Source organism: Scaptodrosophila lebanonensis, unplaced genomic scaffold, assembly GCF_003285725.1.
Source record: "Scaptodrosophila lebanonensis strain 11010-0011.00,11010-0021.00 unplaced genomic scaffold, SlebRS2 tig00000072-arrow-pilon, whole genome shotgun sequence".
NCBI lineage: Eukaryota > Metazoa > Arthropoda > Insecta > Diptera > Drosophilidae > Scaptodrosophila > Scaptodrosophila lebanonensis.
The window spans coordinates 5338486-5460146 of NW_022060558.1; the positions used below are offsets into that span (position 1 = coordinate 5338486).

Genomic DNA, 121661 nt, shown 5'->3' on the forward strand with positions numbered 1-121661 from the left:
ACCTATGTATGTACGCAACTATGTTAACAGCAGCTGACAAATAACAGAGGCGAGAGACGCGCAGCTGTTAGAATTAATGTTGAACAAATGCACACTGCACGATAGCAGCGAACCCACGCAACAACAATATGTCCGTAAGGGAAACGAATGACGTCGACGCTAGCTGAGCGACGCACGTCGACGGCTGAACTTGCAAGCAACGCAAGCAGCGCAAAGAACAATTAGAACAACAAGAACCACAGCGCAATTAGCAATTAGTCCAGCAACAACAATGCACAAGCAAGCGAAATTGTCTCTAGCTTGCAGTTGCTAGACCAGTGCGGCAATAACGAAGAGAGCGCAAAAGGCAGAATCCAAAATCAAACGGCATAGAAGAAAGGCGCGCTGAACTCTAACTTTGGCGCTTTCAAATTCTTGCGGTACGTTGGTATAATAAAGGTCCAAAGTACAGCAGCTATACGTACATATATACAGCGCAAATGTATATACATAGGTATTTATATATGTGTGTATATATACATGTGTGTATGTATGTTGGCAACTTTGCATGTATGTATGACCAAATGAAAAATTATGCACTCACGTACCAACAAATGTATATTCAACTTTATTTATTTAAAAGTTTACTGCATGTATGTATATGGTATATGGTAAAACAAATCGAATGCCAACATGTAAATTGCGGCCTAGTCATGCGAAAGCATTGAACGCATACAATCACATACATATGTGCCTTTATAGACAATTAACATATGGATGTACATATGTATGTGCCAATTCCAATCAGACAGATTTGGCCGCTATTTAATTTGCACTCGTTACCTGTGTATAACTTCCCTGTGGAATTGGGCACTGCATCGCCAACAACCGCAAATAGGAAAGTCCAACCAAATCTCCAGATACACAACCAGATGGCAGGAATGACTCCAGACCCAATGTCCAGTGTCCAACAAGTCACCACGATGAGTCCACCCGGGGGCGCCACAATGATCGCTCAGATCATGCAAAGTTGCCGGTAGGCAAAGTGAAGGGGTCCCTCGTCGCGACGATCAACTCAAAGATATATGTATATAAGTACACTTGTACTTATATGCACGAACGCACTGGCTTATGTACACTGAAGAGCACCGAAACGAAAGAAAGTAAACTGCACCAATCGACTTCCAATTTTCAAGTGCTTTATTGCTAGCCATGCAAGGCTTAGCATACGCATAACATAATGTGGACATTAACTTAACAGCGACCAAGAGACTAACATAAACAGCTGTTATTACAAATTAACATTTATGACTTATATTTACGGCTTAAGTCTACAATTCAATGATAATTCAAACAACTTATATCTACAATTCAGATTATTTCAACAAACTTAAATCTATACTTAAGTATATAGGCATGAAATGCCCATACACAGTTACTCCTGCATGCAACTGAAAATATATTGTTACATGTGGATCAGCATAGGGAGCAGATTTGGACACGGCTCTCCCACTAATTAGTTGGCACTTGACGTCTAACAATACGAATAAGCCAAATGTAAATAGTAATTAGGCCAATTTCCAAACTTAATATTACTTCTGTAGATCGATAAAAGACACTTCTACTATACTGCACAGGATGATTCAAATACTGGTTTCTCTTTTGTGGTCCATATAGTGTTTTCTTTTAAAAAATGAATGAAAGTCCATTATTTTGCGGTGTGTTTATTGGTTTATTCGAAACAGCAAACATTCCCATTACTTATGGAATACTATTCATGTCGCTTGCGTGCCAGTAGTGCATCCTGTTAGTCCATTTTTTCCCGACCCTGGTATGACTTGCTCGATAAGCCCCTTAAGAACTTGAATCCTTATGATATGATTGAACTAAATGGACCACGCTATAGACTTTTTAAACAGCAATTGCACAGACCGTTTAAATAGTTTGACTGTGTGGTACTACAGTCATAGCATATTTGAGTTTTTCAGAATAGACTAAAAAGAATCTTATATGTTACTATACTTAATTTGCCCTTTCAATATTCGGACTGGCGATATTTCTATCAAGAAAACAGGTTTACATACAATGTCTCTGGGAGAAGTTTCAAGTTGAAACTTTCAACTTAACAGTCAGTAAGTAATGTTGCTTTTTGATTAATCTGGATTAGTTTCGATTAGCCTATATGTATAGAAGCGTTTCAAAAATAATGTTAATTCGGGATTACATTAAAACATTAAATACAAACTATACTCGTTTATATCATGTGGTCAGTTGGCTTTTATGTTCATATACCATTTTATTGTAAATGTATGTAACACTAAGAGGCGACTTGACAGACCCCCTAAAGAACATATGTTCTTAATTAAGTACGACAAGACGAATCGATATAACCGTCTGTCTTGCTATTTATGCAATGTAATTTATGCCATTGAAAAAGTACATCAAATTACGGGTACAGGGTATTTAAGAGTTAGGCCCGCTCGACTTTAACATTATATTCTTCTTTTTTATTAAAGCCGGGGGCTCTTTTAATGATGTTTTCCTTAAAAATTATTGTGGAATATTTTATCTTTGCAAGAAGGAACATTTTCTTTAAATTAATTCTAAAATAACTTTAGCACAACTTACATCAAGTTCATCATAAACTGCTTAAAAGAATGAGTTGTGCGCACAAGTTTTGGCTCGACATGTTTGAAGTCCTTTTCTTAGTAGTTACCGAAGAGCAGCTCGAAATAATGCGACTAATAGTGATTAGCATTAAATGGCATTAAATAATAATGGTAAGATGTAAAATCATAAAACCTAGCTTTTTTAAAACTTTCAGATGGGTTCTGACCAAGAACATTAAGTTCATCCAGTTGGCTGCATGGCACACACTACATATGTTCACTGGGTTTTCTGCGAATGGTATTTTTGTGCTCTCGGTTCGCTCAGGCGCTGTCTGGTGCTGCCGCAGCAGAGGTTGCTCGCTCGCATCTCTGTCGTCGCCAGTTCAGTTCGCGTTGAGCAGTCGAGGCAATCGGTTCGTGTATTTTGTGTGCGGCTAAGATATCATCCAATGTTTACGGCCATGTGAAGTCAAAGCCAAATCTTACGCATACGCAAAGATACAAATTTGTCGTTTACGTCGACGTCGTCGCCGTCGTCTTCATTGTTGTCGCGCTTTCGGGCGCGCATTCAACAGTTTGATAAATATATATGTTTATTATAATGCTTATGCGTCGGCAACGATTTGGGCGCTGATAACGCAAATAACAAGTGACAGCCCAATATTGCGTGGTAAGGGCTTAAAGAAAATGCGTTTACGTGTATAGTTGAAGTGCAAGTCTGACTTAAATACTAAAAATAAAAACACAAATATTTAGTGCAATTGGAGCGCAAACTATTTGCCTTTTTATCAGCAAGATTTTTTTACGTGCCGCGGGGCACTCAAATTATATTTACATTTTATCGTATTTATTTTTGTAACGGCCCGCTTCTTGTTCTGTTGCTTGCAGATGCTCTTTTCTGTTTTTTTTTTTTACTGTTGTTGTTGTTGTTGTTCTTGTGGTTGGTGCTGCTGTTGCTGCTGCTGCCTAACCCGTTTATGTTTTACTTGACTTGGTTACTCCAATATAGACAAACAGAGACACGCACATACAAACAATACATCAAGTTGTTCTGCTGGTTGAGCCTTAGTCTGAGCCTCGGCCTGCACCAAAAGCAGCCAGATAGCCAAACAGGCAGGCAGCTAGCCAGCCAGCCAGCCAGCCAGCCGACGGCCAGCACGCTCTGTATCTGCAAGATACTCGAACTCACACACATATACAAGTAGTACGAGTGCTGTGCAGCAGATCGTGTATTGTGCACAGTGCAGTGTGCCTTCTTTTCCTTATTGACTGACTGCAATGTTTATTTTTGTTTGCTGCTTTTCGTTGGCAGCAAGCGGGAAAAACAAGTTTTTCCTTTTGAACGAAAACCAACTGCGACGCAGTTTACTGGAAAATCTTGTGAAAAGTTCAAGTGAAGCAAACTGTTGCAGCATTTTGAACCTGTGCTCGCCATAGGCAAAATAATTTGGTGGCATTCAATTATGCAAATTTATTGTTCAAATAAAACTAAAGAAAGCCCAAAACAAACCAAATTCTGAAAGAAAAATGTGCGTATCTCATGATTATTAGTTGCTTGAGGGAAAATAATCTACACTCTCAACTTGGGCATATACATGGCATGTACATATTGAAACCGGGCAGCGATTTTAATGATGTCGTTAATCAACAGTTTGAACAGAATGTTGTAATTAGCGACTGTCGCGCCAAAAGCATAACGAAGTTGTCAAGATCCGACCAAGCTCTGGAAACAACAACAGCAACAAAAGCGACTTAAGTCGTCTGCATTCTGTGAAAGTTTTTGGCACTCGCATTTAAATCTGTTTGTGTATTAAAAAAAATTAATTAGCTGCTTCAAAAATATGTAAAAAAAAAGAAGAAACACACACTAAGGGCTGCAAGCATATTGTGTGGAGAAATTCTCGGTATATGGCAATAAATTTTCAAATCAAGAGCGAATTGCCCGCAACAAGTGTTTTCCATGTGTTTGTTTGTGTGCGAAAAGTCGCGTCTATTTTTGTTCTGTTATGCGATGCCAATTTCCTAAAGTGATTCCCCAACTTCCCGGCTGACCACTCTCTCGCTCTCCTTAATTTAGCATGAAATCCAATCAACTTGTGGAGTTTTTGTGAATCATTCGTGAAATAACGACCGACCGCAAAGTATTGCACATTTGAAATATTAGACATTAAAAGACCAACCACAAGATGGGCTTCTCATCAGCCCTGCAGGGCCGTGCCGCGCACGAGGCCTTGATCGTGCGCCAGGACGCCGAACTCCGACTCATGGACACCATGAAGCGCTCCATACAGATGAAGGCTAAGTGCGACAAGGAATACGCACTGAGTCTAGCCGCTGTCGCCCAACAGGGTTTGAAAATCGATCGTGCTGATGAATTGCAAGGTGAGCAAATGCTATATCAAGATATCTCAAGAGTGTTGAAGCTGTTAGCTCTAGAAACTTTTTGTGTAGGGTTCAAAAGTTGAAAAATAATATATATATTAAACGTACATATTGGATTTTCGGATTTTTTTTAAATCTACAGTAAAAAATATGTAAAATAATTACTTCAAATTTTCGCCAACCTTTCGAAGTGCTCTAATGGTTTGTTTTTACTGATTCTGACTCGTAGAAAAATAAAAGCAGAAAATAGTTTATTGTCGAATTACTCTGTTTATTTATCATTGATATCAAATCAAAGAAAATACATATATATTGATTGTAAATAACTGAATTACTCATACATCCATGTGCATTACAAATTGTGAGAAGCTGTAGTTAACTCAAAAAACTTCGCTCCACCTTTTAAGAAAGCTAATGATTTAATTGAGATATTACATAATATCTTGATTATCAATATACTACATAATAGTTTCGGCATGAATGTTTGACGCGACTCGGAGGAAGTATGGATATATGAATGTTTAAAGCAAATAGGGAAGAAGGGACTAAGGAAGTGTGGATATACAAGGTATGTCAACCACAAAAGATTTAAAGGAAATTAATTTGATTTTTTTGCTCGTACCGGACTTTTGTATCTGATCTCAAAAAATTTGAAAACGAATATGCTTTGCGGTACACTCAAGATATTAACGAATTTTTGAATCCAAACGACATAGTTAATAATTTAAGTAAATTGGTAAATGAAGATTTGAACATACAGATTTCATAGGTTTTAAATGTTCAATAATTCAATATTTTAATTAATATTGATTCCAATCCATTGAAATTATATTTTTGATCTAGCAGTTTTTTTAGTGCTTATTTTGAAAAAGTAGTTTTGTAACCGGTATTATTAATTTAAATACAAGCTTTCAGCTCTTTCTGTGCATTTGAGTTAAGATGCGATATGTGGACAATGATGTCGTCTTTAATCCTTAAGCGCTGTTATACTTGTATATACAGTTCCATCTTATCTATAATCCAAAATATTAAACCAACAGATAGATATACGAGTATATCAGCTATAAGTACGTATGATAAGCCTGACCAGATAAAACCCGACTGATGACGGGTTTTAAAATAAGAACTTCCCCCAGCCCGTGCACTATCGATAGCTTTCTAATTGAAGCGTTATCTGTTCCTCTTTAAAAGGCCACTTGCATAATTGCCTTCATAGTCGGTTATCAATTGAGCTTAACTTTCCCATTAGTCACTGCATAAGGTCGCAGAGTATAGATGCATCGAAAGGTTTATGCCCCTAGCCAGCTGTACACACATATATACCCTTCTTCAATTGTGCCTGTGTGGCAATTAGGCACAAAGGCTAGGTCTGTCGATGGGATAGTTGGATGGTCTGCTGTCTGCCGATATGTAGTTAAGTGGCTAAAGCGTAACGCGCTAGCGGGCGGATGTGCCAAATAGCTTTCACTTTCGCAGCTTTTAGTCCAACCGAGGCCGCGTTGAAGTCCGTTCCAATAAACGACTGTGTCAACCAACTCATCCAATGCCGATGGCTGGACCAACGCGAAGTGGAAGTGTGCATCTGATGCCAGCTGGTCAGTCAACCCAGCCGGTGACAATACGAGTATACTCGTATGCCGCATAGGCGTTGCTGGCGTTCATAGTTACAATCACTATTTATACGTATGTATGCATACGAGTATATACATACTATACTGTTGTTGGTGTTGGTCGGTGTGAATTTGTGCAGCCGGCTTTATGGAGGGGAGTGAGGGTGCAGTGGCGAGCTAGAAGTTGGGCAATCGCGTGACTTGATCGCATTTAAAAGTGAATACGTGTGAGTTTTATTTCGGACGATTTGAGATAATGACGCGAAATCGCCCAGACGTACAAATTGTTTTCCACTACTGCTTGCCGGCAGACAATATATAATACGGCTGTAAGTGTGTGTGCATGTATGTATCTATGTTTATGTGTGTGTGCTTGTTTTCCCAGCCAGGACGCAGATACTGGCATCTGACTGTTGGCTCGCCTGTTATCTGAGCCAACACTCGTTCATATAATATACACATGTATGTATGTATGTGTATGTAAGAGTACACATATGCTGGTAATTGCGCTCAGAAACGACGAAACGTTTTGGCGTGCGCAACTTGTACGAGCATCTCAAAGATACTTTGCACTATAGCTATACGGGTGCATTGCAACTTGCAATCTAAGCTCGTCAAAGTGTCGACAGAGTGCAGATGGCAGTCTAATGCAGGCTGCTCCCTCACTCAATCCATGTAGGCATGTGAGTGTATAGGAATAATTGCTATCATTTTCAGTGTCAGCTTGCTCGCAGACCAAAATCGTTTTGTTTACTTTACGCTCAAAAGTATCTGCTAGCTGTAAGTGCGCTTAAAGGAAAACCAGCACGAAATGTTTAAAACGTGGCACAAATGCAAGCAAAATTATTTAGTAGCTTCATTTCGATGACAGATCTTTTGCAGCTGCAGTCCTCTCTAATCGTTTTTCGATTTCGTTTTGAAATTAACTTAATGTTTGCCTGTTTTTCCAACAATTTTTTTTTTTTTGTTTCTTTTTTTGCTCTATGCACTCACCTTCATCATGAACTTGAGTGCCCATGCAGCTGTAGCCTCTTGATTTGACAGGAAACGAGGCGAAGTTTTAAGCGCGCCTCATTTCAATAGCCTTCTAAACTTAACGAAGCACAAATATTTGGCAGCTGTTTCAGACTTAATTCATAGCCCTCTGTTGTTAAGGCCATTGAGTTTTTTTCGAATGACATTTGGCATTTTTTTTCGGTTTGCTCGTAACGCTGATTGTATTTCGGTCCATATCAAAAGTAATACAATTAATGGGCATGTTCACGAAACAATATTCCGATATCGACAGACTATACTCGTATAAATATGTATTGTGTTTTTATAACTCCTCTTTGTGGGACTAGCAAAAAGTTTTCATATCCTGCGTTAAGTATTTAAGAACATGCTGTTTAAACGGTCTACAGAAAGGCTTATTGGTAGCTAAGGGTCGTCACCAGGAAGGGGACGTATTGCTGATATATCCATAGAAAACATTTCGACAGGTTTCTTGCCTTAAAGGATGCCAACAAACGATTTATGTACTCTTATTGATGATCTGTATTCGGTTCTCAAGTTCTCAAACACTTTATACAATGTGTCATCATTGTAGAAAGAGTTTTTGAGAGATACAAAATGCATTCTATTTGAACACTGTCTAACACTAAACCGTTAAAGAAACCGTCAGAGAAATCTTCATTCTGGCAATGTTGCTTTATTTATCATTGAAGATAATATCTAAGAAATGGAAAATAATTGTGGATTACAAAATTGTACAAAATTCCAAGTATAAATCTTTATAAGTTTCTTATTGTTAAAAAAGAAAAGAGTTTTTGAGAGATACCAAATGCAGTCTATTTAAACACTGTCTAACACTAAACCATGAGAGAAATCTTGAAGGTAATATCTAAAAAGTGGAAAATAATTGTGGATTACAAATTGTTCAAAATTCCAAATATAAATCTTTATCAATTTCTAATTTTTAAAAAAGAAAAGAAAGAGTTTTTGAGAGGTACAAATTGCATTCTATATGAACAGTGTCTAACACAAAACCGTTAAAGAAACCGTCAGAGAAATCTTCATTCTGGCAATGTTGCTTTATTTATCATTGAAGATAATATCTAAGAAATGGAAAACAAGAGAGAACGCTACAGTCGAGCAAGCCCGACAGTGTAATACCCTGTACCCAGGTAAACTTCCGTCACTGGGTTATATGCGCCCATAGCAGCAGCAAAAAGAGGAAGAAGAAGAGCGAACTTGTTGCTGCAGTTTGTGGGGGTTGTACTGGCGAGAATTTGTTTCGCTTATAACTTTTCTTAGAATTGACCGAATTTGATAAACAACAGTAGATAATTATATATAAATTATGTGTGCAAAGTTTGGTTTAGGTAGCATTTGAAATGTGGACGCTATTGACGAAATTCTGTAGCGGGGGAAGGGGGGAAAAATTCCAAAAAATAAAATAAACTCGTCCTTACTCGGACCTAGGAGAATCTGGATGCCAACTTTGGTTATTCTAGCTTTTATAGTTTCTGAGATCCTCGCGTTCATCCAGACGGACAGACGGACGGACAGACGGACAGACGGACGGACATGTCTAGATCGATTTCTCTCGTCATGCTGATCAAGAATATATATACTTTATGGGGTCGGAGATGCTTCCTTCTGTATGTTACATACTTTGCACAAACCTAATATACCCTTTTTACCCTACGGGTACAGGGTATAATAATTGTGGATTACAAAATTGTACAAAATTCCAAGTATAAATCTTTATCAGTTTATTATTGTTAAAAAAGAAAAGAGTTTTTAAGAGATACCAAATGCAGTCTATTTAAACACTGTCTAACACTAAACTGCCAGAGAAATCTTGAAGGTAATATCTAAAAAGTGGAAAATAATTGTGGATTACAAATTGTACAAAATTCCAAATATAAATCTTTATCAATTTCTAATTTTTAAAAAAGAAAAGAAAGAGTTTTTGAGAGATACAAATTGCATTCTATATGAACACTGTTTAACACAAAACCGTTAAAGAAATCGTCAGAGAAATCTTCACCCTGGCAATGTTGCTTTATTTATTATTGCAGATAATATCTAAGAAATGGAAAATAATTGTGGATTACAAAATTGTACAAAATTCCAAGTATAAATCTTTATCAGTTTCTAATTTTTAAAAAAGAAATGAAAGAGGTTTTGAGAGATACCAAATGCATTCTATTTGAACACTGTCTAACACTAAACCATGACAGAAATCTTCATCATGCTACTTATCATTGAAGGTAATATCTAAAAAGTAGAAAATAATTGTGGATTACATAATTTTGTACATAATTCCAAATATAAGACTATATTAGTTGCCTTATAAAAATGTGAACAATTAACGATTTTCTAAAATTAGTTCTTGAATATAAAATAAAATGGATTATCAGGATTATCATATCAGTTTTTGTAGGTACTATTTCGGTTATAACTCGTATAATTTGTAGTACTACGATCTCAGTGGCATTCTCCTCAAGCTTATCTTTATTTAAAAGCTTTATCTAGATAGAACACTTCTAAACTAAATACGCCGGATGTGTGTTTTTTGCCAACATATGTACATACTCGTAAAATGTAAAATTGTATTTCGATAGTTAAATTAAGTAAAATAAGACCCTAAACATTCAACTTATGTTCTTGTGATTGTATGTATAGAAAACTAGTAGTTTCTCCTTTTTGTTACCAAATTTGATCAATATATAGTATTTGTACAGTATTTGTATATATGCTTTGACTAGCTCAAATTTTAAAGAACATATTTATAAATTTTATATTTTTACAAGGTACTTTCGGGATCAGCAAATGTATTTCAGGTTTCTTCTGTGATGAACTCCTCTTTTTTAGGCGGATAAAATAGTGTGAGAATGCACTAAAAGCTTTATATAAGTTACATTTAATGAAAAACTGGCTATTAAAATCAATTATATTTTTCTAAAAGTATTATCTATTGATTGTAGCATAAAAGGGCGGATATTTTAATAGTTGTATGATCTCACACTTTAAGATTATAACGTACTTTATTGTTCTTCACAATCTTTCTTTATTCTTTTAGGCAGCCTTATCACTAAATCCTGGCGCTCCTACATGGACGAATTGGACCAGCAGGCGCGACAGTTCAAGTTCAATGCCGAACAACTGGAAGTTGTTTGCGACAAGCTGGCGCATCTGTCACAGGATAAACGTAAAGCCCGTAAGGCCTATCAAGAGGAACACGCCAAAATTGCGGCGCGCCTCAATCATGTAAGTTTGAATCGCATTTTGTATGTGTATGTGTGTACTTCTATATACAACTGTATTTTGTATTTGTATGAATATGTGTATATGAGATGCATTTAAAGCCACTGCAGATAACAAAAGGAACCCCAAAAAAGTCAATCCGAGAGCGACAAGTTGTTTCGCATTTATATGCGTTTTACTTGCGGCGCATTATTTATATTTATTGATTTATCATTTAGATTTAAATGGTGGCGCAAAAACAACCACAATTCCAATGGCAGTCCACTCTGGGCTCCAAATACGAATGCCTTGAACTTACTCCACTCCCCTTAGCAAACGCTTGACGCTTGAGTTATTGAATTATTTACGTGTCGGCTTTGTTGGCTTTGAGGAGCGCAGCAATTCTGACGAAAAACATTGAATAAACACCAAATAAATAAATAAATGAGCAAACATATGCACACTGAAGGTCCAAATAATAGCCTTGGCCAACTAAAATTATTCGATCTGTCCTGTTTGGAACATACAAGTACACAAAATTAGTGTTTTATATTTTAAAAATGGAACCGTGGAGTTGCATTCGAAGCTACATGAAAAACTACCTGGGTCCATTGTCGCACCTTATTGAAAAATAACACCGTCTCTTCTTGTTCAATTATATGTCGCATCATTTAATACCTATAGTGTTGTACTATTCTTTTAAGATAGGTTTCTTTCTGAATATCTGACAGTTATTTATAAAAATCTGATGTACGATACCCTGTTGATCGAGGCGATAAATAACTTTTATGAATAGGCTTATAAGCAATCATGGTATGGGAATTGGCCTAGCTTAAATTTTTGCCGACAGTGTGAATTGTTGTTGCTAATGCTTCCATAACAATTGCGTCTGCGAAAATAAGGTAGAACATGTCAGTCCGAAGATTGTTGGTATTTAAGCAGCTTAAGCGCTTGTAAACACTCACCGGGAACACCAAACTGCTTTGTTATAGTAAATCAATAGAAGTGTGTGTTTATTTATGAGCCGTGGCGCACACACAGGCACAGACATAACCACTCGGCTCCTCTACTCGTTCCGAAACAAGTTTATTAACCCGCCAGGCGGAGTTGAAAAGGGTAGCAAAAACCGAAGCCAAAAAGAAAGAAAAGCCAATAGCCGCAGCCACAGCCATAGCCACAGAAAACAGGTCTGCGGCGACTTAACTCATTTCCAAATTTTCGAGTGCTGACACTATTGGCTTCTTTATAAGACATTTGAATTAAGATGGAGCACAAGTTTGACTGACTGTTTGGCAAAAGATACACATTCACACTCACATCCATAGAAACACGTGCGCCATGCTGCAAGCGGAAATATCAAGCAACGGTCCCTGCAATGGCGGCTACAAATTGTGTGAACATTTTCGCTCTTGTTGACCCAGTAAAAATGTTGTTGTTGTTGTTGGTGTTGCTATTGTTGTGCTCGTTTCATATTTTCACGCTTTGCTTTTGCTAAATATTTATTTGCGACTGTTTTATGTCTTCCTGCCCCGCCATGCGGCGGCCTTTGTCAAAGATAAACAAACATGCGAAAGCAACATCAAGAAAAACAACAAATCGGAGCGTTCACGATATATATAATAGTATTTTCGACTACTATACAGCACATGTATACATAAAAGTACATAGGTATTTTTCTTTAAAGTCTTGTCTTTCGAAGCTGTTTGGCTTCGTTTGCTGTCGTATTTTGTTATTATTATTGTTTATTTGGCAAAAATGACGCAGTTTCGAAAGTAGATCGTAGAAGACTGAGGGATAACTCCGCTGCCAATCAAAATGACAACAATTTGTGAATAATGTTGATTGAGAAAGATTTATTCATATGCGTTCGATATTACCTGACCCTGCAACTGACTCATATTTGTTGCAAATACTAACGATTGTCAAAAACCAAAGATAAATTCCTTAATTTTAAAATCCAGATCGATAGAAAAGGAATACGGTACTTCAAGAATTATTATTGGCATAAGCTTACATATCAGTGAAGTGCATATGGATGCGACTTAGCCGAAGATATCGTACTACAAGTATACTGTCTCGTGTATTGTTCCGAAACTCTACCAGTGTTCTTGGTGCACACGAAATGCCAGTCAATCAATTACTTATAATCGAATCCAAATCAAAATAGCTACAAGACATAGAAGCCCTTGGGCAGTCAGCAGTGGCTTCTCAAAGTTGAGCAGAACCCAGAATATTAAGTGAACAGATGCTCGGAGCAAAGAGTGCAAAAAGAAATTCTAGACAAGATGTCGGAAACGAAGCGGGATGGGGCGGGACTGAGCAATAACTCGGGCTTTTTTCTCCACAAATTTGGACTTTGACTTTTAATATTTGCGCAACGGCTTGAATACACACACACACGCACACACACAGGCACACACGCACACACACACACAAATAAGATGTGGTCTTGCTGAGTGATGTAGAGAGGGAGGGAGAAGAGTTGTTGTTGGTGTTGTTCGTATTGTTGTTGATTTATTAAGTGGCTCTAAATGGGGGCAACAGCTGAGCTCTGAGTCCGGCTGTTGTTTTTGTTGTGGTCGCCTTCTTCAAATGCAAGTGCAGTTGGAAAGTTTACAAGAAGAATGGTATTGGTGTCACTTGTTGTGGATAAGCATTGGATATGGACAGTGGTTAGTGCATCATACGAGCATGCTTGTGTATATTTTCATATACTTGTATACAAGGGCGTAGCCAGCTTTTACCAAAGGGGTGGAGGCCAAAAAATTAAAATTTTGATTAAATAATGCCCGATGCATTTAAAAAAAATTTATGCATATGATCGATGAAAACACTTCAACAAATCCAACGCAGATCCATCTTAAGGCAAAATAGTGCGTCACAATAATGAACGTGTGGTCGATCAATGAAAAAACTTGAACTTCAATTTTAAGGCGAACAAGTAAAAAAGCTAATGTCCCGACTTTGAAATACTCTGTACATATGTATGTTTAGAATAAATATAGAAATTAAAAAAAAAGTAAGAGAGTTAAAAAAATTTTTTGATCGATTTGACATCTTTTGGTATTCGAACTCACGTAAAGGGTGTATAATTGCACATATACATAGCAATTGCGTCTGTGTGAGTGTATGTATGTTTATGCGCGTCTATTTGTGTCTGTGTAAGCATTTTCGCAGTCAACTAAACAGCAACATCAACAACAGCCGCGGGCAGCGCTTGGGCAGCGCTTGGGCAGCGCTTGAGCAGCGCTGCAGCAGCAAATATATTTATGGCTATAACTTCTTGTTAAATCGGTCTATCATAATGAAACTTGGCATACGGACACATAATAACTAACTGAAGGCATTTGCAAAATTTGCATTCGATTCCAAGAATTACGGGAGTTAGAGAAAATCGCGATTTGCATGGGAGAGGAGGGTGATAGGGAAATTCCAAAATACACATTTTCTGCGTATTCATATAAGGCATCTGGGACTTAAATTTAGTGTCCGTAGGTCTTTTAGTCTCCGGGATATAGGCGATTATACGAATGGAAAATCGGGAAAACCCCGAAATTTGTGCAAAGTTCGGTGTCTCTACCTCTTATAGTCTCTGAGATCCAGGTGTTCATACGGACAGACGGACAGACAGACAGACAGATAGGGCTAGATCGACTCGTCTCGTCATGCTGATCAAGAATATATATACTTTGTGGGGTCTGCCACGCCTCCTTCTGCCTGTTACATTTTCAGCTCCCGCAAATCTAATATACTCTTGAACATTTTATGTACAGAGTATAAAAAGTGCGTTATAATAATGAACTACGCCATTGGATGAAAGTCTAGGACATTGTTGTTTGCTTTATTTGAAAAAAAAGTTAATAAAAAGGACTAAAATGTCGCTCTTCTGAATTTGTTTAATATGTTTATTGCTTGTAAAAGCATATTATTTTGATCACAAAGTTCGTCTTATCAGGTAATGCAAGTAATAAATAAACAGTTATACGTTTACTGGACAAAACCAATAAACGCATAAAATACAAGTAAATACATATATTATAATACTGAGCCCTGCAGTATTAAACTGTATAATTCAACACTTGATTTCCAAGAGCATTACATAAGATTTCATTACTTATTATTATGTTAAATTTAGAAAATTTACTCAATTAGCACATTCTTTAACACTTATCAAGAAATTTCCATTTGATTGTCTAAAAACTATGGGCACTTTTACAAACAAACAAATAGACTGGCGTAATATTCGAATACTTCTTTTAATAAATCAATCGGAAAAATGAAATTATGTAACCGAAAAACCAACAAATCGTTGGCAATATTTAATTTGGACGAATCTGGGAGCTGCGGCTTCCCAAATGAAAAGCAAACTAGAGGTACCAATTTTTCCAACACGACAACTACGAAATGCTTGACAAGATATTGGACCAACCACCGCTATTATTAATTGTCAAGACTTAACAAAATGTCCCACACTCATGGCCAACACACACAAATAGTCCCGCTTACTGCACTAATGGATACGGAATTGGTTTAATGTGTCTTGTTTCTCCTGCCTTCGAATATTTGCGTCGCACGCGCCCCCGCATGTTGAAAATGGAAACCCATTAGGGCAATGCAGGCATTCTTCTACAATTTGACTTCCGGGTGGCTCTTCCCCTTTTTCAAATGTCAGTGGAGGCCACACAACGACAACGACAATGACATCGACATCAACATCAACATCGACTCTTCTACGGCTTCCCTCTAGCCATGCAGCATTTGTATTGATAAACCGCATCAGGCGTGCTAAAATGCGCATTCATCTCAGAGTTTAGTTCCACATCTGAGATATGTACATTTCTAACTAATTCTTGGCATTGAAACCAACGTAAAAAGCGCCTTCGACTTTTGCATTTGTTGCGGCCGTGCGTATTAATTACAATAAGTTCAATTCAAGTATCTTTATGGCTCGTAGACTTACACATGTACAAGTACCGAGAGCAACAAACAGCAACAACAGCAATAGGCCGACGTGCAGTCGCTTCGTCTTTGGTATGTCAGATAAGCCGATAAGATAATGTAGGCAAACAAACAACAACAGCAACTACGTATGTATATCACTGGAGTGTTTGCCTGGCCATTAATACGCTGAGAGAAATTCAATTTCAACATCTGGTCCACTCGGTCGTCTTTGGGGAGTAAATACGATAGATGAGAAGACTTGTGAATACTTAATGCTCTGGAACCGGGCAATATGCAAACCAAAACGGAAATAAAATAAAATGGAACACAAGGAAGGAATTTACGAAAATACTTATATATATTTTTTTAATTCCAACAGCCTCCAATAATTACATAATCACTTTTTAGCTTTATATCTGATTTTAGGACTTCAGCTTAAATCAAAGAAATGCTTTTCGGTAGATCTTTCAAGCTATTGCAGCCCCGATTTCGAAAATGTACGACAGATTTCAAGATCTTCAAGCTAAACCAGCGATCAATCTAACAAGTATTGGAAATTTTACAAAATAGGATGCTTAAATTTTTATGGCGACATACACTTAATTATTTTTTACACGATTTTGATACAGCACGGTTTGAAAATTAAAAATTTCATATATATTTCTTTAGAGATAAGGAACCAATCATCTATTTTTGCACGGTTGTTTCTGGAACCAATTTACCGTGTAAAAACAGTACTACTCTGCATCATTCTCTCTGGCTTTTCGATCAGTGTATGTATCAGTGGGCATGTGTTAATAGGGCTTATGCATCCACAACAACACATTCACATGGCGCAGCGCGGCGCATTGAGATACTCCACACGAGGCCCCGTTACCCATTGAAAATCTTCTGCTGCAGCTTCGGCTACGCTTGATTAAAATTCTACAAATCAAGTGCGCAGCGGACAATTTCTAATGCGTGCCTTCGGAGAGAGCTGGAGATGGGGGGGGGGGGGGGGGGGGGGGGGGTTGGTGGGTGGGTAGCATGGAGGGCTGATGCCAATGGACTTTGTTTTTCAAGTGGCGGCGCCAAAGTTTTCAAAAAGCGCAAAAATAATCCCAATTGTCTGTGCCTGTGCGTGTACTTGTAGATTAGCAGCGATTGAATGGAAATGGACTTGGCAGTGGAAACCCTTGGTGGTGCTTTGGCTGACTGGATGCTGCTCCCCTCACACATACCCTGCACTTAAGTCAATTGCTCGCTGTCTCTTTTGTGTGCCATATAATTGAGCTGCATTGACCTGGACCAGAGCATCTCAAGTGTCTATAAAGTTTAATTACGCATTATTTCTGCCCCCAAGCTCACCAGAGCCTTTATAGAAAACATTTCACAGATGCAGCCAGACACACTTTTAAACGTTAAATATAAAGCGTCTCTTTATAAATTTATAAAGAGTTGTGTAGATGCTGTGGGTTAATTATCCGACTGGTTGTCCCAATATAAATACCAATGATTACCGAATCCACGATCTGTCCTATTATTGTAAAAGAATAAAAAAATACAACCTTGTTATTTATCGGATATAGCGAGGTAGGAGAATTGTGATTCCTGTTACCACACTTTCTTACTTTTACTCGCAATACCATGCTGTCTGAGAAGGAATTAAAAGCATAAAATATACGTAGATATTTACATAAAGTACCAATCTACCGGCTTAGCTGGGTATTAAATGACATGCATTTTATATACAATAAGACTCGTCTCCCACTTACGACACTAATGGTGCAACTGAAAAATATCGATCTGTGCAATGCCAGTTTTCAGTCATCACTGATTGAGCCTTTTGCATTTAATAGCTAAACGTATCAGTTTCTATTAATCCTTTTTGGATTTCATTTCTAAATTCAAAGTTATTAAAATTATGCTTGAATATTAATACGTCATTAAAAGAATTTAATTTTTGCTGTACAAATTTGTATTGGTTTAAATGGGAAACGACTGAATGGATGTGCATCTTTTTGGTAAGAAGACAGCTCCTTCATTATAACACCAGCGCACAGACATGGAAATGTATTCGTTTTGATGGGAAACTTTAAAATAAATAAGGAAATACATTTTTGAACGAATTGGAGATGATCGAAGGAACGTCGTACAGGTTGGGTAATTTAAAACGTTATAGTCAAAAGAATTACAAGTATACTACGAATTAGTTTGGCCTAATCTCGATGCTCCATAATTCCCAGAACATCTCAACTTTCTTCACCTCGTGTGCAAGCATGTGCTTGAGATTTTGCTTGGCCCTTTAAATTCTGAAAGCAATCCAATAAATTGGCAACTCCTGGATCCTTAAATGCTATGCACATAAAATGCCAAAACAACTTAACTGTCAGCTATCGCGGGAATGGGGAGGCGGGCGAATGGCGAATGGCGGAGGCGGATGGTAAAGTTTCTTGACATTGCGACAAAGGCAACACAAATTGCAGCAGCAACGACAAGGCGCACGCTGTTGCTTGAGCACACAGATTGGGTGTGTGAGAGACACAACCGGCTTGCAGATACTTGTCTGTATGTATGTATGTATGTATATCTTTTTATCTGCCAGTAACTCCCATAAGTTGCCTGCATGATTGTATGGCTGGCGATTTTATCGGAGCAACTGGAGCTGCAGGCCAGAGACCGGAGGCGAACAGCACGCAGCATAAAAATTAGAGCTGATTTTTGTTGACAACAACCACTCGTTTCGTTCCCCTTGTTGTTGCTGTAACAGTATTAGTTGATGTTGTTGTTGATGTTGTTGTTGTTGTTATTGTTGTCGTTGTTGCCAGCTAAACGCTGCACGAAGTTAGTGGATTCGCGTGCGCTGCACAAGTTGCAGCCAAAACTTTTGGGCCCAAAACAGCAACATTAACAACACCAGCACCAACAGCAACAACAACAGCAGCAATTACATGTTAGCCATAATTTGTTCCCCAAAAGCGAAACTTACGTCGGCGATGACGATGACAACGACGTCATAGAGCGCGCCTGGCGCCGACGCCCGGCGCCGACGCCCGGCGCCTGCTGTTGGAAATGCCCAGCAACGACGACAATTTTCTGTTTTATTTTTTCCAGTTTGTATGTTTGGGGTGGCTGCTCACATAATTGCCATATAATGGGAATGGATTTTCCGCCTGCGCCTGCATCGTCGTCGAACCGTCTGTCTGAAACTTTCGTTTTTGGGACTGTCCAGGGGCGAGCGAGAGAGGTAGCTTATGTGTTTGCGGAACTATTAACTGCCAGCGAAGAAGTCAAACATAAGCCTTATCGACAACGACTATGTCTGCGTCTGCGTCTACGTCATTGTTGCAGTTGTTGTAGTTGTTATTGTTGTTGCAGTTGTCGTCTCAGTCTGCAGCAGGGCCCCACAATTGCACTGTGTGTGTGTGTGTGTGTTGTTTGCCAATGCTGATGATGATTACTTCCGTTCAATGGCGTCAGCGGGTTTTCCACGTGCGTTTGGGTTCGGTTGTGACGTGCCACGGGCAGCGATTCGTGCTGTGGTCGCTTTTCCTTGGCAACTAACGGTACACAATATGTGCACAATGGAAACTGTCAAGATTCTCACAGACGCGCGCGAACGCAGTTGGCCAAATTTTCTGCAACAATGGATGTTGTCAAAACATATCTGACACCATTGTTTATGTGTTTTGGAAAAAGATACATAGATAGATGAATAAAAGGAAGATACGCATTTTTATATCCTGTTACAAGCCATGCAGGCAGATGCTGTGCAAAACATCTTTTTGCCTTAGGGAAGGATTTGTTACCACAATAGCAACTAGGATCCAAAAAAATTTTGTTACGAAGACGGTGTTGTTTCATGGCCGTATCCGCAGTAAGTCATGCTAGCCATGCGGCCGATAACCCAATGTCGTAATGACCCCTCCTGGGGGCCTTTCTGATGCAACATAGTTTAGAAAGATTTATGTAGCAGCATTGCACACAAACTTTTTATATATGTACATAGATACATATGAAAGTAAATAAGAATTGTGATTTAATATTCGATCTTGGAGTTCTATCTTAAGCATTAAACATTGAATAAATTTAGCAGTTAATCAATCCCATTGGATTGAAGTGTGTTCTACCAGGGTACAAATATGAATTATAAAAATGTTGTGCCCAACGAGAAGAAAATATACAATTTACAATCTTATCAGCAATTTATCTATTATTTTAAATTTTTGGCAACGAACAGTTTTTCAACCAAAATCAGCTATGTAATATGTACAAATATTGCACCATTATCACAGCTTTATGATAGACTTAGATTTAAAAAATTTGGTAGTTGAAAACTTGGTTAATGTTTTAAGTTGAAGGTGTGTAGATATAGGAGCTTTTGTTATTATGGTGGTTTGGACGACATAGGCTTTTCATTGACGGCAGATCAGAAGCTTTGACCAGTCCTCTAAGTTAACGGTTCATATACAAGTATAGTATATTGTGGTATTTTTATTTAAAGCAACATTTTACGTGTTCGGAATTTTCTTTATTAAAGGCTTCTTCAAAATCACTACTTCAATTTGAAATTTGTTTCAAAAAAAGTGGGTGTCTTTATAAATTACTTTTTCCTCAATAACTACGAATAATTGCTATTCAACAGCATAAATAGAAGTACTAATGCAAATAAATTTTTCATTTTGTTTAAATATTTTGGCAATACTATAATTAACGTTTATTGTTTCTCGCACTTTGCTTGATTCATGCGTCTCTGTTTTTTATGTTTGTTCTTTTCTCGCCACACATAGATTAATGCTAGTATGTCTTGATTCTATTTATATGTACATTTTTGAATGTAAATGAAAAATGAAGGCAAATAACATCAATTACAATTGTTGATTTTGTTCATCGTTACCGGTGCTGTTTCTGGCACATTTAGGTGCGGTTTCTTGGCATTTTCCAGAGCGCAGTACTCGCATGTATTTGTGCAAATTAGCAGGCAAAGCCCCGAGACCGCTCCATGTGTTTGGCTGCCCGTAGAGACAGAGACGCGTCCGCCCACGCCAAAACAAGCATTTCTGTGCTGGAAAAAGAGGCAAAAATAAATAATTGCTTAATGCCGCTATCGTCATGACTTTGTTCATGTTTGTGTGTTGTTTATAAACAATTCCAAATTTGCAGCGGCACGTTAGAAGACGACAAATTACATTTCATTATTGCTAATTTTCTAAAGAATTTTCACATAGACGTCTATTTTTTGTTATCGCACGTGTCTCAGCTCTGCATTTTAATTTAGCGCCCATCCAGCCTTGCAGCGAAATCGAGTTAAGGTCTGCGGCCAACCGCAATCAGTAAGAGGGTGAAAGTTTTTTTTTTTTTTTCTTCGTGCAACATGACAGCCAATATGCAGAGTCGGCTGACAATCAAATGGTCAAAGGGGGCAACGGGCAGTCATGACAAACGACCAAAGTGAGCGGCGCAATGCCATGCCCAGGGATGACAGGCAGCTAGACCTCTAGCCAGACAGAGAGACGCGTACAAAGCATTAACGTCATCGTCCCCACCATCGTCACTGTCACCGCCACTAGGACTCTTCAACTCGAGTGGCGCTCTCTGGCGAAAATTCTAATAATGCCAAAAATGTCGGCTGACTGACGAGAGGCCTGGAGGACGAGCCGGCTGTGCACGTGGTGACCTGTACTCCTCGGCCGGGATCGTCTCGGCCTCTAGCTACAGGGCGGACGTGGACACAGAGTCCAGAGCCAAAGCCAAAGCGCAGTCAAGTGCCAACAAATTGTGCAACTACGTGTCATGTTGTTGCCAGTGCTGGTCTAGCCGTGTGTGTTTGTGCTTGGAGATGAGAACGTGACATAAGTTATTGTCCTTCAATGTCAAATAAGATTCAATGGGTGCTAGGATTAAGGCCACAGTCATATAGTGATAGTGTTCGTCGTTGTTTCATTGATTAAATTGAATTGAAGATCCAAACACTTTTCAAAGCAAAGATTCATTGATTGGCCTTCTTTCATATGGACAAAATGACAGAGTCACTTCGTTCCAAAACATTCACTTATTTAAAGAATATAATCGTAACAAGAAATATGGATCTGTTATCTGGTCACCAATATGGGGAGAATTGAAACGCAATCAAAGGCATATTTAATTTTAATATTCTTAAAAAATACCTTTATTTAGCGTAGTGTAAGGAACAGATACAAATAACTCCACTTAGAGAAAGCCAATTCTCCTTGAGGAGTCCTACAGTGAGAGTTGAGTTCAGATTCACTTACAGAAGCCATTACTGAGACCTTGGGTTCTTTGGCATTTATTTTGGTTTCCTGTTGCTAAATATTATTAGGGTGCAATTAATATAACATTTTGATTTAAAATGATTCGTAAAAGTCACAGATGCCTCACGCTTCCATCTCTACGAATGCCATTTCGTAAGCCCTTTTTGTTGGGTGTAACAAAATTGCAATTTTCATTTATATATAAAAATATGTATGTAAGTGGCATTGTGTGTGAGTGTGCTAGAGTTTTTGGGGAAGCATTAATCTGGCAGACACATGGAGTTTTTGTGCACAGATTTTTTGATCAAGCTAATGCAGCCATAATTCAGCCAAGTGTCAGTGAAGTTTAATTGCTTTTTGATGCAGCCGGGGGCTTTTGCTTTAATTAATTTAAATGAAGATACAGAAACCTTTCAAATGTAACTTCTACAATTAACTTTGACTATGGTTCACATAAATATGTAAATGGCGCGTCACATTCGTGGCATGCCACAACAACCCAAACAAACAAAAAACAAGAACCCACAATATCTGCTGACAACAACAACATACAAGTATATAACTACAAGAACAAATTCCAACTAATGGCCAAAGTTGTGCAGCTCTAGACGAGCAGACTGAGGGGCGATGGTGGCTGCCATTAACAAAACGCATTATTGTGTGTAATTTCTGTCAAACTGCCGGGTAGAAACAATTTTGCAAAACGCAACCAAGCCATCGCCAGACACGCCCCACGTCAGCCTGTCGCCATCGTCGTACTGGCGGTTCAAGCTCTGCCACTTTCCCGAAACCAGGAAAATGCTTTTTGCAGAAATACTTACGCGTTTCATTCAGTCCCAGCCCCCAAGTCCAGCCCAAGTACTCAACTTTGTTGTTTGAAGCCCGTGCCGACATTACTGGATCTTGGTTCACTAATTTATAGCACATTGTACCCGTTTTTCGGCATTTCACATTGGCGTCGCCCAAGACCCTATCTCAGAGCCGACAGCTATTAACGCTTCTGCGTTTCTCATACGCAGCGTGGCCGACAGGAGTAAAAAGACGAAAATGGCGAGTAAGAGAAAGAATTCAGATTTTATTTTTCATAAACAACAAGTAAAGCACAGTCAAATGGCAAATGATAATAAAAAACGAAAAAAGAGATGGAAATTCAAATTATTTGTTGGCGGCAAACGTAGCGAAAATGGTGGAAAATTGAAAATCAACGAGATAAGGGCAGCGAGGCAAGCAGAGGCAGTCAACAGCGCCGACGACCGTCTCTGTAGTATCTGCGATAATTCGGTTTGCTAATTTGGCTGGGCGCCAAATTGAAAATAAATCTTTAAAAAACTACGGTATGCATCAAATATAGGTTTGAAGGTAGTGTGTGCTGCCACAGTGAAAGCTGAATATAATTGATTGTGAAATTGAAAATGTAATTAAATATTTATTGTTTTCATTCAAAAGTGGAAATTAAAGCTAACGGCTAACAATTAGTGAGGATTTATTGGAGAGCTGAGCCCATTAATTGTTTACAGCGATATATTATTTGCTAAAAATATTGTGGTCTTGAAAATAAAAATGTTCGCAATGGTTAAATTGCTTTTACTCTATAAAATCTAAGCCTTCTCCGTGTTAATGCTATGTCTGCCACATAGTGTTCAGCTCTTTTATTATTATATTTTCCCCATAAATATTGATGAAATACCATCTGCTCATCACTCCTCCATTGCATTTCCAGGATGTTGGCTAAACTGAATCGAATCGAAACAATACATACGAGCATACCATTAAACTACTAATTGTATTATTGCCATTATTTTTGGCTGGCATTAATGAAATTGTTTTTTACTTTCGTGGCACATTCAACGACCCGTCAAAGCCGTGTGGTTGCTGCCAAATTGTTGTTGTTGTTGCATTTTGCTTACAGAAGTGAAATTTACGTTGGCAGCTAGGCTTATTTATGTTTTCGATTTGTGCACACACACACACACACACACTAACTAACTAATATGCTTGCATTGTTGGTCGAAAATAGAAAATTACGTAGTCGCCGCATGGCCCGCCGCGGGCATCGACAGAATGTGCAACTAATTTGATTTTGCACAAGTGCAGCGCTTTAGCGACAGCTGCATATAAAATTAATAGTCTCACAATTGTTGTTGACTTTTGACAAAATATACATATTCGTATGCTTCTACATATTCAGTGAGCCGGCGAACATTTTCGCCGCCGGGCCGTCGGCATTTAGCAGCCAGAGTGAACAAAAATATTTTATAGCTGCCACTAAAAATAAAAATGGCGTAGCCCCACAAACCGAACCGGAGCACTTTCATATTCGCTAGATGAGTGACTCAGTAAGAGCAGCTATAAAAAAATATGAAATGTGCAAAACGCGACCAAATTCATATTTCAATTGGCCCCAAAGTAGCCGTGGCGCGTCTACTTGTATGCATTGGAAACCGCAAAAGTGTGAGCCCAGGTCAGGCCGCTGACGATTGTGGGGCCACCCAACGTGCCACCATCTACCGATCTATGCAAAGTAATCGATTTCTTTGACTACATATTTCACCTTGACAACGCTGACAACGCTGACAACGCCGACAACGCTAGGGCACAAAAGGACAGAGAAATTGTTTGGTTGTGCTCATTAAAATGCACTTCAAGGGCCACCTGAATGGGTCTGAGGACGCCGAACGGGCAAGGAGGTGCGTGACGTGTGACATTGTTGTGCAATCGGAAAGAACGTCGTACGTCCAGCGTCCAGTGGAAACCCCACAGCGAAGGTAACAAAAATGCGACGAAGAGTGAAAATGGCAGACCAGCAAACTGTAGAGAGAATAACTTTTGATTTTATGCTGAGCCAAGGCATGCTAATGGGCCCAATCAGGCTAGGTCCGACCTACCTAGCATCAAGCGAGGGACATATAACAAGTTTGTATTAAAAATGCAATTACAATTGCTGTCCGAATGTGTATTGGTTACCAAATATACACTTGTACTAATATTTACATTTCCGATGTCAATACCAATTCCAACAATAATTCTGAAGTGTATCTTGGAATGTAATTACGTTTTTCGTTGAAAGTCCTGAAATTAAATACCAGAACAGCTAATAGCGAGTCGAATCTGTGTTTCGAACGTCGAACTGTCGAACTAGAGCATTCCAAATGCTTTCAATTGCCAAATATATTTAGCAATAATAAGCATAATAATTTAATGGAAAATTGTAGAATAATTTAATTTACATTTTCACACAAACTCTTCACACAAACTCTTCACACACACCTCGCAACTACACAGTTTCGTATTCGATTTTTGTTGGCGCATGCAGTTTTTTCGGCTTTATTTCTTCTGTCATGCTTCACATTATTATTTATTTCGCTGTTTTTCGTACTTATTATCGACTTAATAATGGCAAGCGACCAACTACGAGCATATGCCCGAACCGAGGGCCAATATAGCCATGTGGCATTGAACTTTCCTATGCTGCGCCACAGTTGGGCATTGGGTTCGCCGTGGCGTGCGTTTGGTCAAGGCGAGATCTAAAACTGACCAAGTGCCACTAGAAACTTTGCAAATAGACAAACAGCCCGCCACGGGCCACATTGGGCGGTCGGTGTCGGTGTCGGTATCGGGGTAGGGTCTGTGGCTGTGGCTCTTGCTATTGCTGTTGCTGTTGTTGTTGTTGGCGCTCTTGTTGTTTGTGCCTCTGCTCACATTATTTATGGCGCACAGACAATAAACTTGTTGTGGCAGTTGTTGTTGTTGCTGCTGTGGTTATTGTCGTCGTGTGTCAATGGCCACCATGGCGGGCTCGACGTGCCAAAATTGCCGGTTTGCATTCGACGCGCTGCTAATTTGTAAGATTGCGAGGCCAGCATTGGTTTTTCTCAACTCGACGGGCTTTCCATAACCCAAATTTGGGCAAAACCAGTGCAGTGCATCCGCAGTGACTCGAAGAGTGATGTTGATTGTCAGCCGAACTTGTTTGCTGGCGGATTTTCGTGCTCCACAAACATCCGCCTTGCCACGCAGAAAGTGGAACAGTAGCGATTCCTGCCAGCAAGTATTCTAGCCTACTCGTCTTCACGACAACTTTGCAATCAAATGAAAAGAGCTTACACATGTACGAGTACATACGCGTACATATACATATATATACATATACATATATATACATGTATGAATCGTGTGCGTGTGTACAGTAGAGATGGATAAAGAAGAATTTAAAAACCGAGAAAGTCACTAAGATTAGAAATTGTTATTTCACGTACTGCCATATCAGTAAGTACCGGCAGATTGTTATCCTTTAGATTTGTGTAAAACAATTGTAAAAACTAGCACTAATAAAATTAGGTTCAATAAAAACAACGCGATTAGACTGTTATGAGAAACTGTTGTTGCACAAATGAAAAAGGTACAATGTGTCTGAATAGGCGGAACGATAAAAATCTAGGTTCAACAAAGTCCCCACAATATAATAGTTAAATTCAAAACAATGAGAAGACAAATTCGACCCACATACAAGTATGTTTACGGTTTGCGGCTTGGTGTTGCCTAGAACTTTATTTATGTATTTCTAATCAGCAGTAAAATACTACGAATAACGTTGGTGGACCTCAGCAATAGGTAATGTTTTTAAATGACTTCGTTCCTATGATTATATTAATAATAATTAGCATTAGTTGCAATTTATTACTTTACAGAGCTTTCCTTTAAAATATACAGCTTTATATTAATTACTGCATTCCGGCTGGGTAAATATTTGCTCATGAGCCGAAATAACAATTTGTATGTATTGTAGTTCGTGTGCTTGGAGTATTTACAATTGTACAATCCAATGGAGCACACTAGGTTCCACTATTACAAATATGGCCATGAAAATCTGTTAAATTGTATTTACTGTACTGTACTCTTAATATATCCGGCAGTCAATTCGCACTTGTCGCCGTCGTTGCTGGCGGCAGTTTTTGATTTCAGTTGCATCTGAATTCGTTTTCTCACTCACACTTGGCTTAATTGAAACGATTTGAGCCACTTATTGCGAAAGAGAAATTCTTTAAGCCGAAGCAAAACTTTCGGTCGCCAGTGCAGCAGGCAACCAAAATAAAAAGTATATCATTGCTGTGAAAGTAGCGCACTCTTGTCGGCTTTTTGTCTAATTTGCGGTCGAAAGCTGGCAAGCGGCTTTAGGCTTATACTCGTACACACTAATTATTATGATTATGTCCATTTGGATATGTAGCAGGGGCTTAATTGCATTAATTGGCCTGCAGTTATTACTTGTCTTGATTGGCTGCTAAATGGGGTCTCGCCCACGGCTCATGCGAGAACGAGTCGGTAAGCAAATCGTGAGCACTCAGCACCGTCGCGAGTTTAGAGTATCTCATAATTAAGATCTTAATGGACAAATTACAAATACTATATGAGGAAAACTTTCGACCCGATTAGATTTGGTTCGATTTTTCCATCTTTCTAATTGTCAAATCGAGCAATAATGCTAAGATTGAGAGCAATTATATCTGTAAGTGGGGCAGACGAAGCATCGGAGAAACATTTGTTTATGTGCTTTTGCAATAACTTGGAAAAAGATACGAGATTCGGGCAGTATGGCAGTAATGACGTCAAATGCAATCTGCTTTTGTTGTTTCTGCTGCTGGGCTTGTTACTCGTATTGTCAAGCGAGATAGCGTTAGCCATATGATATAAATGATGTTGGCGCCATCGCCGCCAACTGACCGATAAACCTGTTAATGCGCACTTTCTGCCCCATAAGGTTCTTTTAATCGCGTCATGCACATCATTTGAGCTTTGAAAAAAACCTACATTTATAAAATTCAGTTTATTTAAAATGCGACAAAGCAGTCTCAAAGTCATGCGCCAAGAAGGCAGACAAAGTTGATCGCCCTCGCGCAGACTGGTACGACCAGAGCAGAACAACAGCATCAACGGCAGCAGAAGAAACAAAAACAATGCCCCAAGCAATTAAAAGAAGTGACAGACTATGTATGACAACGATAAATGGAAACAACTACGATTATTATCTGGTGTGAATTTTGGTCCAACGCTTTGCCTTTTACCTTGTTCCGCGATATTAAGTTGCTGTGTTTGTTGCTTCTGTCTCGTCTATATTCCTCCGAAAAATGTGCGATGTTGTTTTAGCTGTTCTGGCGGTTGTTGTTTTTGTTGGGGCCATTGACGTATAGTTTACTTGTTATACATATATGTACATATATATTCTACATACATACATATATACATTCTTGCCTCTACGCTCATGACCAATTTCGTTAAAGACTCGCCAAGATGTGGGCGGAGGCGGCTGTCGATTGTAATCTCAAATAACAGCTTTCATATGGAAAAGGCCCTCAGATATTTTAATATAAGTATGATAATTTTAATTTAACCATTTTCACATATTTATCATATATCATCTAAATGAATAATACTGGACGTCTAGAGTCTAGATTCTAGACCATTTAAAATAACCTCCAGATATTTTGTGATCAGTCACAAAATCAGACCCCAAGATCGCTGAAAAAGGTGATAACCCAATTAAAATGTCATAATTCCAATAGAAATCATTACATTTGACGGTAATTTCTCAGAACTCTACATAGAAATCAAAGCGAAACTAAATTCGAACCCAAAGTTTTAAAACTGGAATAATAGGAGTCTTGTTTCCTAAATTATTTCTCAATTTGACAATTATAATGATGAATGTGCATACTTACTAAGATTACAGTTAGCAACGAACATAATATTAATAGATTATGAGTCAACAAAAAGAAACGAAAGTGATTTGGGTTTCCCAGAAATAACTTCGGACACAATGTTTTGGCCTTTTAAAGTAGCTAATACCAATAACGATGTATGCACATCGATGATGAGAGGATTATAGCTCTCCAACGTTTCAACAAGAGCAACGCAGAGCCACCAACTAAATATAGTAAACATAATAAAACAAACAAGAAACTTAAAGTTTTATTTTTAAAAGCATTTGTGCTTCTTGACAATCTGCCCAACTGACTGAATCTGACTTCTGCCCTCCCTCGTATGTGCTTTCGAGTATGTAGATACAAAACAAACGATATTGCTCAAGTTCTAATTGGAGTTGCGGCTTTGTGGGGCAGACACAATACAATTAAGTCACCGACGCGACGTTCCCAGACACTCATACACACACACACACACATACGCACACACCTACACATAGGCATGCGTACAAAAAGTGTAAAATGCGCGTTAAAAAGTTTTCTAACATTTCATTAAACACACGGCACGCTGGAGAACATACTTGTATAACGAACTGACTGTCTGTCTCTCTGCCTGTTGATCTGTCTGGCTGTCTGTGAACCCTTTTCTGGCCATACAATCAGGCCCGAGACCACAACAACAACAACGTTTTATCTCAAAATAATCTACGCGCATGTGCGGCATATCTTTTCAGTCAATTTCAAGTACATTTTGCCTTTTTTGTTTAGTGCCACCGCTCTCAGATGCAGGCGTGCAAACAGAAACAAAACAAACTTGAAGCAGCAGCGGCAACAGCCACAGCCACTACTACAAGAGGCAGCCAGCAGGAGGAGAGTCAAGCAGCCACAGCAAGAGCAACAGCAACAATACCAGCAACAACAACAACCAATGCGCAGACAACGTTTGTCGGTCAAAATCAAAATCAGCCACAGCCACAGCCCCAGCCCCAGCCTTTGTTCGTTCAATTCCGAGAATTGTGGACCAGTTATGAAACAAGTCTGCAACATGCACACACACACACACACACACACTCACACACACACATACACACACACAGGGAGACAGCAGGCAATGGCTGAAGCGCCGGGAGCGGCAAATGGAGAGGGATGTGGTGCGGGACTGCGGAAGGGAGACCAAGAGCGTGCGAGTTGGCGCGGCGGCTGTGTCGAAAACAATAAAGAACGGCAGGCAACAGCCCAGAGCAATGGGCAATCTGTTTGGGCTTCGACTTGGGCCTGGCCTGTATAGCTGGAAGACGATGCTCTTTTTCTTGCTGCTGCTGCTGCTGCTGTTGTGGCCGTTGCTGTTAGCTTTGTCTCGTTAGTTGCGCATGCGCAAAGCGCAAAATACTTTATGGCCGTTTAACGTGGCTGGAACTTTGATTTCCCCTTATGCTGGAGGTTCTCCTACTGCTGGCCATGTACCTGCCACTTAGCTTTGTGTGGAGCTGCTGCGCAGCAACTGCAACTTAATTTCTTGGTGGAGCTGTTGCCGACGACTCGACTTGACAGGCCCAAGTACTTCATCATGTTTGGGTGCAGTAAAAACAAATTAACAAACCAACACACGCAGTCGCAGTCACAGCCGGGCAGCCGTTCAAGCGACCAAGCGGGGCAGACAACGCGCACTTCCCGACTTGTCTAGGTTTTCAATATGGCTTTTAATAACTCAACCAGGAGTTGTGTGCAACTTGAAGTTGTGTTCAATTCTCAGCGTTCCCTTGACATCAAAAAGCGCAGCTGTGCGGCCCAAGCATGCACACACAGACATATCACTGGTACTATCCATATCCGCAATGACGAACTACACTTTATTCCCATTCAATTCATCTAATTTTATTTCAGAGAGCTTTAGTCCTCAGAATAAGAATATCTTAGAGTACCCAATACCCTTGGACTACTCTAATAATGCCCCAATAATTCATAATGAATTATTTTTCATATTTATTAAATAAGTAGCTATTAAAACCTATATGTATTACCCATTTTTGTTTGATTAAACAACATCTAGTAATTTAATATAAAATAAGACTAGTCTTAATTTCGTTGTTCACTTTAAAGCGGAATCTTAATTAAAAATAAGGGAATGGCCAAACTTCCTATGTAGACTCTTCCAATACCTAGTCAACACAAGTTTATTTTATTTTCTTAAAATTTGTTTGGATGCAGATTACTTCAGTATCGGGCTTGCTCGACTGTAGAATTCTATCTTGTTCTCTATATGTATACTTGAATATTTAATGAATAAGAAAGCAGTCACGCTATTGGCCTGACTGTTAAAAAGAATTAAATTATATATTTTAAAATCCTTCCATCCAGTTCAAAAATATGGGATATTCCGAATCGTTGGTGCGATTTAAGTTTGAATTTGAGAATTGACTGTACTACTCTGAAGTCTGATGGAGTTCCAAGTCATTTGTTTTTGGTCCGCAAGGTAACAGTCTGTTTCTACACTTACACCTAAGTGTATATAGTAAATATCTGAGCAATACTCAAAATACTACATATAGTATAAATATAATATTAAATACTGTTATGCACATAACATTTCTGGCTTGTTGAAGCTCTACTGTCGAGTTCGTTCAGCTGTAAGCGGCTCAATTGCTTCTGGCTGCCTCAAGTTCAGTGCTCGTAAAAAATGCTAAGAGTGACTTCATTTTGCCAAATACAGCGTCGACTGCATCGATGGCCGACGCTGCTGAGTGTGCCCCATCGTGAGTGCAGCTTCCTTTACGGTCATAAATTTTGCGCAAAAAAGAATTGAGAGGCTGCTGTTGCTGCTCTTTTTGTTGTTTATGTTGTTGTTGTTGCCGTTGCTCTTGTGCTCTTGTTCTTGGTGCAGATGTTGTTGATGCATGCTGCCGCTGCAAATGCCGATGCGCAACAAATCGAAAATGAGGAACAGCAAAAAGTTGCGCGTCTTTTTTAGCGCCCGACTTTTTATGCATGCACATACAATATTTCAAAATTTATGCCCAACGCCTTGCGATCCGTTTCGTTTTTATCTGCCAGGACTCTGGATACGAGTGTGTATTGATTGTGTGTGTGTGTGTGTGTGTGTGTGTGTGTGTGTGTGTGTGTGTGTGTGTGTGTGTGTGTGTGTGTGTGTGTGTGTGTGCGTGCTTTGGGTTGCATGTATGCAAACAAGTTGCAGCACGTAGGTGGCTTTTGATATTGAAAAGTGGTTTTCGAGCAGCTTGTCGACGAATTGGGACCTACAGCAAAGCTGCTGGGCAAGGCGTAGGCTCTGCATGAAGATGGAGTCAGAAAGAGGCTCCAGTGAGCAAACAAAAGACTTAGACAACAAACTGGCTGTCGCAATATTTTTGTGATTTCTAGTGATTGTTGTTTTTTGTTTTTTTTTATACTTCACCTTCACAAACTGGACCTTCTTCTACTCTTCTATTGAAATAGAAAGTGCCAAATAATGTCAGTTTAAAAAGAATTTGAACGAGCTTTGGCATAGTAGCTTGGAATAAAAGATCGTATGCTTCTTTCACTTTTGCACGTCAATATACATTTTGTGGCCTCTCCCCAATAACCAACGAAGTTTATGCACGAAATGATATGCAAAACAAATTTACAACAACAACACACAAATTAAATGCTTCGGGGGCCATTGACAGCTCGGCCAAAACAAATCATTGAAAGCGAAGTGGGGGTCTGTTTTGCTGTTTGAAATTGCGCGATTGTCTGACTCCATACAATAGGCTCTAGAGTCTAGATTATAAATCGCCAGAATTGTCTGTGGTATTTCTGAGGAACAGTTACAGCTATCAACTGAGGTAGCCGTAAATATTAGCATGTCCCATTGTAGGCATATCAACATGCTGGCGGGTTCAATGACCAGCTTCTAGCAAAGGCACAAAACCAGCTCCAACTCAACATAAACCAACTACTACTGACTGTAGTCGAACGAGCGTTCAGCAATTATCGAGCCCGTTATTACTATAAATTTGCACAATTTGTCATTAAAAGATTGAACATTAAAATAACGGGTGCTGGATAGGCGGAAAATGCCAGTTGGGTGGGCAGCGAAAAGCGACTGAGGCGTTAAAATGCACACTTATTGGAACTACTGAAACATTTCATAAAATGCCAATCAGGCGCCGCATTACGTTTTGTTATGAAACCTCTTTCGACGCTTATTGAAAATCCAACACAATCGGCATGCATTGATTTCCAAACTACTCTTTTATTGTTATACAATAAGCAGCGAAAGAGAGAAAAGCTAATGCTTCTGAGGCTTTCCCAGTTGCCGAATTGACGCTTTTGGTTTACAGTTTGTTATTACTATAGCATTGTTGTTTTTATTGTTGCTTTTGTTGTCGCAGATGGCGCATGGAAGGGCAGCAGCTGCGCGCATTTCCATTTCATATTCAAATTTTGAGCTTTTGTGATAATGTGCCCAGCGCCGCTGTCACGATTTTCTCTCCGCCTGCGTTTGTGTCTGTGTGTGTGTGCTGTTGTGGAGTGGATGTGACCGGGCTCTAAAAAAAAGTCACACTCTCCCGGCGTCAGAGTCAGAGTCGCCGTCACCGTCACCGTCTCCATCTACTTCTTCGTCGCATGGTCGCACGCGTTGCCATGCGTCGTGTTCGGCGTCATAAAAACGCAGCACTAGTTGATTGTTCGAGCAGTCTGTCCCAGCACTACTCGGGCTTTTCAACTGGGCTGGGAATGGGGAGGTGGTATGCACATACATACATATGTATGTATACGTATGTGTGTATATATTTTTATTGTGTCACGATTTTGCAATACATTTGACAAATTTATTTTGATTAAAGGCAATTTCTTGGAAGTGTAGCCATGAATTGCGTTTCGCTTGATTGAGTTATTTGTTCATGCACTGCCCTGCGAACTCAATCCCCGATGACAAGAGCACACAAAGTGATTTTGTTACTCCTATTTAAGATGATTGTGTACATCTTAATTGCTCGACAACTGTTTGGTTTCGCTAACGACTGTATTGTGAAGTAGTTGAACAGATGTGAGGCGGTGTATGGAATACTTGTAAGTGTTTAATGTTTCACAAACAATAAATATACTTGTAATATAATTGCTAACTTGATGCAATAATAAAAAGAACCAATAGCAAAAGATAAGCTTACCAGATGTATCCGCAAGCTACAAATGCAGGCCAATAGGAAATATCAATCGCGAAGATAAATGAAAGACATGTAAATATCAATCGCGAAGATGAATGAGAGAAATACTTTCTACCAAATGTGGATCACCTACAACTTGTACAGTTCGCGACAATTTATAAAATTAAATTAAGCCAAATACCGAGAGTTTTCTATGTTAATACACAAAATCAAGTAATTAAGACAGTTTTAATTACTCACTAAGTTATGTACGTAAGAAGCGTGGAATTTATTTCCACATTCCGAGACGTTAGTTAATGAGCTTATGCATAATGTTGTAAGCATTTACACTGACATCTTGAATGAGAGTACTGGGAAATCAAATTAGTTACCTAAGCAAACAAAAGAGTTAACAAACATCCACAAAAGTAGAAACAAAACAAAATGCTAGGGCAGAGGTACGGTTATGGAGATACGCAGACTCGTGCTCCACGCTATTCGCCAAATTAATGTAAGCCCTAGATGCGTTGCTCGCTGCAGCACAAGAAAATACTAATGAGATAGATCACTGGACGAGTTAGGATCTTCACAGATGAATTAACTGCTTACAAATGAAAATACTTTTAATTTCCAACAACAACATCATTAAAGTTTAATATTCAATCCGGTAAGCAGCCAAATTGTTAGTCGACATATCTATTCATTGTAAATCTCTTTAATTACTTATTTAACTATCGCCTATTGGAAATCGTAAAATCATCATTTTGGCAAATCATAATCAATCAATTTTCTGGATCTGGGCACCAATAAATTAATGATTTTATATGGTTTTTTAAATCCATTTTCAACCAAAGCGTCAGCAACAATCAACTTGATAGGCAATTAAATAGTGCTTTTAACGCGAGCTCATTTATCATCTCTAATGTGTCATCGTTTTTCTTGATGTACAATTGCCTTACATTTTTTGCTTAACTTGCTGTCGTTTTTACTAATAATTTCCTACAGAAAGAAATTCTATTTAAGACTTGCCAAAAAAAAATCCGACAATACTCAGAATAGCAACAAACTGATTAATGCCGAGCGATGTTTCCAGTTGGCACAACTTGTCACAGCCTCTATTAGGTCATCGCCGAGTTTTTGCGCTGAAAATTTACATACAAGTATGTATGGTTTTATTTTGTGCTGCGTTCTGGTGTACGGCCTCAGTCATCGCAAAAAACACAGAACGCTTAATTAAAAAGGCACCAGAGGCCATAAGAAGAGCGTGACATTAGGGAAAGATGATGATCAAAGAACGCGCAGCGTGAGAAAACTGAGAAAGTTGGCCATGCAGGTGGCATAAGCTGAAAACTCGCCAGCTGGAAACTTTCCTTGCGGCCAGCAAGTGGCAGAATTCTTTTTTCTTCTTTTGGCGTTTTATTTCACAAAAATTGGCAATCATTTGTAAACAATGTGCGAGGCGAGGCACTGTGGCCGGGATCGAGAGGAGTGGGGCGGTCCGGGGCGGGCGGACCAAGCCAAAGTCAAGCCACACCGAGGCATTGGCTTTTTACTTACCAAGAAATACGCCGAGCGCGTGACCCACTTTCGTGTCGTGTTTTTGGCTGCTTTTTTTGTGGGGCTCTTTTTTGTTGTTTTTTACACATGCTTTGTGCATTTATATGTACTTGTATGTGTGTGAGTCTCTCTTTCTAAACAACTTTTTAGGCAAATTAAGGTGCCAGCCACAGCTGCGAAGCCATCGACAGCAGCCGAGGCATTGAAAGTTGCAGAACGACTTCCAATTGGCAACGCCAGACCAAAACATTGAATCGGCAACAAGCCATTTAAGAACATTTACAAATTATTGAAATTTATGCATAAATTTGTATTACATACCTGACCATAACAGCAGCAACAACAACAACAGCGACAACGACAACAAGTTGTGCTTGGGTGCGAATTGCAGCCGAAAAATTTAACACTTTCAATAACACACGATCACGACAAATGTGGGTCAACAATTATTCGTGCGTTTATTTAATTTCTATTTTTTGCCAATTCTATTTTTAATGTCATTGTTTGCCAGCGCCCGTAGCTGTGCCTATTGCTTCAGAGCTAATACGGTTTCCGGGCTCACCGGTCTTCCAAAGTCATCTGAATTCATTTTCTACTTCATTGTTAGTTAAATGTTGTCGCCGGCATACCACAGCCCCTCCAATTGCATCTAGGAACGGTAATTCTACCTTACTGCGCTTGCTTTTATATACGATATTTTTATTATTATTATTATTATTATATTATTATAATTATTATAAACAGCTTAATAGGTAATTAAAATTACAGATAAGCTATTGAATAAGCTATAGCGACGAGGCCTTAAGATTAAATATACAATACTTTAATGTATTTGTTCATGCACATTTGTTTAAAATAAAATTGTAAAAAGTGATTAATTGATCAATCAAAAGTAGAAAGGTTCAGGCATACTTTAGTTCGGAAATTCGAAAACGAAACGACTAACTCCTTGGATTTGAACGCTACATTAATTCCTGAAATAACTATTTTCAACGTTCTTTAAGTAATCAAAATATTTGTTGCAACAATCAGCCTGAAATTTTCTACAAATTAGTGGACTGTTATTAATTAAAAAATACGGGTTTTTTTATTTTGTTTCTATTTATTCACATTTTCCAATTGAACTGCAACGTGTTTTGGAACTTCATATTCATTCGTAAGACAGTCCGTGTGGCATCGACGAGCTTCTTATATTCTACACCGAAATATGGCATATACATATATGATCGGAATATCGAGACGATTCGAAATGGAATCTGTTCGTCTAAAACACTATATTCAACCGGTGATTACCTGAAGCTTAAGTCAATAAAAGCCAACACGAATGTGTGTTTTGAATCATAGCATGTATTTAATTTATAACCATTGATATATTCGGAGCTAATAAATGTACATATATTCATTATTACTGGCCAAAAATACATTGTATTTCTAAAAAAAATGCAATCAAAAAATTTCTAAAATTAACAAAGCTCTAAAATAACAGTCAATTCAAACTGTTTTTAAAATAAAAACCATAACAGTGCAAACCATTAGAATAACACATAAGGAAATGAGAAAATTTATGAGCATCCTATCACTACTTTTCAAATTATTGAGTTTTTGATAATTACACCAAATAAATGTAAATACTCTGCCTAACCAGGGCTTGCTGTAACCGGTATACGCATCAGTTAAGAATATATTATATATTTGATAACTTGATCCGCATCAAGACGTCCAGATGACCGTATTATTATTCCGACTGCCATTGCGTTTGTGTAGTCTTCTAATGGGCTGAACCGTTTTAGTCTATAAGGAAGAATAAATCGGCAACACTCTTGAGAAACTTGTGGCTCCCGTAACATCAGTCGCCTTTGCGGTTATTTGCTTGTTTGTGGCACTGCATCAGGGGACAGTAAGTGTGTCTATAGCTGATGGTGCCTGACTCAGCAACTTTGTGGCAGCAACAGCGACTGGCAACTTGCAGCTGCAACACAAAACTAACTGCACTTTGTTGCCATTAGTCTCAAACGCAAAGTTGACAAACTTAACGAATGTTGCTCTAGCAGCCTCTTTTGTTGTCGGCTCAGCTGCCGCTTTTGCTTCCTCAACTTTGATAGACATTTTGTCCTTTGCTCAGTCACTTATCATCTAGTAGTACGACTTTTGTGATAGCTTGGATAATGGGAATCCAAACGTGAGAAAATGATTCCCCATCATTTGTCTAGGAATGTCGCCGTCAAAGAAAGTGTCTGCCAGTTTTTATTTTCCTCTGTCGCGGTTGCTCATACGCCTCATTGACAATAAGGCACTTTAATCTGCAGCATGGGACGATCGCTATCGCTATCGCCGTCGCCGGTATTATGCTGTAATTTGGAGCACGATTCACAGTCAATTGACAACAAAGCGACAAGATACAGCGACCACGTATGAATCGCATGAATTGTGACGTAATTGCCGCAGTCTTTTGGGAAAGTAGTTTAATGGCACAATACTCGCACTCATAAACCACACGTGTCGCTGTGTGTGTGTGTGTGTGTGTGTGTGTGTGTGTGTGTGTGTGTGTGTGTGTGTGTGTGTGACTTTCTATGTATCTGTGCGTGTTCCATTACACATATAATTGTAGTATTTGTATACCTACTCGTATAGTTACTTATTTACATCCACATTAACATGAACACTTTTAATTTACGCAAACCACTAAACCAGACACAATCTTGTCTATTTTCGTATGCATTGCAGCTGACAGACGAGGTGGTGCGCAAGAAAAGCGAATACCAAAAACATTTGGAGGGCTACAAGGCGTTGCGCACGCGCTTTGAGGAGCACTACATAAAAGGTAAGTGCAATAATAAATAATTACCATCATGCTTGTCTGTATTGAGGTTTAACCACCCCTTAAAAATGGACTTCTGCGGGGCATGAATTTAAATATTTACCGTTGCGCAATTTTCCACTTTTCCAGTTGTATGTCAATTGACCACCAAAAAGAGTACGACAGACAGTTTTGATTTGTTCCTAATTTTATAGTAGTGGTAGACTTAATACTGAAAGACTATAGTGCATCAAATGGATAGAGGGACATGATTAAGTGAATAACTCTTGCCATGCTTACCATTTATGTACAAATGCCTTTTAAAACTAGTTGCTTTCACTTAATATAAGTAATATCATCATGAAGACTAAGTGAAAGATTCCATGACTTTCCAGCACCTCATGGTCGAAGCGGTCGCAAGCTCGACGATGTACGCGACAAATATCAGAAGGCCTGCCGCAAACTGCATCTCACACATAACGAATATGTTCTCTCGATAACTGAGGCCATTGAGGTGGAGAAGGACTTTCGAACAGTGTTGTTGCCCGGCCTTCTTGAGCACCAGCAGTCTGTCCAGGAGAGCTTCATACTGCTCTGGCGCAACATTTTGCAGGAAGCAGCGCAATATGGCGACTTAACAGCCGACAAGTATAAGGAGATACAGAAGCGTATCGACACTGTGATAGGCAACATTAACCCGACCGAGGAGTACGGAGAGTTTACCGAAAAACACAAGTAAGCTTTAATCTAACATACCAATCAAATTCCCCCCCTAATTCATGTGCACTATCTAATGTACTCGTATGTGCAGAACCTCGCCCACTACTCCCCTGCTCTTTCAATTCGATGAGACGCTTATTGAGGACATACCCGGAAAACTGCAGTCCAGCACTTTGACAGTGGACAATCTGACGGTGGACTGGCTACGCAATCGTCTGCTCGAACTGGAATCCGCAGTCAAAGAAGTTCAGGACAAGCAGCTAAAGATGATCGAGCATGTGAATGGCGGCTCCCCCGTGGCCAATGGCAGCATCATATCGAATGGCAGCAACACGTCCAACGGCATTCAGTCCAACAAGGATAGTCAGAAGTAAATGATAGTTTGGCAGCACTATATCCCGGAAGAATTTATAGAATATTATGTATTTTATTCACAGTCGTCAATCCAAGGACCTCAATGCTTTGCGCTGCCAGGAGAAGCAGAAACAAAAACTGGTGGATATGATCAAGTATGCCCTTAACGAAGTGGGCTGTGAGGAGTTGCCTTCCGGTTGTGATGACCATCTAACGATGGAGCAGAACTTTATCGACCGTGGCTACAATAATGAGCAACAGGTGCGTATGAAGGTCCAACGCTGGTATCTGGGGTGGTGTTGAGTACTTATATAGACTTAAGCAGTAGTGGTACTTGGATTACTAATCAGTTGCCACACAAACAAATCTCTTCTCCTACTATTCCAAATTTCTCACGCTTCACCATCTTTAATCCCCATCAAATCCATTTAAAACGTTCGCTGCACTCTAGCGCTCCAATTCGACAAGTTCTCCGGGCGTAAGTATCGTGAACGAACTAATGCGACGTGGCGGCGTCCTGACCTTACTCCGAGGTCGTCATTTTAAGCGTAAATCCACGCCACAGCCCACCACGCCCATGGCCAGGGCACGTCTGGGTCGTTTTAACAAGATGCAGCCTCGCTCCCAGAGCCTCGGATCGCTGTCGGTAATTACTGCGCATAGTCCTGCACGTTACGATTACGAGCCCATTACTAACCCTTTGCGCCTGGCGGCAAGCGTTCACTACCTCGGTGAGGAGATAATACTAAGGAATGCGTCGCCGCCAGCGCTACCTCGGCTTAGACGCACGCAGTGTTCCATGTTGTGTTTGAGCGAGGAAGATCCGTTGCCCAATCTTCCCAATCTGCCCGCTTTGACCGAGTTACAGTTACCCCAGTTAGATGCCGACGCTTCTTTGAGCGCCCCTGCTACTAACACTAACAACAACCACATCTATGCCGACCTCGAGCTTAGCCGCAAGTGCAATGACACGGACAGCATTGCCAGCGGGGAGCTGGCGGGGAAGCGACAGCAAATCGAGATCGAGATTAATCGCGTGGACAGCATGCGAGTGGCACCAGCTGTGGAGGCTGTGCCTTCGCCGCCGCAGAACTCCATCGATGCGCATTTGGATCGTATTGATGAGCTAAACCGTGCGTTGGACGATCGTTTGAAACGTACTCTGAAATCCTCTGTGCCCGTTGATGTGAATGCTATAGAATGTGCCGAGGAAGCGGCGTGGGTGCAAACTCGATGCGTCCATGAGGATGTTGAAAGTCAGGCAAAGCGCAGCTCGAGTTCCAGCTCCGAATGCCGCTCATCGCAGCTAAGTGGCAGGGAGGACCTGCAAAAGCTCAGTAGTTCTCAGGCCAAGAAACGTTCATTGTCCTTTACCCAAAAGTCGATCAGCAATATATTCACGAACATCAAGGAGTTTTCGAAAAGTCCCTTGGCACGCATGCACAACCGAAGTGCCAGCATTGCGCTCAGTGAGGAGCAGGAAGGAACAGAGACGAACCCCCCCAAGGAAGCCGGCTACTCCAGTCAACATTCCAGCAGCAGCGACACTCAAAAGAGCATCAACAACAGCAACATCAATCACGGAGCTGCTGCCAAGTCCACCATTATCACCAGCACCATTACAACAACGATTACCACAACGACGACCGCTTCACCGCCATCGCCGGCTCCTGCCTTCTCGCAGCCATCCAAAGAAACGTCAAGACTGAAATTTAAAGTGCCAAAAATACAAAAGAAATCGAAGGCCATACGCAACACATTCCGTTCCAAGCTGCTCAATTTCCAGCTGAAGCGCGCCAAGCCCTGCAAGACGTGCACCAAGCGCAGGCGCATACATCCTAGCAAGAGCGTATTCGATTTCGCCAAGGAGTTCGATGTGAGTGACAGTCCCGAGGAGTTTTGCACTTGTCCACCGCCGCCAAAGACAAAACTTATCAACAGCTCGACAAATACAGAGCGACCCGTTCATTCGCATATGAACGGCATGGACCAGAACGATGTTGGGGAGGATGGTGAGGAACAGGACCGCAGCAGTGACGATCTGCTGAGCATAAAGGAGCACTGCTATTGCGTGCCCAGCTTAGCGGCGAGTGTGAGTAGAGCAGAGCACTGCACAGCACTCCACTCCACTCGTGAATGCAACCACACTCTGCATTATCCTGAAAGAATGCACCGCGTAGCAGCCACACGCTCCGCTTACACTGCTTGTGAAAAATCTATGCTCGTAGCTGATTACTGCATGCATTTGTTTACTCAGTCTCCACCATTCCGAATCATTTTACATTTGTCAGATAATCGCCCATTTAACTAACTTTCTTACTAGATGTTGTATTCTTAATCTGATATTACACTAATTTTGTGTCACATTCATTTATCTTCAACGTATTTTGTTTTATTCCTTCAGATGTCATTCTTCACTTTGTAGTAGTGCTTAAGAAATGGCTTGAATCACAATGGGTTCTGTGCTTCGTATACTTTATACTTTTATAGAGTTTTTAATGTAAAATAAAAGATATATTTCGAGTATAGTGAACAGTTGAACGGTGATCCACCTAAGAAAAACTTATACACACAAGTATTTGAGAGTTTATTAAATGGCTTCTACGCTCCCGGGAGTTTTCAATCCCCGATTCTTTCTCAACATTTTGGTGGAAAAAAACATTGCCTACTAAATGAAGATTGATCGTTCAATTTAATCATTTAAACTCACAACAACATGTTTCAGCCGATCTTCAAGATCTTGCACTGTCCCAATGGAGAGCGATTGTTTATGACATTTATGGAATGTTTTGTATCGTAGGGATTTTTACCAGAAATTGGACATCAATTGCCTCAAAGAATTTCTGATATTGGAAGAACGAATCATTCAAAAATATTCATTAGTAAGATCGTTTTCATAACTACATGTTAAGAGACAGCATCGATGTTTTCTGTCACACCAAGAGATTTTGGAGCCCATTTTATCTGTTCCCTGGTTTATCAAACCAGCGATAAGGTACTGTCCTTTTAAAAGGTGGCATATAGCCGAGATCACTTTAAAGGTAGTGGTATTAGGCTTTGGATTTGCCCGTTCAAACTGTTTGATTCGGCTGTAGAAGTGAACATTTGGTATTGAAATCTTTTTGGATACAAGTATGCATTGGCATGCATAGTCAACGCGGCCGTCGAAAGAAAAGCTCCGAAGTCGTATGTCCAAAAATAAAACACAGGGCGCACAGCACATTTCAATTGCTGTTCTCAAAAGTTTATAAAGCTAAATTTACTTTTGAGACGATCACGAAAATTCGCAGCATGCGTAAAGAGCGTCAAGTTCAAGTGAGAAGTCCTATCGGACAGAGAGAGTAGGCATACGAGCATATACTATAGTAGTCGGCCAGTGTTATTCAGTTCTCTTTGATCTCGCGGGCTGCACACACGGCAAGCAGCTCTTGCTCAATTCTCGATCTAAAGATATGTTTGGCATTTGTTTGGCCAGCGATTAGTTGGAAATAATTCGTGTGCGTCGCCAATATTGCGCAAGTACCATGAGCACTTCCGGCCAGAGTAGCAGCAGCTTCAGCGGCATTGGTGGCCACGATTGCGGCATATTCGAGACAATTGTGTTTGCCGGTCGCCCCGTGCCCCCGGCACGCAAGAAGCGGCCTAAATCCAAAATATTTGTGAGTTCACCTTGACCTGGCTGCCTCATTTGTGCAATTCATTTAAATAATATTGATGTAGTAATTGAGTGTTATTTTTACTTTTATGCGCCATTTCTTTTTATTTAGTATTTTTATCTACTGACTATATATTTGGAAGCTGTTTTTCAATTAAGTTGCCTGCAGTCTGCCTGTTGTTGAATCTCGCCCGACCATTGCACCCACGCGTTTCCGCTACTCTGGAAAATGTCGTGCTAAATGTGTATATACTATAGTAGTATAAGTTGCCTATACTTGAGTTGGATATGCTTAAACAACAACTGCATGATCTATGACTAATCCGTAGAATAGATGTGTGTGGTCAACAGCGATCTGGTCTAATTATTCTCATCTTGTCGATAATTTGCAGCTCTCGCTCTCCACTAATCGACCACTGTATGAAGAGGAATGGTTCCATGGCGTCCTTCCGCGGGAGGAGGTTGTGCGCCTCCTGAATAACGATGGAGATTTCCTGGTGCGGGAAACCATTCGAAATGAGGAAAGCCAAATTGTGCTGAGCGTGTGTTGGAATGGACACAAACACTTCATTGTCCAGACCACGGGCGATGGACATTTCCGCTTTGAAGGTCCGCCTTTCCCTAGCATACAGGAACTGATCATGCATCAATATCACTCCGAACTGCCAGTCACGGTCAAATCAGGTGCCATCTTGCGTCGACCCGTCTGCCGCGAACGCTGGGAACTGAGCAATGATGATGTCGTACTACTGGAGAAAATTGGCAGAGTAATAAGGAAGATTCCTTTGAAATATACATATTTTTACTTATTGGCATTTCATTCTCCTCCATTTATTTAGGGAAACTTTGGAGACGTTTATAAGGCAAAACTCAAATCGACCAAGCAGGATGTAGCCGTAAAGACTTGCCGCATGACCCTGCCAGATGAACAGAAACGCAAGTTTCTACAAGAGGGTCGCATACTTAAGCAGTACGACCATCCAAATATAGTGAAACTTATTGGCATTTGTGTACAGAAACAGCCCATTATGATTGTCATGGAGCTCGTACCGGGTAAGGTTCCAACAAATAACAAGTAGAAAAGCTAAAGTCGGGTATCCCGACTTTGAAATACTCTGTACATACTCTGTAAATGTATATATGGCTATAACTATATAACCCTTTAAATCGGCCTATCATTATGAAACTTGGCATTTGGACTTATAATCACTAAGTGGAGGTATTTGCCAAGTTTGAGTTCGAAATTCCAAGAATTACGGGAGTTACGATTTGCGGAGAGGGGTGAGGGAGGGAAATTCCAAAATATACATTTTTTGCGTATTCATATAAGGCATCTTGGACTAAAAATAGGTCTTATAGTCTCCGAGATATAGGAGATTATACCAATAGAAAAGGGGAGGAAAATCAAAAAAATTAAACAAACTTGCATAGCGTACACACATAAGCCATCTTTGTGCAAAAGTTGGTGTCTCTAGCTCTTATAGTCTCTGGGATCCAGGTGTTCATACAGACGGACAGACGGACAGACAGACAGACAGGGGTAGATCGACTCGTCCTGTCATGCTGATCAAGAATATATAGTATATACTTTGTGAGGTCTGGCACACTTCCTTCTGCCTGTACATTTCATGTACAGAGTATAAAAAGAAATAGTTCCAAAGTACAGATTCAATATGGATTAGATTAGACCGATTAAATAATAGTGATGGTTGGTTCTAAGCAAGTCGATAAAGAATTAAATATCGAACTGCACCCAGGAGAAATGCATGCTCTTCAGGACAGATCGTATCTATGAAAATATGTAAAAGCACATACATACATATATATCCATAGAGGGCTAGATTTTAGCTTTTTGACTTTCGTTGAATTCTGTTTGTAACCGCAGCTATGCGAGCTCCATTTCCACAAAATGAGGGAGTCCTCTGATTATAATTCTGGCTATTCGTAAGTCTGTCTGATACATCCTTTGACAAGACATCTTTCTAGGGGAGCGTAGAATCTATTTCGTTATTTGTAGGACCCTGCATACCAAGAGCAAGTGACCATCAGCCACCTTTGCTTTCCATTGGAACTAATAAATTTAGAATGCTTTTATTACTAGTAGGACCAAGTAACTATTTCATTTGATCATCTTTCTTTCTTAACAGGAGGCTCGTTACTTAACTACTTGCGCAAAAATTCAAATGGACTCTCAACCCGCCAACAGATGGGCATGTGTCGGGATGCAGCAGCAGGTAATTATTGGTTCGAATATCATCTTAAATATATCTAACAATTATCACTCTTCCACTTGTGCAGGCATGCGGTATTTGGAGTCGAAAAATTGCATACATCGCGATCTAGCGGCGAGAAACTGTCTGGTAGACTTTGAGAACAGTGTAAAGATCTCCGACTTTGGGATGTCCAGGGAGGAGGAAGAGTATATAGGTGCGTACAACTGTTTCAATAAAAGACTTGGCTAATTTTCGTGCATCCAAACAGTCTCCGATGGTATGAAGCAAATACCAGTCAAATGGACCGCACCCGAGGCCTTGAACTTTGGCAAGTATACGTCACTGTGCGATGTTTGGTCCTATGGCATACTCATGTGGGAGATATTCTCGAAGGGAGACACTCCCTATTCGGGCATGAGTAATTCGAGAGCCAGGGAGCGCATCGATACAGGTATGATATAGAGAAGGCAAGACAAGTGGAATTACTGGCATGTACTACCTATATACATATATTTGCAGGCTATCGCATGCCCATGCCGGAGAACACGCCGCCCGAAATGTATCGTCTGATGGTAAAGTGCTGGGCGGCCGATGCCGATTCCCGTCCACATTTTGATGAAATCTGTAATGTTGTTGATGCGCTCATCCTGCGCCTGGACAGCCTGAGCAGCGTGAACAGCCACTGAGCGTGATTGCCAGCAACATGCGTCCAGTCTAACTATTTAGCCACATACTCAATTAGTGTAAGGAGCGCTTTTAAAGTACGCCACATCTATGTCGTTTAGAATTAGACAACGAATCGCCTGTATTTATGAGATAAACACGTACTATATTTTTAGTAATGCTAGAGTTCTATCTACGAAGAAAGATATTTATACATACAAGTAAACATAGTACATATATTTTGTAGCCATGTAAATTGTACATTTTCTATATACATACATACATGTAAGATGTGCTTGTGTGCGTGCGGTTTTTATGCAATGATCCTTAATGTGCCAAAAAGAAATACAACAACAAAATAAATAAAGAAACCCGTAGACGGCGAGCTGAGATGCATCGCGGATGCTTTTGGAAACTTCGTGTGAGTGCATGTGAAACAAATGACTTACCTTTATTGAATTTATTATTTTAGTTGCCTACACTTGTGCAGGTGTATTTAGTTTAGAGTTTTGTAAAATACGACGCCTTACGTTGGTCAATTTGTCTTATTGTCAATATTGCTCGGAATAGAACCCACTTTGTATATTTATTTAAAGTTATTTACATTTCTAATAAATACGCTTACATTTAAGTTCTACACTTTAAGTTTCGCTGCGCTGCTGAAGGTATATAACAGAAAATAAAAAATAAATAATATATGTATATGTTTAACAATCTGCCGACGCTTTCATTTCTGACTCAAAGCCAACGGGACATCGGAGAACTTGACCTTGGCGTAGTTCTTCTTCAACTCGTTCTTCAGCTGCAGACTGTGCGACCAGTCCACGGTCTCGCAAATAACTTTCACTTCAACCGTATATATATCATTGAGCCAGGCTCGTTCATGCATAATGTCCTTGATGGACACGCCCATGCGCGTCAGCAACTTACACAGATCGTGGATGCCACCCGGCCGATCGATGACCTCCACATTGAATTTAACGAGGCGTCCCACGGCGGCCAAGCCGCGTTCCAGACAACGACCAAAGACAGTAGTGTCGATGTTGCCTCCACAAAGCAACACAACCACCCTAACAGAGAAAGAAAGACAACCACAATGAGAATTACCAGATCGAAAATGACGAATTAGGACTACACCTACTTCTTTCCCTTCAGGTCATCCAGTTGTCCAGCCAGTATGGCAGCCAAGCCCGCACCTCCCGCCCCCTCCACAACGCACTTTTCCTCCTCGACCAGCCGCAAGATGGCCACGGCAATCCACTCCTCCCGAACCACCACCATACGATCGATCAACGGCACCGCCGTGGCATATGCATTGTAGCCAACCTTTGGCACAGCTAGGCCATCGGCCAGCGTGTTTTTGATGGGCGTGTGAATTGGACCTTTGTTCTCCATAGCTCGCGTAAAACTGGCGCACTTCTCGGACTCTACACCCTGTGCGGAAGAAGATTTTTGTAGTAATTTAATATGCACGATGATTTCCTCAAAGCAACTAAATATGTCTGCATAGGCACTTTTTACCAAGAAAGGAATGCTAGAGTCAAGCGGGCTCAACTCTTTAATATCCTGCACTCACTCCCAAAAATAAGAAAACAATTTGAAATTATAACAAGAGAGAACGCTACAGTCGAGCAAGCCCGACAGTGTAATACCCTGTACCCAGGTAAACTTCCGTCACTGAGTTATATGCGCCCATAGCAGCACCAAAAAGAGGAAGAAGAAGAGCGAACTTGTTGCTGCAGTTTGGGGGGTTGTACTGGCGAGAATTTGTTTTGCTAATAACTTTATTTAGAATTGACCGAATTGAATAAAATTGAACAACAGTAGACAATTATATATAAATTATGTGTGCAAAGTTTGGTTTAGGTAGCATTTGAAATGTGGACGCTATTGACGAAATTTTGTAGCGGGGGAAGGGGGGGAAAATTAAAAAAAATAAAATAAACTCGTCCTTACTCGGACCTAGGAGAATCTGGATGCCAACTTTGGTTATTCTAGCTTTTATAGTTTCTGAGATCCTCGCGTTCATCCAGACGGACAGACGGACAGACGGACGGACAGACGGACGGACATGTCTAGATCGATTTCTCTCGTCATGCTTATCAAGAATATATATACTTTATGGGGTCGGAGATGCTTCCTTCTGTATGTTACATACTTTGCACAAACCTAATATACCCTTTTTACCCTACGGGTACAGGGTATAAAAACTAGAAAATTAAATTTAAAAAATTAAATTAATGAAATAAAAAATATTCAATACATATGTACATAAGTGGAGACATATGTTGAAGTACAGAATTAAGTCAACAGCAGCTGCGGGCAGAGCTTAGGCAGAGATTGCATTTGTGCCTTACATATATTCACAAACTGGATGTTACTACCAAATTTGAGTTAAAAATTCCAAGAATTAGGTGAGTTATAGATAATCGCAAATAGCGGGTGGTGTATTGCGTGTATTGTCATACAGACAGACGGACAGGCAGACAGACCGACGGACATGGCTATATCGACTCATCTTGTCACCCTGATCAAGATTATATATACTTTGTGGGGTCTGCCACGCCTCCTTCTGTATGTTGCATACACTCGCACAAAACTAATATACCCTTTTACCCCTTGAGTACAGGGTATAAAAATGCAAACAATATTCCAATTTACCGATATAGGGGCAAATATATAAAGAATTTACCAAAACTATTATTACAGTATGTTCTCATTTGTCTCCCACCTAGAGACAGCAATACCCTGTCTTACAATAGAGTCGAATGTCTATTTTGGGAATCTTGAACCAATCTGAACCAAAATATTATTTAGGTTAATGCTATTTCTTCTATTGAAGAGATTTATTTTAGCGTTATGTCATAGGCAAGTATTATCAAGGATGCGCTATAACATTTGACTAAGAGGACTATATGCTATGCTATTCATCTTTGAATAAGTTATTTCTTCTTTATTCAACTTCTGAAAATCGTGATTTGTGGTAAGCAATATTTGCTCATCCGACAAAATACATAAAATCCCATTAAAATGTACAATTCTCGAAAAAACAAGCCGCAATAAGAAATTGCAATAAATTGTTTTCATTCTGAAGGACTACTTACAATGATCTTTGTTCGTGGGGACAGAGCCTTTACGGCAGTAGCTATGCCAGCTATGAGACCTCCACCGCCTACAGGTACGACTACAGCATCAGGATCTGGAACCTGCTCCAATATTTCTAAGCCAATGGTGCCCTGGCCAGCCATGATGTGCGGATGATCGTAGCCATTAATATAGAGCAGCTTCTCTTCCTGGGACATTCGCATAGCCAGAGCCTTCGCTTCGGCCATGTCCTTGCCCTCAACGATGACTCGCGCCTTGTAATTCCGACACTTCTGAACCTTCATAATCGGTGCCGCCTTGGGCATAATGACAGTCACAGGTATATTCAACTTCCAGCCGTGATAGCACAGGGCCTGTGCGTGGTTTCCCAGAGAGGCGCTTATCACGCCCTGCCGTTTCTGCTCCTCGGTTAGCGACAGAAGCGCGTAGCGCGCTCCCCTTTCTTTGAAGCTTTAACGAAAGGCAAGGAAAAGCTGATTAGTTGCGGCGTCATTTCTCCATTGGCTATGAACCAAACTTTGTTGGGCCACTTATCAGTAGAATTTACAGCTGTGTTGCCAATTTTTTCTATACAGCTTAATATGCGATTTGGACAAGTTTTATATCTACGGACTGTGGCAATAAATTGGCGTTGTCCAACAATAGCCTAGTATCTTGGCTATTGGCTATAACCTAAAAACAAGTAGAGCAGCAGAAAATGCAAACAACTGGCATCGGAAATTTTTCTTCGAGTATTTTAACAGCAGACGCTTATCGGCAGACGTTAAGTGTCTAGCGTGAATTGTAAGTACTATATGAGAATATATATAAGAGTTACATACATATGTCAGATCTATAATGTATTTGAAAAGATGAAGATCCCGATTTGCTTAAGTGTACTTTAGACCTAAGCTGCTTATCAAGTTCATAGACGATTCATTAGAGGGAAATGCATTCAAAATAAATGCCCTAATTTCGAATAGGAATACGAATACGAGTACATTGAAAGGCCCTTGAGAACACCTTCCAAGTTATTGGAGGAATGTCTCCCCCTATCGTTGCTTGGGTCACTCACCTTCCTGTGTATTGCAGAAAATCTTTTTTCAAATACAAATCCATTCCATAGCTTTCCGATGAAGTGGATTTCTACAAATGTGTACATTCTAGCATCATCGTTCGTTTTTATCACTCTGGATGGATAACTTACAGGACATGGCGTGCGTTCCACGCCGCCCTTGATCAGAAAGGCAGCCGATGTAACATCATGGAAAGATATTTTAATCGGCTTTTTCGGATCACAAAACGGGTCCACAATTTCCTCTGTCACGTTTGCTGCTTCGAGAGTTTCCAGCGTATCTTTGCCATTAGTTTCCAGTGCCGGAGCTGAAGATGCCACACCATTCGTTTTTCCGTTGACCTGACCATTTGAAGGCCCTAACTTGGCAGTCTGCGACATTTTTTCTACCCTTCTCTTTTGGAACTGATGCCGACAAATGCGCGTTTTCTACTGATCAATAGACTAAAAGGGAGCTTGCTATATGTACCCTCTACTTACCTAATCGAATTCACATATGTACATATAATCGCAGGCGAACGACGCAGCGACGTCCATAAAAACGGCACCTTTGGTAGCGATTACGAGCGGCTCGTTTATGAGGCAACCCAACTGATAAGCGCAGCTTAGAAACCGAAGCAGCGATAAGCGCATTGTTTTCTTTTTTGGCAACATCCAAAACAAACCTTAAACGAGCTAAGAAGTTATCATCTTCTGCACCGAAGCTAAATACCCTCGACTATGTTTTCAACTCTACAAAATATATACACTACTATGTACTTATATCTGAGCAGTTATTTTCATCCGAATAGAATAACAGAACATGGTATCCAAGTACGAAAACAGACAAGTGTTTAAGCATTTTCAATGTAAATTTTTAATATGGATTGGGGGTATTTAGGTTAGGCCTGCTAGACTAGCATATTCGGAGGGGAATCTACCCCCTAGATCTGGGGTTAAGACTCTGCTTCCACCTTCCGGACCTCTGCAGTGTCTACAGCGTAAGCTTCCGCTATACAGGAGGTCACGAGACACCAATCTTTATGCGCCAGATTCTAATTTGGATAACTCCAAGATTACCACCGGAAAGTTAATAACTTGTGTGGTCGAGCTAGCTCTGTCCCTCTACGACAACCATCTCTCCATTTACTCAAAAGTACCGGGTGGTTTAAGGCGGACCCGTAATCAAAAGAGATTTTATGGCATTGCGTGGGGTCTTTTAGTCCTAAGTGGGTGGGTGATCAACATCGGCCCAGTAATCACAACCAAACCTAATCTGAGCCCGATTCGAAGCTTCTTTTTCTAAGAAATAATTGTTCTCCTTCATCCAAATGAATATTTGTATATTTATTTATATATTCATCTCTTTATGCATAGTTTTAATTCCCATTTTCTTGGGCAATCCGTGATTTTCGATAATACTCTATATTTTGTAAACTACGGAGGCCTTGTTGCTGACTGTTTACTTTACTTGGTTTGTCGCAAAATTTCTCAGCACCAACTGCATGAAATAACGTAGAAAATTGTGATAAGCATCTTGATTAAATTTAAATGTATTGTATGTAATTGGACGGTGTTGTTTGGATTCATTAACAATAAAAAATTAAGTATCGTGAATGGTTTGAGGTTTTTGAGAAGTTTCAAGGTCAAAAATTTGTAACTTTCTAAGGTACTAAAATATGATATTGTGTAAATATGCAAATTAATTATAATCAATTACTTTAACAAATATTCTTACTTTTTTGAATGCGAAATGTAATATAAAATCTTTCAGTTTTATCGTATAAGATGTAGTGTCACCCAAATGTTACATACAGGCTTTCCCCAATGCGGAAGTTGAAGAATTTATGTTTTTCTTGGGGCACCTCTTCCGTTTCATAATGCTTATTAAATGCGAGAGAAGAGTAGTGCCTCGAGTCATGCTGGTACTCGTATGTACCTCTAAGATTAGGTCTACCATTCACCATTATAGGTGTTAGAAAAGTATACAAGACAACCAAAATACCCTTGTATTTTTCATTAAAGAGTATACAAATATGTCCACAAAATACGGAATACATTTTAAGACGAAAAAAAAAAAACATAAATAATTAATTTCTTTATATTTGCGTGCACTATCTGCGTACAAGCCCATAAAATACATTCGGGAGTCTGAATACAAAGTTAATTTATATATTGCTGCTGTCAAAATCGGACATGAAAATACGTAGCAAATTTTTTCTACCAAATGATGCTAAAAATACGTAGTATGAATAACATGAACTGATAATAAAGAAATTGATTACTGATATGAAACTTATGGTAAACAATAACAAACAGGTATCATTAAACTGATCAGTACTTACTCATATATACATATATATGAAAAGCAACACGGAGCTGTCAAAAATGGTACTGGCAATCATTTTATAGCGCTTCAATATAGTAGTAAAAGGGTATGCGAGATTGTACAAGGTGTGACAGATCGCATAATATATTTATGTATTGTTTTGGAAACCTTTCCCAATATCAATTTGACATGCAAAATACTGGAGATCGACTGCGTTTTGAAGAAAGCCCCCAAAAACACGCATTTGAGGACACACCCAATTATTTTATTTTAAATATGAATACAAAAACAACGGAGCTTATCTAATCATTCGACAAAAACAACAAGCTGAAATTGATAAGAGATACTGGCCAGTAGTAGTAGTAGGCCATATTTAATTTCGTATGTTCAAAGGTCTCGAAGCACGCGACCGAAAGAGACGCCTAGGGGTCGAACGCCAGCCAGTTGGCTGGATTGGTGACTGTCATCTGCTCGACTTGCTCCACGGTCGCTCCACGGGCAAACATTCGCGGTAGAATGTTCATGTATAGGTGATGATAGCCATGGCCGCCATAGGAGGTCTATACAGATCCAATGAGATCCAGTTTTAATGCGTTTTAAAGAGTAGAATAGATAGACCTACCAGACGATGTTTCGTGTGTATATCGTGTGACATCAGCAGCCTATCCACTAGGCCCTCTTCAATTAGCTTGAGAAGATTATCAATCCGTTGGCCATCCGAAATCATGTCCACCGTTGGATTCAACTGATAGTACGAGCATTCGGTGCCAAAAAGATCGTATTGCAGATAGCAGCCTAGCTTGGCGAACTCCAAAAGCTGATCTATATCGAAGATGGTGCCTGCAATGAAGCAGCATTATAATGGGACCATAAACATTTCAAAAAATATCACGTACGATCCAAATGCGACATCACTAACTTATTGGCACGCCCTCCAGCTTCCAGGTACAGACGCGTGATTTCGAATGGCGCCTCAGGTGAACGGTCCGGGTGAAAGGAAACACCACAGCCCAGAACCTCTTGTATTTCGCCAGCGGCTCGAATAGCCCGTTTTTCGAAATCTGTGGGTAGTTTGTAGTTAATACTAAGTATTGATTGATTTAATCGAAATTAAAATATAACATTTGGCAGCTATATATAAATAACTCCCTCAACCATACTTACGACTTATGTGACTATAGAATGGTATGGAATGCAAAATGCTTTATTCTTTTTAGATTGACACGAAGCTAATATACACTACTCTAACCCTCCTTGAATTTCGATAAACTGGAGAATTTTAACATTTTGTTTTAATTTTTAGAAAAGAAATATACATTTCAGAATCTATTTCACTAATAATACCAGTATTAGCACAAAAACCCGTCTAACCAGAGTTGAAGAGCAGTTTTGTGTTTAATGAACACCAATGTGGTGCAATCAAGAGGCCCAATCAACAACCTCAAATCCAGACAGATAGAAAGCAGCTAAGCTCAGTTAGATGAAACAATATATTAGCCATGTCAGAGAATTGGGACAATTCGAGTAATGGCAATGCAAACAAACTAGAAGAGCAAAAAATAGACGCACATGATTTTACACAATTTGCTAAGAACACGAATCAACGTGTCCCATCCCCGCCACTATGAAATGAATTGTCAAATTGAAAACTGCTATAACCGGACTCTGGCCAAGTGACACTAATAGTTCCACTGCCAGAAAGTTATTGAATTAATCCTCAATGAATGGATAAAAACAATAACTAAAAAGGACAATTTTGATTCATTTTCGAAATCGGACATAGTCCCAGCTACAGCGATATGGAAATGTTGTTTATCAACGAAAATGATAGGAAAACAAAACTCCAAGATCATCTCTCAATCATCATCATCTCGAAATTTTTAGTACAGAACCACTCTTCATAAAACTGTACAAGCTTTGGCTAAAACACATAAATTAGGAGATAATATTTCAATCGAGCAAGACAAAAGAAAAACGTTTTACCCATCGGGGGATCCTTTGAGATATGTTCAATTGAGCCAGGCTGTCATACCGTTAATACTCGTATATTTTAATAATATTCAAGTACTATTAATAAAACAAAAATGTAATACGAGTATGTTATACCAACGTTTGAACACCTATCTATGCAAGTACGTTACGAATCACAAACATTTTCATCAGGCTCGTGTCTATGCTTTTGTGTACAGTACAGCATCAACATTAACTTGTCCTGCTTAGGGCTTAGAAGAATATGTATACCAAGTTTGGTAAAAATAAATCATATACTTTCAGAGCTCCTACAAATGGATTTATGCTCATGGCTATATGGACTCATCACGATGAAGTGATTAAGATTAATCACTGAGTCTGCCAAGTCTGCTTATGTTAATAGGTTTTAAAAACCTTCGGGAAGAGGGTATAAAATAAAATTCCATTTAGTAGATAGAATTTTTGCTGTAAAAACTCACCATGAACAGGATACACGCTTGCTACTTCGCCTATGAAGCCACACTTTACCATGCCATGTCCTTCGACTTCTATGCCAGTTACAATGTCCTTGCTGTACAAATCAGTCAACTGTTCCACTGTCAGCTGCGAGTGGTGAGCATCCTGCATGGCGTGAATGTAATGACCTGTCCCTGCAATGAAATGCACGCCAGTGCTCTGAGCCAACTCCACTATAAAGCCCAGATTGCGTTTCAGGCCGTAGCTGCTGTTCTCGACAATACTGCCACCACCATATTGCTTATAAAGCAGCACATCCTTCTTAGCCGCCTCTAGAGCTTCCTCATCGTAGAAACGCACATTCTCCTTGCTCGAGTAAGGATACATACGTACAAAGCCCAGTGTGGCCATACTTATCTTCTTGGTCAACTGGGCTCGAAAGTCTTCTGGTGGTGGTCGGTAGAAGTATTCAAAATCGAGCGCCACATGCTCGTGGGTTAGGGTTCGACCCAACAAATTTGGTGTTATGTTACCTAGTACTGTAAATCAGAGACATCAAAATAGCACCCATTTATAGACATATGATATATACAAGTATAGATATAGAATATGAATACATATTTATGTTTGAAACATAAAAGGATACCCACAAAAAAAAGAAGTTAATTAAAAGAATGTAATTAATTTAATCAATTCACGAAATTAAATATAAAATATTCCATACATGCATACATACATACATTTACATTTACATCAGAATCGTGTCTATTTGTGTTTGTACATTGTACTTGTACATACATATGTATGTATGCATTACATAACTATGTCAAAGCAGCAACAAATACAGCTGCGGACAGAGCTTGGGCTTGGTTATATGGCTATAACTTTCTTTCTAATCAACCTATCATAATACAACTTGGGATACGGATATATACAAGTAATCACTAACTGGATGTAACTACCGTCCGTACGAACGCAAGGATCTCAGAAAGTAAAAGAGCTGGAACAACCAAACTTGGTACCCAGATTCCCCTAAGACCAAGAAAGTACGAGTTTGGGTTTTTTCCTCTGCACACAATTAATATAAGTAATTAATTAAATTTTTTTAATTAATTTTTTTTCTTTTATGTGGAGAGTACAGGGTATTTTACTGTCGGGCTTGCTCGACTGTAGCGTTCTATCTTGTTTTTTAATCAAAAATATAGTCCGCCTCAATCTTATCCAGTTTTAGTTATTTATGACTAGATAAAAAATATTTTTTTTAAAATATAGTATGTATGTATCTATGGAGTTGGGCCCAAGAATAAAAAGGAATGCAAAATTGTGGGCGAAAATGATACTATAATATGTTTTAAAAGTTGAAAAGAACTTTTTCTTTCTATGAAACTCGAGTCTCGATTGATACATGATCAACAACATTCCCTAGTTGTCATTTGAAGTACAACTGCAGGAGGAGTAGAGTTTGCACATTTTTTCACACATAATATTTTTTGTACACGGAAGATTGGTTCCAGAAAAAACCATGTAGAAAACCCGTGTAAAAAAGACATTATTCATATGCAAAAATAGGTACCCAATCACCTTCTGTCTAAAATATTGTTAAATCACATACATATGTACATATATAATGTGCATAACGACCCATATAAGACTGGTTTCTAGATGTTTGTCAGCTGTGTGTGCTTTTATTTATTCATTTTGTTTTATTTTCAATCGTGCTAAATGGAATAAATTCGTAACAATATATACAAATTTAAATTTTCAATCCGTGTAAAAACAGAATGGGGTGTACTATGTACCATTCTTCTTTACGGGTGTTAAAAACGTACACATGAAAAGCTGAATAAGATTTAGTGAAGGGTATAGAAATGGGATTATATCTCCCATTTCCTTAGACCTATCGAGAGGGGCGTTTTCCAAGGGGCCCACAAATTATTCTACTACCAATAGAGTATGAGTCCGTTGTCGTGTGTCCATTACAGGGTACACAACGACAGCTCTACCGCACAAGCAGATATTTGGCTTCAGTTTCATAGCCTTATCGAGAAAAGTTGCCCTTATCTTGCTTTATATGTACGAGTAGAGTGTGAACTTAATTGCTTAAATTGGACACTAAAGCATTACTTATTAACTGGGCTAGATAAGCGGAGTTCGTCTTTTTAATCAGATAATCTTTTTGATATACACTCTGTCGGTAATAACTCAGATTACTCACCGGTTTGCACAGTTGACATGTTGACTGATGTTTGGTTTGGATGTTGTACTCGATTCTGACTGCTCCGTATATTAATTTGAATTTATCTTTTCGTTCTTTTAGAATCACTTCTACAAAAACCGTGTGTGCGCGCTCTTCAGCTCGTAGCTTTCGCCTCAACGATCGCTTGTCAACTGAAAGGCCTATCTGTAGTCACATCGTTGTGGTGGTTCTGTGGCGCAGTGGAATTTTTACCAACCACCACCATCTTTGTTCTTTGTTCTAGCGCAGCACACATGGAAGTGCTTTGCTTTTCTTCAAAAATAATTAACGCTGATGCATACTGCAGAAAAGCTACATTCCATTAGCAACTGTTAGCAAATGATCATCCAGAGTGGAGTCAATATTTTTATTCTCCAAATGTTTACTGGATTGATTAGAATATATGAAGATAATAAAGAATAGATGCATGAATGCACGATTGCTTGATTGCTGATATACAGTAAAGCCGCTCGTATTGTAATTCTTACTAAGTAGTTATTAGTTGAAGAAAAAGAAGAGATCAATGGAAGTCTTTAAATAGAGCTCAAGTCTTTTTATGGAAAGCATTTAATATTTAATTGTGTTTAATCAAAAAAATGGTGAATTTGAAATGAATTAAATAAAATTATACATACATAAGTAAAAACATATATGTGAAGTCCAGAATTATGTCGACAAACATCATCAGCAACAGCAACAGCTGCAGAGCTTGGGCAGAGATTATATTTATGGCTTAACTTTCTTTCTAATTTTTCTATCACAATGAAACTTAATATACGGACACATAATCACTAACTCAATGACTACCAAATTTTAATTTGAAATTCCAATAATTGGGGGAGTTAGAGAAAATCGTGAATAGAGGGGGAGTGGTCGGTGTATCGGAATAAATGAACAAACTTGCCCTTTCTTAGGCTTAGGAGAGTCTACATACCAAGTTTGGTTATTCTAGCTCTTATACTTTCTGAGATCCTTGCGTACATACAAACAGACGGATCATATCGACTCATCTTGTCACCCTGATCAAGGTTCTATAAACTTTGTGGGGTCTTCATATGTACACTCTTGCACAAAACTTTTAGTATATACTCGGGCTGACATGACTTAGCCTTCAATCCGTTTCATGCTGTTTAGCCTAACATAGTAGTGGACTATATTTTAAATTTAAAATAGTATAATAATGATGTACAATGTAGCAGAACTTTTAAAAAATAGGAAAATCGACTCCATACAGTAAATTGTACGGATTGAAATGATGTCGAACAAGTTATTTAGCTCGTTTACCGGAATGGCCTTCACGAAGTCGGTATAAGATTCTTGGCTGCCTTCGAAGTAGACAAAACGCTTCCTTTCATTGACTAATGCAAATATTGCGATTTTTTGTCAAAAAATCAGTCACAAATGAATCGATGATTCTTTAATCTTGAAATATTTATAGTAATTCCTTTTCAATTGATTTCGCGCTGTTTTTTTCCTAAGTTCACGCACTTTTTTGACAACATCTATATTTTGGTAAAAATCCAAGTCATCACGACCACTCGTGTACTCGGCCCCAAGATTTACAATTAATCAGTAGGAACTTCTTTAAAAAATTGAAACGTTTGAAAAAACTTAACCGAGCTTAGAATCAAACTTAATTTTTGCCCTTTATTCGATGCTCGTTTTTGTACCGATATTACAAATATACCCGTAATATAGTCACTTTATACGATATAATTCCGCTTTCAGTGAAGCAAATATCTTGATTTTAGTAATGGAAGTCGGCAAGGGATGCACATTTCCAACCAACCAGTCACATACAGATGATGCCACTGTTTACTTTGTTCTGTATCTTGGATACTGATAGTCCAAATGGTAATACTCCAAAACCAAAATAATTAATTCATTACAAATTTAAACAAATACATATATACATTTGTACATATAAGTATGTATACATTTGTATGAACATGCATTTCTAGTTCTGGAAAGCTGATTAGCAGTGCTTTCTTATCACTTGAAGCGGCAATGTTCCGTTAAAAGTTGATAGCTTCTCGGTTCTTAAAATTATGAAGCTGTGTTTAACATCTCTCGTGGATACAAAGCAGTCATCAGATATCACCGCATCCATATACCTTCCCCAAATCGGCAAAAACCAAAAGCACTCATTATATTTCTCAGAATAATTCTCTTTATTATTATTTTATCTTTTCTTGCATTTTTTTAGTTTTACTTAGGTTTAATTTTATCAGTTTTAGCAATTTCTCTTGTATCAGATATATATATATATATATATATATTTATTTATTTATAGTCTATATATACTTAAAATGTATTTCATCTTCATGCCCTTGCTGCTGCATGTACTATTATCTTTAAACTGTTATCTGCTTTTTGTTATTAAAATTATATTTATTTACTGTATATATCTTTTTTATTTGCTTACGTCACTAAGAAATTATGTTATATACTCTTTAATTTATAACTCTTGTTATCCCGCACTTTTTACTTGGTTGGTTTTTTATACAACATTTATTTCATTCATTATTTACGTGTTAGTGATAAAGCTAAAAAAACTCACGTTGGTGAGCTCTGAAAAATTTGTAATGTTTGTTGTTGTTTGTGTAAAATTAGTTTAACAAAAGCACTTGATTAATCGTTATAGCAACGGAATCAGCACGGGAGAGACTTCAATTGTAATCAATGACTGCTATATAGTTGCAACTTTCTTGAACACTTGCTGTGATATTCTATAGGTTTTTTTGTTTTTGGATTTTCTCGGTATTTGCAAAACTAAAAAGGGTTAAGTTCGGGGAGAAAGCGAAACATCGCGCCATGCCATTAGTCAGCCATCCTATGGAGCAGACTAGTTTTGGTGACCCCGACTAGCCCACCACCAACCTCATTTCCTAATCTACATAGCACCCAGGCGTACGTTGGGCGATTTGCAAAAAGTAAATAAATAATTTGAAAACTAAAATGCGAAATAAAAATAAGCGAAATAAAAAATAAACATGCGTTTGATTTTGAAAATTGTTTAATTGCCTTTTATTCAACATTTTTTCAACTATTTATATAAATTTTGCAATTGAGTTTTCTTCTGTTCGACGTTGTTTATGTTTGCTTGATTTGTTTCCTTCTTCGTTTCTGTTTTGTTTAAGTAATGTTTTTTATTGTATTTGTTGGTTGTTGTTGTTACACCTTGCTAAAGTTAGTTAAAATAGTTGTTGCTCTAATATGCCCTTTCCATATCGGTTGCCCATACATATCGTTTACATAGGTATGTATATCAATATATTTCTATTTAGATTTAAACTAGCATTACCATTTTGTCATTAAATATTTGTATTTTCACTTTTTGTTGCAGAAATCTTACTCCTTAAACTAGACATTAGTATAATATTTATATATATAGTAATATATAGATATTTATGCATTCATAATCAATATATCCATTCATACGATTTATAAGCTACGTAATTTCGTGTTCTTTCTCCCATCATCATATTTTTCAGTTTATTGCAAACATAAAGCAAGTTTTTTTTATTTACCCCAAAACTAAACGTCAAGACTAACTTATTTAGTAATTGGTACTTAGATAAGAAATTAGGGAGAAAAAGAGAGTTGGGCAGATATAGTGGTGGTACCAGCAGACAAATGAGAGAGTTGTCAGGAGGGTTGAGTTTGTCTTGTGATTCAAGGAAGGATGACTAAGAAGTGCACGCAACAAAAATTGTTCAACGAGAACTAAAACTTGATGTTGAATTAAAATATTATTTGCCATTTCACTCCGCTTTACATCGATAAACATATGTATAATTATAAACACAATTTCAACTAAAAGCACACTAAAGCATTTTTAATTATATTTAAAAATAATAGATAAACTATAATTACAGCTAAAAACACATTATTATATGCATATGCATGTAGTTAGCGGCTAAACGCAATTTGCAAAAACTTTTCCAAAATTTGTGTTCAATATCTCATATTACTCGGCTGATCTGTTAGGCATTTGCAGAAAAAAAAACTTCTATCCAAAACCACGTAGTTGCATTCTATTCCTTCCTTACTTCCTTACAAATCGAAGGCTGCACATTGCGTCGCCAATCGCAGGTAAATATTTTTAATTTATAAAAGCACATACATACACACACTATATATATACATATATATATATATATATACATATATGTATGTAGAGTCTAAAATACTGAACTGTTCTACAATTTGCGGGGCATGGTCCAACTTGTGATTTACAGCAAAGGTCGTGATGAGTTGTGCATTCATCTTATCCGATCGTTAATTTAAAGGAATTAAAGGTTATAAACGAAGAACAAGTTTTCTACTATCGGCTAAGATCACTGTTCGGAATAGGATATACGAGTATATATGCAGCTACGTGCCAAGGCCCTCTTCTGCGCTTGCTTATTTGTTTGAAATACGCGAAAAGTGTATGCATTTATTTATTCGTTTTCCCACTGATGAATGTATTATCATTTTTCGATTTATATCATTTTTAATACGTTTGTTTCTTTTTCTTCAATTTCATTATCATTTCATTTGTGTACGCATAAAATTTTACTAATTAATTGTAGTGTTAAATTATGGTATATGTATGCATATATACTATGTACGTTGTTTTCCACTTTTCATAGAATTGTTATTTAGAGTCAGAGTTAAATTTAAAGTCAACTAAAAGTAGCGTTAATATTATTAAAATAAATGACATTTTTGCTGTTCTTGTTTTTATGCATGTAACTGTAACTGTGTGTGTGTGTGTGTGGCTGTGTGCTGCTTGTGTTTTGGAAGCCTGCAGTTCATTTAAACATTTCTCCTATCTCTTTGCAAAAACATGGTCACGCTTTTTTACACTGCTGCTTATAAAGTTAATTTATACAATGTTTTTTATTATTTATAATATATACTTTATGTTAACATGCTCCTTCTCATTGCTTTTCTGTTGCTAGTTACAAAAATATCTGCGATTTTTGTACAATCTGAATTGCCTTCAAACATTTCTGTTTGTTATTGTTAATTGTTGTGCTCGACTCTCTGTCTACTTCCTGCAATGCTGCAACTTCAAAGTGACTGCGGTGGCATAGATGTGCGTGCCTGCCTGCCTGCCTGCCTGCCTGCGTGCGTGTGTGTGTGTGTGTGTGCAATTCTGTCCGATCAGTCCATTTCAATATTACTATTGTCCACATGCGGGTGGCACATTGCAAATGCTCAACGGCTTGAGCTTCTAGTGGACAGTTTATTAGATACTAGCAGTGAACATCTAGAAAAGGCCTCAAATGGGATTAACGCGAACTAAGATCAGAATACGAACGAGAATCGAGTTATAGGCAAAAGCTGATGTGGGTCCGTCTTTGTCGCGAGTTTGTAAAAGAGGTGGGTGGGTGGTGTCTGTCAGATGTTTGGTGTACGCTTTGTTAGATGTAGAATAGTGTTATGTTGTGTTTGTGTTGTTTATTTGCTGATCCTGCGAGTAAAGGTTGCTTAAAATTTTATGTAAATTGCGCCAAGTCCGCGTTCTGCATATTTTTTGCTTCAATTTTAGAATAAAAATGTATTGCATATATTTCCTTGTAATTTTTTTTAATGTTTAATGTTAACAACGAAATTTATTATACTATGCATAGATGTAGTTTGTTTTGATAAAGATCTAATTGCTAAAAAAAATGGAAAAGAAAGCAAAAATCGAAAGGTTTGTTGTTGTAATATAAACAAAGAAAAACTAAATAACGCTTACAGCAATAAAAACCTACAGACGAACATTATATCTCTCTTTTTTTTTTTTTGCCATTTTTCAGTGTTTTTTATGGTTCTCAGTTTTTCCTCTAGTTACCATATACATATGTATATATAGCATAAAATGATTGATGTGCATATACCCGGACAAACTATATTGAAGTGTGTAAATGTGAGCGCCACGTCGACGCATCATTACATCATCACTCACTTATATGCATATTTATAATATAATTAATTAAAATCAAAATCAATTCAATTTTGTGTAAAATGTTAACATGTTTGTTGTGGTTTTTTCTCGTTTTAGATTTTCACTTTATAGATTGAGGCAAAAATAAAACTAAGTATATTTAAAACGCACTTTTCGCACTGCTTACATTGTTTGCCTTTTGCCTGCCTTGTTGGTTTACTAGTTAATAATATTACATACAGATAGAATTTTGCCTTTTAATTTTGCTCCAGTTGCTTTAAAAATTAATCGCGCTGCTTCTCTTCTAGTTTTGTGAATTTAGTGTGTGTGTGTGTGGTCGTTAATTTTGTTTAGCAATGAAAAAAAGTAAGGAGCGCTAGACGTTCGATTTTTTTGTTTTGTTTTGTTTGTTGTTTTTTTTTTAGATTTTCTTTTGTTGACATTTTTTACATTTTTTTTGTGTTGCTTTTTTCTTTCGCGTTAATTTTGCAAAATTTGTTTCCTTTTAATACATAATTAATTCTATATATATATATAATATGTATATTATGTTGTAGCTGATAATTAAGAATTAAGAAATAGTTGGGGCTTCCTTTTGTTGTTGTTCTTTTACTTTGCTTTTTACACACTCAACGTACAAAAACAAATTTACACATTGTCTACTACAAAATTTAGCATTACAATTTTAGCGTTCGGTGCTTGGTTGCGGTGTTTGTTCTCATTTTTTGCATACAAAAAATTTCGTGTTGTTGTTTTGATCACCAAAGGGTTGGGATGAGTGTAGTAACTGCCAGGCAGCCGCCATTGGGCCAGTGGGCGTTGGCAAATTAAAAAGGACACGCGCGTCCAAATCACAGAAAGAAAGGCGGCAGGCTGCGTCTCCTATCTGACTGACTGGTTGCTGCTCCTTCTGGTCTGACTAACGCTGTTACGCGTCTGGTTAAAGTTGTTGGCGTTGCTGCTACTCCTTATCTTATTGTAAGAGGCAACACATTCTTGGCCTCTGCCTTTGGTCGCGCTTCTGCTGCTGCTGCTGTTGCTGTTTTTGTTGATACTGCTAGTGATACCGCAGCCGATTGATTGACTGATGCTGCTGCTGCTGCCACAGATGATGATGTTGTTGCTGCGCAGCTGCTGCCAAAATGATTGTTGCCGATGTTGTTGCAGTTGTCGCCGTCATCCCCACTTTCTCGTTGTAGTTGAAAAGTTGTTGGAGCTGCTGTTGCTTGTTGAGTGCGCAGTGTGGATGTTGGAGTTGTTCTATTTGATGAAGTTGTTGTTGCAGAAGTAGTTGTTGGTCTGTTGTTGAATTTACTGTACTGGTTGGTTGCTTGGTTGATTGGTTGGTTGGTTGTTGTGTAGCTGTACCTGTACCTGTAATTATTTGTGTTGCTGTCCTTGCTATTGCCTTTCGGGTTTTTTGGTTATGGCTTCTGTACTATTGTGTGTGAGTGTTTGTTGTTGCTTTTGTGGTTGTTGTTTTACATTATAATTACATGACAATTTATATTTATATTGATGGTATTATGTATTGTGTTCTCGTGTGAGTGTGTGTGTTTTTGTTGTTGTTGTTGTTGTTGTTGTTATAGCGTAGCGTATGTTTTGATGTATATACTATTATTATGTGTATGTGTATTATTATGTTACTGTTACTGGCACAATATCAAATTCAAATCTTTTGAATCTTCTCGCCAACTACAACAGGATTATTGCGTCGTATCTCCTGTGCACCATGCTCTCTATAGTCGAATGTGCAATTGTGTTTATCGGAATAGCGATGCACAGCGCAGTACAAACCGCCGCAACGACACTGAAAACCTGCAAGTGAAAAAGTCTCGATTAAACAATGTCCACACGTCGGGAGAAACACAGAAGGGTTGTTCTCGAAAACGCTTAAAGTCCCCTACCAGCAGTTTGATATTAATTAGACAGGTCATAGGTCATCCATATGCCAATATCAACTCACAGCCATTATTTCAAGGGATTTGAACTTTTCGAGACTTCCCCTTGGTGTGGTTTTTGAAGCGATTACTTACCGGTCAGCCCAACCTTCTTACGACATTCGCCACATCTGTTCTTCTTCTTTTTGGCATCTTTATCATCTTCCTTGTCTTTCTCTTCCTCATTGGTGGAGGCTGGGGCTTGTGAGGAAGTGTTAGGACCAGACGCCGATGTGATGACTTCGCTATTAGTTTTGGCAGCAGCGGCAGCTTCTTCGGTGATTTTCTGTGGCAATGAAAGGAGGCAAGCATTTTAGAAGCAAATCAAACAAATAGAAGAGGAAACATTTTTTGGTTTCAGAGTCTAGGGTGCGAGCAGATTTTGTTATGCGATTGTTTAACTTTTGAATCTGCCAAAAATTTAAATTGCCAATTCATTAGAACGATCAGATCAGGTCTCGCAGTTGGTCTACATCTGTCCTCCTACATGATCTATAGGACTCGACTTTAAACAATATTTAAGCTATCGGTTTTCCACACATAATAAAATTTGCTCACGAAAAAATCTCCCAGCTCTATTCTAATCCACCATTTGTTCCAACTGCATTCATAGGCGGTATTATTTTATAGATACATAAGTGTATATCTGTATTTCAGAGATTTATACAATTTTATTGCGAAGTAAAGTATATTTCGAAGGCGTTTGGGAAAATGTTGAAAATGCTGTACTATATAGAAAGCGTCCGTGAACTGTTCGTTTTGGCGATCGACTGGCGCAGTGATTATCACATTGTGGGGTTCGGTCTATTGTTCGGGCAAGCGCTTGCCCAAAAAATAGGCGCAGAGCCAAAATTCCTAACCAAGAGCGCTCGTGTGTGGGTGTGTGTGTGTGTGTGTGTGTGTGTGTTGGGAGTGGCTGATGAGTGGTGTTGTGTGTGGAGGTGTATTTGTGTGTTTACCCGCTTCTTGGCTGACATGTCTTGGTTTGCACTTTCAGAGGCTGCTGATGAGGACGCCGCTGTTACAGTGACGGCAATGGATGTTGCCTCTGCGGTGCTGTTACTGTTATTGTTGCTACCATCGCCACCATCTGCCTCAGAGCTCTGTTGGGCATCCATGCTACGGATGCTGCCACTGCGCTTCCCGTCCTGCTTCGATGGCTTTGGCTTCTTGCCGCCATTTTGATCGTTCGGCTCGTTTGACTTATCCATGGAGTTTATGACGTATGCACGCCGGCTGCGTCGTTTTCAAATTAAGCTCACGCACAGTTATCGGATTCGAAGATCCGGGAATGCGGTAGGGGCTCTTCTGGCGCTGCGGCACGTTTAGAGAATAGGCTAGACGAGGTTCCTTCCTTCGGTGCCACGTAGGGAAAGGGGTAAGGTTAGGGGTGGTCGTGTAGGCGGTGGTTCCTCCGCGTCGGACTAATTCGTCGGCGCTTCCGCCCGAAATGCGCGACTTTGACTTGCCTTTAGTTTTGGACTTGTCGGTCTTTTTCTTGGCCGAGGTGGTCGTGATATTCGTCAAGGACGCTTCGCGTTGTGCCGTCGATGTCTGCCTGCCAGTGACTGTTACCCTTCCACTATTCGGTCGAGCCTGTTTCTTTCGTTTGGTCTTTGTCAACGGCTCTGTAACGTCAACGATTCCGGAACGCTCATGTAAAACTCCGACCTGGGCACGGGGGTCGGACAATGTACTGCTAGAGCCGTTAGCTTTGCCTTCACCGCCCTCACTGCGCTTCGTACTCGACTTAGCGGTCTTGAGTTTCTTGACGCGCTTCTTTAACTTTAACTCGCCAAGGCGGGAACTCTTCTTGGTTATCGGCACCAAGGGATAGGTGCGCACGTTGGCCGAGAACTTGACCTTGCGCGGGCTGGGCCCGCAACCGTCGTTGCTGTTGACTTCACCGAAGCCGGCGGCTTTGCGCGAAAGCGAGCTTTTTCGTATGGCGGACTGCACGGGCGAGAGGTTGCTGCTGGCAACGACTGTGCCTGCTGCTTCTGCCCTGGCTGCTGCTGTCGACGACTTGCTGCTGGCGTGAGCTGTTTTTCCAGCGGTCCCAGTGGTAGCTTTTCGTGACCGAACGTCTGTTGGAGCAGCGCGTAGAAGCGTTGCAGGGAGGTGTAGGTAGGAAACAAAATTAGAGGAGTAGCGCATTTGCAAGCGTTGGGGTGTACACTACCAGTGGCCTTTGCCGAGAGAGTGCTGCCCATGCCGGAGGCCACCGAAGTGGAGGCCAGGGAACAGCTAGCCTTGGGCGTAGCGCCGGCAGCTGAGCGTACGATGCGCTTGCGCTTGAAGCGACGCACCGTCAGCGCAGCAGAATCGGCAGCATTGATGCCCCCGCTGCTGACAGAAGGAGTGGCGGTTGGGACAGCGTTTGATGCGCGTGCGCCACTGTGAGTAGTCGCAGCAGAAGAGGAAGTGCCCGCGACATGGCTGCGTGCCGGCGTTTTTGAGGAACCACTTAAAATTACCATAACTTAGAATTTGGAATTTTTACTATAGATAAATTTTGTGACTTGTAAGTCCGAGACAAAATCTGTGCAATTGTTAAAACATTAGGCGTTTCGGCTGATAGAAAACTCAAGGGCTGGACTGACCCGACCCCAAAGGGTATTCGAATTGACGCCTTAAATGACAGCTGTCCAAAAAATGAATAAATTTCGTTTCTTTTGGCGGGGCCAGAAGAAATCCACTGGGACAGGACAAAACAGCTCGTTGATAGACGTAACTGCAGCAATGTTTCTTAAAGTAAGTCGCTTGCTGGTTTTTTGTGTCTAGCGGAAAATGCGCAGCTTTCACAAAGCAAATAAAGCCAAAGGTCTCTTGAAGATGGAAAATAATCATTACCTTTGCGGATCCCAGCGTATTTATAGCTAGACGTTCACACGTGGCCAGCAGCACTCAGCACTCTCTTGCTCTACCCTGGCTCTTATCACCTTACACTATTATGATGCAATGAATTAATTGCGGAATTTACTTAGAACACTGAATTTATGTCCGAAAAACAAAGAAGATTGTTACTGACTAACACGTTCACATCTACATTAAAATGATTTGAGTGATACCAATTACGAAGCCTACTATGAGAACAAATTCAGATACATTTTCAAAGAGTTGTGTTATCGAATATGCTTTTGTTACAGCAAAGAACGATACAAGAAACAAGTCTATTTGAATAATAAATATTATCTTCTATACCAGATAGCTGGAAAAATTTAAATAAAGTGTACCTTTCTACGGCTGCCTTCAAATAACTTCATTTGGAGGAAAACTGATTGAAGAACGCGGATTTAATTTAACATTAAAAGTATTTTCTGCTCGAGAGATCATATATCATAATTCTGACTTTGCTTACAACCTTACAGATCCTGGGCCAAAATTAATCATAGAATTGGATCATTGCCATCCGATGCAGAGCGTCAACAATTTTAATTCATGCACAATATTAAGGAGCAACAATCATGAAAATAGCAATTCTCCGAGAACTGCGAACAAGTTTTGTCGGAATTGTGATTGTTGTAAAGACTTGAAAACGCGTAATATTGTTCTTAGACGGCGCAACATACTCGGAGACGAGTATGACGTGTCTTCAAAATTAACTAAAATACATCATATGTGCCGATATTCCAGATCCAGACCTGAATGTTGTAAATACAAACATGATTCACGGACCTCCCAATCACCGTGCATAGTTCACGAAAGTGAATAGAAACGATGGTCGTAATCGACAATAAATTCATAAATAGTTTCCAGATCATTCGCGGACCATTGAATCGTGGTGGAGTATTGCAATTCATCAAAGTCAATCAAATACATCTGCAAATATGGTTATACACATATTATTTGATGTATTTGATGGACTTCACAGACTCGACTCGACTCAGGTGTGGAGCAACAATGCAACGCGCGTCATTCATTCAGTTATTAAATTAACACGGCATTTATTGATCCTGTGGCTATGCGAAGTTCGCTGGGTTAGCTAGTATATGTATGTGTGTATGTATATGACAATGTATAGTAGTCCGGACCCGTCTACCACGATTGCTTGAATTCTACTTGAAGGAGACAGGCGGACATTGCTATAACGATTCACCTCATGCTGGTGATATACATTTTAATACTTTTATACTTTTACGATTACTTTATAGCTGTCCCAAGACCTATGTGTCGGATTAATTACACTCTTTTTTTTTTTTGATTTCAATGTCAAGTAATCTTTGAACAGGATCCGTAATATCACGCTATTTTTTACTTCGCCGTTAGACAACACCTTTTAAAGTAACTTTGAATTCCCTAGACTCCAGAGATACTTATGGTAAGCGTTCTTACTCACCTCTTTTACGTCGTTGTGTGGCTGTTGTAAGCTCTGCACTGTGGGCTGTGCGGTGTTAGTGATTGCAATGGCCGGACTGAATGTAGGGCTAGGTTGTGGGCTTGGAACTGAGACAGGTGTGCTGCTCACGGGTGGCTGTTGCTTTTTTCTAAGCGAGTCCTGAAAAACACAAGTGGAAATTTTAAACACTACCCACTGCCTGAATCAATTAAATTGCACTTACCTTATAGCAAACCGAGCAGAGACCATCTGTGGCAGGATTACCATAGAACCCGCATCCAGAGCGGCACATGGGTTGCATTGGATTGGACTCACGTTCCATGCTGCTAGGCTAGATTATATGTGTGTGTGCGTGTGTGTGGATGTGTTCTTTTTATGTCTATTAGACAGGCTCTCTAACGACGATATCTCACTGGTTGTTTGGCTCTTTTACTTGCCGTTGCTTTTGTTTTTTTGATTGACTTTCGCCCAGCGAAGTTGTTGCGTCTGCTTGCAGATGCTGCACCAACTGTTTCTCCTTTCTAGCTCAGTCGCAAAAAATTCCTGCTACTGCGTTCTCTTTGATTTCTTGGATTATTGGTCTTGCATGTAATCAGTTCGTTCGTTGATCTTTTAAACCAATATCCGTCCAAATATAAGGCTTTTATGACTGATGAGCTTTGAGTTGATTTTTGCGACTGCAAAGAAAATCAAAGTAAATCAAGTTAGTGAAGTACACTAAATAATACCAAACCCACTTCTCCCTGATTAGCAGTGTTGAATAATGTCAAACGAACTATTGGCATGTCATTACGCACTTTATATTAGATTCCTATGATTGCCCAGGGCCCTCGCAGTACTTTAGACCTAAAAATCGTGGCTGAACAGGGAGTAGTATTAAGCCATGCCATTTATTGATTCCGCACTGTCAGAATACTAATTTTTCCTTAGCCATTTCATGGTCCAACATTGAACACTTTAAAATTTAATAATCCTAGTCCATAATTTAGGTAATTTAGTGGCACGGGTTAAATCATTTGATATACGGAATACATTCTAACATGAAGGTAGAATCGAATCAACCCGCTGTAAAATGCAGCGCGAACGGTGCGTCCATTATGAGCCACAGCAGTAAAATATATTCCAAGATTCCACCCTTGTGGCCGGGGCCGAAGCGTGCATTATTGCACTCAATAATTTATGATAAGTAACCAAGTGCCACTAAATCTAGTTGTGGTCATGTGTTAAATATATAACATCCCTGCAATGGAAAGCAAGTAGATACAAAAGCCCGTTTAATAGGATAGATTTAGACTTAAAGCCCATATACATGTACAATAAATAGGCAAACAAAGCGGCAAACAAAAAATGTTAAAACGCATTATGTACATACTTAAATGCATACATACATACGCTCTTATATATGTACATACATACATATGTATGTGCATACATAGAATACAATACAAACGTTTGTGTTGGGGGTTTATTATTGTAAGTCAAGCGGGAACTTACGGGCAGGGGCCGTCAAAAGCTAACTGCAAGAAAAGTTGAATTGCATTACAACACAAAACACACCTAAAAAAATAGAGTGGCATAGACACACTGTTGCAACAACAACCAAAGAAAACAAAACAACGGCTGGTTTTGTGGCTCTCTTCAAGGCTGTCAACTTAACAGACGAGAAATACATAACAGAGAAAGAAGTCAGCCAGTCAGCTTAAACCAGTTTTGAGGTGGACGAGAGCGGGCTATGGGGCAGAGGCTCAGAAAGTATGTAAACAAGTTTCGTTATACGTTTTGAAGATTAAGAAGGAAGAAAAAACCGTTAACGGTTTCAAAGGAAAACAACTAATTAGCATGGCCATATCGATAGCACACATATCTATTAACCGCGATCACTTTACAAAAAATAAATTTGTAATGTGATCCGTGGCACGTCAGCACAATAAGAGAGAAACTCGGTAAGTGTAAAAGGCAAATGAAATGGCATAGCATTTGAGTTGGTGGATAAAAGGTACTACAAATCATGACCAGAAGAGAGCTATAACGAGAATTAAATTGTTTGCCACTAACAAGGAATAATGGATGTGACAATATAATAATAAAAGATATGTATGTACATACGTATCACTTTTCCTAAAGAAAACATATTTTTTTATTGAAAAAACCATGAAATAAATTCGATGAGTCAGTGTTTAAAATGCAAAATTAATAAAAACAGACAAATTTATCATTTACACGGACGATACACTGTCATAAGCAAATGAAACGGAAGAGAAGCGAGAGAGAGAGAGAAAAGCGTAGTTAAGCAATTTTAAAATTGAGCACAATTCCATTTACTGTTATTTTCAATGCGATGCGCCGACATCGCCGCTGTTAGCAGTTACAGGCGAAATGGGCACACGCTGCTCTGTACATTTATGTATGTATGTATGTATGTATACATGCATATACGTAAGTACGTATTTGTCACACAAAATTTGACCTTACAGTGGTGAGTAAGCTCGTAGTTTTTGGTGAAAAACAAAAACAAAAATTCACTCGTACTGTAAATTATAAAGATATGTTTAAACATTCATTTGTATGTAAGTGTAATATTACAGATGTATGTATGTGCATTTAATTGCTCAAAATATATATATTGGTACAAGTTCTACATATATACATACATACATATGGTATTTAATACATATATGCATACTAGGTGTTTCCAGTGTACAAAGTAAAAGAGACAAACATTGTACATGCATATACATACATGTATGTATGTATGTATGCATATATACATACTTAAGTATGCCTGCCTCGTATTGACGCATATTGTAAAAGCATTTGCACACGCACTCTCTCACACTCACACACAAAACTCATTGCTTCATTGTACATTACATCGTTTTATGGGGAGTTTTTAACTCTGCCTCCGCCAGCAGCGTTGTCGACGTCAACGGCACGGCTATGACTGCGACGGCAGCAGCAATATCTAAAGTGAGGTGAGTTTTTTTATGGCACAAGACGAGGCACAGCAACTTTTCACTCTTTGTAGCTGTTTAAGCTTTACTGTGTTGGTGTCGTCGTTGTTGGAATGCATGCATTTGTACGCCAATGTATGTGTTTGCCCTGCTTTGTTTGCCTCTGTCTGCTTTACACGTATGGCTTTATATACATACACATGAACATGTGTTCTGTGAGTGAGTCTGTCTGTGCTTTGGGGCGCAGCAATAAATAATTTTTGCATTTTTTTCATTACTTCTACCTAAATTACACGGGTTTTGTATGGAAACGGCGTTTAATTTTTTTGATTTATTATTTTACTTTAGTGAGCACCATGGTCTTGTATTTTTCTCTTTAGTATGGCTGGCTAGTGGGGCCTGTGTGTTGAAGCAGATATCGATTTTGAAGCGCAAACTGCAGCTATTGAGAAAACAAATCAACACAAAATGCAAATAAATTGCTGCTTTGCGGTATCTCGTTGTTTATAATTGCAGACATACACATGTACATGAACGGATGTAAATATGTTATTAAATTTACATATGTACATACATACATATGTATGAAGGTAATTTCCTGCTGTTACGTTATAATTGCAAACAGTCCAAAACAGCTGTCTGTCAACGACCATTAAACACGCGGGCTTTAAGTTGCTCACTCGCTCTTCACAAACATCGTTACACCCACTCACACCTACTCGGAACCTCAAAATAATAAGAACACTTGTAAAAATTGTTTTTTATTACAATTTCTTAATCTTTTTCAGAAATGCATTATAACAAGAACCAAAATTATTTTTTGCAATATGGCAATACCTTTACCTAAATGCTTTAACGCGATAAAATAATTTGACAAAATAAAAAACATGTATACAAAATTACAAACGGTGTAATGCCCGTTTATCCATTTCGGCATACGAACATAGAATCTTGTTCCAATTTTTTGAATGCAAAGTTTTTAAAAAGATCATTTTGCATAAAATTATTATTAAAATTATTATTATTATAATTTAAGGAATAGAACGGGAATTTTTAGCTGGATTCGATATATTTGAAAATAAAGACAAGTATGAAGAATGTACCTATTCTTTTGACCATCTTCGTAACTGAAAAGGCGACTCATCAGAGTGCTAGCCAAATGTCAAATACAAATAAAACAATTCCCCACACAACAAATGGTAGCCAATGGAGAGCGAGAGCATTGGGAGAGATAAAGACAAACACGTACACTGAAGAGCGTAACTGCATACGTCAACAGACACGCGCGCTGCGGCTGCTGCGCTACGACGCACAGTGGGGCCTTAGGCCGAAACAGCTTGCGAAAATCAAAATTTTCATGAACGCTTTGGGAGTAATGAATAAACGTGTCTAATAGTTTTTTTTCCAAAGATTACGAAAATCTTACTCTCAAAAAAATCGGAATTATAGTTTAGGACATATGTGCACTCAAAGTCGACCCTTTTTTAAGCTCGCAACAATTAATTCAATTTGATGCAAATACTTCATCTTTCAGGTATAATATTAGCTAAGTTATGAAACGAATCATTGATGTTTTGATTTGTATTGCTAGATGAATTAATTTTATGCATTATTTAATAAAAACTATGTCTTTCGTATTTGTAGTTATCTAGAAAACGTTATTTTTTAAACTACCTATTTTTAGGGTGTTTTTCAACTTTGATGGAAAATAAAAAAAAAGTACCCAAAAGTACCTCGCCCATATTTTCAAAATATGTTCCTTAAATATTCTTTTACCTAACGCAATAAAACTTTCATCCGCCCGGATCCGCCGGTGTGCACCAGAGCAAAAAGAGTGCCTCAACTTCGGGAAAAAATCAGCGAAAAAGGCGCTGCCGCGGGTATAAGAAGAAGAATGCATTGCAGGTAGATTCGCTGTAACGGCTATTAGGAACATTGTATTTAGCATTATGGATACAAAAATATACCTAAGCGGTCCTATTTGATCCACATTTAATATTGTGCAACCAAAATTATGCATAATATTTATTACAGGTAGTGTAATTTACAATATTAGGTGAAGGTCTTGCAATCTTTTTGACCCTTTCATGAATTGTAATTTCTTTGCTTTAAAGCATTTGAACAGGCAAAAAGAGGTTTTAGTTTAATATCTTAGGTATGCGTTTAGAAATGGTATATATTGCCAATATTTTTGGTGCAGCGTAATAGTCGAATTTTGACTTAAAAAGCAATGAGTTGTGTCTAACTAGCAGTGAATAGTATTTTTCAATATAATTTACGTTTAAATACCTTAAAAGTGATTTTTCTTTAACATGGCTGTGCAAAATGCAACATTATTTGATCTATTTAGGAATTCCAATGATGATAAGGAATTTGAAGAAGCTGTTCTGAAAGAGCTGTATGATGCTCTGGAAAGTGTAGATCAGCAAAAAATGTTGAGAAACAAGCTTAAATTAATTTATTATAAAATCAAACAAAAATGGATAAGCGTAGGATATAGCAAGCAGAAATTTGATTTAAAATATGAAATCTGGCTATCAACGACTACGTACTTGGATACATCAATGGACGATGTACCCTCTACATCAACTGGACGAGCCAGAGGAAGACCAACGAAAAATATTGCGACATTTCCTAATTCGGCATAATGTTGATGTTCTTCCTGGGTACAAACAAATAGGATCGGCTAAGAAAGAGGCAGTACCTCAGCCCACAATAGTGACGGAACAGTCAGTGCAAGTAACACTTCAGGACCTTATGGATCACACAGCTAACTCCCACAATACATAAAATTTTGGCCCATGGTCAAATTTTAATAGAATATCAGTGTCTACCAATTGGAGAAATGTCAGAGGAAGCCCAGAATTCAGATATTTGAACACATGCAAGACGTCACGAATAAGGCAAAACGAGGATCTCTTCAATATGTTGTCAGCCTCTTCAGATCCACTGGTTTCATCCCTTAGACATGTGAGGTCTCAAAAAGAATTATTAATTATTCTTCGGACATGGTGAAATTATTAGATATTCCTTCGAATGTAGACGACTATTTTAAAGAAAACATATTAATGTAAATAATTGCAGCTGTCAGTACTTTATAATAAAAATTAATGTAATCATAAAATATTAACAAAATATTTTATTTTAATTTTTTTTTATGTAAAAAAAATTTTCAATATTTTTAAATTAAAAAAAAAAATTTTTAATTTGTTAAAAACTAAAAATATAACATAACTGAAAATAATTGTATCATTAAATGTTTTTTATTAGTTTGATTAGGCAAATATTGCACTGGCAACTAAATCCAACTTTGAGCACACATTGCGCAGCTCCTAGAAATCACAGCACAATGCGCTATGACTTGTTTCAAAGCTTAAGAATTTTTCTTTCAAACAAAATTTGAATGACGAAAATTGCTTTAGCCGTTCAGAAGATATGATTTTTGCAACGAAAAAAGTCCGAAGGCCCCACTGTGCGACGGCTGTTGCGCCAAAAGTTTTTTGTTTTTGATTTACCAGCCCACAACAACAACAACACTGAGGATTTATTTATTTTGTTTTGTAGCTAGCCAGCCGTCGACGACGACACTACTTCGTTTTCTCGCGGATGCTTGTGTGTATACATGACTATAGATACATACGTATGTATTTGTGGCTATTTTTACCGCATGTACTTTCGTGTGTGTATCGCTCGGTGTATGTTTGTATGTAAAAGCTGCTATTAAAGCAAAAGTTAAATAAAGAGGAAATCATATGATATTTTTGCTTTATGTCTGGCAAGCGATATCAGCGTCTACCTTGATGACGACATCCATGCGCAGATGAATGTTGAGTGACGTCATATGGCAATGGCACACGTAGAAAAATTACGTGGAATATTGTGAGACGTGAAAAATAATGCATACTTCTTGTTTCAATCAGCCAAAACGCACACACTGCTTGTAATTACATACGTTAATGGGTTCATATGCTTGTATGCCAAAATGTGTGGTTTGCAAATTGTATTAAGCAACAACAAGTGTTAAGTGCAAGAAAATTAACCAGACTGACGCGACAAAGCAAAAACAAAGCATTACGCAAGCCCAAGCAACAAAATGGGCGATAACAAAGAGCAGGAAATGTAACAATCATCTTAACATGACTATAATATTATTATATGTACATACATACATGTGCATTAAAGCATGTACTCATGTCTATTTATTTATTATGTGTATTTGCACTGTTACTGAAGCATACGGTAATGCATACATACATATGTATGTATATTTCATAAATTGCACGCCCGAATGCAGGCGCGGCATTCACACGGCAGCGTCGACAATCACGCAAACAACATCGGTAGAAGGTTATGTCAAGCTCGAAGCCGCTGCCCCGCAGACGATGGGTATCAAGCAAAAGCCAGAAGAGGAATTTTGTATCTGCTGCGTTTACGATATTAAATGCTGATAAGCCAATAGGAGTGCGAAAAATAAAACAAGTTCAGTAAACGTAAACGTGCTGTTGACCTGCAGTTAAATTATGAAATTTACAATAGGAAAGACAAAGGTATCTATGTATAATGAGTACGCAGGCATTGCTTTTCTGAAGGGAATTAACTAACAATTTAAAATTAAAATTTATTAAACATTTTTCAACAAGGTTTTGTTTTTAGTTTTTTTCAGTAAGCCTATTTCTGGAGTGATTTTCTAAGATACAAGGCTCAACAAGCCTATACCATAGCGAGTTGTTAAATAACTAAGTAAAAGGGTTAACAGCAGTAACCAGCAGTCACACATGCACAGCACCTTGAGTTACATTTGCATGTTAATGAGCGGAGGTGAGAGGAGAACAACGAGCGTTGCTGATGAAATTTAACATACACTCAAAATCATCCGTAGCGTATGAAACATTGTAAACTTTATTTAAAATCAGGAAATTCTACTCTTGCACAAACACAAAAGCAGCAACAACTTTTGGAGCTGCATCTAACATGTTGAACTTTTAATTAAGGAATGCGGTTTGTTTCCGGTCACGGCAAAAGCTCCTACTCCTTACTGTTGATGATCAGCTATTGAGCTTAAACAAAGTTGCTATATTAGGGGACTCGCTCACACACACTCACACACACATCAATCAAAATTGAAAAGGGAACAATAGAAAAATAACCATAATTGAGTGGCCATTGAAATTGCTTGTAATTGGAGGAAATAACGGCACTATACTTGGGTCCCTCGTCCAAGAAGAGAGAAGAAAACATACATATATCCGTATTTAGATGTGTGTGCACAGACTGTGTAAATGAGCGAAGAGCGCTGCCACAGCTGCTGCCGCCCGTCATTAATCAAAATAAATTACAAACTACGAAGGCGAGAAACGAAATGACGACTACATTTAACGTATATATGTATGTAGATACATACATACATACACACACATACATTTATATGCTATGTAAGTACGTTCGCTGAGTCGTCCTAAGAAAAATGCATAAAGCTAAGGAGTTAGTTGCTCAGGCGTGTGTTATTTGTATATAATAAATAATCACGTGGCCGGGACGTAGCATGAATCTTTAGTTACAGATACACACACAACGCCCCATGTTTCCGGCTGGCTCGCTGGCTGGCTGCCTTACCGCTGTTGTTGTTGTTTTTGCTGCTGGGGTTTCAAAAGAGTTGCGCAAAAAGCGAACATTTATTAAAAACTTGGAAAAACGCCCCCAAACTTAAAGCAAAATAAAGGCACCACACACTCACAAGAAACACGAATGATGAAAAATTCATAGCAGACGCTGCAAATGGGAATAGCAGACATAGACTTTTGGACAAGGGTATCTAAGAGCTTAGCATTAATATAATCCATACAGCAAATAAGTTACAATTCGAAAGAGAAATAAATATAGTATGTAGATATATATTGTAAAACACCTGCTCAAAGCTACACAGACTGTCAACGAGAAAGTAAGGTTATATGTGAAAGAGGTCAAGAAACTATGGACGTTGTGAACCCCTCTAAAACGCATATTGTAAGCAAGCGTGTTGATTTGTTAGATGGGCACGGTAAACAAAATTCAAGCAGACCATACGCCTGCGTCGTAGGATAAAAGTCAATTAAACAACTGCAGCAGCAGACAGACCGGGTCTGCCATGAACTGAGGTCGCCTTGAACTGCGATCAAAGACAAAGAAGCAACACACACACACAAGTCGGCGAAGGCAACGCGTCAATAATGGCGTCCATTAAAGAACACACTCCCTCAAACACACACCAAGAGGCAAAAATAATAAGTAGGTACATATGTAGGCACATGAATTGTGAATATCCTTTAGAAAATCGTACAAAATACGGTAAGAAAATAATTTAGAAACTCCGTTCTGTCCGTATATAGGACAAGTTCTTAATTATTTTTCCAAGAAAAGTTACAAGTTTTAGAGATCTATTGTGAAGAAATTCTTATGTTTATGACCATGCCCCAAATAACTCATCTTGTTATTCTGATCAAGAATACAACCCTGTTTTCTTTCTCAAATATTCAGCAAAATGGCTTTTATCATTTAAACATTACTGAATGTGGGAGGCACGTAATTATCCATCTCATTACTACATTTGGGAAATTCAAAGGACAGATGGTAGCAAAAACTATAATGTATCGTCACCGTTTTCCAACCGATTTGAGAGACGCATTTTCAGAGTAAACTGGTTTGGAATGGAATGGTTGCTTTTTTTATACCCTGTACCCAAAGGGTACAAGGGTATATTAGTTTAGTGCGAGTGCACATGGAACACACAGAAGGAGGCTTGGTAGACCCCACAAAGTATATATATTCTTGATCAGCATGACAAGCCGAGTCGATATAGCCATGTCCGTCTGTCCGTCTGTCTGTCCGTCTGTCCGTCTGTCTGTCTGTATGAACGCAAGGATCTCCGAAAGTATAAGAGCTAGAATAACCAAACTTGGTATACAGATTCTCCTGAGACCGAGAAAGGACGAGTTTGTTCATTTTTTCTGATCCACCCCCCCACTCCCCCCCTATTAACGATTTTCTATAACTCCCGTAATTCTTGGAATTTTGAACTAAAATTTGGTAGTCACATTAGGTTAGTAATTATATACCCGTATACCAAGTCTCATTATGATAGAATGATCGGAAAGAAAGTTATAGCTATATAACCAGGCTCAATGCACACATACATACATATGTACAAGTACACAAACACGCATAGACACGATTCTGATGTAATTGTAAATGTATGTATGCATGAATGGAATATTTTATATTTAATTAGTTAATATTTGGTTAATTAATTACATTAATTTAGTTAATAAATTTAATTAAATTAATTAATTAATTTAATTACTTTTTTGTGGGGTGGTACAGGGTATTTAAGAGTTGAGCCTGCTCGACTTTAGCATTCCTTTCTTGTTTATTATTATCTTCTGGGATTGTCGATAAACCAGCAATGTCGTAAGATGCGAAAGAGCCAAGACGAAGCCAAAACAATCTTCATAAAACGTTTAAGGATTGGGAATTATATTTAATTAAAGCAATTCTGTTCTATGAAGTCGAGTTTTTAGCATTAGCATTAACATATTGACAAATAGAACACTTTCTGGTAATGGATAATGGTTTAAGCAAAACGACAATGTTTTGACACTATAATGCGCGCAGATAAACAGATACCATTGCTGGTTTTGTTCCCCACGTTGCCTCCGCATTTCAGAAGGAACAATTGAAATTGGAATGACAATTTAACAAAACGCAGATAAAAATACCACGCAGTTAGCCCATTAATGACGCACTTTCAAAAGGTGAACAACAATGGCAAGTAGGAAGCATATATGTACATACATATATGCAATATACACATGTATATATAGATAAAAACAAAGAATGATAAATATAAAGTTAGTTCGGAGGATTTTAACAATATTCAGAAAATTGAATTCTACAATACAAGAAACTTCAACATTCTATTATATTTGTATTAAGTCTATACCTAACCTTTCCCGGTCCCACTTCTCATCAGGGCATCGGCTGTTCGTTAACCTTGAGTCCTGAAATCTAACTTTACTTCCGCGAATAGGTCTTAGTTTATAGTTCAACTTTATACTGTTCGTATTTATTTGATCGAAATAAATCTTTAGTATGATATGCCTTTATTGTGAATATAAAAAACTTTTCTTTTTTGCGTTTTTGGTCTACAAATGCAAACTTGTCTGAATTGTATGAATTGTATTTGCATTTGTGTATGTGTATGTGTGACGTTGGCCGTCTGAACGGTCTAGTATTTCCAACTTCCTCAGCCGTTGGTGGCTTCGGCTTAGCAACCTCCCATGCACCTTATGGTCAAAAGTTCAAAACTGTTCGTTGCAAGGAGTCACCTCTACAACAAAAACATAATTCTTATTCTACACTCACACTGCTGCATTAACAACAGCAAACAGGTAAGGTGTGTGGTAGAAAAACGTCTGCCATAGTCCCTAAATTGATATAAAGTATTCACTCATACATCCTTCTATACCTCATGCGCATGGTTGTGTAGAAGTGCCGACAACCACTCTACCCATAAACACTCACTGTCATATACACAATTTACACACGATGGATCAGGCTCGCAGGCAAGCCTGGCCATCCAGTGGCAAGATTAATGGAAATAGCATGGGAAAATGAAATATGAAACGCTACGGTGCGCTGTTCATGTCTACGGTGGTGCTTGTTGGTGGTGGCGGTGGTGTAGACCAGCAAAGAGCGTTCGTTGACAACAACAACAATTGAGGCAATGATCGTCTCGTATGTATAAGAGGTAAGTTGGTTGTGTGGTTATATGACTGGTGGGGTGGCGTTGTCATCGCTGCAGGAGAGCTCCACCAAGACGCACGAAGAAGCACATGCCAGCCATGGGGCAATGTGCGAAGCGGAACTAATGGGCAAATTGATATTGTTACAACAATAAAAGTCACGATGTGAGTGTGCGTCATTGAGACGGAACAGTACAAAACGTCCACAAACTTAAAAACTTTATTCAAATAAAAAGGACGAGTATTTTATAGCTTAATAAAATTATATTCGCAACGTTTGATTGAAATCGACGAGTTGTGGTGATGAATGTGCTCTCAAGGATTTTTTTATTACATTAAATTAATTAAACATTTATTTCAACACTATGTTAACGTTTTTTACTTGCACAACATTAAGTAGTTGCGCTTGCTTGCACTTAGCGTTTGAAAATCAAACGCTGCTTCGCCAAAAATACATGTTTTAAGAGGTTCTACCTGATAATATGTATATAAATATATACACATCACGTATTGGTTAATAAAATCACTGAAGCAGCAATGCGGCACAAGTAAGCACAGGTTCGTTGGTTCGGTCGTTCGTCGCTCGTTTATTGTATTTTTCTGTGTTTTTGAACAATCGTTGAAAAACCAGTTTTATAGAATCCACAAAAAGTAAGTGCACAAAGGAGCAGACAACAGCAACAAAAGCAAATAATAAAATGGTAAAATCTGGCGGCTGCTTTGCTGAGTGCTCTCCGCAAACAGAGACCGAGACAAAACAAAGAACTGTTGCTGCAATAGTCAGACGGGTGAGCGGTGTAAGCTGTGCCCCGGCGACAGCCAGGAGAGGGAAGAGGCGAGTATGCGATCGCTTCTTTGCATTTATGATCATGTTTGGATGAAGGCCGTTCAAAGACTTTTTAGTCGCTCGTTGAGCTTTAAAAGTGACTGACACTGACGAGCTGCTAGCAATGGCGGTAAAACTGAACAGATTCGTCGCGATCAAGCGACAGATACGCGGAAGCGTCTAGAGTCTGGTACAGTGAGAAGCAATAACATGATTGGCATGGAGAGCAGAATAACATTACCAGCAACAATTTCGAAAGCTATTTTGTGCTATTGAACTTTTTAGCTTTTCAGTTTGAACTTTGCCGATGGATGCTATGAAGTGAAACTAAAGTTTGTGTCAAAAAAAAAAAAACACCGATTTGTGGCTAGTGGGTGTGAAAAGCCATTTTAAAAATTGTTGCCGTTTTCCTCCTTTTTTATATTGATTTATGCATAAAGTTTGTGTTTTTGTTTCCCCCCCAACTTGTGGAAGGCAATGAACTGACTGCGACGACAAAGAACCAGGGCGACGCCTTATACTTTTTAAAGGCAGGGAAATAAGATGCACGAGCTACAGCAGAAGAAAGAAAAGAAAAAGGAGACAAACAAAGCAAGTTTCGCTTTTCAGCAGCGACTCGGCCAACGATAACGGTACACTCTGTTGCCGAGAGCTTGGATGTTCGTTGTGTGCGTTTCTGTGGTGAATATGCGCGCAGCGACGTACAGAGTGTTGAAAAATTGTACATAGCAGCAAAGAGGCAGCTACCTGCAACAACAATCTCTAAAAGCAACAGAAGTAATCACAACACCGCGTTTTTAATGCATAAAATACGCGAAAAAAACACACAAAACTTTAAAATAAGGCCTTCCCCTCTTCTAATTGACACTTTAAAATGTCAAGCGGGGGGGAAAAAAAACGACATTCTTTGGTGGTGCGCAACAGCTGAAGGTAAAAATACTGAAAAGGAGGTAATATGAAAATAAAAAGAGGCAAAAACAGATAACAAAGCTGGTGAAGGTGGTGGCGCATCACGCGGGGCAGAAAGAAAAGCCTACAACAATGAGAAAATCGATTTTGCTTTCGTTAGTCAGCGAGTGAGTAACAAACTGTGGAATGAAAAGTTTTAGCCCCCCTTGAACAAAATATTCACTCCCCACCATTAAGCCACAAGAGCCCCACAAGGCGAATCAATTTGTTGTTGTTTTTATGGTGGCGCGTATTCGTTTTCTTCTTATTGGCTTGTTTCGCCGCTAGTTGGTTGGCCCGTCCATGGTCTGCGGTTAGCTCATTTGCCCGGAAATTAAAATTGCATTAATTTTGAAATTTAAGTGTTTTTATTTATGGTTATATATACACTATCCGACTGGGCGGCAGCAAAAAACCAGCAAGCCAATGAAACAGGAAGAAGGTGGTTGTTTATTTAATTTTTTAAGATACTTTTTTTTTCGCTTTCTGTTGCTGTGTAAAACAAGTGCACACAAGTACGTTAGTTTACTGGCGAAGGACACGCGCCTGCCTGCCGACTTCTGTCTGCCTTCCGCTGCCAAGGCCGAATAGCAACGCCATGAAGGTTTTCCCCACCGTTATCATTATATGGTTCATACATACGTATGTATGTATGTGTATGCGCAATACTCACATTTCAAGGGTCTCTGAAATATTCCCAAGTTTGCGCTGCAAAGAGAAAGGTGGAAAAATTATAAAGATTAGTCGAAGCGCTCCAAAACATACATATGTGTACAAATATAGTATATATGTAGCACGTTCAACCATGTTCACGTGTATCTTTAAAATGCATCTTAATATGCATTCATTAAATATGGATATATGTATGGGACAGGCCTATTCCAGGCACAAAAACATACACACATCTAACTATTTTGACCCAAATATTTAAAGCTTATTTATGTTTATTTTTAGAAAAATATTCAAATTATATAGCCATTGGAAAACATAAAAACAAAAGACATTGGGATAAGATAAACAAAAATCGTTTGCGTCAAAATGTTTCATTTATTTTCGGGTATGCATGGGAAATTTGTATTGGTATATAAGAAAATGTTTTTTAAGTAAGCCGCGGCACGAAAAGTTAGTTTGCCGGAACAAGTTTGTCTGATACAGTCGTATCTTAAAAAAAGGGGTACGTATAATTAATTAGCGCGGATGAATGTAACACCCATAAAGAGGCGTGGCATATCCCACAAGGTGTAAGTATTCTGGCTCAGTATGGCGGAGTCGACAAGGCCATGTCCCTCTAGATAAACTAGAAAGATCTCGGAAAGTATAAGAGCTTCTATAACCAAACTAGGTATTTATTTGTAGGGATGTTATAATTTGCATTTAACAATAAAATTAAACATTTGTTTAGAAATGGAATATTCAAGTGTAAAATAAAGAACAATAAGGAAGAGCATAGTTGACGGTTTAACAAATTTGGAACGACCTGCAGCTTAACATTCTGAATTATATTTATAATTTATAGAAATGCTGAGATTTCGGGACAGAACCGGATTGCATCGTTCAATGGTGTAAACAGTCAAAAGTCTAATAAATAAAGTGCCTTCTCGTTTGGGACCTGCCAAGATATCAATCCCATACGAGTATATAAAACTGAGGAGACAATAAAACAAGTTTGCTGTCTTAATATATTATGTTTCTCTCTTGACTAATGTGAAGATAATGTTTCGTTGCACACATTGTGGCAAAACCAAAAAAAGTTCCTCCGAAAGCAACTTCAGCTCACCCGATAAATCGCCAGGCCTTATAGAGAACGGGTAGCGAGAAGAGTAAGAACCGTTCAAGGGTAAAAGGACAACAACCAAAGATGCACTCTTTTTCCTCAACTGCTTGCTAATAATAAATCGATTCTCTGCCATTGCTGCTATTAATAAAAAAGGCTTTGTATTAAAGTGAATCAATAGGCACAGTAATACGTAAACAAATGCAGTACCTTTTTAAATGCAACGAAACATTTCGGAACAATCTATGGGTACAGTCTGCCAGGGCACGAATAAAACAAACAAACACAAATTGCATAACTTAAAAAGAAGGAATAATGGAAGAAAGAGCCTAACACAAGGCAGAAAATTAAGATTAGGGGATTTGGCACTAAATATAGCACTCGAAAACATTTCGAAAACAATAACAGAAGAGAGAACAAAATGATGACCGCAGAGAAGAAAAACGACAGCATTAAGCACACGAGCCTTAGTCGACGACGGTGATCGTGGCGGTTGATGGGCGTAGGCGGTGTCGACGAGTACGGGGGGCGGTTGTGGGTGCGCGCGACCTATAAACAGAACAACAAAAATTAAGGTCGCACACGCGTCAGCAACGACAACGCGATAAAGAATTGAATAAACGCCAAAACGAAAATGAATGAGAGCGTCACTCGCTCTTATCACTTATCGTTTATATAGAACTGGCAACAATTGAGAGTCGTAGTAAATAAAAGTTTAAATGAACTATATACATGTAAATACATACAATGTTTTTGATTAATTTGTTCTTTTTTTATTGGTTATATTGGGAATATATATATGTATATAACTTGTTTTGATACAAGTAAAAATTTGCTCAATTCAATTTTAATTAATTTTATTTAAATAATTTTTAGATATATGATTATAATTATAGAGAGGAATAAAATAAATACGTCATTTAATAAGACGTTGGTGACTTTAATGAAATAACCAAAATATACAAAAATTAGTCATCGTAAAACAGCTTAGAACGTTCCCAAGCATTCTACGTGTATTTTTGGAGCATTCACACTTGAAATAAGCTGTGTCATTAGTCAGCTCAAGGAGGACAAAAAAAGCACAGGAGATTTTAATCTGATTATTGCAGTAAGGACAAATAGGGCACAACAACAAAATATTAATATTGCAACGGTGATAGTCTTCACAGCCCAATTTTGAAATGATAGTTGATTATATATTACCCGCTATACAACAAGAAATTGAGCTACAAGGGAGACATATGTATCGTAATCATTTCAGGAAACAATTACAAAAAGTATTCATAATTTTGTAAAAGTTGTGTTTAGAAATTAACTTCATTACGATTATTTGTCTTTAGACAATTGCTTCAAAATTTGTTGGCAAAATAGCATTTTTAGCCACATTTATTATCTACATAAATATTCATGAAATGTTTCTTGTACAGACCATGAAACTGTAACTAGTATTAAGTAACTATGGTTTTCAATTCTATCAAATAATGTCAACATGTGCCAACCGCAAAAATTGAAACCAGCTTGTTTCAATTTGAACAGATGTTTTCCTTATGTGGATCACTTTTCTTCCTTGTGTAAACAACTGCTATTCACGTAGACTTAACAGCCAGCTGATTCACTTGTTTGCTTTTTCCTCTCTTTCCTCTCTTTCTCATTCTCTCTCTCTATCTCAGTTTCTCCTTAGATATTGAAAAAAACATGTTTATTTGTTGAACAAATCAAAATAATTAGCGCACAGTCGTTTTTGTTGTTATTATTCGCTTTAAATACAGAATGTGCAAATATCGCATTTGGTTAACATGCGCCAGCATCATGAGAGAATGTATGCATGCCTGTGTGAATTATTGTTATTGAAACTGATAATAAATCCACGACGAGGTGTAAAAATCTTCTGCTTATATATGTATGTATGCATGCACGTCAAAAACGTGTGACAGATAAGGCGTTAATAAAGGATGATAACAAACAGACACACACACACGTGTCGCCGTTTTTGAACAATACAATACGCCCACATATATGTATATATGGTGCAATATACATGGGTCTTGGATATGCATGGTTGTTAGATAGTGCTGTTGCTGTTAGAAAACAACAATTGTCACAAGGCAAGCTGCTGAGCTCTAGCCTGACCGTAAAATAAAAATGTCAGTGCTGACTCACCATGAAAATTTGCTAGTAATGCGAATTTGTCAACAAGATTAGTCACTGCAAAGTGGAAAACGAATCAGCCTTAGTCGATTCCATTGCAATCGATACTCTGCTGGCTATCGCTGATCAGTGTTGGTAAATGGTGCCAAGTAGCACAGCAGGCCAGCATTCAAATGGAAGTCGTTTTTACAATTGGACTTAAATCTATGTATGTACAAAATAATGTCAATTGTATTTGCATATAGAGTCAAAAAAGTTTGAGTGCGAGTGTGCTTGTATGTGTATACGCCCTCATGACGTGGTTTCCAAGGCATTTGACAAATACAAACAATGCGCCCACATAATGGCATATCTACGTTTAGAAATGCATACTCAGGCATACACATGCACAGCTGCTACCCCCGCTGATGCTGATAAGCAACTGTAGATAATTTTTGAACAAGAATTGAAAATCGGTAAAAGAAGCACAGAGAAACGCATGACTCATGCTGACAAATAGGTATATGTACATACATACATATATTTAATGCGGACAGTGTTATTACGGCTGAATATGCATATACATATTTATAATGCATGTACATATCAGTTATGTCCATGTTTATCAGCAATACCTTTCGTGCCAAAGAAAATAACAGAAATTAAGTCCAATTCTGCCAAAATAACATGAACAACTGCTGGCAACAATTTTTTGTTAGCGTGCCAAACCCCAAAGGCTAAACAGCTGCCACTGCTCACTACACTGTTCAAAAACATTTGCTGCCACACTTGTTCGTTCAGTTTAAAAATGTATATACCACCAGCTGTATAGTATATGTATGCTAATTAGAAATGAAGGCTGTGGCTTCAGAGTGGATGCATGGAAATTACTTTTTCCATATTATTTTTATATTATAACTTCCTAACTGCCTTGCGCATTTGTCATTTCATTTAGCTTTTGTTTTCTTTTTTGTCTACCAACAGCTATTTATTTATTTTTTTGACTTTCGCGCGACATGGCAACGCTGCTTGCGAGTGTCACTTTGCCTAAAAAAAGCAACACACACACGCAGTGCGTGTCTGCTGTGGTGAGCTCATATTCATTGTGGTGAATAAGTGCCGAAGCGCGACGTAGGCGAAATTGAAACAATTCCAAGGAAAAAGAAAAAAACATGAATTTAAAAATACATATGCATAGAACACTTACTTATTTAGATAGGTTTAAATTATTGCAATTATATTACTTTTAAAACAAAAACCCCAGTTTTGTTAAAATCACAGTTATATGTATATTTTTACGCTTGTTTCGTTCACAATTACTTCTCCGCTATTTCTACCTCACTTGTGTATTGCTCGCACAAGTATTGGTGGCTTTTAATTTGTTACTAATTATTAATAAACTTTTTCATATAAATTGCACAAAATTAACAGCAACGGGACTCGGACTCTTGTGTCTGGGGCGGTGCAGGAGGGGAAAAATATATCACAAATGTATGCACGACGCTTTCGTTTTAGTTAAAATTGCAACGAATTTAAGTTTTATGCAGCGAACGCACTTGACAACGACGACGACAATTTGACGGCGACGGCAGCAACGGAGTTAGCGCGACTACACACGCAAAAAAATGTTCAAACGATTACAGCTGCGTGCTGCGTTTCACTTGGAAACGACGTTTTCTTTACAACACTTTATTTTAATATTATTACAATTTATGCCAAATCAACACGATGCACACACACACACACACGAGTCAAGCGAAAGAGAGAGCGAGAGCGCGCGTATTGTATATTGTAACTAATGACTGTTGTTGTAGTTGGCGCAGAGCAAAACTCAACGTGTATTTGATCCTCCAAACTCGATGTGAAGTCTCCAAGCACTCGTTTCAAACTAAAACCGTATAATCAACTAAAATGAATGTTGCCTGTCAGTGCTCGGCAAAATCTTTGCTGACGTCGCTGCCGCAGCGCTGCTTATACCTCGTGTGTTGAATACACGCATACAAGAGAGCACGATAGCAGTTTCTTAACGGCCACTTGTTTCGAGTTATCTCCTACAACTCCGATTGAAATCCGTAAATATTTAACATTACTTTGTATGTGCATTTACATGTATGTACATTTGTATTCAATTATATTGATCTAAGATATTTTCATTTTAAAAATAAAATAAAAAATAATGCAAAATATACTAAATTATAAAATTTAGTTTTGGTTACTAATGCTTTGTAATGAGCTTCGTAAGCAAATATAAAAATAATAACATAAATATGGGTACATTCATACATATGTACATATGTATGTATATCATTTAAATTGAATTGAGCGACTTGACACAAACGTGTGTAGCGAAGAAGCAGTATTAAAAAGAAATCGCATTTCAAAGCAGCAGAGCAACACAGCGACAGAAAGACACACACACATACGTTCATTCATACATATGTATGCATGTGTGTGTAGTATATAAAATGTAGCTGCGAAGTAAAGCCAAACAACTTGACGTATGGTGAAAAAGTATTTAAGCAGCCAAGTAGGAAATACCCGATTGTATAGAAAATCTCAAGAAATTAAATATGTACACAACAACAAAGCATAGTTATAATATACTATAAATATATATGTATAATTAATATTTACTTATTAAAAGAAAAAATATATGCGTAGTACGCGAATGTGTTTGATTATAAAAAGCGAACAATGTTGAATAACAGCGACTGCGACGCGCTCGCACACATTCTCAAGATAAGCAGCGCCCCAAAATGAGTGCAAAGTGCAAACAATAAGAGAGAGCAAAAGACCAATGCAGAGCGAGAGCGAGTGTGCGACACGGCCACAACGCCACTGTCATATGACTATAGAGTCCAATAATTTATTATAATTGGAGTATTCAAGCAAAGTCATCAAATTCTTGTTATACATTGGGTTTTCATATATGTACATACATACATAAGTAGATACATTTGCAATAGACCGAGGATTTTTTTTTTGCGGACTGAACATTTTTCATTTAAGAAAACTACGACACAATCTTGGCGACGACGCCATATTGTAGTAGGCCCATACATATCCATATGTATGTATTTATATACACAAGCATGACGAGAGAGAGAGAGAGCGACAATTTGCGTCGACGTCCACAACGTTCACTGCGATGTCCGCGTCGCAGTCACTGTGTTGTTGCTTGTATCTGTTGTTGGCATTGCCATTGTATTTGTTGCTGCGTCATCAATACAAACTGCGCACTTTACTGAAAATTTTATTAATTTTATTACGTTGAAACTTTTAACGACAACCACACACTCAAAATACACGCAGTAATCACATACATACATACATGTTAAGGTTTATAAAAGCGCATGTTAATTTCTTCGAGTTTTGACATTTTCAATAACAGACGCATATTGTGAAATTGCGTCGTCGTACAGAGAAAAAGAGAGAGAGAGAGAGAGCAGTTCACAGGTTAAGCGCCCTGAGGCTGTGGTGAATTTAATACAGATTAGCAAAATGTAATTGTTGCTGTTTTACTACAGTGTACTCACGATCAATTTGAACTACATATGTATGTACATATGTACATTCATATGTACATCGTACATACTTAACATTATCATATATTCAGAAGTAAATACATCCATAAAATAAAAGCTATATACATATGTATACATGCATTCATACATATGTATGTATATTCATAAACATAAATGTGGATAAAAATGAACTTTTGTTATGCCTTGCTGTTTATTCACTAATTTCTACGACTTGAATGCGGTGGCAAGGTCGTTGGGCCTCTAGTGCTAGTTGGGTCGTAGCACTTGAAAAATTGAGATTTAATTTAGCTGTTCTTATAACCTTGTCGCACAATTATGATAAAAGTAAAAAAACAACAATAATAGTCGTGTTTGGCTTGGACAAGGTTACAGGGTAACATTAAAAAACTATGTACTTAAAATCATCGGTTAAAATTGTGTAAATAAAAAAGAGCATAGAAAACTGTTGATCCTCTCAAAAATGAAAATAATATACATATGTATGTATGTGTGTGTACATATACACCTATCTGTCACTATTTCCTGTTTCGTTTGCGGATCGAGAACAGACCGCAGTTGAGAGCAATACCTGCGAATTGGGAGAACAAGAGCAAAAAGGCAGCAGCGCACCTGCTTTTGCTACTAACGCTTACAGTTCAAACAAAACAATGTGTGTAATAGGTATGTATGAATAACACTTGCAAGTAGCTGGCCGTGCTCGAAACTTGCGCTTGAGTGTCTGCTATCCCTTGCTGTTTCGTGTAGGTTTTTGGCATTGGGTGACGCGATGGTAGACTAACAGATAACAGACGACAGACAGAATGAAAACATGGCAAAAAAGACAAAAAATTAGACAAAGACCAAAGCTGAGCGCAGACGTCAGTGTCGCTTCGCTGCTTCTGTTGCTTGCAGGGGTGTTTTTGTGGAGCAGAACCTCTGAGTGTGGTGAATATACCAGAATACACAGAATCCATCCATAGAAAGTGCAATAACATTTTATGAATTCTGCCAAAAGCAGCGACACCACCCGTAAATGTACATACTCAAATTTACATACACACATACATATGTACATACTCGTTAATGGCAAATGCACATTCCCCCCTACTCACAGCCACTAGCAAGCATTCAGAGAATTCATAATATGCGGCAGCATTTAAAAATGTATTAATGTACATACAAGTACTACACAATATAAGTTGTCTTAATGCTAATAAATATATTTTAGGAAATTCTGATTGAAATAAAATGATTGTTTGCATGAAAAACAAAATTTGTTAATCGTTTTTTTTTAAGTTTTTACTGACATTTATTTTTTGTTGGCGGCGAAACCTACTGTGTGCCATTCCTGTTTCCATGCAAGCTACATATAGGCGTCATATAGGCGTAGGCGATTTAGACTACATACTTTGTCTGTACGTCTGTATGAAAGCAAGGATCTTGAAAAGTATATGAGCTACAGCCGCCACGTCGGATTAAGGTCATGATTATGTTATAACACGTGTAATTTTTATGAAATTCCTTTTCAAATTGGAATCATATTCTAATACGTCAGTTAGTAGCAGCACTGGATCGAGGATTATGATGAACCTTTTGCCCACAAACATCGACAATTTTGCATATTTTGTTGGTCTACCTGTATATGTAGGTAGTAATTTAATTTATTTAATTAATTAAATAATCAATTAATTTAATTTAAATAATTTAATTAATTAAATGATCAATTAATTTAATTTTAATTATTTAATTAATTAAATAATCAATTAATTTAATTATTTAATTTTATTTTATAATCTGTATCTAAAATATACAAGAGAATATTAGGTGCGCGAGATGTGAACAAGAAAGGAATGCTAAAGTCGAGCAGGCTCAACTCTTAAATACCCTGTACCACCCCACAAAAAAGTAATTAAATTAATTAATTAATTAAATTTAATTAATTAACTAAATTAATTTAATTAATTAACTAAATTAAATATAAAATATTCCATGCATGCATACATACATTTACATTTACATCAGAATCGTGCCTTATGCGTGTTTGTGTACTTGTACATATGTATGTATTTGTGCATTGGGCCTGGTTATATGGCTATAACTTTCTTTCCGATCATTCTATCATAATGAGACTACGTTACGGTTACGGTATATAATAACGGTATACGGTTATATAATAACTAACCTAATGTGACTACCAAATTTTAGTTCAAAATTCCAAGAATTACGGGAGTTATAGAAAATCGTTAATAGGGGGGGAGTGGGGGGGTGGATCAGAAAAAATGAACAAACTCGTCCTTTCTCGGTCTCAGGAGAATCTGTATACCAAGTTTGGTTATTCTAGCTCTTATACTTTCGGAGATCCTTGCGTTCATACAGACAGACAGACGGACAGACGGACATGGCTATATCGACTCGGCTTGTCATGCTGATCAAGAATATATATACTTTGTGGGGTCTACCAAGCCTCCTTCTGTGTGTTCCATGTGCACTCGCACAAAACTAATATACCCTTGTACCCTTTTGGGTACAGGGTATAAAAAGTAGCACTCAGAAGGAGGCGTGGCAGACCCCACAAAGTATATATATTCATAATCAGCATGACAAGACGAGTCGGTCTAGCCCTATCTGTCTGCCCGTCCATGTGAACAACTGGAACTCAGAGACTATAAAACATAGAAAAACACTATGAACATAGATGTGTTCCCTCTATTGGGGATTTTCCGTAAGGTGGTTCGTATAATCACCTATGTATATCTCGGAGACTATAAGAGCAAAAGAAACCAATGCCTTATAGTATATGATTACGCAGAAAATGTGCAATTCAGAGTTTTCATCCGTAATTTTCGAAATGTTTGTTTTTAATTCGGCAGATACCTTCAGATAGTGGTTATGTGTCCGTGTGTCAATTTCATCGTGATTTTAAAGGAAGTTATAGCCATTAATGAAATCTCTGTCCATGCTCTGTCTGCAGCTGTTGTTGTTGTTCCTGCTTTGGCTGCGTACATGCTCACACACAGCCACGCATAGTCATAGGTACATAGGTACAGGTACAGTACCATCGGAATCGGTGGTGTGTATTGTATTTAGTAAGTGCGGGCCCTACTTTTTGGACCTTTAGACCTTTTAGTTCGCATTAGACCAACACCTAGAGGGGAAAAAACATATCTGCTTTGTGCATATTTTCTACATTATATTCAAATGTTGGTAAATAAATGTACATATTTTTGCGTTTAACTGGCCAAAATGCGACGCAATTTAAAGCCACATCGAGCTGCGCACTGCGCTTTTGTTTTTTGTGTGGCGTCAAGACAAAAGGCCGTCAAAACAATGCGTAAAAAAAGAGAGATGAGGATGCAGTGCATTAATGTACATATGTATATTTGTATATGTGAGTGGACACGGGGCATGTATGTATGAATATGTGCAAATGGATACAAGGTTGTCTAAAGAAAAGTGAGTGAGGCTTGTGTGTTTTAAAGTGTACTACATTCCTTAAGAATTCTTATAATATGTACATATATGTATGTATGAATGTATTTGTTTTAGCATGTGCTTGAAGCACCAGGTTTCAATATCCAATGTCAGCCAAATTGAGAGCAATTTAGACAACTCAAGAAAATTTTACAGCAACATAAGGCAAAATACATGCATAGTATGCACACATGTTTTTGCATACAAACATACATACATACATACATATATACAATGTATGGTGTATATGCGCTTCGTATGCACAATTGGTTCGAGTATTTTTGGCACGCACTTACACACATGCACAAGGGCGTACGCAGGGGGCCCATTTCACCTCCTACAAAAAATTTGGCCATATAAAGTCGACCGCACGTTCATTATTATGACGCACTATTTCGCCTTAAAATGAAACTGAGTTGGATTTGTTGAAGTTTTTCATTGATCATATGCATAAATTATTTTTTAAATGCATCGTGCATTGTTTAATCAACATTTTAGTGTTTTGGCCGCCCCCTTTTTTGAAAGCTGCGTCCGCCCTTGCACATGCACAGATACATATGTATATATGTATGTATGTATGTATTTGTTTTCCATGCATGCATGCATACATACATATGCATTTATCCTTTGGCTTCGGTTTCGTGCATTCAACTTTCAGCCGGCTGTGAGACAGGTGCGTGATATGCAGGCAGCGGCATTTACCGTTGCGAAACGATCATCAGCTGTGCGAGCGCCTGGGACAGAGTAAGCGAATGAGCGAGTAAATTTAAAGCAGGGAGCAGGAGAGAGCGATCAATTTTATGTGAAAGCAATCACTGTTGCCAAGGTCCTGTACAAGTTATACATATGCATACATACATGTGTACATATGTGTGCGTGTATCAATATGGGGGAAGAGGGCGACGTGCACTTTGTTGAACTTTCAAATTGCGTAGCGAAATGAGCGCAGCAAAACAAACTGCGTCGAAAGTTGCGACTGCGACGTTAGCGTCGACTGTTGCGCATGGAAACGTAACGAAATGAGGGAAAAAACGCAAATTGCATGCTGTTTGCAATTGCTGTTGTTTATACATACATACATACATACATACATACATACATACATACATACATATGTACATATCCATACACAAAGGGTAAAAAGTTATGATAGTTTAGTGCAATGTACATACATACATACATACATATGTATATCACACTGAAGGAGGCTTGGCAGACCTCACAAAATATATACATATGTACATACATACATATGTATGTAGTATATTCTTGATTAGCATGATAAGTCGAGTTTATATAGCCATGTCCGTCCGCCTGTCAGTATGAACGCAGAGATCTCGGAAAGCATATGTACATACATACATATGTATGTATATATTTTTTTGAAATTGCGTATAGGGACTCAGACTTTCGGGGTAGCTGGCTGCCCTGGCGATGTTGTTGTTTAGAGATATGGCAACAGCGCATGCCACAAATTGCGTTCTAAGTGAGACAACAGCAAAGAACAATAACATTTGATGAGCACTTTGCTCATACGAGTGTACATGTGTATGCACGTGAATATGTACATATATACATATGTATGTATGCATGTATGAACATGTTTTTATTTGTTTGTATTGTTTCAGAGTGCATTCCAATTGTAATTGATCGAATTATAGTTATAGAATTAAAATGAATTTGAACAACAAACAAAAGCAACGATTACAACAATAGCAACAACCGAAGACGTATTGAGGAAGTAACTCGGAAGAAAGTGAAAAACAAGAACAAAGAAAATACGAGAGCGCCAAGGAAAATCTGCAAGGAACAGCTCAGCAGCCAGACATGCGGTCAGCTCACCAATAACCTTACCCCTGGCATAATCATTTTTTGTTGGCTCAGACTTGGACGCCGTCGTCAACGCCAGCGTCAGCGTCGCTGCAAACGTCGGATGAATGATTAACAAAAACAGTTGATTGAACTTTGTTTGGCCTCCAAAGTATAAGTGTATTGGTCTGCGCCGTCTGTGTGAACGTGTATTCAAATATGTGTACAAGTGTCCATACATATACAATGTATATGTTTATCTGTGTGTGTACTTAAACTGCCCCACTTTGGCGCGCGCTGCTCATAATTTCGGGTGTTGATGTTAATGACCAGGCAGCGAACGCTGCGTCCAACAATAAGACAGCTAATTATTTTTTCTCATTGTGCGTCTCTCTGCCTGCTCAAAGCAAATGAACTCCAACGGCCTTTTGTTGTTGACCCTGCCTTGTGTTACGACAAAGTATTCTGATTGGAGGTGGTGAGTAATGAGAAGGGTGGTAAGTTTCTTGTAGAATATGCATTTTATTTTAGGATATGCGGAAATAAAGACCAAAAATTGATTCTTAGCATTTATGTAAAAGCTGTCAAGTTTTATATTTAATATTATCTAATATGTTATTGCATTAAATACCAAAATTAAATGCCAATAACCCTACTCTTAATAGGAGAGAACGCTACAGTCGAGCAAGCCCGACAATGAAATATCCCTTACCTAGAAAAACTTCCGGCACTGAGTTATATCGCCCACTGCGGAAGCCACAAAAAAATGAGCGAACTTGATGCTGCAATTGGGGTAGTACTGGACTGAAATTTTTTACTAACTATTGTTTTTAGGATTGACCGTTTTGGCTGAAATTGAAAACAAAAGTAGATAAATGCAACCTTAGGCCTGCACGTGCAAAAAAAAATTGGCGACTCAAAAAGATAATTTAATAAATAAGTAATTAAAACATTGTTATTTATTCTTTTTCTTTCGTATTTGGAGTGTGTTAGGAATGTGAGAAACACTTTTTTACCTTTTTCTTAGTAATCCTTCAAAATTGGCCAAGCAAAATATTCCTCGACTCTTAATAGACATGTATATGTATCTATATATATACCATATATACCTGCATGCATATCCAATGTAATTTTAACCTTAATAAAAAGGTTCTTCTTTACATCAAAGATTGCAATTAGTCGATTTCAAAATCTGTGAACACTTTTAATGCAATAATAATCAAATTGCAATACTCTTTCAATAATATATGGTACTTGTAGATCTTAAAATATATGTTTTATGTAGTAGAGTTTTTTAAACAATGCAATGAGGAAATAAATGCAGCGTTCAGTGTTACTTTTGTGTATAGAAACCCAAAAATTCGTTTCTTGACTAATAAAACTTTTGTTTGACAGTCGGGATTATTTTATCGGGCCAACATATTTCAGTCAAATTAAAAATAAAGTCAGCATATAATTTTATGGGTTTTCTTATTGCGTTATATTTTTTATTAAATAGCTTCATTTTTGTATAAAAACGTGTCATAGTTTAACGATATGTCGAAAAGGTAGAGATTCTTTTCAATTCACTACAAACAGTTCGCAGTGCAATCAATAAAAAAATGTAGAGTGGACGGCAAAGGGTACGGAGATGTCTTAAAAACTAAGCAGATTCGTGTACAAATTTGCGTTTGGAGCATATTTCGAGAAATGCGTGGATGTGTGTGTGTACTTATACATGAAGTAGTTATCTTTAAAACTCCTAAGGCACTAACTGGTGGATTGTGTTTACAAAAATGGAATGTATAAACAAAATATAATATAAAGCGCGATGCTTTTGCAACGTTTGGACGGAGTTGGTTGTGCAGAATTTCGTTGTGAAGTTTCTGAACACAAGGGCGTGCTCGACTAGCCCACGGGCATAGTGGAGACCGTGCTGTGCGGCGTCGTGGGACGCGAACCTGCCAAAGAGTTCGCCGTGGACGCATGCAACGAAGCCATTGTGCCCATCTGTGAAAGTCCATAGAATAGATACAAATACAAATTTTCACAAGCGTAGAGTATTATCTTACGCGTAGGTGTGCCAAATCCTCCAGCTTAGTCAGATCCACTAGCTCCAGGTAAAGCGAATAGATCACGGCCCAGCCATAGATGCAGACGAGGCAAAAGACTGTCCAGAGCAGCACCATAAGGACATTGTAGGCAAAGTATAGATCGTTGACAATGGCGAAGAAGATCAGCGCCAAGGCGCGCCAAATTGTGAAGACGGCAAAGGTCCACAGCCAGGGCATCACCTTACGTTCGTATTCCTGCAGACGGGCAACAAGAAAAACAAATGAAATATTACGGAACAATGGTGTTTTGTAATGCCAATAGCTTAGGAAAGCAGGTGCTAATTTTTTTTGTGGCAGTGGTGAGATGATGAAGCGCACACTAATAAATAACTAAGATGCTTTGTTACCCTTCGGCCTAGTAAACGTTTCTGTGCTCCGAGTTTTTCTTGCTTTTTTAGGCATGAGAAATGAGAGTGTAATGTGTATAGCGAGTTTCCGAATACAATTTTCTTACCTTGCGCAAAGCCACGACCAGCAAAACGCTGGTCACAAAGTTTATTAGCGCCATAATAAGGGAGAACAGAGCGAATACAATCAGCATATTTCGAACTGCAAGCGATGAAAGGTCAATGCAGATGTCAGCTATCGTTATATACAAATAATCAGTTACCGTGCTTGTTGCCGACATAAACAAATTCATATGATATTATGTAGTAACCATAATGAGTGGAGCCTGGCGCGGCCATGGCGTAGCAGTACATGTCGAAGATCGAAGTACCAATGGTGAAAAGTGAGAGGAACTGCAAAAAGCGTGTATTGATTACTATTGGTGTGTAATTGAAAAATGTCGGCTTACAATGGCAAATAGGCCGATCAGCATGGCACTTTTTTGTATATCTATGTACTGGTTGTTCTTTAGCAACGGACGTTGGTACCATGGAATACGCACGGAGCGCGTGGAGCGCGATTTTATGGAATGCAGATTCGTCGAGGACCTGTAGGCAATATATATAAATTTTTATTTTTTTTGTTTTTACACATTTGATCCATATCATACACACCTGCCCGTGGCATGAGAATACATCGATGGATTCGAGCGATATGTCGAAGGCGTTTTCCGTCCATAATTCATCCTGAAGCCTTGCAAGTGACGTCACTTGTTGAATAACTTAGAATAGTAAATGCAGGAAATAACTGTAAAGATAATAAAAACGATTCTTCAGAAAATGAAATTGCAGACTATTTTATCTGTTGTTTGCAGCAGCAGGGCGTGTTTGCTTAATTTGTTAGTTTGGGTGTGGTACGCAGAGTAAGCTCAGCTTGGAGTGCAAGGTGGCAAATCAGATTGGGTTCATATTCCGTTAAACAAAGCCATCCCCTTGATATTCAGACAACACATTAGCCCTGCGAATTTACAATTATCTTTTATTTATTCACTTTTTATGTTATTTACCAACTAAAAAACTAAAGTTTGGTCGCTTTGCAACAAAAACAATACACTGAATCACAAAAGTGCTGCCTAGTCGCTTACAAACACCAGCGTCGCTTCGAAATAATAGCACTGCTGCGCAACAAGTGTATCGATTACATGGCTAACAATCGATGTAATGGGCAAACAGCTGTTTGTTGCTTGTTCGCAGTGACTGCCAACTCCAATTGCATTTGTTTTGGTTTTTATAGGTAACAACAATTGCGTAAAAGAACTCAATTTTCTAAATCAATGGATATTTATGAGCTTTAAAATGTCACTGCCGCGTATAACAGACTTTGATATACTCGAAAAACTCGGCGTCGGCAGCTATGCAACTGTATACAAGGCAAGACACAAAGTAAGAATTTGGATTGTGGATGGTTAAGTATTTGCCGTCTTAGCTAATTTATCTTGCAATTATAGAAGCAACGCAGCTATCACGCTATCAAATACGTAGAAATGTCCACGTTGTCGCAAAGCTCTCGAGAAAATCTGATAACGGAAATTCGACTACTGCGGGATCTTAAACATAAATACATTGTGACGCTGCAAGACTTCTTCTGGGACGATAAGTGAGTGCAGTTAATATTTATTAATATTTATTAAACTGGAGCTCAAATTTGTTACAGAAACATCTACATAGTGCTGGAGTACTGCAATGCCGGCAGTCTGTCTGCCTTCATACGCACCAAGAAAGCACTGCCGGAACCGACGGTTCGTTACTTCCTTCGCCAGCTGGCTGCAGCTGTTCAATATATGCGAGCCAACGATGTGTGCCACTTCGATCTAAAACCGCAGAACTTGCTTCTGACTCGGAGTTCACACAATGTTTCCCTTAAGGTCGCTGATTTCGGGTACGTTTGTTAAATTATATATGTATGTATTTTTGGCATAGGCTAAGATCGATTTGTCTCACAGCTTTGCGCAGCACTTGAAACTGGGCGAAATAAACCAGCAGCTGAAGGGCTCACCGCTCTACATGGCGCCTGAAATCGTGCGCAAGCATCAGTACGACGCAAGAGCGGATCTCTGGAGCATAGGCGTCATACTCTATGAATGTTTGTTTGGAAAGGCGCCATATAGGTAATGGGGAGAGAGAAATGTTCTCTTTTTTGATGTTTTTCATGTTTCTTGTTTACTGCAGCTCTAAGACAATCGAGGAACTTCTACTGCGCATACGTAGTGCGGAACCCATCAAATTGCCGCCAAACGCGAGCATTAGCAACGAGTGCCACGACCTGCTTCGTCGCCTCCTTGCACACGAGCCGGCTGAGCGCATATCGTTTGCAGACTTCTTTGCGCATCCATTTCTAGATCTCAAAACATTCCCTACCGAACAGGTGAGTTACAGCTTTTACAGTACCCAAACGCAGAGATCTATGCTTCCTAAATTTTAACATACCGAATCAGTAGGTAATAGATTTATTTCAGTGAAGTCAGGCACGTAAGGTCTATATAGCTGTTTTGGTTAAAAACATTTCGATGAACGACATCGTCTGCGTGATCGTAAATATATGTACATACATATATACCACATTCTGGTTGCTTGAGCTTGCACACCAAAAGCAATTTACACTTTCATTTTCACTTTACAAAGAAGGTTAATCTAGGGTTTAGTGTAGTGGTTTTACGTTATTCTTGACAAAAGCTATATCTTAGATTGTACATCTCCCATGAGTTTTATTATTATTCTTACACTTGCAGACGCTGAAAAAAGCCATTGATTTGGTTACCCAGGCCGTGGGCTATGATGAGCAGCATAACTACAAGGAGGCCTATTACTTATATTGTAGTGCCCTGCAGTATTTTGTACCGCTTATTACGGAGGAAAATGATGCTAGCAAGCGGCAGGCCTTGCGTAATCGCGCCTTGACCTATATGAAGCGTGCAGAGGAGATAAAGAATGTAATCATTGAGGATGAATACAAGCGGCTGGGCCAGCAGCAGCACCACAAGAACCATCCCCAACAGACGGGCAAACCAGTAGCATCGCAGCCAGCAGAGGCCTCCCCGCAGCCAAGCACTTCACGGATGGCTGAGATGCTTGAACCTGATGCCCGCTATAAACAGCTATGTATGCACTCATGGAGTTGTCTGTGTTAGCCGATTTAATGTGTTTTAAATTGTGGTTTTAGTTGCCTTGTCACACTCTAGTCCGACGCTAAAAACAGGTCTCGAAATTGGACGTCAAGGCGAGCTTTACTTGTACGAGCGAAAGCTAGATGCTGCTCTGGACGCTTACACCTCGGCGCTTGGCATGCTAGTGCCCTTTGTCAATAATGAACCAAAGGGCGAGCGCCGCAATTTGCTGTTGCAACAGGTGAGTGCAGGAAATCAGGCCCAGTCACCCGCCTAGTCAAGTTTTTCAATATTATTTATAATTCACTGCAGCTTGAATTTTGGATAAAGGAAGCGGAAAGCATCAAGAGCATTCTAAGCGCAAAGAATTTGGACGAGGAGGAGCAGAAACTGTCCACGGTACGCAGCTGCAGCATTCAGTAGAGAGTAGGAAGTAGACAGTACAGACATTGTAACATTTGGCGATGGCGCCTGGCGCGTCCCATAGAGCATGTATTTTGGTAGCATTTAGACGTACATAACAAATTTACTAGTTTTTTAGAATACCTACTCTGAACGGCAGAGGCTGCAGCATAACTGTGCATCTTTTTCCAGGTTTTTTTGAAAAATTGCCACCTTAAAAAAGCCAACACGCTTCTACCGCTGAGTGTAAATAACAAATTGTCGATCTCGGACAGAAATATGCGTAAATTATATATTCAATATTTCCGAAGTACCATTCAACATTCGGGTTTTTTTAATAATCCGATTTAACCAATAATATTCCAACAATATTCAGTTTAAATGAAATCAGTATATACATATGCATACGCTTCAGAGCGGACAGTATCGGACCTTTATTTCATATTACAGTCAAAGGGAAAAGTTTTCTTGCCTTAAAAATGTTGTTGCTAGAGCAACAATGCGTAAAAACATTAAAAGGTTTTATAGCTTTTCTAAAGTCAAAGAGTTATTCTTATTTATTGTAATTTACTAAAGTTAAATACGTAAATTATTTGTTTAAAATATGAATTCTTAAGTGGAATCAAAATTGTTTACGATTTTAATATGAACTGAGCACACAGCAAAGTTTGTGTTTTCGAACATAGTCAGTACATTTTAGGGTTACAATTAATTTATTTTACATAATACTACATACCAGTATCTGTCGAGAAATCGGTCATTGTCATAAAATATTTATTGCTGTGACTCTATTGGTATCTAATATTTGTGTTAAAATGCTATTATTTGATTATTTTGAAAGTAATTACTGGCCTTATTTGTAAATAACCAAATACTTTTATATGATAAGCAAGCAAAGGCTTGGACATGAAATCGAAAAGGTCTGGTGTGGGATTAAACTAATAAATTATTTTGGTTACCGACGGCAATAGAAGATAAAAACTAACAGGGAATTTTCATTTTATGGTACACCGATAACATGAATAGGATTTCCCCACATTCCAAATCTGTTTCGGTATCAAACATAATAGGTTAGTCACTCAAAACTCAAATATTTTATTTATGCAGCGCATTTCTTAAAATTTAAGTCGATTTTGTAAAACCAGACGATTGAGAATGCAAAACTTAATTTAAAGCTGCGAAGCTGCAAGGACTAGGGATTTTGCAAAAATGATTGCTATTGCGTTGTAAACTGTTCTTTGTTAGTTCTGCTTCCATTTATGTAAGTACTATTATCCATTGTTATAATTATGTTAGTTGTGTACGAAATTTCTATTTGAGATCAACGAGACCTTTTGTACTAATGTCTATTTACGATGCTTTTATAGTGCAAAGTTTTCAACTAAGTTGTAGCGGTAGCGTGTGAAATTTAAAGCAATTTTTGTATACTAATACATTTAAAAGACATACCTTGAGCCTGTTAACCTGTGCAACATTTGTTAACCTGTTAAACTACCAGTATTTGTTAGTCTAAGCAATTCACCAAGACAATTGTTATGCATTTTTTATTTTCAATTAATTTTTTTATTTTAAGCGATGCACGCTTAAGATACTCCCAGTCTTGCCGCCTTTCCGGAGCACGGCCATGCAACTACACATTTATTTGTTTCTGTGCATAGTTCTTAATTTGATTAAAATTGTTTAATAGAAATTTATGGGCGCAGCCCGGTGGCGTTTGTTGTTTAACTGTAAATTTAGGGACCAAATCCCTATATGTACTCAAAATCTGAGCAGCTGAGCAGGCCCCATGCCTAAGCAGTGAAATCATAATACGCTATCACTGGCCATAAATTCGCAACTTTATCAATAAAGCGGGCGCAGTTTGGCCCCAGCTATTTAAGTTGCCTCCGTAGCAGACTGTAACCAGTGGACTATAGCATTCAACAGATTCGACATGTCTAAGCTACAAGTGGTGCTGTTTCTTGGCGCATTTCTCGTCGCCACCGTCAGCTGTGCTCCGTCCATACCCATTGGTCGCGTGGTGAATGGCACCGACTCCGATGTCCACCGCTATCCCTTCGTGGTAAGTAATCGAATTGTTAATGCAGAGAAGAAAAAGAGAAGGAAAAAGGTGCTTGTGCGATTGGTGGAAAAGTGCTGCTCACCATGCTGTGAGCCGATGGCGACCCAGACTTCTTCATCTGCTCTTTGAATTGGAACTATCATAGCATAAAGACGCAACAATATAATCGTCATAAAAACAAATAGAAAAGCTGAAGTGGGGTGCCCCGACTTTCAAATACTCTGCACTCTGTCTATGCGTGTCAGTGAGCAGATATGCAGTGCAAAGGCAACAACAACTGCGGGCAGCGTTTGGGCAGAGACTACATTTATGGCTATAACTTCCTTTCAAATTGACCTATCATAATGAATCTTGGCATACGAGCACATATTCACTTGTTGAAGTTATTTGCTGAATCAAGAATTCTTAGAATTATGGGAGTTACAGAAAATCACTCAATTGCTGTTGAAAGGGGGGAGGGAGGGAAATTCTCAAATACACATTTTCTGCGTTTTCACATAATGCATCTTGGAATCAAATTTGGAGTACATAAGTTTTATAGTCTCCGAGGCATAGGTAAGTATACCAACAGCGTTACGGAAATCCCCCATTTCTGGGATTGGCGGGGATCAAGAAAATAAAAGCGGCTCTCTGCACACAACAACACTCTGCACATAAACTTACTGGACAGCACCAGAGGCGTCTCAAGAGGACTCATCCCCTCGACCCCCCCTTTCGCACTCATTAGCTAGCGTGGCCTTGCATAGCTCAACGAGCCTGTTGACTCACGTCACAACTATCATGACAAAACGCATAATTGAACAAATTTCAAAATTTCAATTTGTGCAACATTTTATGTGTCTACCTCTTATAGTCCCTGAGATCTAGGAACACCTAGATACGGACAGACAGATAGGGCTAGATCGACTTATTTTTCACCTCCCGCAAACCCAATGTACTCTTGTACATTTCATGTATAGAGTATAAAAATCGATCGGAAGTATATTAGTAATTGATGCATTTATGCCATTTGCAAAGATTTCACTGCGTGGCGCCACGGGCTCCCATTCCTGCGGCGGCTCGATTGTATCCCCTAAATTTGTACTGACGGCTGCACACTGTGTGAACGGCCGCAAGGCTGCGGATTTGTCCATACAGTATGGCGTTACCCAGATAAATGCCAAAGGACCAAATGTGGTGGCCGCCAAGCGCATCATTCAACACGAGCTGTACAATCCGGCCGCGAACTATGTGAACGACATTGCACTCATCGAGGTGGCTGAACCCATTGTCTTTGACTATGAGACGGTGGCTCCAGTGACCCTGCCACCGCTTAACTTCGAGACACCGCAAACGCCAGAAGGTGGGGAAGGTGTGCTCATCGGCTGGGGCTTAAATGCGGTAAGTGTGGCTTTAGTTGATGGCTAAGCAGTGTAAAAACGATTCGGATTCTGCACAGACTTCAGGGTCCATTCAAACCACACTTCAGGAGGTGAACTTGAAGGTCTACTCGGATGACGAATGCGTGGAGAGACACAGCGGTAGAACCAATCCCAGTAGCCATATTTGCGGTGGTGTCGATGAGGGGGGCAAGGGCCAGTGCAGCGGCGATTCGGGTGGTCCCCTCATCTACGATGGCCAACAGGTGGGCATTGTGTCCTGGAGCATTAAGCCCTGTACCGTGGCACCCTATCCAGGTGTTTACTGCAAGGTATCAGCCTACACAGATTGGATTATCAACAATCAGATTACACTGGCATAGATCATAGTTGGAACAATAAAAATACGTACATAACCAAACTGCCATTCTGTTTATTTTAAAGGAGAGAGAAAGCCAATGATCGCTTTTCAGAAGTGTTTACAAATAATGAAATGTTTAACTGAAATAATTCGAAATGCTCAAACATTTGTCAAAACCAGTCAGCCGTTCTATTTAAAGAGATCGATATGTGCCTTTATCCAAAGCCGCCCAAAGAGAGTGAAATAATACAAAATTACCTCAGCAATGCTCTCGTATTTCAAATCACTTATCAGACAAAATTCATATACGAGTACAGTGATTTCTAGTAGAAATCAAACCGTAGGGTAAAAAGGGTATATTAGGTTTGTGCAAAGTATGTAACATACAGAAGGAAGCATCTCCGACCCCATAAAGTATATATATTCTTGATCAGCATGACGACAGAAATCGATCTAGACATGTCCGTCCGTCTGTCCGTCCGTCTGTCCGTCTGGATGAACGCAAGGATCTCAGAAACTATAAAAGCTGGAATAACCAAAGTTGGCATCCAGATTCTCCTAGGTCCGAGTAAGGACGAGTTTATTTTATTTTTTTTAAATTTTCCCCCCCTTCCCCCGCTACAGAATTTCGTCAATAGCGTCCACATTTCAAATGCTACCTAAACCAAACTTTGCACACATAATTTATATATAATTGTCTATTGTTGTTCAAAATTTTATTCAATTCGGTCAATTTTAAGAAAAGTTATTAGCATAACAAATTCTCGCCAGTACAACCCCACCAAACTGCAGCAACAAGTTCGCTCTTCTTCTTCCTCTTTTTGCTGCTGCTATAGGCGCATATAACTCAGTGACGCAAGTTTACCTGGGTACAGGGTATTACACTGTCGGGCTTGCTCGACTGTAGCGTTCTCTCTTGTTTGATATATATTTTGTTTAGGGTTCGTAAAATATGTTATTCTCTATATTAATTTTGCTTTTGCTATTACAATAACTTACCAAATGTTAAAAAAAATACAATCAACTTAAAAAAATGATGAGGTTATTAAAAACTAGACACTAGAGATGTCTGTTGGGGAGATCAATAGGTTGCGGTCTTCTCAGCCACATACATACTATAGTATGTATAGTATTTATATGGAATCCGAATTGCGATTGCCTATCTCAATCACTACTGCTGCTGCAGTGTTAGGAGCTACTGTATTGCATTGAATCTTTATACCGAGGCTGATATTGGACGGACAAAAATAATATTTGAAGACCGAACATGTCAGATCACTATATTATAGCTGTCAGGAACGATCTACCATGTGATCTACCATTTTCCTTCTGGGTGTCACAAACCAAGAGTTTTTGAAATGTTTTAGAAACCAAAGTATAATAGAAAATGTTTAAATTTAAAAAAAAATGTACATAAATCTTTCATTATGCCCTTGATATTTCAGTTTGGGAAGAAGGGTTTCTGTCTCGGAAGAAAGTTTCAGAGTAATGTATAATGAAAACCAACCAGCCTCGATAGCTCACTATCCCCCACTCACTTGGCTAATAAATTACCGTTAGAAAGGTGTCAGCTGATGCCGGGAATTAAAAATATTTCATTGACGTGCTATTAATTTGTAGTCTTACAGTTGTCCAGGAGTCTTTAAGGCGGCGATAAGGTAAATTGAAGCGCTGATTTACGACGCCAGATAGTGGATATGGTGAAGTAATTGATGGGGAATGTAAAGGGGGCTTCAGTGTGTTGGTTTGCGTTTGGATTGATTTTCTGTGCAGTTGACAACTGAGGAGCGGCAAAGATTGTTGTTAAGCAATTGTGTTGTCCAATGTGGGCTGAAATTGCCAGCCATGAACCTTATTTATTAGAGCAGTGCCCCTAATTGTCACTATTGGGGGTGCAACAATCTAATCTGAGCCTAAAGAAAACAAAATTAATGTCATTGTGGGATTAGTTACTTCCTTTGTTCGTTATCTTTTTAGAAGCATTTATTTTTTCTGTTTATTAATTTTCAGTTTGTAACAAAATTATACATTTTATTGATTTATTTGCATGAACTGCTCAGCATTGCTTATGTGATTGCTAATTTGTTTTTCAAATGCAAAAATTAAATTTGTATATTAATAATATTAAAAAAAAAACAGAAAGAAAAAACCTTAAATTTATGTATTGATAATATTAATCTTATAAAAATATGTTAAGTAGGTTATAAAAATCTCTTTTAATTTTATCTAAGAAAATTGCATACTTTGTGACTAGTACATTAATTTATAAGAAATCTTCTTGTCGTACTAGGAATTAATAAATAAACAAACAAAACAATTCGCCATGTATCAGAATTTTGTTAAAATTATAATTATGCTGGCCCAAACGGTTACAACTAAGAGAAATAAAATAGTTGTGCGCGCTCTAGACAAAAAACCCTTCGGACAATAAAAATCATCAGTTAAAAAAACAAGTGGAGAAGCTAAAGTCGGGTGTAATACATATGTGCATATGTACTTGCGTCTATGCGAGTGTATGTATGTCTATGTGCGTCTATTCGTGTCTGTGTGAGCATGTTTGCAGTCAACCAAAGCCCCAACATCAACAACAGCTGCGGGCAGCGCTTGGGCAGAAAATATATTTATGTCTGTAACTTCTTGTTAAATCGGTCTATTATATTGAAACTTGGCATCCGGACACATAATCATTAACTGGGGGTATTTGCAGAATTTGAAATTTCAAAATACACATGTTCTGCGTATTCACATAATGCATCTTGGACTAGGGACTTTGGTGTCCCTAGGTCTTATAGTCTCTGAAACATAAGCGATTACATTTTTCAGCTCCCTATTACATTTTTCAGCTCCCGCAAACCTAATATACTATTATTATTTTAAAAAATTCTCAATGATTAGTTTTACCTCAAAATCCAATGATTTTTTTCTCTTCTAGTCTAGTTCTCTTCTTTTCAGGACATCTGTTCGATGGACATATGTAAGTTAAAATATAAATATAAGTAAAGCACAAATACATTTTCCCACTAACGTGACGAACATTAATTGTGAACATCATTTGAGAGAAATGAGAGAAAGATAATGGAAACGGACGAAAATACAATTTTGGTATTAATGATAAGTCAAGTATGTAAGTATGTATTGAGAAACAAAAAGAATAAAGAAATAAAGAAGCACAGTATGTGGATGAAAAAGTGGTTCTTGAAGCGAGAGAAATTCGCCTACACGAAACTCTTGAAGGGACTGAAAGAGTCCTCTCCGGTGGATTTGAAGAACTTCTTCTATCTCTATCAATTTCTTGATATTTTGTTAATAGAATATCCCACGCTTTATTGCGCAAATGCTTATTCTTATATTTCTCGTCTCATTGTGGAAGCATTCTATAAAATCGATCAATAATTGTTTGTTCATTTTCAGACGTCTGTGATTCACATACTTGTATATACTATACAAGGTTCTTTCCAAAGTAAACAGGACTTTTTGAGCGCCCCCTGGTGGCGCTATCTATAAATCGACTGGTGCGTTAGAATCTGCTATCATTATCGATTGTCCAGTGAGAATTTCATGACATTTCATCGATTGGAAGTGAAGTTTTTGCGTTTTAAGTGTCAGTATGTTTGTGTTATCGGTGCGAAAATGAGCTTCGAATAAAGAGCCTTTTTTTTTTAATAGTTTAGTCTATATTTTGGCGCACTGGCCATAAAATTTGATTTACAATAACTTATGTTAAATACAAAAATTGGCCTTAAAGTTAGTGCATTTAGTGAGGAGGCAGCAGCGTAAATTAAACGATTTAATCCTTCCGTGGATGATTGAGTGGAGGGGAAGCGGAAAAAAGCGGAAGCATTGTGATGTAGGTGCCCCATCCCTCAAAGGAGCACCAAAGTAGTATATAATACATAACTTATGTAATTACAAAAGACTTAATATTAGGGTCACAAAGTTTGCATAAATGAGAGAGAGTATATAAATATGAACATTATGAGCGATTTTTGCATTTGAATAAAGAACAGTTTAACTATATGCGATTAAGAATTTACAAAATGTTAAATTAAGAATTTATGTAAGAGTGAATTTAAATAAGAATTGTGTAAAAGCTTAAATTTTTACTTAAATTTTAGGATCGACGAGTAAGCAGAACCAGGATTGGAAGCGGAAACAGGAGCTCCAACGGTTGTAGTAGCCGATTATCGGGTGCCCGGTTCAACCAAGGACAGAGCCGCCTTGTGTGGGCCGAGGAATCCGAGCCGTGAGGCGTTAATTTGTTTAGCGCCATGCGGATTAAATTCCGGATGCCATGGGAAAACGTGTAAGTTGCCGAAGCCAGAGTAATGGCCATAGCTGACCCAGGTGAGTTTAATTGCATGATGATGAGTAGGCAGAAAGGATAGCTGCATGGATTCCTTTGCTCCGCTATGGATACTCCAAGTGTGGTGTCAGCAGAGTGCACGAGTGGTTTCAACGTTTTCAAAGTTGTCGTGAGGACATAAATGACGATCAACATGTGGGCCAATCAAAATTCGTGATCACCGAACCGATCACCTGATATGGCACCGTACGACTTCTACCTTTTCGAAAAAATGCATTTGCCCATGAAAGGGCATGCTTTTGGACATGCTTGTGCAAAAAGCTGTCTTGAAGCAGAAGGAGACTATTTTGAATAAAATAAATTGATTTGGCCGAAAAAACTATTTGTTCTGTTTTTGTTTAAAAAGTCCTGTTTACTTTGGAACACACCTTGTATTCTCAAGAGATGCTTGGACAACACTGCCAACACTGTAAGATAGAAACATTTCTTTGCTGTGCAGCAAAACGTCGAGCATTTAAATTCATCCGAGCATCCCCACTAACGTCGAACATTTCGTCGAGCACAACAAGTTCAGCCAACAAGCTCTCCTGTGGATGGGGGAATTAACCCTGATATAGCTCAGCATTCTACTATATTTGACTGATTGCTGTTGTTTCCTGAAATTATAATAATAATACTTTGTTTACGTTAGGTCGAATGATTAATATTACATATACATATAAAAAACATGAATATTAATTCATAACCTTTAAAATGTATGTATTAATTGTATTATATACACATGTTGATATACTATTAATTTGCACAATTATGCTTAAACTCCGTTTTTGATAGCTGCATTGCTTTACGCAGGTCGTCTTTTTCGGAGCCACTAGTCGCAGTGGAATCTAAAATGACAGAACCAAATTTAAAAGTAATTATGAAACTGTCAAATTAATTAATTGTATATAATTAATGTATGCATATATGTTAATGCTTTTTTCTTCTTTTTATTATAAACAGACGCGGCAAAGGCAACACTCTGTCGCAAACTAAGTTTCGCCACAGAAGTAGAAGCAATCGAAAAAACTGACTTAGCAGTAGCACATTGGATTTTCCATTTCGGGATTTCAGTTTCGAAACTGGCGTAGAAAGTAGCGTAATCATTTGAAAGCAAAATCTATTTTCTACAATCGGAAATGTGGAAATAATAACCTAGATCCTTGTAGACCAATTCTTATACTCCGTACATGAAATGTCTCTTTAATTGAGGCCTTTTTTTTGATTTACCAATCCGAGAGCGTACACCCGATTATCCCAATGCAATTATTAGACAAAAAAGCATCGTTTAATATGATCCGTTTTTAGAAGTCACGGTGTGCAATAATATATTAATAGCCCTGAGTTTTGTTGGTCGAATTAATAATCAAAAGGCACCTGTGAATGTATACATGAAAACACACGAAAATCACGACTTAGTTGGCAGCTGAACTCGGCATTTCTTATTCATAATTACAACAACTTAACTTATTGCTTACAATAGTTGCCATATAATTGGCCAATTAGCATTTGTTCGGTTCCTTAAAATGTGTGCCAATTGAAAATGCTAATTGTAGCTCATTTTATTGTATTGTCGGCCTTCGCTTCTAAAAACCACTTATGTGAGCTTTTTAAAGCAAAGGTGTAAGCGGTTTAAGCATCTTCTATCACTATATCACGTATACAGCCCATTCTCGAGTACCTTTCATATGTTTGCTGCCCATAATACGAGCATAATATTATTTAGGAAATTGGAACAGTTCCTTTGCAAAGACTTTGTAGAATCAAATTTTTCGGTGGTCCTCACACTGATTCGTTACTCCTTTAGGAAACTTACAGTTTGCTGTGACAGACATTTTCGTCCCCTCTTTCTAACACGATACTCGTCAATTTCGCATCTCATAGTCCCTGATCACCATGCTGTTTCTTTTGATCATAGCCCCACTTTAAGATCGGCGATACTTTTTATAAATCTTATTTTAAAAAAGATATATAATCTATCACTTTCACTAGTGCTTGTATAGGAAGTGTTACGTTCCAGCTTTAGTAATAACACTTTAGAAATGGATTGTGGCTTAAAAACTTTACTATATGCAATCTGAATTTGGAATCAAAATAGAGTTGTAAGCAAATGCAAATCATCAAATAATATATTAATTGACATTCCGCAATTTGGGGTCGAATTTTCCACTATTCTCCTCCGAGTTCCTCAATCGATATTTTTTGCTAAATAGTGTCATCTCTAGAATTTATTTGCATATTTAAAACATATTGATCGATTGACACAAGGAAAGAGTTCTTTTTATAGAAAATTCTACCCACAAATTCGGAAAATTGTCAGCTGAAAGCTATTTTTATGCACTGTGTGCCACAGTACGTTGTATTTAAATATATCGGTCAACATATTTAAACAAAAAAAAGACAAAACAAGTAAAAAGCTAAAGTCGGGTGTCCCGACTTTGAAATACTCTGTACATATGTTTACAATAATTATAGAATATAAAAAAAATTAAGAAAACAAAAAAAAATTCAATGATCGATTTTACCTTTCTCGGTATTCGAATTCACGTAAAGGGTGTATAATTGCACATTTACATAGCAATTGCGTCTGTGTGAGTGTATGTATGCCTATGCGCATCTATTCGTGTCTGTGTAAGCATTTTCGCAGTCAACCAAACAGCAACATCAACAACAGCCGCGGGCAGCGCTTGAGCAGCGCTGCAGCAGCAAATATATTTATGGCTATAACTTCTTGGTAAATCGGTCTATCATAGTGAAACTTGGCATACGGACACATAATTACTAACTGGGGGTATTTGCAAAATTTTAGTTCGAAATTCCATGAATTACGGGAGTTAGAGAAAATCGTATTTGCGGGGGAGAGGGGGGAGGGAGGGAAATTCCAAAATATACATTTTCTGCGTATTCACACAAGGCACCTTGGACTAAAATTTGGTGTTCCTAGGTCTTTTGGTCTCCGAGATATAGGCGATTATACGAATGGAAAATCGGGAAAACCCCCATAGGGGGGAAGTGGGGAGGAAAATCAAAAAAATAAAACAAACTCGTATAGAATACACACATAACGCATCTTTGTGAAAAATTTGGTGTCTCTATCTCTTATAGTCTCTGAGATCCAGGTGTTCATACGGACGGACAGACAGACAGACAGGGCTAGATCGACTCGTCTTGTCACGCTGATCAAGAATATATATACTTTGTGGGGTCTGCCACGCCTCCTTCTGCCTGTTAAATTTTTCAGCTCCCGCAAACCTAATATACTCTTGTACATTTCATGTACAGAGTATAAACATAAACAGATTTTACTGAGAGAATTGGCTTACCACAGTTGTACTTCAAAGACTTCTTTCTTACTTAATAGGATAGAATACAAATATCAGTCAAAGCACGATATCTCCCGACTTTGAAATAATCTGTACATATGTGTAGAATAATTATGCGTGTATGTGTGTGTCTGTGTATGCCTCGCGTGCCTGAGCAAAACAATAACAACAACAACAGCTGCGGGCACTGCTTGGTCTTATGTACATATATGGCTATAACTTCCTGTTAAATCGGCCTATCATTATGAAACTTGGCATTTGGACACATAAGCACTAACTGGGGGCATTTGCAAAATTTGAGTTCAAAAATCAAAGAATTACGGGAGTTGTCTCCTAGGTCTTATAGTCTCTGAGATATAGGCGATTATACGAATGGAAAATCGGAAAAACTCCCATAGGGGGGAAGTGGGGGGAAAATCAAAATAATAAAACAAACTCGTATAGAATAGACACATAACGCATCTTTGTGCAAAATTTGGTGTCTCTATCTCTTATAGTCTCTGAGATCCAGGTGTTCATACGGACGGACAGACGAACAGACAGACAGACAGGGCTAGATCGACTCGTCTCGTCATGCTGATCAAGAATATATATACTTTGTGGGGTCTGCCACGCCTCCTTCTGCCTGTTAAATTTTTCAGCTCCCGCAAACCTAATATACTTCTGTACATTTAAAGTACAGAGTATAAAAATCCCATTCTAAGAATACTCGTAAAGATTTTTATACTACAGCTACAAGTATACAACATATACAAATATTTACCTGATTTATTCTGTAATACAAAATGGACAGCACAAGTAGACAATGCTATCTGGGAAATGTCGAGGAAAATTCCACCCGTACATTATTATACCCTGTACCCGTAGGGTAAAAATGTTTGTGCAAAGTATGTAACATGCAGAAGGAAGCATCTTCGACCCCATAAAGTATATATATTCTGAATCAGCATAACTAGAGAAACCGTCCGTCCGTCTGTCCGTCTGGATGAACGCAAGGATCTCAGAAACTATAAAAGCTGGAACAACCAAAGTTGGTATCCAGATTCTCCTAGGTCCGAGAAAGGACGTGTTTATTTTATTTTTTGGAATTTCGGCCCCCTTCCCCCGTTACAGAATTTCGTCAATAGCGCCCACATTTCAAATGCTACCTAAACCAAACTTTGCAGACACATTTTATATATTATAATAATCTACTGTTGTGTAAAATTGTATTCAATTCGGTCAGTTCTAAGAAAAGTTATTAGCAAAACAAATTCTCTCCAGTACATATATACTTTGTGGGGTCTGCCACGCCTCCTTCTGCCTGTTACATTTTCAGCTCCCGCAAACCTAATATACTCTTGTACATTTTATGTACAGAGTATAAAAACACACACAGCTGACGAACAGCTAAACAGCTATGTACATTATATATGTGTTTTGATAAATTAAACATATATCCTTGTATTTTCACTGATTTTAATAGGTTTTAGCATTTTTGCACATGATCAATGTCTTTTTATACCCTGTACCCAAAGGGTACAAGGGTATATTAGTTTTGTGCGAGTGCACATGGAACACACAGAAGGAGGCTTGGTAGACCCCACAAAGTATATATATTCTTGATCAGCATGACAAGCCGAGTCGATATAGCCATGTCCGTCTGTCTGTCCGTCTGTCCGTCCGTCTGTCTGTCCGTCTGTCTGTCCGTCTGTATGAACGCAAGGATCTCCGAAAGTATAAGAGCTAGAATAACCAAACTTGGTATACAGATTCTCCTGAGCCCGAGAAAGGACGAGTTTGTTCATTTTTCCCGATGCACCCCTCCACTCCCCCCCTATTAACGATTTTAGAATGATCGAAAAAAAGTTATAGCCATTTAACCAGGCCCAATGCACACATACATACATATGTACAAGTACACAAACACGCATAAGGCACGATTCTGATGTAAATGTAAATGTATGTATGCATGCATGGAATATTTTATATTTAATTTAGTTAATTAATTAAATTAATTTAGTTAATTAATTTAATTAATTAATTAATTAAATTACTTTTTTGTGGGGTGGTACAGGGTATTTAAGAGTTGAGCCTGCTCGACTTTAGCATTCCTTTCTTGTTTTTACACGGTTTTGTTCTGGAACCAATCTACAAACAGAATTACGTACTACCAAACTGCCAAGATGCTTGACTAAAAAGCAAACGGGCGACCATGGGGTTTACAGCTATTGCAAGATCACTTTCACAGCCAAACTTAGTGATTTGAGCGCTCATGCAACAACAAAGAAGCACTCGAGTGCAATGAACTGTTTTATTCAACAACAAAAATAGACTGTCATTTTTTCTGACAAAACTATACTGCTTTGACTACCAATTGCCTAATAATTATGTACGCATGATTGGTACGACCATGTCGTTCGACTGCGAACCTCGCAGAACTGAATGAGTTAATGTAAATGTCACTTTACAACAAATAAATTGGTAAAACCATAACCGTTTTTTAAGATTTTTTTCTGTAAAGTGTCGGCTTTTTTCCCCTTTCTACCAGTTAGAAACAGCTTTTTTTTAATTAAAAAAATGACAGCACTGGTGATTGGATTTGGAACCTCCTATGAGGTTCAGCACCTTCAGTGCTTATTGTGAACTTTCTAAGTTCAAGCCAATTTGCATAATTTTCCAATAATGTGTCGCCACAAACTTGCCTATAAAATTGGCCTGCACTGCGACTGGACTAGAGTTTTCGTACAGGATGTTGCCAAGCATTGACTCGGTGCGGGCCGTGGACTACCACTGGTCTTGGTGGCGTTTCATGGGCCTAAATCCACCGAACTTGGAAGATGGGTTACTGATGCGATTGTACAATATGCACAGGACTGTTTGGAATTTCTTTTTCGCCATCTGCTTTCCACTGACAATACTCATAAATTGTTTTGTGGCCGAATCTTTTTTGGAGCTCTGCGAGAATCTTTTTGTGACTATGCCAGCCTTTTTTGCCATTATCAAATATGCCAACGCGTGGAGGGTGCGTGGCCAATTAAAGCAGATCCGTCACATCCTGAGACGACTGGACGGTCGTCTGCAAACTTTGGAGGAGCAAGGTTTAATTTCGAGTGCCGATCGTCAGTGTAAACGAATGTTCAAGGCCCTACTAGCTTTTTCAATTGCTTTACTTTCTTCCGCGGGATTGGTCGTTCACTGGTCACCTACCCGTCAGTTGCTGTTCCCATCCTGGTTCCCCTGGAACTGGTGGGAGACCCGACAACGTTTTGTGGCGACACTACTGCTGCAGTTGGTGGGCCTCTTGATGCACTGTCTGATTGAGGTGTGCAATAATACGTATCCGCAGGCATATCTCCCCATGGTGGCCGCACACATCAAAGCCCTCTCCATGCGTATCAGGCGTTTGGGGCAAGAATGTGACCAGCGCCAAGAGCAGGCCTATCTCGAGCTGGTGGACTGTATTGGGGATCACCAAATCATTCTGGAGTTACGTCTATTTCTAACTTGTAACCGTACTGCTGCACATACTCATTAGCAACATTTTTTGTAGATTGATGGATACGCTGGAACAATCGCTATCGCTGGCCTGTTTCTTTCAGTTCTTTTGCACGGCCATGTCTCAGTGCGCCTTGGGGCTAGTCATCTTCTATATCGATCTGAGTCCATCTAAACTGCTTTTTCCCTTATTTATGTTTTTCGGCATAACATTGGAGACCTCGATAATTTGCTATGCCGCCGAGTTGGTCTTCCACGAGGGTGAGCAGCTCAACATCGCAATTTACTCATGCAATTGGGTCGACCTGAATCTGAAATTTCGACGGGCCTTGATTTTAATGTGTCAGCGATCCCAGAAACTTAGGGTGAATGTGGCGGCCAAGCTTACACCGATACGGCTGGCTACCCTATTGGCGGTGAGTTAAAGAGACCCATCAATCATTTCGTTTGTATGGTTTTTATTTCAATTATATTTTGATTGACATAGTCTGAGATCCATTAATAAACAATAATTTCAATCGCACATTTCATTAACTTCGCTGGAACTTTGCTTACAATTTTAAAGATTTTCTTTGACTTTTTGATGAGTGAAAACAATCGATCTAACATTTCGATAGTACGCTTGCAGCGTTGCATTCATTCTTATCGAGTGCCACTTTTGTTTGCTAATACAAATATTGTTTCAGGTGTTTAAGGGAGCCTATTCGATGTTTACAGTTTTACGAAACGTGGTCATGAGGGAATAGGTAGACGACAACATCTGAAATCTAAGAAGAAGCGAGCACTCCGTGCATAAAATCTGATGCAACAGGTCTGACAAACAAAAAAGTTTGACTTTGGTCATTGAATATCAATTGACCCCTTTTTATACTCTGTACATATTTCATGTGCAAGAGTATAGTAGGTTTGCACGAGCTGAAAAATGTAACAGAAGAAGGCGTGGCAGACCCCACAAAGTATATATATTCTTGATTAGCATGACAAGACGAGTCGATCTATGTCTGTCTGTCTGTCTGTCCGTATGAACACCTGGATCTCAGAGACTATAAAAGCTATAGACACCAAATTTTGCACAAAAGGTGCCTTATGTGTGTACGCTGTGCAAGTTTGTTTTAAATTTTTGATTTTCCCTATGGTTTCCCCGATTTTCTATTCGTATAATCGCCATAATCTCGGAAACTATAAGACCTAGGAACACCAAGTCCAAGATGCCTTATGTGAATACGCAGAAAATGTGTATTTTGGAATTTCCCTCCCTCCCCCCTCCCCGTGCAAATCGCGATTTTCTCTAACTCCCGTAATTCTTGGAATTTCAAACTCAAATTTGGGAAATTCCCCCATTTAGTCATGAGGGCACATCATACCTACTTTTACTATGATAGACCGATTTAACAAGAAGTTATAGCCATAAATTTATTTGCTGCTCAACCGTTGCCCGCAGCTGTTGTTGATGCTGATGCTTTGGTTGACTGCAAACATGCTTACACAGACACGAATAGACGCGCATACATACATACACTCACATAGACACATTTGCTTTGTATATGTGTAATTATATACCCTTTACGTGAGTTCGAATACTGAGAGAGGTAAAATCGATAAAATTGTTTTTTTTTTTTAATTTCTATAATTATTCTAAACATATGTACAGAGTATTTCAAAGTCGGGACACCCGACTTCACCTTTTATACTTGTTTACTTTGCACTTGAGCCTGGTTTTAAATTGTGATGTGAAACAGCAAAGCCCGTGCAAATGGCGGCAAACCAAAACGGATCATGTCTGTTGCACGCACGAAGTGCTTTCAATTTTAGCCATTCCTGATTTAAATAATTGTGTTAGTTAGCGATAAATCTGATAAGTGCAAAATCTGTCAAAAAATTGTAAAGTTCAACTAAATTAATTTTGATTTTAATATCACAAATGGATCTAATTTTAGCCGTTTGTAGGACAAGTGTGTCAACAAACTACACTTCTTGCAACATTTTCCTAATAACTAATGGGACATATAAAAATAAATCTCTAAATACTTAATATTTCTCAATGAAAACGTACGTTTTATGTTTTGATCATAATATTTAAATCATATGCGATATATGTAAAACATCGGGAAAAATTTCACAATCTAGATTTTTTCCCTCTTTTTTTATACCCTGTACCCGTAGGGTAAAAAGGGTATATTAGGTTTGTGCAAAGTATGTAACATGCAGAAGGAAGCATCTCCGACCCCATAAAGTTTATATAATCTGAATCAGCATGACGAGAGAAATCGATCTAGATTCTAGACATGTCCGTCTGGCTGAACGCAAGGGTCTCAGAAACTATAAGAGCTAGAATAACCATATATATATATATATATATATATATATATATATATATATATATATACAACCCCCCCAAACTGCAGCAACAAGTTCGCTCTTGTTCTTCCTCTTTTTGGGCGCATATAACTCGGTGACGGAAGTTTACCTGGGTACAGGGTATTACACTGTCGGGCTTGCTCGACTGTAGCGTTCTCTCTTGTTTAATTAATGCCGCCGGTTACATAAAAAACTATGAAAAACTGGCAGGTTTATGATTATTTGTGTCTATATTTCCCAATACCCCCACTATTTTAAGGCAAATTATCATCTCAATTCCAAATAGTGCGCTCCAATAGTTAAATATTAAATGCTTTTTGCTTAACACGGTGTGAAAATTTAAAATTAAATTTAAACCAGAAGTGCGCGCCAATAGTAACATATTTATAAAATGACAAAGGAATACAAGATGCTTGGTTAAAAAGCAAAGAATTCAAGGCTTGGATTCGCCGTTTACTGCTGCTATTGCAAAATCACCATCACAGCCAAGCTTAGTGATTTGCGCCCTCATGCAACAACAAAGAAGCACACTATGCAATGAACTGTTTTAAACAAAAAAAAAACCATGTGTAATAGACTTTGTCAGTTTACCTGCCTTCTGACTAGTGCATTAATTTATAAGAATTTATTAATGTGTCCGTAAGCCAAGTTTCATTATGATAGGCCGATTTAGTAGGATGTTATAGCCATAAATATAATTGCTGCCCGCAGCTGTTGTTGATGCTGGTGCTTTGGTTGACTGCACACATGTTTACACAGACACGAATAGACACGCATAGACATGCATACACTCACATAGACGTAATTGCACATTTCATTTACGTGAGTTCGAATACCGAATTTTCGAATTTTCTTATTATTCTAAACATATGTAAAGAGTATTTGAATGTCGGGACACCCGATTTAAGCTTTCCTGCTTGTTTTGAATTCGATTTTATAATTTTATTTATTTACGAATTAAACACTGACAAACAGAGTAAAAAGTGACTGTCAAACAAATGAAAATGAGTAGAAATTATTCAGAATCGCCGAATCGCCACGAAACTTCACAGGTCTACATTGGACTATTTTGAATATTTCCACGAAATTTGATCAAAATCGCAGTCTCTAGGGAATATACAAGTACATAACATACATACATAAATACATATGTACATACTTCCATTTTTATAAATACATATGTACATATATATTTTGAATTAATTTTTTTTGTGGGGTGGTACAGGGTATTACCAGCCCACTCTACTTTCAATTCGTTTTCCCTTTCTTCCAGTTAGAAACAGCTGTTTTTATAGCCTGTACCCAAAGGGTGAAAGGCTATACTAGTTTTGTGCGCATGTATGTAACACACAGAAGGAGGCGTGGCAGACCCCACAAAGTATATATATTCTTGATCAGGATGAGAAGACGAGTCGATATAGCCATGTCCGTCTGTCCGTCTGACCGTCTGTCCGTCTGTCCGTCTGTCCGTCTGTCTGTATGAGCGCAAGGATCTCAGTAAGTACAAGAGCTAGGATAACCAAAATTGGTATCAAGGTTCCTATAAGCCCTAGGCAGAACGAGTTTGTTTATTTTTTCTGATACACCCCCCCACTCCCCCGCAATTCGTATTTTTTCTTATAACTTCCGTAATTCTCGGAATTTTGAAATCAATTTTGGTAGGTACATCCAGTTAGTACTAATGTGTCCGTGTGCCAAATTTCATCATGATAGGTCAATTCTGAAGAAAGTTATAGCCATAAGTAAAATCGCTGCTCATGCGCTGCCTCTGTCGGCAGCGCTGCCCGCAGCTGTTGTTGTTGTTGCTGCTTTGGTTTAACTTTGTGCTGCATGCATACACGCATATAAACACGCATATAAACACGCATAGGTACGTGATGTAAATGTATGCTGTTTAAACTGAACATAAACATGTATTCTAATTTAATTAAATTAATTATTTTAATTAATTAATTCATTCATTTTTTTTAATAATTTAATTTTTAAAAAATTTTTTTTTTTTTTTAATTTTTCCTTTTTGTGGAGAGTACAGGCTATTTTACTGTCGGGCTTGCTCGACTGTAGCGTTCTATCTTGTTTAAATTAAAAAATGGAAGCATTCGCGCTCACAGAAAGCACGAATGCGACAGCTCCCATTCGGCTCATTGCGGAACTGCTGTGGGAGCTGCCGAGACATTCAAAATGTCAGCCACTTTTTCCGAGACCGAAGCAAAATTGAATTTTAAGCATTGCAATTAAATTAAATTAAATTTGCTTTCATAGTACTTGCGTAAAACTAAAATAATAACAAACATGATTATAATCCTAATTTTTAATTTGCTTGTCTATTTTCACAGCTTAATAAATTCCCTAATATTATTTATTTATCGGCATAATTACATAAATTCTAAAAATTCTACAAATGTAAACTTAAATTCACTGAAAAAAAGTGAGCGTCCAACAATAATTGAGGCATCGTGATAAAAACATAGTCAATATATGAAACATAGATCTGTTTTTACATCCCTATTCATTATTACATCAATTACAGACGCACACATAAACACCACAAACAGCTGTTTAGGCGGTGCCACTTAATTTAAATGTATGGTAGCACTATTTTTAGGCTAATATAAACTCTTGTGGCCTATCAAATTTCAAAATTCCAATTCAACCATGTGGTATGTTAATTCATAGCGTGTGGTGTGTTTCGTGCTTGCCGCGAAGTTTAATCAAAAAGGTGGCAACCTTTTGCTACCCCTTCGTTAACATTCGGGGTGTTCTACATTTCGTTAAAGGGAGAAGAATAATTCAAAAGAATAATATGCAGAGAAAGTTGCAATTTTTAATCGTTAAAAATCGAAGTGTACTAGTACTAGTACTTCCAGCAGAGAAGGAAAATGTTAAACTTGTTATTTTCCATTTGTTTCCGAATAAAATAAAATTTACGGAATTCGAACATTAATGTTAGCGTTAGAATCGCTGCCACTGTTAAATGTATGTTACTTTAAAACTGTTGTTGCTGTTGCGTACAGTAGGGACCGACTATGATGGCATTCTTATAAATAGGGGTGAATAAAATATCA

The 121661-nt window shown here is 38.4% G+C and overlaps 8 protein-coding genes across 12 annotated transcripts; 4 read left to right on the plus strand and 4 right to left on the minus strand.

Annotated features, from left to right (window-relative positions):
• Window positions 1-3067: 3067 nt before the first annotated feature.
• On the plus strand, window positions 3068-46505 carry LOC115625173 (tyrosine-protein kinase Fer). 3 transcript variants are annotated; one of them, XM_030520133.1, is made up of 14 exons: window positions 3068-3258; window positions 4666-4970; window positions 10650-10837; window positions 38114-38210; window positions 38582-38921; window positions 38998-39276; window positions 39344-39521; window positions 39712-41352; window positions 43308-43682; window positions 43755-43968; window positions 45063-45149; window positions 45214-45342; window positions 45397-45579; window positions 45648-46505. In XM_030520133.1, exons 2-14 carry the CDS (start codon window positions 4775-4777, stop codon window positions 45812-45814), a joined length of 4074 nt encoding a protein of 1357 aa, XP_030375993.1. In that variant the 5' UTR covers window positions 3068-3258; window positions 4666-4774; the 3' UTR covers window positions 45815-46505. The 3 variants fall into 3 exon arrangements, with proteins under 3 accessions (XP_030375993.1, XP_030375995.1, XP_030375994.1); XM_030520135.1 differs by lacking the exon at window positions 39712-41352 and having other exon boundaries at window positions 3078-3258; XM_030520134.1 differs by lacking the exon at window positions 3068-3258 and having other exon boundaries at window positions 4775-4970; window positions 39712-39906.
• On the minus strand, window positions 46349-50368 carry LOC115625174 (L-threonine ammonia-lyase). The gene is made up of 5 exons (XM_030520136.1): window positions 50083-50368; window positions 49951-50021; window positions 48896-49346; window positions 46933-47225; window positions 46349-46861 (listed from the first exon to the last, which is right to left on the minus strand). The coding sequence occupies exons 1-5, from the start codon at window positions 50329-50331 to the stop codon at window positions 46519-46521; spliced, it is 1407 nt and encodes a 468-aa protein (XP_030375996.1). The 5' UTR covers window positions 50332-50368; the 3' UTR covers window positions 46349-46518.
• A 2133-nt stretch (window positions 50369-52501) lies between these two features.
• On the minus strand, window positions 52502-57059 carry LOC115625330 (phosphotriesterase-related protein). The gene is made up of 5 exons (XM_030520354.1): window positions 56901-57059; window positions 54709-55224; window positions 53155-53319; window positions 52881-53098; window positions 52502-52818 (listed from the first exon to the last, which is right to left on the minus strand). The coding sequence occupies exons 1-5, from the start codon at window positions 56917-56919 to the stop codon at window positions 52681-52683; spliced, it is 1056 nt and encodes a 351-aa protein (XP_030376214.1). The 5' UTR covers window positions 56920-57059; the 3' UTR covers window positions 52502-52680.
• Window positions 57060-59919: 2860 nt separating this feature from the next.
• On the minus strand, window positions 59920-88383 carry LOC115625568 (AN1-type zinc finger protein 6). Of its 3 annotated transcripts, XM_030520662.1 has the most exons (6): window positions 87734-88383; window positions 83299-83333; window positions 69347-69800; window positions 69124-69282; window positions 64881-65070; window positions 59920-64662 (listed from the first exon to the last, which is right to left on the minus strand). In XM_030520662.1, the coding sequence occupies exons 3-6, from the start codon at window positions 69443-69445 to the stop codon at window positions 64514-64516; spliced, it is 597 nt and encodes a 198-aa protein (XP_030376522.1). In that variant the 5' UTR covers window positions 69446-69800; window positions 83299-83333; window positions 87734-88383; the 3' UTR covers window positions 59920-64513. The 3 variants fall into 3 exon arrangements, with proteins under 3 accessions (XP_030376522.1, XP_030376523.1, XP_030376524.1); XM_030520663.1 differs by lacking the exons at window positions 69124-69282; window positions 69347-69800; window positions 83299-83333; window positions 87734-88383 and adding an exon at window positions 65744-66142; XM_030520664.1 differs by lacking the exons at window positions 69124-69282; window positions 69347-69800; window positions 83299-83333; window positions 87734-88383 and adding an exon at window positions 65374-65879.
• Window positions 88384-96783: 8400 nt separating this feature from the next.
• Window positions 96784-98857, minus strand: LOC115625159. Its single transcript, XM_030520087.1, has 7 exons — window positions 98817-98857; window positions 98425-98557; window positions 98220-98358; window positions 98034-98163; window positions 97878-97972; window positions 97382-97618; window positions 96784-97319 (listed from the first exon to the last, which is right to left on the minus strand). Exons 2-7 carry the CDS (start codon window positions 98493-98495, stop codon window positions 97218-97220), a joined length of 774 nt encoding a protein of 257 aa, XP_030375947.1. The 5' UTR covers window positions 98496-98557; window positions 98817-98857; the 3' UTR covers window positions 96784-97217.
• Window positions 98858-99070: 213 nt separating this feature from the next.
• Window positions 99071-101854, plus strand: LOC115625157 (serine/threonine-protein kinase ULK3). The gene is made up of 8 exons (XM_030520085.1): window positions 99071-99192; window positions 99258-99406; window positions 99464-99688; window positions 99753-99917; window positions 99979-100174; window positions 100539-100908; window positions 100970-101154; window positions 101226-101854. Exons 1-8 carry the CDS (start codon window positions 99094-99096, stop codon window positions 101334-101336), a joined length of 1500 nt encoding a protein of 499 aa, XP_030375945.1. The 5' UTR covers window positions 99071-99093; the 3' UTR covers window positions 101337-101854.
• Window positions 101855-103219: 1365 nt separating this feature from the next.
• On the plus strand, window positions 103220-105156 carry LOC115625158 (chymotrypsin-2). Its single transcript, XM_030520086.1, has 3 exons — window positions 103220-103377; window positions 104395-104757; window positions 104816-105156. Exons 1-3 carry the CDS (start codon window positions 103249-103251, stop codon window positions 105116-105118), a joined length of 795 nt encoding a protein of 264 aa, XP_030375946.1. The 5' UTR covers window positions 103220-103248; the 3' UTR covers window positions 105119-105156.
• A 10336-nt stretch (window positions 105157-115492) lies between these two features.
• Window positions 115493-116984, plus strand: LOC115625462 (putative odorant receptor 19b). Its single transcript, XM_030520510.1, has 3 exons — window positions 115493-116229; window positions 116294-116654; window positions 116925-116984. Exons 1-3 carry the CDS (start codon window positions 115493-115495, stop codon window positions 116982-116984), a joined length of 1158 nt encoding a protein of 385 aa, XP_030376370.1.
• The last annotated feature ends 4677 nt before the right edge of the window (window positions 116985-121661 follow it).

What these genes read in the sequence shown, in the direction of transcription:
- LOC115625330 (XM_030520354.1), bottom strand. An exon ending in AGTGATGTCGCATTTGGATC is followed by an intron (nt 53,099 to 53,154) that starts GTACGTGATATT and finishes GCTTCATTGCAG; the next exon opens with GCACCATCTTCGATATAGAT. An exon ending in TACACACGAAACATCGTCTG is followed by an intron (nt 52,819 to 52,880) that starts GTAGGTCTATCT and finishes GGATCTGTATAG; the next exon opens with ACCTCCTATGGCGGCCATGG.
- LOC115625462 (XM_030520510.1), top strand. Translation starts at nt 115,493, where the DNA reads ATGTTGCCAAGCATTGACTCGGTGCGGGCCGTGGACTACCACTGGTCT. An exon ending in GATCACCAAATCATTCTGGA is followed by an intron (nt 116,230 to 116,293) that starts GTTACGTCTATT and finishes CATTTTTTGTAG; the next exon opens with ATTGATGGATACGCTGGAAC. An exon ending in GGCTGGCTACCCTATTGGCG is followed by an intron (nt 116,655 to 116,924) that starts GTGAGTTAAAGA and finishes ATATTGTTTCAG; the next exon opens with GTGTTTAAGGGAGCCTATTC.
- LOC115625173 (XM_030520133.1), top strand. Translation starts at nt 4,775, where the DNA reads ATGGGCTTCTCATCAGCCCTGCAGGGCCGTGCCGCGCACGAGGCCTTG. An exon ending in TACTGGAGAAAATTGGCAGA is followed by an intron (nt 43,683 to 43,754) that starts GTAATAAGGAAG and finishes CCATTTATTTAG; the next exon opens with GGAAACTTTGGAGACGTTTA. An exon ending in GGAGGAGGAAGAGTATATAG is followed by an intron (nt 45,343 to 45,396) that starts GTGCGTACAACT and finishes GCATCCAAACAG; the next exon opens with TCTCCGATGGTATGAAGCAA.
- LOC115625174 (XM_030520136.1), bottom strand. Translation starts at nt 50,331, where the DNA reads ATGTCGCAGACTGCCAAGTTAGGGCCTTCAAATGGTCAGGTCAACGGA. An exon ending in TTTCTGCAATACACAGGAAG is followed by an intron (nt 49,347 to 49,950) that starts GTGAGTGACCCA and finishes CTTTCGTTAAAG; the next exon opens with CTTCAAAGAAAGGGGAGCGC. An exon ending in GATGACCTGAAGGGAAAGAA is followed by an intron (nt 46,862 to 46,932) that starts GTAGGTGTAGTC and finishes TTTCTCTGTTAG; the next exon opens with GGTGGTTGTGTTGCTTTGTG.
- LOC115625568 (XM_030520662.1), bottom strand. Translation starts at nt 69,445, where the DNA reads ATGGAACGTGAGTCCAATCCAATGCAACCCATGTGCCGCTCTGGATGC. An exon ending in TCTGCTCGGTTTGCTATAAG is followed by an intron (nt 69,283 to 69,346) that starts GTAAGTGCAATT and finishes TGTGTTTTTCAG; the next exon opens with GACTCGCTTAGAAAAAAGCA. An exon ending in TAAGAAGGTTGGGCTGACCG is followed by an intron (nt 64,663 to 64,880) that starts GTAAGTAATCGC and finishes TTTCACTTGCAG; the next exon opens with GTTTTCAGTGTCGTTGCGGC.
- LOC115625159 (XM_030520087.1), bottom strand. Translation starts at nt 98,495, where the DNA reads ATGAATTATGGACGGAAAACGCCTTCGACATATCGCTCGAATCCATCG. An exon ending in TATTCTCATGCCACGGGCAG is followed by an intron (nt 98,359 to 98,424) that starts GTGTGTATGATA and finishes TATTGCCTACAG; the next exon opens with GTCCTCGACGAATCTGCATT. An exon ending in TGATCGGCCTATTTGCCATT is followed by an intron (nt 98,164 to 98,219) that starts GTAAGCCGACAT and finishes CGCTTTTTGCAG; the next exon opens with TTCCTCTCACTTTTCACCAT.
- LOC115625157 (XM_030520085.1), top strand. Translation starts at nt 99,094, where the DNA reads ATGAGCTTTAAAATGTCACTGCCGCGTATAACAGACTTTGATATACTC. An exon ending in GACTTCTTCTGGGACGATAA is followed by an intron (nt 99,407 to 99,463) that starts GTGAGTGCAGTT and finishes AATTTGTTACAG; the next exon opens with AAACATCTACATAGTGCTGG. An exon ending in GCAATTTGCTGTTGCAACAG is followed by an intron (nt 101,155 to 101,225) that starts GTGAGTGCAGGA and finishes AATTCACTGCAG; the next exon opens with CTTGAATTTTGGATAAAGGA.
- LOC115625158 (XM_030520086.1), top strand. Translation starts at nt 103,249, where the DNA reads ATGTCTAAGCTACAAGTGGTGCTGTTTCTTGGCGCATTTCTCGTCGCC. An exon ending in TCCACCGCTATCCCTTCGTG is followed by an intron (nt 103,378 to 104,394) that starts GTAAGTAATCGA and finishes CCATTTGCAAAG; the next exon opens with ATTTCACTGCGTGGCGCCAC. An exon ending in TCGGCTGGGGCTTAAATGCG is followed by an intron (nt 104,758 to 104,815) that starts GTAAGTGTGGCT and finishes GATTCTGCACAG; the next exon opens with ACTTCAGGGTCCATTCAAAC.